We start from the raw sequence: 125494 nt of genomic DNA on the forward strand, positions 1-125494 counted from the left end.
AAACTAGCCGTTGCCCCCCCCCCCCTCCAATGGCTAGTTTCAGCTTTTTTTTTTGGGGGGGGGTGTTTACATAAATACCCCCCCTAACAGCTATAAACAGCTATATAGGGGAGTATTTATGTATTTTGTTAATGGAGGGGAGAAAATGACACAAATGCCCCCCAATAGTTATATAACTAGTTTAGGGGGGCTTTTTGGGTAAAGTTATAAATAACTTTACAGTGGCCAAAATACCCCTCCCAACAACTAAAAAATAGTTCATTTTTAGGGTATTTTGGGCAATTAAATTATTTTCAATTCCTATAAATAGCCTTATGGCCCCTATCCTCCACCATTCTTCTCATCACACCAATTCAACAATCAGCATTCAACAATTCTCTTATTCTCTTAATCTCTTCAGTCTTCCTTCTCTCAATCTCTCATACATTCTCTACGAGTGAACTCTAATAGTATCATAATCTAATTGGTTGATTATCTAATTCTCCAAGTTAGCAATTTGGGAGGCTTGGAGCCTTGAAAGTTGTCATGTTGAAAGGATTTAATCGTTGAAATCAAGTTAGGATTTTGAACCGGCAATCTGAGGTAAGTCCAATTATTAATTTTATTTTTTTAGAATTTGAAAAAAAATGGCCAGGTCTTCCCAAAACCCCAAGTTCAGTAGCCCGATTTGGAAAATATTTAAAATAGAGGATGTTGAGGGGAAGGGAAAAAGAGCAGTTTGCTAAAAATGTAGAAAAGACTTTAACTATTGTAGCAATGGTGGTACTGATCATTTGACCAGACATTTTCTCACACATAAGAAGGAAGAAGAAATAACCCACAATTTAAATGGATTGTTGAAATAATGGAAAATAAATTTCAAAAATATTGGGAGAAGTCAGAGAACATTTTTCGTCACCAATCCCGCCATGGCACGTGATCCATGACCTACTAACCCCTCCGGTGTCTACACGCTACAGTTCCATCGAAGTCTTGTTTAGTTGTTTTAGTGCAGGACCTGTAAGTACCCCACTGTACCAGGGTTGGCTAGATATAATCATGAATCATGATGCAAAATATAGATTACAACTTTACAATTACAAGACAAAGGAGGGCATGATACTACTACATACATCGGATATTTCACCTAAAGAAGATTATGAAAGTGTGCGTGAATGCTTTCATCATAATGTATATGTAAATTTTGTTTTAATTTTATTTAATTTATTTGCTATTAATGTAATTTTATATTTTCAATTTGTAACTATATTGTATCTTCTATATTTTATTAATTTATTCCATTTTCATATTTCATTCATCCAAACATGAAGTATGAAGTATCCAACCATTGTATATTTCAATATTTGTATGCTTTCTAATTTGTATCATTATTCATTCAAATTTAAATGAAATAAAATTCCTATTTGAATTGTTTTATACTTTTATTTATTTATTTATTTATTGGGTAATCGTAAATTTGTATCCTGATATCCATTTAGTTTAGCTCGGTTCGGCCCAAGCCCAAGGCCCGCCCTGTGGGCCTAGCATGGCCTGCAACCTAGCTTGGCCCAGGCCTACGGCACGGCACAGGCCCGCATGGTTCTAGGCCGTGGACCGTGTTGGGCTAACCCCCAAATTTTTCACAGGGGAAGGTGGCACGACCCGTGACAGCCCGCGGGCCAGCACGGCATGGCCCACACTTTGCGCAGGCTGCCTACGAACCGTGTCGTGTCAACTCGGCATGACCCACTTTACACCTCTAGGAATGGCCATTCCCTGCCCCTCTCTTGGGAATAAAATGTCATTTCTATAGATTCCAATTCCCATTTCTATTTCTGTTTAAACTAAACAGACTATGGGAATAAACCATTTGAATTCTAATTCTAAAGGATTTCGATTCTAATTCCGATTCCAATTCTAACTGCGGACCAAACAGAACATAGCTATGTATCGCTTGACCTACTAGTTGCACATGGTGTTTTCATTTTAGCCTAGTTTCCACTAGCCATAATATGAGACCCATGAGGTCATAACTAAAGATGTAGGACAAGTTATTAATGTATATTAGGGTCCATTTGGTTTGTAGTCAGAACCGGAATCAAAATCCTCTAGAGTCGGAATCAGAATGGTCCATTCCCATAGTCTGTTTGGTTCAGACAAGAATGGGAATGGAATTTTATTCCCAAAGAAGGGGCAGGGAATGGCCATTCCCTCAAATGGGAGAATACCATTCCAGTAAGAATGAGAATGAGATTCCAATTCCGCCCAACCAAACAGTTGGAACCGGAATAACTCATTCCAATTCTGATTCCAAACCCCCATTTCCATGAAGGGGGCCTTAATTCATATATTGGTATCACACCTAATAGAATGCGTACTCCGAGTCCGAGCTTAAAAGAAGAAAACTAAACGAATGCGTGACGATCACAGGTTTTATTGCACAATTGGCTGGTATCCTCAACTCAAGAACCAAGAGTGGAGAGAACTAGGTAGATCAGTGGGTAAATAATATGGTAATGGGTTTGACTATCATATCAGAAACAGAAAAACACAGAGAATCAATTGGTATCATAAATGAGATGACTAATCAGGTGGTATTAATCACAATTCACGAGGATGCTTTGACTGGTCAAAGCGCTTTCAATACCACCTCTTTTCGTTATCATAGGTTTTCCCTACTGTAATAGAGTTGAACTAGAACTAGACGTAATATGTTTTCAAGGTCAAGCATTCAAGGATTCCGGCAGCTGAAGCAAGGTATGTCGAAGAACAAAAAACGAGCTTCAACCAGGACAAATGTGAACTGGTTGTCACTTATCTCAGTTCTCACTTCATTTAAAGTGGACAGAAACTTAAGGGTTTGTTTGGTTTGCAGTAGGAATCAGAATGGTCTATTCCTATAATCTGTTTGGTTCGGACAAGAACGGAAATAGGAATTGAAATTGAAATCAGCAGGAATGGGATTTCATTCTCAAAAAAAGGGCAGGAAATGGCCATTCTCAATGATACCTAAAAATCTGTTAGAATCGGAATAACCCATTCCGATTCCAATTCCAGACCCCTATTCCTGTGAACCAAACAGGGCCTTAGGGTGAAAGTTGAAACCGTCTCAAGTACACACGCATTGGAATTTAGAATGCAATGCTACCAATGGATTTGAACTATGGGGCGTAGATGTGATCTTGATGGATTTTCAGTTTTCAGTGCATGCCTATAGCCCTAGCTAGGCCTCTCAATGATACCTAAAAATCTGTAATCCGATCCAAAATCCAAGTCAAGCATTTTAGTATCGGATGAGTTTTATGTACCATCAAATCACATTCGGATGATACAAATAGAATCTGATTAAAAATCGGATTGCATTTGGATACACACCCCTATCCCCTATGTCATTACGAAAATCTTAAAAGAAAAAGTACCTAAATGGTTAAACCCTAACCCCTACCATCGTAATCTCTTGGTTCACGGTTCTATTTCTATTCTATCTTTCAAATCTCTGTTCTGTTCTTATCTCCACCCCCTTGTACAATTTTTTCATATCTACTTGTTATATTGTTTGCCTCCTTTCCCAAATCCCTATTTGTCATCAAGCTGCACTTGAGCAGTTTGATGTTGTCGGCCCAACCACCATAAAGCACAGGCCTGTTGCTGGCTTGCTACTAAAAGTCTAAAACTTTGCTTACCACGGCGTGGAGTTGTGAACCCTAAACCCCCGAACCCAGGTGCAGACGGGATTCAATCCCAAGTGTCCACTCTGACCAGGAGACCCTAAACAACCCTGCCACCGTATAAGCTGTGATGTCGCCTGCAAATATCAAGTTGAGATGCCACCAACCCACACGATGGCTCCACCACTGCTATTTGCCTTAGTGTTGCCACAATAAACCCACAAGTTTTAGCAATATATTGAACCCAAATAATGAAGCTAAGGAGACCCGCGACTTTTTCCCCAAACACATTTATCTGTTTCAGTAAATCTTTTATTTATTTATTATTATTATTTCTTTTTTTTTTGGTGAATAGTAAATCCCATTAAACAAGAAACAGAACAGATACAGAGAAAGACAAAACCAACAAGAAACGAAACAAAAACAACATGAACTTAGAAAAACAAACAAAAAACACAACAAACTAACAAAACTACACAGCTACTATATAGACTACAAAGCCTAAGGAGGCAGCCAAACCTCAGAAAAAACACAGCCACCAGAGAGGAACTAACCAAACCGAGGGGCTCCTCCAACCTGACACCAGACCATCTCTACCTTTCAAAGCAAGTTCATGGGCAACCCCATTCACAGATCTGCTGGTGTGCTTGAGACTAACAGAAAATCAATCCATGGAGTACAAAACATGCAGCAATGGCCAGATCAAAGGGGAACAATCGAAAGATTTCTGATTCAGCACATTAACTAAATTTACAGAGTCACATTTTATACTAATAGCATTACAACCCAGATTTGTTGCAGCTAAGCAATAGTTCAGTATAGCTGATAGTTCATAATATTCGGCTGAAACAGATTTACATCCACCACAGCTGGCCAACAAAAAAGATGTAAGCCCATCTGTTAACCAAAAACAATAACCACTGGACCCATTTTTACAGAAACTACCATCAGTTTTTGCTTTACAAAAAGGAGTATCTTGTTGGGGAGGCAAAAAATTCCTATTCACTGCAACTTCGGTCAGAGAAGAACCTGTTGATTCTTGAGGGGGAACTTTCCACACTTCCTTCGTCATCCTGTTAATATAAAACAAAGTTATATTGGGATTGGGCTGCATTCCTTCAAAGACAACTTTGTTTCTTGCAATCCACATATTCCATCATATGATAACAAAAATTCTACAGAGGGCTTTAACAAATCATGAATAACAATCTTTTGATTAATCCACCAGTCCCACCAATCTGCACAGGTGTTAAAAGGATTGAAAATTTGAACAAATGAAGCCCAAACTGCTCCCAAACCATGTTGCCCTTGCATGATCACAGTAAAAGAGGGCATGCGGGATATTTTCCTCTGTCCCACCACAGATTGACACAGAATACTCATATTTAAGTTTCTTTTAACAAGTTTAGAGTTTACAGCTAGGCTATTATGGCAAGCCTTCTAGATGAAGTGCTTTATCTTTGGAGGGACTTTTAAAACCCAAATATTCTTCCAGAGAGCTGAACTCAAAGAATTTTGACTGGAGGCTACACCTTGATCATTTAAATAGAGAGTAACCAGATGGTACGCAGATTTAACTGTGAACTTTCCTTTGGGATTCGGAGTCCAAATCAACCTGTCCTCACCACCTGATCTAGGAAGATCCAAGTTATAGATGCTATCAGCTATGGCTTGACCAAACAAGTTTTGAATTTTCCTTACATTCCAGTTTCTGTTTTGGGGATCTATAAGATCAATCACCCATTTAACAAAACCCATTTCTAGGTCTAGGGCCCATGGGCTTAAAATTTGGAGACCCCAAAATCCAAGGATCATCCCAGATATTCAGATTCTCCCCTTTCGCGATGCTCCAACATGCCCCTTCCCTGAGCAGATCCCTACCTACCAAAAGGCTTTTAAATCCCCAAGAACATCTTCAAGGAGTAGAAATAGTCCAGAACTTTTTTGTGCTTGAGGTATCTACCTTGAATTAAACTAACCCACAAGCTATCTTTAGCTGTGCAGAACCTCCAAGCTAGCTTTGCCAAAAGGGCTAGGTTAAATAAGTGAGGGTCTCTGAAGCCCAAGCCCCCCAGATATTTGCTTTTGCAGATTTTCACCCAACTAATCCACCTAATTTTCTTCTGTTTGTTTGAGTCCCCCCACATGAATTGCCTTTGGGCTTTTCCTAGCCGGTTGCATATGGTTTTTGGGATTAGGAAGCATGACATGGCATAAGATTGGATTGTAGTTAACACTGCCTTGATCATTACTTCCTTTCCTGCAAATGATAGGAACGAGGCCTTCCACCCATTTGTTTTGCTTTCTAATCTTTCCTTTAAATAACCAAAAACACTCCTTTTTTACTTGCCAAAGACTGAGGGTGACCCCAAATACTTGGATGGATTTCCTAGATTCACCTTTTGACCAGAAGCCTTCCCATACTGATCCAGAATCTCCATTATCACCCTTCCTTCTGCCATGTCGGCCCTTGAGAAGATGTAAGAGTCATTGGCAAAAAATAAGTGAGTAACAGCCAAAAAATTGACATTTACTTTAATTCCAAATATATCTCCCACAGAGTGAGCATGATTCAGGGCTAAAGATAGGACTCCAGAGACAATTAAGAACAAATAAGGGGGCAAAAGATCCCCTTGTCTGAGACCCCTAGAAGGAAAGAATCTGGAGCTTGGACTCCCATTTACCAGCAACTGAAATGAAGCTGAGGAGATACACTACATAACCCAATTAATAAATTTTTCACCAAAGCCCAATTTTTCCATGGTGTTTTTTACAAAAACCCACTCCACCCTGTCATAAGCCTTGTTCATGTCCAGTTTTATTGCCATGAAACTTTGTTTACTCTATGTTTTTCATGAAATGGATTAGTTCATGGGACACCAAAATGTTATCATATATCATTCTACCAGGAACAAAGGCACTCTGATTTGGACTGATTATTTTGGATAAGATGGGCTTAACTCTGTTCACCAATATCTTGGCTATGGTTTTATACAATGTAGTTACATAGGCTAATGGGTCGAAATTGTGAGGCATCCTCAGGTATTCTGCATTTGGAATTAAGTCAATAAAGGTTTTATTAATGTCTTCATGAAGTACTCCTTGCTGAAAAAAAATCTAAGATTGCCTTTACAAAACTTGATCACACTATCTCCCAGTAACTTTGGAAAAAGGACTTCGGGTAACCATCTGGACCAGGGGCCTTATGAGGAGCCATTTGAAAAAGGGAATCCTTAATCTATTTTTCATCAACCTCTCTCTGAAGCCAAAAGTTATCCTCATTGCTAATTACAACCCTCACATTTCTTAGAATTTCCTGTCCCTCTTCCAGATCTGAAGACTTGAACAGATCTGCAAAGTGCTTGACTAGGGAATTACTAATCTGCTCTTGCCCAGTTATTCACACTCCATTGTCATCCTTTAGAGAAACAATTCTGTTTCTAGCTCTCTTCTTCTTAGGGTTGCTTGGTGGAAAAATCTTGTGTTTTGTGTTTCTATCCCCCAAATTCAGCCAATTTTGTCTTGACTTTTGGGCCCACAAGATTTCTTCCCTTTTCAATTCATTGTCCAAAAGCAGCTCCAAATGTCTGATTTTAGAGCACCTGGGTTTATTTCTCTCAAAACCCAGTTCTAGCAGAGCCTTTATTTTCTCCTGAACTTTTCCAAAAACTTTCTTATTCCATGATTAAATTTTCCCTCAAAGTTATGCAATTTTTCACCACTTGGTTATGACAGTCCTCTTTAACACTAGATTCCCAAATTTCTTTTATCATTTTTGGGCAGTCTTCATGTGTACTCCACATATATTCAAACCTAAAAGGTTTCCTTCTCTTTTTATTTTCCGCCAGGAAACATGGCTTAGCACCAAATAATTCCACCACTCTTAACCATATCCAGTGAGTAAAATTGCATTGTAACAGCAGATAACTAGATGATTCCACATTCCCAATACATAGGGGACATGCCATGTCTACCACTTCAAACCCTCTTTTGACTAAGTTGTCCTTGGTTAGAATAGCACTGCTGACCAAACAAAGAAGGCTATCTTTGAAGGCACAGTTCTAACCCACATTCTTTGACTTGGGAAAGATATAGCTTCCTCCTTTGAAACTGCTTTAAAAAACAATTTTACAGAGAACATACCTGACTTCTCAAGGCTCCACACTCATTTATCTTCCCCTATTCCAGATATGCTCGAGTCATACAGAAGCTGGAGCAATCTGATTAAGGATGCCACCTCCCAATCATTTAAGTTTCTCCTGAACTGAGGGTTCCAAGAGCAATGACCATTCTGCCTTTCTAAACATTCAGCAACAGTTGTGTTTTTGTTTGTGGTGATTTCAAACAGGTCCGGGAAAACATTTTTTAAGGGGCCCTCTTCACACCAATTATCCTTCCAAAAAAGAACCCTCCTACCATTTCCCACTTTGTATTTTATTCCCTTTGAAAACTGGGGCTGGATTTTTTGTATGGCCTTCCAGATTGAGCATCCATAGGGAGAGCTTATCTCCTCTGTTTCCCAATTCCTGCTACTTAGCCCATATTTGGCTACTATCAGCCTTATCCATAGACTTTCTGTCTGTTCGTTAAACCTCCATAGACATTTACCAAGGAGAGCTGTGTTTACCTCTCTTACTGATCTGATCCCTAGGCCCCCATTTGTCTTGGAACAACAGATTTTCTTCCAATTCACCAAGTGGCATTTTGACTCCTCCCTCCAACCCCTCCACAAAAAATCCCTCATCTTTTTTTCTAATGCAGCAGCCCATTTAGCCGGAATAGGGAATAAGGATAAGTAGAAAATTGGGAGGGAAGCCAGCACACTTTTAATTAAGGTTACTTTGCCGCCCTTGGATAAATATTTTTTCTTCCAAGAGACTAATTTCTTGTCTACCTTCTCCAAGATAGGTTCCCAAATAGATTTGGATTTACAACTTTCTCCTAGAGGCATGCCCAAGTATCTAGAAGGAAGCTTTCCGACTTTACAGCCCCAATCCTCTGCCCATTCTTCCATTAATTACTCTTCAAGATGTTGACATGCAAGCCTGACACCACCTCAAACCATCTTAATATTGCCTTCACATTCCAGATTTGTTCCCACGAGACGTCACAGAAAAATAACATGTCATCTGCAAATTGAAGAAGAACTATCTCCACCTCCCCACTGCCTACTTTAAAACCTTCCAGCATTCCTCCCAATCACGCTCTTTCTACCATCCTGTACAGGGCTTCTGTCACATAAATAAACAGAAGGGGGGAAAAAGGGTCCCCTTGTCTCAGGCCCCTAGAACTTCTAAACATACCACAAGAGCTACCATTCACCAGGACTGAGAAAGATGAAGAAGATAAGCACACTTTTATCCAATTTCTCCATTTCCTCCCGAAATTAAACCTCTTCAGCATATAGTCAAGAAAATTCCAGTTTACATGGTCATATGCCTTCTCCATATCCACTTTGCATAACTGACCCGCTCTTCCACTTTTTCTCCTTGAATCTATTAATTCATTTGCAACAAGGACCCCATCCACTAGCAGCCTGCCCCCTATAAATGCTCCTTGAGATTCTGCAATCAGAATTGACATCACCTTTTCCATTCTATTAGCTAACACTTTAGCTAATATCTTGTACAAGCTACTAATTAGGCTAATTGGCCTAAAATCTGCAAGCTTCACTGTCCCCTTCTTTTTCGGAACTAAAGAGATGAATGTGTGATTTAGGCTTCTTTCTAGAGAACCCCTTTCATGAAATTCACTTAACACATTCTACATGTCCATCTTCACAATTTCCCAACACTTCTTGTAAAACAGAATCGTGAACCCATCTGGACCCGGAGCCTTATCACCCCCAAACCCTTTTATCACTTCCCATACTTCTTCCTCTGTAAACAGCTTCTCCAAATCTCTAGACTGCTCGGTTGAGAGGGATTCAAACTGTAAACCTTCTAACACTTGTCCAACCTTCCAGTTTTCTTTGTAAAGAGATTTATAAAACTTCACTATATGAACTTTGATCTGCCTTTCCTCCTCTATAACCACACCCTGAACTTCCAGTTTTTTTATTGTGTTTTCTCTCCTTGCACTAGCCATTTTATGGAAGAACTTTGTGTTGCTGTCCCCCTCTCACAACCATAGACATCTTGACCTCTGCCTCCACTTAATTTCTTCTTTATAAACAAGGTTGACATACTCCCTTTTTGCCATGTCCCTTACTCTTTCATCTCTGCCAATAGTTCCATTTTCCTCTTCCCTATCTATTTCACCAATTACTTCCAAGCAACTTTTCTTTTTATTCTCACTTTCTTTGAACACTTCTCTGCTCCACTCTTTATTCCTCTGTTTTAACTCCTTTAAGTTTTTGCTAAAAATATGACTTGTCATGCCTTCAAAAGAGAAGCCAGCACACCACTCAGCTACCAAATCCAGGAAATCTGGTTCTTCAAACCATGAATGCTCCAGTCTGAAAGGAGAGTGACCTCCCCTTATACCACCACAATCCAACACCACTGGTGCATGATCTGAAACAGGTCTTGGAAGCATCTCCAGGGTCAGGTTAGGGAACAAATCCTCCCACTCTGTAGAAACCACAAACCTGTCTAATTTGACCAAAGTTGCCTCTTCTTGGTTATTTGTCCATGAGTATTTCCCCACAACAGAGGTAGGTCAACCAGCTCCCATGTCATGAACTCTGCAGAACCCCTCGTTCCCCTCCTATTCTCCCTGAAACCTTTCTTCTCATAAGAAAATCTGATTTGTATTAAAATCCCCCCCTATGACCCAAGGAAGACTCCATTTTCTCCTTGTCTCATCTAGTTCCTCCCAAAACAAACTTCTCAAAACCTCCTCATTTGGACAATAGATCACAGATAAAATCCATTCCCAATCTCTGTTCTGTGCCTAGAGGCTTAAAGAGATAGAGAACTGCCCTACGAATTTGTCCTTCACTGAAACCACCTCAGTGTCCTGCACCACCAGAATCCCCCCGAAGTTCCTTGAGCAGGAAGGGTTGCCCAATCACAGCTGCAGTCCCCCCAAATGCTTGTCACCACTGCCTGATTCAATTTTTCCATCTTTGTTTCCTGCAGACACAATATACCCAGATTCCATTTTTTCAGAAAAGCATTAGCCACCACCCTTCTTACAACCAGAATTCATACCCCTTATATTACACGACACTATCTTTAGCGACTCCATCTGTACACAAACTCTAAGTCTGATATGTACAAAATAAACCTCCCAAAAAACTCTTCCAACCTTTCACCGCCCCTTTCCCGATTTCTGAATTCTATTTGCACTTCCAGCCTTCTCATTTAGACCCCAAGCCAATCTGAACAGTTCTTTCTCTGTTCTTCTCCCTCTTTTCCCTTTCTCTTCTAGAACTTTTCTTTCGATTTCTTTTAGGTACTTCTTTGTCACTCCTTCCATCCCCTTCATTGACACCCCTAGAAAGTCTCCGATGCCTAGGAGCTTTGCCAACACCCAACTTGAAACTTCCACTCCCTCTTCTAACGCCCGTTGAGGTACCCTCTGTTCGTTATCAAACCATTCTGCCCTCTCATCCGCCAAGACTACTGCAAGTGGTTGTACCTCTCCTTCCTCAGCCATCTCATTGTTCTCAGCAGAAACTACTAAATCACCACCTCTGCAAGTGTCTTCCCTCCTAGTGACCTTTGTTCCACCCTGCCCTCGCTCTTCCCCTTTTTCTTTTTCCCCTTTCTCCCCCATGCCCTCCTCCGAGATCTCCTTCCAAATGCTGCTCTCCACATTTCTTCCCTTGTAAATTTCACTTCTGTGTCCTAGTATGTTTTATTTGATCCAACCATAAAACCAGAGAGAGTTCACAAACCTGCAAAGGTTCATTTTTGTCAGTCGTACCAAGCATCTCATCTACTAAAATCTGGTGTTCTGTAGGACCACCACATGTCAAACACTTCTCCACAACATTGGAGCCAAATTTCTGCTGGCTCATTTGAACAACTTGTCCAGATAATTTCTTGATTATAGCAGAACGCTCATGGGGTTTTCCATGCTCCAATACATGCTGTTAAACACGTGTGGCAAATCAAAACAGGGAAACAAACATAAAACACAAGCATACATTGCAGGATACTTTACGCAGTAGTTTGAACTATTGACAGTTTATAGGTTCTGAGAGCAGAAAAACTTTAAACTCCAAAATAGGGATTTGAAAAGGCAATCAAACAGATCAGTGCAAACCAACAAAAGGTTGGAGTAAGCTTATCATAATAACAGGTCTTTAAAAATGGATGGATTCATGCAGGAGGCCCCTTCATTTCAGCAGTAAAGCGGAACCCATAATTTAAACTCGTGCACATTCAGCAACAGATTTCAGTTATAAAATATGGAAGATCCCAGAGGGATGGACATGTGCAGGAGGCCCCTTCATTTCAGCAGTAGATCAAAATCCACTTCATGAATTTACCATCTGCTTCAAGAAAGATACAAATGCACTAAAATTGGCATGTTATTTACCAAGCTGTTACTCACAAAAGCAAGATTTACATGATGCAACTTACAAGTTCATGTTGCTTGAAAGGTTCTGGGTTGATCTCTGGTTATCCAAGAGAGAAAAGGACAAAATACAGTACTTGTCATCTTTGTTTTATGTATAGGTTTTTAATTCAAACCTTTCCAAAATGTATATCAAAATGGTAAAGCCTCAATTAAATAATAAGTGTAAACCAATGTCTATTAGTACTTGTTTCTGTCTTCCAGAAATTTGGCATACATAGCTCTCATCCATCAAACTTTATGATGGAACAAGGCAATAGAAGGCAACAAATAGAACAACCAAAAAAAGTCCAAACTATAGGCATAATAGCCCCAGAATCAAAGAACTCCATGGTGAAGATAATAACATGGAAAACCGTAACAGCACTGAAAACCATAATCTCCATATCCAGACATAGCACCAAGTTAATTATTCTGGTAAACAGAAAACATGAAAATGGATCCTGTGCAATCACTAGAAGCTACATAACAACACAAAAACAGGCAGTAGATACAAAATCTCTATGAAGACGACACACCTGAACAACATAATTCCGTATTGGTGAGCGAACATACAAACAGATTGCAAAATCTCATCCATCATGATACGCTGGGTTGTTGGGTCATCACAGTGTTCCAGTACTCTCTGGTAATAAGAAAGGCATAGCATACCAGCCTCTAAAATTGTTATTTATTGCAACCCTTGGAATAACAAGAAATGAAACATGTGGTTAATTAAATTGGTAAAACAATTCAAACCTGTATGACACAACAGCCATATGGATGAGTAGACAGTGTCACAACTTGGTCATAGAATGGTGAGACAATAAACTGAATAGCATCTTGATGTATGCATTCAATGCATTTCTGTATAACATGATTTCCATTCTGGTCACGGACACAACGCATGACATGACCATCAAGCTCTGCCACCATCTTAGTCTGTTGGTCCAAATCAACAACTTCTATTGCCTAAAACAATATTTTAAACAAAATTCAACCACCAAGTCAAGTCGTGACAATGTCAGTTCAATTTTGAATTGATTGCGTTTCTTGTGGAATAGAAAATGGTTAAGTAACAATATGAAAAAGACCCCTATGACACTAGAAACCAGAAAATGCTACCTTTTACAATATCTACTTACGTGAATTTAAGTAGGAGTTTTTACACAAATATGGCCATTAATCTATTGAACAGTAATACACAGCAGAAACAAAGAAAGCGAAACCACCAAACCTTATGCTAAGAGAGGAAACATGCATGAACCATATTCACTTAGACCTCTGTTCACCTCTAATGGAACAAAGAACACAAACATGTAATGAGTGCAATCACACACATGACAGTGCCTGTTGACCAATAGATGCAAGGCATGCTTTAGTCTATTCCAGGAGTTCAAATGGTCCACTGACACTTAATTACGGTTTCTCTACTAAAACAATTTGAACGTAACATTTGCCCTTGCAGAGCCATTTTGGTCAACATACAAGGATTACTTATTTAAAAACACACTAGCGAAGGGCGCCCATGCTGAGCACAGGCAAGTAATACCAACTAAATGTGACAGTGAACTATAAGGAAGAATAATAAAAGTTGTGACAGTGGGAATCAAGTCCTGGTCTTTGCTGGAATGAACCAACTAATGTATGAAAGATATATAGCATACAAATAAAAGAAATACAAATTTTAAATGTATAAGAACAGACCCATCTTACAAAGTCATTAAGCATATATTTCCCCAAAACACATGCTATTCATCTTGTGAACCAACCAATTCTTTGTGGAACAATGTCTTCAACAACTGAAACTATCCTCAAGGGAACACTTGTCAAATGTGTTCACATAACCCCTAAAAAGAGCATTTGGACCAGCGCCACTACCTAACTCATTATATGTTTCTTCATTTACATATTTAGAAACAATCACAGAAAGAGAAGTTACCAAAAAAAATTGCTTTCTCTGCACTCCTTGTCAACTCAATGTATCAGCAAAGCTACTGTTGATATCTGCACTTGGACAAAATCCATTCTTACTTGCATAACCAAATGCTTCACCTCCCTTATTATGAATCTGTAATGACACGTGCTTTAGCTATCAATTTGAAACCAGTCTACTACCATTCTGAGATTGCCTTCCATCTCAATATTCCTATAGTTGAATGAATGCTTCATGTATGTGTGTGAATTTTATTCTCTTTCTTTTCAGCTTCTATAGCCAATATATTTTTGTGAAGAAAAAACATGTAGAAAAAAGTTACTTTTCCAATAAATGGAAAATATATGTAGAGAACATATTGGCAAGCATAGCTCATATTGAGCCTAGTAAGATTCAACAAATTTTCTGTAGTTCTCCACTGCACTAGGAGGAACTGTATGGAAAACATTTTCCTACAAAGAGAAAAGCTCAATTGATAATGGTCCACATGCAGCCACCATATAATAGCAGGCAGGCAGAAGGACGAAAATGTAGAATACACACAAATAGAGAGAATCCAATAACAACCACTATAGGCTTCAATATATAATAAAAAAAAATTGTTAAAAAACCTTGTCTCATACTTCTGAAAACTGATCTTCCTATAACATTTCCTGAATATCCAAATCAGATATCCTATCAGGAGTCACTGGTGCTTCAGCTTGGAACGAATGGTTGAGGGAGTTATTATATTTCAAAGTTCTTACTGCATATCCCTAAACTGGAAGTTGGAGATAATCCTACTTCATAGCCTTGAATCTCTCTTTGGTGCTATATTGCCAATTCAGAGAAGAACGAAGAGCAGAAGAAACTCTATCCAGTGATGTTCCCATACTCATGAGAGTCCATGCTTTCATGACCTTGGTTCTCTCTCTCTCTCTCTCTCTCTCTCTCTCTCTCTCTCTCACATGTCACCATCAACACAATGAACCACAATAACCATATTGCCAATAATAGAACAACTAACAGACGAACTGAAAACCCTAACCATGCACTAAACACAAAGTATCTCCACCGAAGAACGAAGCCACTACAACCTCCATGAACAGAGGAAACTACCATCGGAGAAGAAACGCAAACAACACCTGCCAAGCAACGAAAAGAGAAGAAAAAAAAACAGAACCCATAACAAAAAACAACTAATAAATCTGAGAAGAGAAAAGAGGAGAATGAGTATGCATTCCAAAGAGAAGGAAACCACCAGAAAATAGAGCTTAGAATAGAGAATAACAAACAAAATTGAGAAGAAAACCCTAATAAATAGTTTTCATTAGAATAAAAAATTAAAATTTTAAAAAATAAAACATATACAACCTCTCTTTGCTAACACCAAGCCTTATTTTATTTTGTCTATGGAGTGAGCAAAATCTCATAAACCATCCCCCTTCTGCGCAATTCTTTTTTGTTTTTTTGGTAATTCCTTTCTGAGCAATTTGTAGTATTACAAAATGTGGACAATCATCTCTGTTCTAGTTTTATTATAGGGAGGAAGGGAGCAGTTCCTCTAGGGTGGGGGTGGACAAATTAGTCCTCCCCATCAAAGGAAAGATGCAGCTTATAACAAAAACCATAAACATGGATGCCATAATTGAGGAATCTGGTCTGCTACAAGTCCAAACTGCAATGGGTGTTTCAATGCTAACCGTTGCAAAGTGTGTCCGAGATTGCTTTCTCCTGTGCATTACCCGATAATTAAAAATGAGTTCAGCAACAGATTAGGTCAAGGGAAATACATTTGTAACATAAGGAAACCAAAAGTAAAATTTTGGGCCAGCACCATTCATTTGAACATTTTGTACATGTGACACATTATTTGTCTCTAGGATAAGAACCAAAAATAGGAAAATCTATATATGAGAGAAATGCTTCTAAAACCTTTAAAATGAAAAGAACGAAAGATAACTTCATTCATTTAAATGTGGAAATAAAACAAAACTACTTTGAAATTTGAAAAAGCTAATGTAGGGGAACATTTATTATATAAGTCTGAGTAATTATTTGAACATCAAAGCTCTATGGAAGCAGTGAATGTATATGGTGAGAAAAGAAATTAAATGAGTTAATGACTCAACAAACCACACAGAAAAGTAAGCCTATAATTTTTAAATAAAATGTGTATGTAATAAGATTTGGTTTTTGCTCCAATTTCTCATGACATTTTTTGTAGTTCAAGAGACAATTTCCCAAATTCTAACATGGTAGCCATTCAGGCTCCTGCACCTGACCAATCCACCAAAACTATGGTCCCATAAACACTCTTAACCTGACATGACTAATGTGGTTTATGTCATAAACAACTTTCTAACATTTTAGCCACTTGCACAGTGATGAAGATTGCCTACCTGAAAACGTTCTTTAAAGAGCTCCCTATAATGGTGAGATGTGTTTGGCCCCTTCACTTGAAGAATGGCTATTGTTCCTCATCTTACAGTTGCTAAAGTCACCTTCAATGTCCCTTAAAGAATAAAATTATGGATCAAAAAAACCAGAAAACACCCATTACCATTCAATAAAATTTTCATCAAAATTTACACATTGGCATTATTTAAGAAAACAAAATGGTACCGTTGGAGGGAACAGCATGGTCTCTATAGGGTGCCTCGAGTGAAGCCAGCTTTTCAATTAGCATTCATTCTGTATCATTGCCATTGCACAACATCAAGTCAATGCACCAAAAAAAATAAAGGAACATATATAAGGTGTAAGCTAAGAAAAAAAAATCCTTATTACCAATTATAAAGTTATGGATCAAATAAACAATCAAAATTGAGGTACCTGATGTTTTTTTAATTGTCTTCATTTTCTATAAGCATTATAAGAATTGCAATTATAAAGTGCCAAATTACAAACCACTTTCACGACCTCTAGGCTTGAATCTGATTCAGAATTTATCCTATTTTTTCTTTGATAAGCAGATTCTGATTGATTCTCACAATCATATGATCATATCTAGTCACTGGGTTGATCCATTTAACCAATGCTTTAGATTTCTTTACATCAAAAAAGAAGAAATAATCCTCAAATTTGATTCCAGCTTTATCCAAGTTTATAGTGTCCCTCTGACGGTTCTGGCTTCTGATTCTAAAAAAAATCAGAAAGAAACATTTTCAAAACGAAGATGCCTCACCTCATCTACTTAGGATTTCAGATATGAAGTTTTAATTGCAAGACAACGGAGCAGGAATAGATTATCCCAAATCACTGTTTTCTGGTTCAAAAATTACTATCAGGAATAATAAAAGAAGACCAGGTCCATCCCCGATGGCCTGATTAATACAAAGGTACTAATCTTTTCCACAACACTGGTAAAATTGAAGTTTGTACAAGTAGAAGTCTCCCATTGTCCCAAGGACCAGCTAAGGCCATAAAGCTTGGAAGGTTGATGTGCTGGAAACCTAAATAATTTATTTGGTAAGCATGCAATATTCAAATGCAACACCAGTCATAACGATACATGCAAATTAATGGAGAACAGGAGAACAATAAAGCTTCAAAGCAGTGGGACCAAATTAGTTATTGGGCACCCCTGTGTTGCACTACTAGTCTTGAAAACCATACTGTGTTTCAAATTTCGGTGGGGAATGTACAATGCTTAGATTGGAAAAAGGAGAAAAGAGAATACAATCTGGGAATTCTGGACAAGATCCCAGACCAGAAGACCTCAAAGATGCAAACCAAGTTGCTAAGGATTGATGCAGGGAGCTTGCAAATGATGGGTAAGAGACCAATTTTGAAAGCAACACAAGGACCTAATACTATTTCAAAGGTCAAACAATTACCATTAACCAACAAAGCATGTTTAATGACACAGATAGTGAACTGAAACAAAAATCTTGAATATGTGAACTCGAATGACATGGCTACTCACCTCTATCCCAAGGATCCTGTTAACGCCATACATGTAATTAAGGCCACACACTATTTCCCTAATAACTGTGTTAAGCCCATGGCATAGACCACCGCACGTTACAATACATGCATGCATTTCATCAGACTCAAAATAAACCTGAGCAAAATAAAAGGAAGTCTCGTTAACATATGCTCCCTGCATTTTTTTTTTTTTGGAATGAAGAATACTACAGAAACGTATACCTTTTGACGTGGTCCAACGCGTCTAAAATGGATGTGAACCAACAGATCATACAGTAAACCATCGTAATGGCTGTTTAAGCATTTGAAAAATGGTCTCACCTACTATTTCTAATTTGTCAAAAACAAACCTTTTGAGGCACCTTGTGCCCTTGAACAAGGCTCATAGTAAGTCAGACCATAAACCTATAATCCAGAAGATTCGTTATCAGATAAATAACAAGTAAATAGATGAGCTAAGGAAAATGGACCAAACATTAAAACAACAACCGCCTTTTGGGGAACAGTATCGTCCATGTCCACAAAATACTGCCAGGCAAAAAAGAATTTGTGGCAGTACTTTCTTTCATTCCCTTCCCTATCCCTCACAGTCCTCTTCGGTCAACAAAGTACTCAACCAACTCAAAAATCCCCCACTCAGATCCCAGATCCTTAACAGCAGAAACATATGAGAAATGAAACAAGAAAAAAAAAAAGAGAAAAAAAGTAGAAAGAAAAAACAAACTACACACAAAGAGAAGGATGATCGACGCTGCAAAGCAGGTGAATCAGAAGTCTGTTTCATTCCGAGGTAATTTGCAGAAAGAGAGGATGACCTGCTTCGATGGCGATCTAACAATCCATAGGAGTAAACTGAACTCCCAGATTAGGTTCTTCTACCCGGGAGCACCTTCTCGGCAGTTGCGCCAGTTTCCACGTCTGAACGGTGAAGCTACAAAATCTTGGTCTGTGAACATCGATGAACAGAGGAGGTGCGGCTTTGGCCTCAGGTTTCCGGAATTCGAAAGATGACAACTCCCGTGGATTGAGACGCCGCCGCTCCGACGATCACTCCTTCGCCGTTGCGATCTCCTCCGCTACCGTCGAAAGAGACGATGAACAGGAGAGAATGCAAGAGGAAGAAGGGGGAAGGGAACGAAAGAGAGAGCAAGAGAGAGTGAGAGAGAAAGCATGTGAGAAAGTTAGAGAGACTAACGGGAAAAATTAAAAGAAACGTCGCCACTGCAACTATTATCAGCGGGATGAGAGCAGGAGAGAGAGGTTTATGTTTCTATGAGCGTGAGAGCAAGAACGAGAAGGGGAGAGAGGATGAGAGCAAGAATGCGTGGAAAACAAGGAAAAGGAGGATACGTGTTGCACATGCGGTGGCCGGATAATGCAATTGAAAGACTTCATTTCATACGTCTGTAATGTGAGCACGTGGGAATCTACGATACCGTTTTGCCTTGCGAAAGGGAAAGCACCCCTAGATTGTTCAAAAGGTTTATCGTTTTATCTTCGATTCAAGCGAAACTAGTCTTATTGTTATTCCGACAAATTTGGAGCCTCTTGGGGAGGACTTTGGAGTCGATCATTTGGCATTTTGGCTCTTTAGCCCGAAATGCCACTTTGATTCTTTAGTCTCGAACTGGATTAGATGTTGAGATGCCTCTACACCGAGGTGGTTTATTGGGCCGAGGTGGTTGAATACCCGAGCTCCGAATGTTACGAACTGGGTTCGCTTGGCTAAGTTGTCACCCATCGATCAGGTCGAGTCTACGTGTCTCCTTCTTGCTAGGTTGTGCCAAATCATCCTTCATCAATTGCCCCCACTCCTCGTGCCAGGGGTCCTATTCAACCACCTGGCTCAACCATGAAATGACCCAAGTCGCGTCTCAGCCACGCGCGGACGTCACACTATTTATAAACTCCATGGACGTCAAAACACACGCTAAATCGATTTCACCCTCGAGGGGCATGCAACCGGTTTCCTTAGGAGTCATCGGATCGTGTTGATCTTGACCGTTGATTCCCGGATATACTAGTTATAAATAGGGGCCAAAGGGCCCATTTTCCTTGCCACAAGTCCACAAATTCGCAATTTTTTAGGTCGCGCTCAAGTCTTCTAATTTGGTATCAGCCTTTTCTAAGTCCAAGGTCGCCTTCTTTTCTTCGGTCTTCCTTTTGGTAAGTCCACTTTCCTTTGTTTTTTCCTTTTGATTCCGTTGTCCTTTCCTTTAACACGTCTAGCCTTAGTTTAGATAGTCTTTTAGATAGGAGCGGCAAGTCTGTTGGGGCCAATGTGGGTACCTCAGCTCAAACCGTGGATCCTAGTCCTACCGAAGTGGTCACTTCGGGACAGGATGCGGTCCTCAGTCTGTTGGGGGTGAACTCACCTCGGCGAGAGCGAGAGGCCTCTGGTAACTTGACCTCCACCTCACACCGAGATCGGCTACCAGACAACTTCGGCCCATCGATAATGATGGCGGACAAGCTCCTAACTTTAGTATCCCGGTACAGACTCCCTAACGACCTTGTATATAGCATCCCCTTAGGCAACTTTCCTTGGGATTATGATCACAATGAGGTCATAATCTTCGAGGAGCAGCTTGTAGTTGGTCTGCGTCTTCCACTTCACCCTCTTATAATCGAAATCGTTAAATTCTTTAACATTACCATAATATTCGACGTCTTTTCTTCGATCCTTTCTATTAAAAAAAAAAAATCGTCCTGCATTCTGCCTGAGCACAAGTGAACTTACTACTTGTCACCTCATCCTGGATACAAATTGTTGCACGAGCTCCATAATAAGGTCCTAGTCTGGAAGAGGCGTTACTTCATGATCCGTAACACCGAGGGGTGGACCTTCCCGACTCATTGGTGGGCATCCATCCAAGACCCCAGCGTTAGACTAATCTGAAGACAAGGGAGGAGGTCCGATCTTGGGCGGAGCTCGGCCTAAAGTTCAAAAACTTCATGACCAAGGAGAAGCTCGTGCAAGACGGCCTAAGTCCTCTTGGTTGGTCACTATTTGTTGTACTTTTTTCTATTCGTTTTACTTTGGTACTGTATTTGACTTAGCTCATTTTCATCGCAGCTGCCATGGACGACATCCATGCCAATGAGCTCTTCGGGAGCATGAAGAAGGGGAAGAAAAAGAAGAGAGCCTCCAAAAAGGCTCACGTCGAGAGTGAAGCAGCTACAACTGAGGTTGTCATTCCTGAGCCTGAGCACTCACCAATTGTCGAGCAGCCTCCCGTAATTGATCTGGTCGAGGAGGACTCAGGCAAGCCCACCCCACCCCGCATGCCCAAGGAGGCTACATCTTCAAAGTCCGTCCTAGCGACTGTCACTTCTTCGAGTAGCGATGCTCTAGTTCGGAGCATTTTGACTCCAAAGTTCAGCCTTCTCAAGAGCAAGGATGCGGTGTTCACTGAGGAGGTTACTCATTGGGCCGACTTGCTAGTTGCTCAACTCGGGGCTCGAGCGGCTACACACTATATGGTGGTACGTTCCTGAACTTGTCTTTCAAATTGTCTCATACTTAGATTTTTTGTATGCTGATACTTGTTTTCTTCTCTTGGCAGGTGAACTCCTCCATCCACGCCTTGGCTTATCAGTCCGAGGTGAACCTGAAACAGGCTCTTGAAGCCGAGGAGTCTTCCCGAAATGCCCACGCTGAACTAAACTTAGCTCGCAACGAAATCAACCAACTGAAGAATGACGTGCGAGCTAAGAAGGAGCTACTAACTCTGCTGATGTCAGAGAAGAAGGAGCTCGAAAAGCATGAAACGGCATTGAAGAGGGAGGTCGAGAATCTCGAGGCCCATGTGAAGGAACAAACCGAACTACTGCTTCAGGCGATGGAGGAGGCCAAGGTTAAGGCTGTTGAGGAGTACAACTCAGTATGGACCTTCCCAATTCGGTTCGAGCTTACCAACGTCAGGCTCAGGTACCATAACCTTCCGAAGAATCAGGTCGCCGATGCGGAAGTGTTGTTTTCTGACCCGGGCATTAAAGTACCGACCTACTCTTTGTTGGTAAGTTGTGGTCCAAATGTAAGCCAGGTCTCATACCTCCTCTACCAGGTCTAGGTTGGTACGGAGTTTGTCATCGTCTGTTTCCTCATCATAAGCCTCCAATCGTAATGTGGACACCTCTATTTTCGCTGGGATCACCGCTTCTATACCATACGTGAGGTTGAAAGGGGTCTCACCCGTCGCGGTCTTAATAATAGTTCGGTAGGCCCAAAGGACACTGGGTAGTTCGTCCACCCACAATCTCTTGGCTCGAGCTAAGCGGTCTTTCAATACGCGAAGTATCGCTCTGTTAGTTACTTCTGCTTGCCCGTTCGCCTGGGGGTGTGCCACCAAGGTAAAATTTTGCTGAATCCCCATTTCAACACATCAGTTTTGAAACTTAACATCTTCGAACTGCTTTCCATTGTCAAATATCAACACTCAAGGTAGTCCGAAGTGACATACTATGCTTTTCAAGAAGAAATTCTGTATGTTGTAGGTTGTGATCGTTACCAAGGGTTCGACTTCCACCCAATTCGTAAAATAATCTACTGCTACAACCAAAAACCTCCTCTGCCCTGTTGCTAGTGGGAAAGGACCAAGGATGTCGATTCCCCACTACACAAAGGGCCATGGGCTGGTAAGGCATTTCAAATCAGTAGTAGGTTGATGGTGGATGATGACATGCCTCTTACACCTGTCACTTTTTGACGAGCTCGAGTGCATCTGCCTTCATCGTGGGCCAATAATAGTCTTGCCTTAACACTTTCTGTGTGAGAGCTCTGCCCCCCAAGTGTCGCAAGCAGCGCAGGTAAGGGAGCGTGAAAGATCTTCTGTACAGTTGCCCGTATATGAGGACGTACTTAGCTGATTGGCGCTCTACCCATCGAGTCATGTTGCATTCTGCAGGTAGGGTCCTGTGGAGCAGATAACTCACAAGTGGATTGATCCAACTTGGTTCTGCTTGTGATACGGGGGCGACCTCTTCTACCCCCCCCCCCCGAGAATGTTGGGCCGAGGTAAGTCCTCTATGTACACAGTTTGCATGATGTTGTTGCTTATGCTAGCTAGTTGCGACAAGGCGTCGGCCTCAGCGTTCTCGGACCTCAGAATTTGTCTGATAAAGCATGAGATAAAGCTGCGCAGGATCTCTCTGACTTTGGCCAAGTAAGCTACCATAGTGGGGTCACGGGCTTCATACTCACCAATGACTTGGTTAACCACTAGTTGTGAGTCATTGCATACGATGAGGTGCTTTACTTTCATTTCCATTGCTAAGGTTAACCCGACAACTAAACACTTCATATTCTGCCTCATTGTTCGATGCCTCAAATCCGAACCGGAGAGCATATTTCAGCTTCACCTCGCTTGGGTCGTACAGTATCAGTCCTACACCGCTTCTCTACTGTTTGGACAAGCTGTCGACATGGAGGATCCAAGGCTCCTCGTCCCAAGTCGGTTCCACTTTGACTGGGACTGGTGCCACACTAGTTGATTCTCCCATCGTGTGAGCGAGCTTGGCCAACTCGGGGGTCGTTGTGCTAAATGTGCACTCTGCTACAAAATCGACCAAGACCTGGGCTTTGACTGTTGGCCGAGGCTCATACCAGATATCGTATTCGCTCAACTCGATGGACCACTTCGTTAATCTTCCAGAGACTTCGGGCTTGAGTAGAATCTGGCTTAGAGGTTTGTTGGTGAGAACAACAATGGTGTGGGCCTGGAAGTACGGGTAAAGTTTTCGGGCTGCTATGATCAGTGCGTATGGTAGTTTCTCGATCTCCGAATATCTAGTTTCTGCATCTTGCAAAATTTTGCTAACATAGTAAATGGATCGTTGAATCCGGTCTACTTCTTTGATCAGTTCCAAACTAACCACTTCATCGTTCGCAGAGAAGTATAGCTTTAACACATCCCCTTCTTCGGGTCAAGTTAAAACTGGGGTGGTACCTAAGTATCTTTTCAGCTCGTCAAAAGCGAGCTGGCATACTTCAGTCCATTCGAAGTCTTTACTTTTTTTATAGCTTTAAAAAAGGGTAAGCACTAGTCTGCCGATTTGGACATGAAGCGGCTCAGGGCAGCTATCCGGCCAATCAGCCTCTGAACCTCTTTTATTTTCTGGGGTGGTCTTATATCTAGAACGGCTTTTATTTTGTTTGGGTTGGCCTCGATGCCACGTCGGTTGACTATATAGCTTAGAAATTTACCCGAAGTGACTCCGAAGATGCACTTATTTGGATTTAACTTCATGTAATATCTTCGTAAAATTTGAAAAACATCTTTTAAATCATTCAATAAAAAATTTGAAAATTGAGTCTTTACGACCATGTCATCAACATAGCATTCTACTTTATTGTCGACTAACGGCTCAAAATCTTATTTACAAGGCGCTAGAATGTTGCCCCAACATTTTTCAATCCGAAGGGCATGACCTTGTAACAATATAACACGAGCTCGGTTATGAACACGGTCTTCTCTTCATTAGTAGGATCCATCCTAATTTGGTTGTAACTAGAATAGGCATCCAAGAAGCTCAGCAACTCATGCCCTTAAGTCGCGTCCACTATGCGGTTGATCTTCGATAGCGGGAAGCAATCTTTCGGGCAAGATCTGTTCAGGTCGGTGTAGTCGACGCACATGTGCCACTTGCCATTGGCTTTTTTCACCAGAACCGGGTTAGCCACCCAGCTCGGGTAATGGACTTCCCTGATGAAGTCTGTCGCGAGGAGCTTCTCAACCTTTTCATCGACTACCCTCCAAGGTTCCAGGGCGAGGTTGCATTTCTTCTGCCTTACTAGCTGTAGACCAAGCAAAAATGTCTAAATTTTCAAGTAAGAAACTTACTAGCTGGGATCGAAGTGGTTCGTTGGTCGAGGCACCGATCTGGAGAGTCTTGGCTGGTTCATCGACAGAGACTGGTATGTGGACCATCTCCTCTTTCGGGGCAGCTCATTTGTCGATATACTTCACTGGTCGCTCGAGCTCGATATCCTACTATCTTTTTTTCCTTTTAGGGCAACCATGTAGTACTTGCATGATTCGAGTTGGTCACTTATCAGTTGGGAACTTCATTGCTAAATAGTAAGTGGATACTATTGCATGTAGAACATGCGTGATGGGCCGACCTACTATGGTGTTGTAGGGGGAGGGGGTCGCGACTACCAAGTATGTGTGCTCAAATTGCACGATGTTTGGCCACGTGCTGACTTCCATGGGTATTGTGATTCAACCAAGAGGTCTAACCTCCTTGCTGTTGAACCCTACCAAAGGAGTATCAGTCGGTTTCAAGTTGCTCAGCTATAACTGTAGTTTGTCAAAGGTCTCATTGAAGAGTATATCTAGTGAACTGCCTGAGTCTACCAAGATGTGTTTTACCTATAAATCATTAATCCTTAGCTTCACCACTAAGGCATCATCGTGAGGGTACTGGATCTCGCACGCATCATCCTCAGCGAAGTAGATCAGTTCTTCGAGCCGAGGTCGCTTTGGCCAATTCTCCCCTTCATTCTCTAACTCGCAGACCGAGGTCCTCCCAGCTGCTGATGTACATCCGGCGATGATGGACCCGTCAATGATCATATTAATTACCCCATGGATCAGTTTTTCCTCTGTCAACTGTCGCGGTGGTTGCTCATTCTGCCAGTTGACCTCAGGGCCTTTCCTCCTTTGGTCCCCCTGTCGATCTGCCTGTCGGTCTACTTGTCCCCTCTCTTCTCGCAATATGAAGTTCTTCAGGTATTTGCGGTGGATAAGTTCATCAATCTCGTAGCAGAGATTCCTGCAATTCTCCATGCTATGTCCATGATCTTGGTGGAAATGGCGCAATATGAAGTTCTTAAGGTATTTGCGGTGGATAAGTTCATCAATCTCGTAGCAGAGATTCCTGCAATTCTCCATGCTATGTCCATGATCTTGGTGGAAATGGTATTAGACATTTGGGTTTCTTGTTGTCAGGTCTCCCCTTATCCTGGGAGACCATTTGACGAGGGAGGAGTCCTTAATAGCCATTAAGATCTCTCATCGCTTAGAGTTCAAAGGCGTGTAGCTCGTTCTCTCCATAGGTGGGGTCTTGGAGCGCCGACTTGGCTTGCGGGTGTGCGAAAGGGACCGACTTCTTGACTTGCTTCTTTCCCGGCTCAGGGACTTGCTTTTCTTCCTTTTCTGTCCACCATTACTCATTCCTTCATTCTCTCTCTTCCTCTTTTTCGATGGTGGGTTGTCGATCTTTTGGTTGATCACCTTCTCAGTACCGATGAACTGATCTGCTAACTTGAGAAATTCGATGACGTCCTTTGGTTTGTTAGCTACCACATGCCACTTAAACTCTTTATGGATGATTCCTTTCTTTGCTGCAGTGAGTCGTACCATCGGGTCGAGGTCCGGTATTTGCAAGCAAGTATCGTTGAAGCATTTTATATAGCTTCCGATTGATTCTCCTTCCCTCTGAACCATGTTTAGAAAGCTTTCTTGCGATTTCAGACACTTCTTGATGGTAATGAATTGCGTAGTAAACAAGTCGGCGAATTGGGACCAGCTTTTGATGGAGCCCGGCGCGAGGTTCCGATAACAAGTTTGGACTGCCCCCTTAAACGTAGTGGAGAAGGCCACACACATGTAGGACTCATCAGCCCCAGCTAAGTGCATCTGAGACTGGAAAGAGTCCACATGGTCGTTGAAGTCAAACGACCCGTCATACTTATCTAACGAGGGCATGTTAAAATCTTTTGGCATTGGAGTTGCCAAGAGCTCGAGAAATAGAGGGGATGACTGGCAAAGTAGTGGAGGCGCAGTCTTCGTAGCCACCAAGCTCACTTATTCCTTTCCTTTGGCTTGCTCTTCTTACTAGCCTGGCTTCACCAATGGACTGTCTCTAGCCAAGGGGCGGCGTATCTTACGCCGCCGCCGCTGTTGCTTCTTCACTGGCTCGGCGTTGGTACTACTGACCTCAGTCTGGTCTGGTATTTCGGCATTATCGCAAGGTAGATCCTAGTTCCTTCTCGTTGGATTCTCTTGGTCGTGAGGCTCGAACTGGCTATCACGAGGGATAGAGAGGTCTTGTCTCGAGTTTGCACCTCGAACTCCGAACTGGTTATTATCTGCTCGCGAGCCGTCATTTTCTTGTTGGGAGTACCAAGGCGGATTGGTCATGTTAGGTTGACTATCCCCGGACCTGTTTCTGAGATTTCCTTGCAATACTGGAGGAGTGTGCTGACCATCTCTCCTCCCACGGGGCGAAACCTGACCCCTGGGAGGAATCGGTACTTGCGAGGTCTCTTCACCCTGATGGGGAGATTGGTTGATGTTCTGGTTGGTTCCAGGCCGATTCAGGTTCTGGCCCTGATGGAGCCCTAGGTGCCGAGGTGGAACCGGCCGCTGGTTCGGCTGTAGTGGAGGGAACTAGTGTTGATACTGCTAGTACTGCTAGAATTGTTGGACCTACTACATCTAGATCTGAATTGCCCAGACGCACTGAATGAGGTCACGGAACTAGGAATGCCCAATTGTGTGGTGCTCTGTGGTGCGGACAATGACGGAACTCCGAACATTGTGAGTAGAATAGTAAACTGACCGGTGCATACCGTAGGACCTTGGGGGAAGGCTGATTGCTGAGCTTGCCCCCAGTGACGTTCATCTCGATACTTTTTCCGGTGTGGCTGGAAGATGCCATTGGGGTTGAGATTGAATTTGAAACTGTAAAGAGATAGGGATGAACTTTCGATCGTTTCCCATAGACGGCGCCAATTGATGGTGCGCGATCTGGTTACTCCTAGCTGGAAGGCGATCTAAACTCCAATTGGGCAGCGAGCTAGATCGATCTACAAAATAGTGGATGAGAGAACCCGAGGTAACTAACCCGACAAGGTCGCTCCGATGCTTAAGTCAGTACTTATGCTGTGAATGTGAGCTGAATGCTTGAGAACTTGAGTGCTAGTGAGTAAAATAATCGTGTATACATTTGCCTTGAGGCTTCATGTCTTTATATACTGGAGTAGTCATGGGCCTTACGAAAGATCTCCGAGATCTCTGGGCTGTGCAGATAAGGTTTGTTCCATTTTTGAAGGAGAGTAGTATGTTGATAAGGTTTATCGTTTTACCTCCAATTCAGGCAGAACGAGTCTTATCGTGATCCCGAGAAATTCGGGGCCCGTTGAGGAGGCCTTTGGAGTCGATCATTTGACATTTTGGCTCTCTAGCCCCGAATTGCCATTTCGATTCTTTAGTCCTGAACTGGATTGGGTGTCAAATTGCCTCTACACCGAGATGGTTTTTTGGGCCGAGGTGACTAAATACCTGAGCTTCGAATGTTGTGAGTTAGGTTCTCTTGGCTGAATTATCACCCCTCGATCAGATCGCGCTACATGTCCCCGTCTTGCTAGGTTGTGCCAAATCACCCTTCATCATCAACCAAGCACAAGTCGCAACTCATACGGGTGAAAGAACAAAAAATTTCCCCGGAGACAGCCATTTTCTATGTGGAAAACCTCAAAGTGGGGTTAATGCCTCAAGGCCATGACCGAGTAAAATGAACCACTAGTTACCTCGATTAAGCATTTCTCATAGGGCAGAAAACCTAATGGACACACCTTTATCCGGATTTGATACGTTAATAATGAGGATTCAAATAAATACTTTGTCCATGGAATTCCGATGGGAGCTTAAATGGAATTCACATATTCAATGCCATTAAATATAAAATAATGAATCAGAAATATTGTATATCATTAACAAGAAATGAACTGAAAAGGACTTAAAATGTTGTATAGCATGAAAAAATTACTTTAATATTGTATAGCATATTCATGACTTCAAAATAACTTCTCCCGACTAAAATCCATGACTCTAGCAAACAAGCCAACTATTACAAGCTTATACATTTAAATCCTATCAGATTGGACAAACGGACAAATACCATTTGTAGCTCTAATTTTCTTTTGATAAATCATTTGTAGCTCTAATTTCTTGAATGTGCTTTCTTAATTTCTAGGTATCAGTTCTTGCATCACCACCTATGCTCGGACCCGCCCCCAATAGCAAAGGTGTGTCTTTCCTTTTGCTGGTTGGGTCTCTATCAGCAGCACAGGCTCTCAGTGGAGGTTCAAAAAACTTGCTGGCAACATCAGGTGGGGGTGCATCTTCTCCCGGCAGAACAAGCAAACCTTTCTCTCTGAGAGAGGACGGCTCATTATAACAGGCGTTCCACAGGGAGTCAACAAGCTGTCTTTCCTCCTTGGCTGCCCCAAGGTCATCGGAGGACATGGAGCTGATATCTTTTATCCGATCCTGGAGAATTTGCTTTAGCTTCTCATCATCTTCAGTAAAAACGCTTATGCTTTCACCTTTTCTGTCTTGGGTAAGCTCCAGAAGGCCCCTAAGTGCAGCTTCTCGTACATCAGCATCACCACTTGATGCTAAGTGCATCATCAGGCGGGGAAATCCTAATTCTGTAACCACACTGCAATCGGAACTATTTTCGTGTAGAAGGTACTGGATCAGGTTGAGCGCCTTCCTGTAAATGGCTTATTTATTAGAAAACACTGACATTCAGAGAGAAATAAATGAAAAATAAGGTGCTAGTCATGCCAACTGAAGGACAGGCAGCAATAGGGGCAAACTAGCATAAACCGGTTAAAATGAGCAAAAGAAAGGCACTGGATCAGGTTGATACGTCAACCACAAGGCACTGAAGGCAGGCAACAACAAGGAGAAACTATCATAATTTGGTTAAAACAGGCACAAGCTTTTGTAAACAAATTAAATGCAAGTAAGTTCACCTACTTTTCAACAATCATGCAATGAAGATTATAAAGTTGTAACAAAAAAATGGCTACATAAGACCAATGAAAGAGCAAATAAAAATTTCTGGAAAATCTTTGGAAGGAATACCTTTGAAATCTGGCATTTTCTGATCCCAATGCTTCCCTCAGTGCTGCATAACCATTTGCTAGACGAAATGCAGAAATCCCAGGTTTATTGTGCCGTATAAGAGCTGAAAAACCATACAAGAAACAAATTGTAAGCACCTTGACCAAACTTAATATAGGAGCTAGTAGGCAGGGGGAGAGAGAAAGAGAGAAAGAGAGAGTACTTACATGATATTGCACCAAGTGCTTTGGTCCGAACAGTTATGTCAGAATCTGAAGTGAAATTATGGAGGAGAGATTCCAGACCATTTGCCTCCATTACAAGTTGCTGACTTCTGGGGTTGTTCTGAACAATGGTGGTTACAACCTCTGCAGCCTTTGCTCGGATGCCAGCATGGGAGTTTTTCAAGTAACCTAGAAGAGGTATTAAACCACCTATTGAATGAAGATCTGCACAACCAACAGAAGATACTAAGCAAGTCCCATTTAACAATATATAGATTTGAATCCTCATTATCACAGGTCATACAATTTTGCATGAGAACAAAAATAAATTAGATGAATGGATTTGGAATCTACATGAGTCAATCATCTAAAACAAAACCATTATCAAATTGTTAATGATTAATGAAAATTAGAAAGATTCCATGAAAACCAAATGTGGTTCTTTCATCAACTTTTCAGTAATTAAACCATATTATAGGGTGAACTTACATATCCAAACCTGAAGAACATCAAATAACATGTATTCATTCCACATGGCTTAAATTGCCCATTAATCTTCCCTTAGTCCCTATTTTTTTACATAAAAAATGAACAGGGAAAGAAAGTATTCTTCCCAATCGAACTGAACTAAACCATAGTCATAGATCATAATCTTGACAGCTGGAGGTGGAGTAAATGAATCATAACAATTAACACATCTGTCCCTCCCCAGATCCCACATTGGTGGGAGCCTCGTGGACTGCCCTTTTAAACACTTCTATAACAATAAAAAACAAAAGATATCAGATAGAATTGATGAGTGAAAACAATTTTCAGAACCCAGAAAATGATCCAACAGGATATGGAATAATCAATCCAACAAAGCACATGTACACCAGCTAAATGACGGTCACCATATGGTATCAATTTAGAGCATTTGTAGGACTGTAAGGAGTAATCAGCCAATAACCAATTACTATTTGTTTGAGCTTATGAAAGAAAGGAAGAAACAACAGAACGTTTGGAAGCAACTGGTTTGAAGCACAGCTGATGCTTGGAAAAATTGAACAGAACATCTCTTTACTAGTCTCCAACACCCCATCTAGAAGATTTTGAAACTTTGGTTCTCCAACCTTAGCAATGACCAGAGTTCATAGAGGATGTGCATAGTAAAAGCTTTTCATGAGCAGATATCCTATATCTACGTCTTTTTCTACCGCAGGGGGGGTGCCGCTGATCTTCCTTTCTGCAGTTAACACAACATTGCATGGAGACTCATAAAAGACAAGGATAACCAGGTACAGATTAACGGATGAAGGATTTTGTAGCAAGAAAACACCTGTGCAAGAGAAACATGTTATTGATTCTGATGCCAAATATTAGTAACCTACTGAACCTAGAAACTAAGTATAGAAGGCCATTCAAATCCACCAAAATGGAAGATCATAAATAGAGCATGCACACGGCATTGTGCTAAGGACTGGTTCTGGTTCTTTTTTGTTTGCAATATGGGCCATGTAAGGCCATCTCAGCAGAGTATGCCGAAGTTTTCACCATAAGGGTGTGCTGTTCGACTGCTAAAGCCCTGGGCTTCAGAAATGTTTGGTTGGAAGTTACTCACTGAACACTGAAAAGGCTTTATCTTCCTGTTCTTTTGATTGCTCTCCAAAGGTTTGGCCTTTGCTGCAGGACATTTACATTTTACAGTTTAACAGGGCTAAATGTTAGCCAAAGAAACATTTCGGCTGCCCATGCCCATGCTGCCAAAGCCAAGGCTGCTGATGCAGCCCTTGATAGCTCTTTTGTTGCAGGTGTTTCAGGTTCTCCTGGTTAGGTTGTGTGTTGTGTGTTGTTGTTTGGTTCCTATGCTGCTTTGGTTTACTTACCCAATAAATAAATAATAGAGCATTCACTAATAGTCTAGTATTGTTTCCCATAATCTCCCACAGCTTCAAGAAATCTTATGTTCCAACTTTTCCAACTAGACAATATCCACAAGCAAGAAATTTTCCAACTTTCCCAACTAGACCAGCTCCAAAAACAAGAAGTACAACTAAATGCAAAAGGTTCCTAGAGCTTGAGGCATGGGCATGTGACTGAATAATGTGAGGCACCACATATGAGGAAAATAATTAAAGAAATGCCTAACATATATAGCAATATGCAAGCAATCTAAACTCGGGAAGAAATAAAATCCTGTTAGCTCAATTGGTTAAAGCTCATAATATTGCCACACCTAACCTTAGAACTTTAATGAAATCCAGATACCCATAAAACACTCTTATCCAATTTCAATAGAATGACTTTTTCATGTTTTAACTTGCTGAATGCCAGGCTAGTCTTTTGTTTTCTACTTCTAATCTATGACTGAAAGCATATCCTTCCGACATAGATGGGTCTTTCAAGGACCTAGTTTTAGCCTTGTTCATATTTTAAATATGTTTATCTCAATTTCTTCTTCCTTCCCTTGGTCCTCTCTGCTTTTCAAAATACTGTAGTTTTCTTTTCCATCATGTAAAATTTTATTGACGTTTGTTTTTTTGCATGGCATTATAACTTGTATCATTATTTTATACTTTTTCCTTTCTAAAAACAAACCTTTTCCTTTCAATCTATTGGTAGTTTTGAAAACTCGATTTTAGTCCTCCTAATTCAAACATCATGATTGCAAGTGCTACTTATCTTATTACATAAATAAACAAATAATCTTCAGGTGGAGGGTTCTAGTTCCTTGATTTTGGCAAAAAAAAAAAGGTAGCAATTAAAGAAAAATTAAAAATCTGGAAGTTGGAGAACAATTTGAGTTCATAAACAGAAAAGAAAGTCTTATTGAGCATTATTGAATAAATCGATTCAGCAGAAGAGGTAGCTCCCTTATCAGAAGAGTTGAGGCTGAAAAGATCCCAGGCAAAAATCAGCTTTGATGAAATGAACCGTTAAGGAAGAGATCAAGTAGAGGCAAAGAACTAAGGTTTCTTGGTTGAAGGAGGGTGACAAGAACACTCGTTTCTTTCATAAAATGGCAAATGCCCAGGCTAGAGTTTCCTCAATCAGCAAGTTGAAATGGGAGGGAAGAATTGGGGAATCAGCTCCAGAAATTAAGGGGGTGGCAACTGCCTTTTATAAGAACCTTTATAGGGAAAATTGGACCTTTAGACCTCTTCCTATGAACCTTCCTTTCAAGCAGTTGAGTGAAAACCAGAAACTTTCACTTGAGAGACCATTTACAGAGGAGGAAACTAAGGTTGCAATCAGCAAGTTAGAAGATGATAAATCCCCAGGACCAGATGGGCTCACAAACCTTTTCTATGTTAAGTGCTGGGAAATAGTGAAACAAGACTTGATGAATGCCTTCCAGGCTTTCCATTCAAATGCCTCCCTACAAAGAAGTCTTAATGCTACCTTTATTACCCTTATCCCAAAAATTGAAGGGGCAGTGAATATTAAAGATTTCAGGCCAATTAGTCTCCTTCACAGCTTCTACAAAATCTTGGCTAAAGTATTAGCTGAGAGAATGAAAGGGGTTTTAGGTAGTGTAATCTCAAACGATCAAAGTGCTTTTGTTCCGAGAAAGCAAATGCTTGACTCGGATCTTATTGCTAATGAACTTATTGATTCAAGAAGAAGAGAGGGAGTCCCTGGATAGGTCTGTAAATTAGATATTGAAAAGGCTTACATCTTGATTTTGTATGCATTACCTGTTATGGGCCCGCAAATAGGATCTCGTCACGGGTCAGGCCACAGGGAAAACCTCCTGTTTTCCCTTGTTCCTCCCTTTTCTTGAAGAACCTATCTTGCCGCCCCTAAGGTGATTTGTTCAAGAGATCACCAACTCTCCTTTGCTCTCTTTCTTGACTGAAATTTTCGATGCCTTTATTGAATAATATCAGCTCCTTAGGAGATTACAAGAGATAAGAGTCCTACTTTTAGGAAGACTCCTTGCTAATTAGGAACTCCCTACTAATCTATCCTACTGAACTGATAAGATAAGATAAGACTCCCTTAATATATCCTACTGAACTAATAAGATAAGATAAGACTGAACTGATAAGATAAGATAAGACTCCCTTAATCTATCCTACTGAACTGATAAGATAAGAACTGTATCTAGCTAGAATTAGATAAGATGAGAATCAGCAAATCTTGCCCCCTTTACTGCTGCTGCCGGCGGTGATATGTCTTCCCAATAAAGGCGTCCACATCATAACCTCTCCTAAATTCTCAGTCTTGATAAATGGACAATCTGCAGGGTTTTTTGACAATTCAAGGGGGTGAGACAAGGTGATCCCCTATCTCCCTTACTTTGTATTTTTTATTTGTATTATGGAAATCCTTTCCCTTTTTTGCAAGAAGGCAACAGATTCTGGTTGTTGGGAAGGCTTTGCAATTTCTCCTGAGAGGGAAAAGGTTAATACTCTCCAGTTTGTCGATGATACTTTATGCATTGCTGATGCTTCTCCAGTCCAGTTGGAATTATTACTTGGGGTCTTACCATGGTTTGAGGTGGTTCCTGGGCTTAGAGTTAACTTGAACAAAAGTTAGATTAGTCCAGTTGGTCAAATTTCAATTTTAAAAGATTGTGCTGAGGTGATGGCTTGTCAGACTGAGTTCCTTCCTATGAAGTATTTGGGACTTCCATTGGGGGCAAAACGGTCTTCTTCAGTTTGGAATCCAGTCATTGAAAGAATGGAGAAAAAACTAGCTTCCTGGAAAGCAAAATACCTTTCTTTTGGGGGCAGAGTAATTCTAATAAAAAGTACCCTTTCCAATCTTCCCACCTATTTCCTTTCACTTTTCCCTAGTCAAATGGGATCAAGTATGCCTCCCTAAAGAAGGTGGGTTGGGAATAAGGAATCTGAAGAGTTTTAATTCAGCCCTTCTCAGTAAGTGGATCTGGAGATTTGCTTCTGAAATGAATGCTTGGTGGAGAACCCTTTTGGCTGCAAAATATGGGGTGGACTGGTGGAGTGGGGTAACTGGAGATCTAGGGATCCTCCTCCTAACTGGGGCAGCTCCCTTTGGAAAGGGGTTTCATTCAAGGTGGGCAAAGGGGATAGAATTAAATTTTGGAAGGATTCTTGGTGCTTGGAGGGTCATTTGGCTGATGCCTTTCCCCTCCTATTCCAATGTGTTACTAACCAAGATTCTTCAATGGCTGAGAACTATAGTTTTTCTGGAGATTCTATTTCTTGGACCCCCCCCCTTTAGGAGGAACTTATTTGGCTGGGAGCTGGAAGAAATTATGGAACTGCTGGAGAATTTACAGAATCAGAAGATAGATTAATTTTTGAAAGACAAGTGGTGCTGGAAGTGGAGCTCTGATGAATGCTTTTCTGTCAAATATTTTGTGCAGCTCAGGTGCCACAGGCTTCCCTGCAATTAAGATTTGGAATCCAATAAATCCTTCAAAATCCGACTTTCTGGTGTGGACAATGGCCCTGGACAAATGCCTCTCCAGATCTAATCTCGAGAGGTGTGGTATCCAAATTTGGACTCCTCTTGTGGATTGTGTGGTTCCCTCCCAGAATCTATAGATTGCCTCTATCTCCACAGTTCGGTTTCCTCTCTGGTGTGGGATCATTTCCTAAAATCTACGGACATCAGCTGGGTTATGCCAAGGTCAGTCAAGGAGCTGCTATGCTGCTGGGAAGTTAAAGGCTTAAGCAAGAAAGGAAAGTTAGTGTGGAAGACTATCCCTGCAGCTGTCTTGTGGTCCATTTGGACCGAAAGGAACAATAGAACCTTTTGTAATAGAAGTAAAAGTCCTGAAGATTTAGTTCAGAGAGCTGTGGGCAAGCTGTTCTCTTGGGTGTCTGTTACTGAGGAGTTTAGACATCTGAACTTGTCCCCCTTGTTTCAGTTTCAATCTTGGTGGAGTCTGTAATTTGTGTTGTTCTCAGGCTGTCTTTGAGGCCTGGGTTTTGTTGTATCTTCTCCTTTCTGTTAGAATAAAATTACCTTACCTTTTCAAAAAAAAAAATCATGTTTACAATGTTTATGACTTATCATGGAAACATAGTTGACATTCCGTGTGTTTTATCTGACTTATTATCTGTTTGTGTCACAGGGGATTTCTGCTAGAAGGTTAATTAAGACAAAAAAAGAAAGAAATAGAACACACATCCATCCTCCATTTCACAAATCCAACATTGGAAAGAGAAAAAATAAAAAGATAAATGAGACGAGTGCAGCAAAAGTACCATTAGCCATGTCAATGGATTCAACATGCTCTTGCAGTTCATCTAACATATCTGCCAAGTTGTAAAACGAGTGGTGAGTAAAAAGTGCTAAATAGCAACAACAACAACAAATGTGAATAGCAGTTGGAAGTTCAGTAATATGGAATATCAAATGTAGCACCTTCTATGTCTGCTGCAGTAACACCTTGAGACTCCAAGACTTGCTCGGGAGTTTGCATAACAAGAGTTATCTCTTTCATTCGTTTAATAACATCTATGGCCTGTGACTGCATAGCTTCCATGAACCATTTTCGGTCTTCCTCGCTGGCAAACAAGTAAGGCTTATTAGGTGATTATCGAATAGGTCCTCTTACGGGTTAATAGGTATGACCACTATGATGAAAGTAATTACAGCTATGCTTGTGAGACAAGTCCAAAAGCAGATATCTCCCATTGACTAATATCATTGTGGGCACGCATAGTATTTAACAGTCCAAACGAAATAAGGAAAAATAAGATATAAGGAAGAAAAAGAAGCGAAAGTTTATAATGCAATCGGTTTATTCTTGAGAGTTCTATTGTAGCAAGGACTTGCAATGCGTTCCTAAGTCTCAGTTTGGAAGGAGTACAAATGCAAATATGTAGAGTGCAAAACCTTATATTTTGTATTATTTTATAAGTATTTGCACTGTACATATTTGCATTTGTACTCTTTCCAAACTGAGCCTAAGATAAAAACTCTTATAGTAAGCAGTCTGCATTTTAGCTCTGAGAAAATCGAATAAGCTTCAACTATGACTATGAAACAACGCCAACCCAACTAAAATTGGGGAAAAAAAACTCTCCTATCTACAAATTAATTCCAATTTTTTAGAGAAGGAGAGAGACCTCAAATTGCGAGTGGGGCGAGTTCCATCGGAGTGTGCGAGACTCCACTTCAGCAAGCCTTCCCAATTCGGTCCTTCTTTGGCCATTGCTACGAAAAAAAACCCTAGAAAGAGAGACAGTCAGAAAGACGAAGGATGAAAGCCGTTTCGGTTCTTGTAACACGCAATGAAAGCTGCTGCTGCAGCAGAATCAATCACTCGATCTTACGATCCTTCTGGAAGAATAGATTAAGGTGTTTGATTTTGTAGCGGAGGACCGGAGGGAGAACTCGGGAAAGATGTGCTGTAGTTGAACCAATAGCCAGCGGCGAGACTCGGTGTTCCATCTCATGGGTCCCATTCTTGCAACTCGGCTGGCCCAACCCAAATTCAGTCCGGCCCAACTTGTGATTTTGTACAGTGGGCTAAAATTGCGGACCACAGGCTGGACCTAGACCAGTAAAGACGGGATGACCAGGGTTGAGTTAAGGCTTAGGAAGGTTGAATTGGGCTGCTTGTGTAACCCATCACTTAACCTAGACCCGTATATCGGAGTCTAGACAACCATGCCAAAATTAAGATGAGTCACAATTCCTAAAACATCCATTGTCAATACCTAATTTTTATTTGGTCCGCTGCATAAACCCCTAATTCACCCTTAAAGCCCAATCAGACCATCTTGACCTCTTTGAAACACCCAAAAAACCTCAAGAACCCGAATTTTAGCCCAAAAGCCCTAGATCCATCATTAAATCTACTTGATACTAATCTGATGGTCACAGTCATCCCTCATTTACACCTTGACTCTTATATCATACATCACCATTAAGCCCTAAACATACTAAAACACCTACCCATTAAATTTCAACCCAGGATTCCCCCACTTGGCCTTTCATCAAACTAAGATTCCCTTTCGAGCCCTCTCGTTAGTTTAAAGACCTGTAACTCAGATCCCCTTGATCCAAACACATCTGAACCAATCGGATCATGCCATTGACCTCCAGACATACCAAAACATCTACCCATAAAGTTTCAACCCAAGATTCCTCTATTTGCCCCTCTATCAAACTGATATTCCATTTTGGATCCTCTTGTTTACCCAAATTTCCATGATTTTGACCCTCCAAAAGCAATCAGAGATCACCACCAAATCTCGGACTCCTAAAACCCCTACTTATGAAATTTCACCCAAAACTACCTTTGTTTACCCTTCAATCACACCAATATTTCATTTCGAAGCTTCAGATTAACCAAATCAAACCCCTTTCAAATTTACATAATATGGGCCTACATAGGCCAATGTTACCCCACTAATCAACTCATAATGTTCATAAACCCCACCCTCGCCAAATTTCAACCAAAAATCCCCATGTTTACCCACTAATCCAAAAATATTCCATTTTAATTAAATCTTATTGCCCCCCCTCCCACACACACAAAACCTCTATACACTCTCAGACCCAATTGATAACCCTCTTAGATCTTTAACCTAACAACTCCCTTTCCTCCCTAGTTTCTCCAATGTGGGTCATTAGAGGACATTAAGTTGATATCTTTTATCTAATTAAAGAATTTGCTTTAACTTTTCATCATCTTTAGTAAAAATGCTTATGCTTTCACCTTTTCTATCTTGGGAAAGCTCCAAAAGGCCTAAGTGTAGCTTCCCATACATCAACATCACCACTTGAAGCTATGTGCATCATCGTGGGAAATTCGTAATTTTGTAACCACGCTACAATTGGAACTATTTTCATGTGGAATGTACTTGGATCAGGTTGAGTGCCTTGTTGTAAATGGCTTCATAGCGACGACTTGTACGATGCACAAGATTTGTTAAGTGAAAGCTAAATAATAAAAATGGTCATTTACTAAAATACCCCTATAATTTTATGGATTTACTAAAATCTATCCTATAGTTTGTATTTTATAAAAACACTATTTATAATTTGCAATGGATTTAATCAATCTTCTATTAGATGATAATGGAAAATGACAATGTTAACCTTAATGTTCATTTAAATAAATTTAACCAAAAGGCCACTTTTTCCCCTAATAGGACACGAACAACCACTCTGTTGGCGATAGTTGATCAATTTTGTTTTTTGTATAAAAAAGTTTTAAGGGTATTTTTGGAATAAAAAATCATGGGCCTAATGGTAAAACAAAATATATGGGATATTTTAGTAAAATAAAAATTATAAGGTAAGTTTAAGTAAATATGTAAAACTATAAGTTGTGTTCTAGTAAATGACCCTAATAGAAATACATAAGGGTATGAAATTATTTTATATTTTCAACTTTTTAAATAATTATTAATTATTAATATTTTATATTATACTTTTAATAATACTTTTATAATACAAAAATAATAATAATTAATTTTAGTTAGGTTTATTCATCAAATTGATGAAACCGACCAACCCGATCAACTTGACCCGAGTTGGTCAGTTTTCTACTATTTTTAGGTTGGTTTTGGTTCAAAAATTTCCCAACTCGACCAAGTTGGATCATTTTCACTTTGGCCATTTGTAAAATGACCAAAATAGAATGGCATACTCATTGATATATATTAATATTTTATGTTTTAAATATAATTTTTAATATGGAAAAGTGGGAAATTTCCTATGCTTCATAGTCTAAAATATTTTATATCATAAATTTATTTTTTAATAATTGCACTATAATTTTTAAAATTTAAATTTAATTTTTAAGTTTAAATCTTTTAAATCGACCGACCAAACAAAAAACGACCCAAATTGGTATAACTCATGTGGGTCGGTTTTCACAAATAGTCAGACGATTTTAGCTGACCAACTCCCCAACTTGACCAGATCAATTTGGTTGGACAAACAGCCTACGACCAAACCAAACCAACTCATGAACACTTATAATTTCAACTAAATTAATATTCTAATCACTACAAGAAAATTGACATTTGGCAACAGGCACTTCGTTACAATTGCAAAGAGTTGTTGCCAAAAATAAATATTAACAACAATTGATCAATGTTGTTGCTAAATCAAATGAATTGCCAACAAAGGCCACCTAATTGTTGCTCATTTAATATATAAATGAGCTTTTTGAATAAATTAGAAACAAAGCTTACCACCATCTGCTTATTGAGTATCCAACTGTTATGAATCAATGAACCGAAACTAATGTGAATCGAATGTTGTGAATTCTATTCAATGCGATTGAATCTTTAGCAACAATCATTGAAAATTGTAGTTATAAACATATTGGACAACCAAGTAATTAATTAATCAAAATAGGGTCAACTTATGGCATCACAATTAAAATAATAATATATAGAAAAAATTATTAAATAAGATAATAAAATATAAAAAACTGAAGAAAAATGTAAAAATTATATTAAATATTTAAATATAATGATTGAGATGTTAAAAATATAGAAAAATGCAAAAATGGGAAGAAAACTCAATTATTTTTTGTTTGAACCTTTTATTTCTAATTTTGGAATTCAACTATGATAACAAACTTAAGTAGTAATGAGACCTTGGGTCAAATAGGTTAGACCATGCAACATCAATGAACCGATATTAGTAACCAAATTAATTAAATCATGGTCCTTGGGTCACAAATTACACACTAAATTAAACTTAGATCCCAATATTTAGAATTTTTGTCTAAATAAACAATTCAAATTAAAATATAAATATAAACTACACAAAAATAAAATTATATGTATACATGTAATTGACATGTTTAACCTAAATGATGATCAAATAAATGTATCACCTAGAGGCAAGACATTGGATATTTGGGATTTGATCTAATCTGATTTATTTTTTTCAAAAAATAATATTTTTATTAAAATAAAAATAAATATAACAATTTAACTAAAGCAAAACAAAAAATGCAAGTATATTTCAACTATTTTCATCATTTATATACATATTTTTATAAAAATAAATAAATAATATATATATAAAATTTACAAAAATTCAATATAAATAATATATTTATAAATAAATAAATAACATATATATATATATATATATATATGTGTTATATATATTTAAATAAATAAATAAATAAATGACATATATATTGGCATATCGATTGGATAGGGGTTGATTGTGCACGATCTGGATGCTCTTAGTTGGAGGGCAACTCGGACATTGGTTGCTCAGCTCTTTGTCTTCATACTTTATGAACTTTCTCAGGTAACCACGGCGAATCAGCTCATCGATCTCGTCATTCAAGTTGCAGCAACTTTCTATATCATGCCTGATGTCCCAATGGAAATGAAAGTACCAGTTTTGGGTTTCGGTTTGCGGGGTCTCTTCTCATCCTAGGCAGCCACTTAACATAGCAAGTGTCTTTGATGGACATCAGAATCTCGCCCCACTTGGCATTCAGGGTGGTGTAATTGGATTTTTGAATTGGAGGGGTTCTAGATCGCCGACCTGACCTAGAACCTTGAGGTGGTGACCAACTTTTTCTTAACGACCTGCTTCGCCTACTACGCGGTAATTTGCTCTTTCATCGTTGCTGCTTATTGTTGATTCCATCTTCATCATTCCTCTTCTTCTTCCCGGCCTAGTGCAACTCTAATCGGGTTGCCATAACTCGTAGCACGGAGATTTGGCTTGACCTCATAGCACGGAGACACGTGAGTACAACTTGGCATAAGTGACAACTCAGCGTGGCAGCCTGGTCATAACTCAGCGTAATGAACTCGTCGGACTCGGTGATACAACTCGATGGACGTGGCAACTTGCCGAGAAGAAGCATCCAGCTTACCCCGAATTCTCCCTAAGGGAGGAGCGCCCCGAGCTCCTCCCAAGACCCGAGCTCCTCCCAATGGGCCTCGAACTCTTCCTTCCTGAGAAGGCAACACCCCGATCTACGAGTAAGTATCCCGAAGTGGAAACACTTTGAGACAGCCCCATTAACACTCCTGCCCATACTTGCCTAAGGCTCGCCTCAAGTATAAGCACATCGGCGTATCCCCAGCACCCCGGCGTAAGGTAGCTCAGACCAAGGCAGCTCGGTGCAAAGTAGCTTGGCAACCTACAGGAAAGATCTACTTGACAATAGTACCCACCGAATCTGGAGGCTGCGCCCACATCTCTTGTCAGGCGGCGTCATGCCTGCCACTTCTGCCAGATGTGGCACGCCTGACAGGTCCGTGCCCTGCAACGACTCCTTGCATCCGCCACCTCGGCTCTGGCAGTAACAACTGCGACAGAGGCGGTTACGCCTTATTTGAGTGATCTCCAATATAAAAAGACCTCGACCCCAAGGAGCCAAGGTACTTAAATTGCGCCATTTGCACTCTTAGCTCTTTCTCTTTGTATTATTTAGTTCTCTCAAAGTTCTAACTTAAGTATCGGAGTGTTCCCGCTAGGCGAGCTCCCCAGGAATTCTTCACCTTCCTCTTCGTCTCAGGTACCGTTTATCATCAGCTAGGAGCCATGTTTCCGCTAGCTAGGAGTGCCCGGATCGCGTTGCACCACAGTTCATCCTCAACATCCAAAGCATCTAGAGATCAAATCTCTAGAACACCTAGAAAGAAGACAACAATAGTGTGACTGCACCATCTTCTCCCTGCATTTCCTCCAGTTGCCACCACACTGCCAACAAGTTTTAGGGCTATGATAGATTCTAATGAATGGAGGCAATTGAAAGCAACATCAACATCAATTGGGAGAGATGTGGAAACCATAATTAGTAACATTAACTTTTGAAGGTAGTGTGAAATATATTATCAAATGATTGAAGCAATTGTGAAACTACTAAGGATTGTAAATGGTGAAAAACAAGCAACAATGGGTGTTGCCTATGAAGCCATGCATAGAACATGTGCTGCTACTGAAAAAGTTGGTCAAAGATCTTGCAAAAAGATATTAACTATTATAGAAAAAAGATGGAATAAGCAACTTCTTAATGATTTGCATGCAACATGTATGTTTGGTTAGTCATTTTTAATTATATTTACATAATTTGAATATTTAAATTGATATTAATAATATTTTGTTATTTTTGAATTTTAACATATTATTTACACCCAAAATATCAATACTCTTTGGATCTCGGTGTTAATCGATATTTATTAAGATCTTTAAGGCTTGTTATCATAAAGTTGGAATGAAATGAAGATAAGACAACTAGAGCAATATAAGAGATAATAAAATGTAAAATTTGAATAATTTTATAATAATATATTAAAGCTCTTGTATTAACAATTATTGTTGCAAAATAGATAAAAACATTTTGTGAGGCACAAGGGTCTTTTGAAAATTCTTCAAGCAAAAGATTAAGAGACAATTCCAATAAAAGTAATTTAATTTTCGTAATCTTTATAATATTAAATATTTGATGATAAATTATGTATTATACTAATATATGATTTGTTTTTTTAGCTGAATGGTGGTTTTTGTTTTGGAAAAAGCGTTCCAAATCTACAATTCATTGCAATGAAAGTATTGTTACAAATTGCATCATCTAGTGGGTGTAAATGTAATTGGAGTACTTTTGGTCTTATACACTCAAAGCAACAAAATCGTTTATCATATAAGAACTTGGAAATGTTAGTTTCCGTCCACTATAACATGAGGTTAAAAATGATAGGAAACGTTCAGAGGGATATATGATGACGATGATCTGCTAATAGAATGGCTACAAGTTCAAAGTGCTAAAAAAAATATAATGTTGCTAGATAAACCTAGTGATCCATCTAGACCCAACACATTTATTGCTAAAAAACTATATGTAAATGTTGATAGTTGGGTTGAAGATTAATGCACCCAAAGGGATATTGATGAAACACAACCTGCTGATGATTATGATAGAATTGATAGTTACGGTAGTAATGGTGGTGATAATGGAAGTGGCAATGATGTGGAAGGTGATGGTGATGGTTATAGTGAAACTCAACATACACCACTAAGAGGCAATATTGATAATGATAATAAGATTATATTTACTGAAGAACAATATTTTGATCACGTCACAGAAGACCAAGATCATTCTAATCGTAGAAATACACATCCAAATCATAATCATGAAAGACAATCCCATTATTATGATGAAATGATGCAAGGTTTTAGTAGTATGAGTTTGTCTTCATCAATTTCAAGATATGATTCATATGGCTATGGTTATGGTTATGATTCATATGGACATAATAGTTCTTACTAGTTTGTAGTTATTTGTTGGCTCTTTGGTTCTATTCCTTTTGAGGGATATTGTGATAGTTGTGGTGTATCTTCATGTGAATTTGGAACACAATACGTCCCTCAAGAGATGTATCAACTAATTTTGAATGAGTTTAGAGATTATTATCGTAATTTCATGAGTTGGGACTGATGTAACTGGTTCCGGTCACGTATCATTTTTTCGTGATATCTCAATTTTTTTGGCTAAGTACCTCGTCATTTGATCTGCTCCCAGGTGGCTTGTGGCTTAGAGGATGAAGTGGAGCTCCCTAGTGGCGAACTGCCTGGTGGTGAGCTGCCTTGATGACAAGCTCCCTAGTGTAGTGCAAATTGACTGCTCCCTGCATGAGATGATCTGCTCCTCTTTGTAGACAGTGGGAGTTGAAGAACCTGCGAGAACTGAATCAGAGAACCCGAGGGTGTTTACCCGACGAGGTCACTCCGATGGCTAAGTTAGTACTCTGATAGCAGGGAGCTTAAAGTTGATATTAGAGAATGAGAGAGCTAGAGAGAGAGGTTACCATCCTTTTTCCTCCATCTTCCCTCTCGGGGGTGAGGTCCTTCTATACTGGAGTTCTCATGGGTTAGTGTAACAGTCAGTAGATCCCTGCTGTGATGGGACCTGCTGCGTGTTAGGTGGGTAAAAGCCTTCAAACGGTAAGACTCGTCACATCCCGTTAGAATCGGGGTACAGTGGTGAGCTTCTCGGGGTTGTCAGCCTAGCGCTTATGTCAGGCGGCTAGGTTGGTGCCTGTGTTAGCGGCTAGGTCGGCACCTGGGCCGGGTTGTCAGGTTCACGTGTGTGTCAGGCGGTGGGTCGGTGTCTAGGCCAGGTTGCCAGCTCGTGCCAGGGCCAGCTTGCGCCTGTGCCAGGCTAAGGGTGAGTTGCCTGTGGCGAGCTGCCAATGACGAGCTGCCTTATGGTGAGCTGCTTGAGGTGAGCTGCCTTATGGTGAGCTGCTTGTGGCTAGCTCGGGTTGTCTAGTTGTCAAGAGGCTGCATAGTTGGCATGAGGTGCCAGGTGTCACAATTTCACTAGAGGGCCAAATCTGCCCTCATCATTTGCCCCCCAATCTTGAGCTAAAAGTAACTCAACAAAGGGAGCAGATTTCTCCTTTTGGCCCATAAGTCGGCGAGCTAGTAAGCGCTGATCCAATTTCTTAGGCTTTGGGAGGTGCTTGTAAGTGGCGAGCTGCCTATAAGGTGAGGAGGTCTCTACTGTAGCCCTTAGGTTCTAGGGGCAACTTATAGTCCACTTTTGTTGATTTTGCCATTGCCGATGAGGCGATTGGGTCTTGAGCAGTAGTATGGCCCTTAGGCTTTGGAAGGGTCCCGTAGTCTACTCCTGAATTTTGCCCATGCTGAGGAAGCGACTTGGTCTTAAGCAGTAGTACGGCCCGTAGGCTTTTGGGAGTGACTCATTGTCCACTCTTCTTGACTTTGCCCATGCTGAAGAGGCGACTGAATCTTTCAACATTAATGTTGCCCATGCCGTAGAGGCGACTGGGTCTTTCGGCCGTAGTAGTGCCCATGCCGTAGAGGCGACTATGTCTTTCAGCAGTAGTATTGCCCATGCCGTAAATGCGACTGGGTCTTTCGGCAGTAGTAGTGCCCATGCCGTAGAGACGATTGGGTCTTTTAGCAGTAATAGTGCCCATGTCGTAGAGGCGACTGGGACTTATCCGGTGCCGAGGTCTTTGCCAGTCCGACATTTTAGCTCTTAAGCTCTGAGAGCGACTCGGAGTCCACTCCTAAACTTTGCCCATGCCGAAGAGGCGACTGAGTCTTAGGCAGTATTGTAGCTCTTAGGCTCTAGGAGCGACTCAGAAAGTTCAAATTTTGTTATATTTGGTCTATGATGTTTAGAGGAAAGCAATAAAAAGATATATACAAATAGAAGCAGTGGTTAAACTGTTCTCTAGATCCAACTTCCTACATCGATTAAACAACTAAATTTGTAGAAACATAAACCAAAAGAAACAACTAAAATTACAACTCTTCAAATAGCGTGGTTCAAACTACTGATTGAGCTAATCTATGAATTAAAGATAAGTGCGATAGAACTATGGAGGCTTAAAAATTTAACAAACAAAGCCTTGAAGCATTGTCTTCTTCACAAGTTCTGGTTTCATGCAAAATTTAAATCAGTTACTAAATAATGTTTTGGCCCATTAAAAGTGATGAATGTTGTACGGTGGGAGAAGTTTTTCCATACACAAATTTCAACCCTTTGTAAATTGTCCATAATTGTTGGAATTGGGCAAACGAACGGTGCAGATAATAGGGGTTCTCACTGTAAGCATGGCGATGGCATTGAGGACACTGTGCCCACCAATAGTGAAAGTGATGACGCAAGCACTAATCCCCTTAGCTTGAGCGTGCCCATCAACAGTATATTTGGCATTGAGCTCATTGCAACACAGTGAGTTTGAACTATAATTTAGCGATGAGGTGGTTGAGCAGTGTAGACGACAGATGTGTGTGAGAGAGAGAGAGAGCGCATTGTAAGTTACAGTCGTTATCGCCGTTGCAGCCTGTAAGTGACCTCCTCCCCTTCTTTCTTCTTCTTCTTCCTCTCTCTCTCTCTCACACTCTTCTTTCTCTTCTAAACTCTTTTAGGCGTTGATAACTTCTCAAATCTCTCTCATTTTCAAATGGTCAAGCCTTATTTCTCTTATATTTATATGCATCTTACTCTAATATTTCAATCTAATGGGTAAGATGATATATCACCTGTTAAAATATTAAAACCGTTCAGATCGTTTGACCCAGATAGTTGAACCAGTGACCCAAAAACCGGTGGCCAAAATGGTTCCGTTTTTAGGTCGATTTTTAAAACCTTGCTCTTAATGGGTCTCGTAGTTTATTACTTTGTTACTATGGCTTGTTTGGTTGCATGTAAATAAATTTGTACTAATGTAAAATTAATGATAGTACAAATGAATTGAGTGTAAATTCTGATCTATTTTTTATTTTAAAATTTAGCTTATTTTGTTTAATTGTAGTAACTTAAGACATGAACTAGAATAAAGACAGACCCAAAAATAAAATCAAATAAAAATTTGCATTTTTTTCATTTGCATTATCATGCATTTGTATTAATGCAAATAAAATTGCACTATAACCAATGCAGCTTAAATGCCAAATTATTGATTAACCCACAACACACTATTCCGTGCAGGACAGTAGGATGGGATGTTCTCCATGTGTGGCTGCAATGATACGTGGGTAGACGTGGACAGATATCCGAACTCAATTCAGGTGGGTTTCTGATTGCATAATGTTTTTCAGGTGCCGGACGTTTCGGGTATCGTAGAAAATGCTATTAGCTTTACACGGAACGTATTTTTGTTCTGGGCTTATAAGTGGGCAGATGCCATTGTAAAGATGTCTTTCTCGCTGCAACGTTTCTGGCAACGACGTAGCGGTGGAAATGGAGAGAAGTTAGACTAAGTATATTCTCTCCGAGCTTAGATTCTCCAGAGTTTTCGAACTCTCTCACGCCATGAGTCTCGTTCTTGGAGCTTCCAAGCATCGCAAACCCTACCCTCATCGCAAAGCTAGAGCCTCTCCTCTCAGACATTCATCTTCTTCCGCTCCTCATCCCTTTTCTGCTCCATTCGAACATTCGATGGAAATGCTGTAGCATGAACTGCAGTATCTTCCGCACTCGTTTGATGACAACCTTTCGCATTCTCACGCACCTTCGGGTATCTACATTCAGCTCCTGGCCGGCGAGAATCTCCTCTTCTGTTCCTTGCAGTCTGTGTGAAGTGTCTCCGGTCGCTGATCAGATTTTTGAAGAATATCGACGGTTTCGGTTCGATACGACTCCAGAGTTTGGAAGGCGAACGTTTCGGACTTCACCAAGTGCGTTGAGCAATTTTTTGTCGGTAAATTGTTTCACTGGAATCAATTCTGTAGGTTCGATTTCGTCGGATTCTTACCATCGATACTCGTTTCGCCATCGTAAGTTTGATATAGATTTTTACACTTTGCCTCCGCTGAACCCTATAAATGGTTGTTTTTTGGCTTAAGTTTCGGTGATGTGGGTTTAGATTTTTGGTCGAGAGTTTCAGATGTTAAAAAGGTTGAAATCAAAGAGATTAAGAAGACACATATCATTGATCCAAGGTAACCACCAAATGCTGTTTTTGCTATTTTTCTTCGTAATTTCTTTAGTGAATTATGATTGAACTAATTTCTGGACTATCAACTCTGTCTATGAAGTTGTGACTATCTTTAAGTCTTTGTTCTACTTCTTCTCAAAGAACTTAAAATGGGGAACGTAAGATGTGATATTCAAACCAGTAATCTTAATCTGTTGCCTGGCTGCAAGCGAGGCTGATTTATTGATAACCCAATTTGGGGCTCAGTCATTTCTATCAGTTCAATATGGTAAACTTCGATGGGGATTGGGCAATAGTATTGGTAAGGAAACATCATTCGGGAAGCAATTAAAAGTTCTCTTACGTATTTAAGTTAAAGAGCCCCATGCATTCCAGGCCAGTTTGTACATCTTGTTTGCTTGGATTTCTACGTTTGCTGATAACTTGGGGAGGACCTTGTAAAAAGTGGTGTATCAGAGGAGTATTTGTTTCATTGGTTTAATTTGCGCTGATTTAGTATTCCTTATGCTCTATTTTCCCTTCTCCTAAATGGATCTAGAGATGGAGGTGTAATGTAGGGGCTCATAGATGGAAGGCAAGGTTGATGGGTAGCCCTGCTTCAAAATCCAACTAAGTATGCTCTGAATCTGGGATAAAATCTGGAGGATAGTTGTTAGTTTTCTTCTACTAGCAGAGAACTGCTGGAAAATAACAAAGGAAAAAGAAGAAATCACATGTTTCTCCAACACTGATATCAAGAGTAGAAAAGAACAACTATAGAGGAAAGCAAAAATTAACTCATTCAATTTTCATGCTCTACAGATTTATGTGTATATGTAACTCAAAGCTTAGAAATTTGACAATTACTAAAACTGTAGCTGATTCCTGTTAGAATCCTAGAAGCTCCTAATAATGAAAACTTAACAAAAATAGAAACTCAATGAAACAGTAGTTGACTTAAAACTAGTAGCTTCCTATTCTACTAATTGCAGACTTTAGAAAAACAGGACACTCCATAAAGAAAACAATAGGTGGTTTGAAAAAAAAAAAGAAACCATAATTTAGGAACTGCTGTCAGCTTCCAAATTTAGTTGCAGCTATTGATTCCGACTTCTTCTACCCGTTTTAGTAACTTTGAGATTCTCAAAGTCTCTAGAAGTTAATTGTTGTATCATCCATTGTTATAGAAGGATAAACCATATCACTGACCCCCTCTTTAAGAACTCGCCCTCAAGTTCTCACTGTCATGCTCCCTGTAGTAAGGTGAAAGGTGCTTCACATGAAGGTGTTACTTATTTGCAAAAGTGCAGGAAACCTTACTTTGTAAACATGATCATTAATCATTGCCAGAATCTTATAAGGACAAATCTTCTTAGGCTTGAGCTTATAATAATTTCCACCATGATACCTCTTTTTAGAAAGATGGACTTACATTTTATTTCCAACTTTAAGTACAAGTTGACAATAATGTAGATCAGCTTGCTCCTTTGGAGACATCTTTTAATAAGATTAATATGACGTTGCATGCTATGCACATTTCACAGGAGGCAATTCAAGTGGCAATTCTTGAGTGAAAACGTCCTTAAACTCTTCCAATAGGGGCTGTACTTGTTATGGAGTACCATCACCATCTTGCTGGTCCAAAATATCCCCTTTTTCTACACAAGCAAAAACCATCTGTTCTCTTTGTAGCATTGTACATGGGCAACTATTTAGGCATTCTGTTCAGGACCAATTGGTTCTGGTGATTCATTGAGGGTAGGGATATCAGTAGTATTGCATGGTCTGAGACTAGGCAAACAACAAATCTACAAAAATATGGATGTATAGACTAGAAAGAGATTCCAAACTGGTGGTGTGGTGGTTGAACAATAACTGTCAAGGAACTTGGGTCCATAGACAAGCTATGAGGGAGATCAGATGGTTAGAAAGGGAGACGGAAGCTACATTTAAGTGGGCAAAACGAACAAGAAATAGTTTCACAAATACTTTAGCCAAGCAAGGTAAATAGGGACCAAGTTTGCTAAAGTGGAGGAGATCAAAGAAGAAATTATTTCAAGGATTGAGGAGCTAGATAAGGAAGAAGCTCTTAGAACTATGAGCAGTGAGGAAAGAAGGTGGAAGTTAAAATGTGAGCTAGAATAGTCCTTAGGAAGGAAGAGATTTCTTGGGGGCAAAAATCTAGATGCAAGTGGCTGTTGGAGGGGCATGGCAATACAAAGTTTTTTCACTCTCTAGCCAATGGGAGAAGAAAGAATCAAATTGCTAGGCTAGAAGTGGATGGCCTTGAGATAACCAAGGAGGAGGAGATTCTTAGGGGTTTCGTGGGTCACTTTAAGAATGTCTACCTGAGTCAAGGGGAGAGGAGCCATTTCCTACCAAATGTTCAATGGAATAGAGTGCCTGAAGCTATGGTTGCAGCCTTAGAGGTGGAGTTTTTCATAGAAGAAATTAGAGAGGCAGTTTTCTCAATGGGTCTAAAGCCATGGACTGGATGGTTTCTGTTTATCTTTTTATCAGGAGTGTTGGGATCTTATTGAAAGAGATTTGTTGGAAGTGTTCAATGAGTTCTACGTCGAAGGGGAAATTTCTCAAGGTATAAACTCAACTTTCATTGCCCTAATTCCCAAAAAGAAGGAAGCAAAAATTCCAGAGGATTTTAGACCAATAAGCTTAGCAGGAAGTCTCTATAAGATTATAGCAAATGTTGTAGCCAGGAGACTAAAAAAGGTGTTACCTTTGGTCATCTCACAACATCAAGGTGCCTTTGTTGAAGGAAGATAGATCACCGATCAGGTATTGGTAGCAAAGAATGTGTAGCAGAGAAGAGGAGGAGCAAGAGGGGGGGGGGAGGGGCTTAGTGTGCAAGTTGGATTTAGAGAAGGCTTACGACTTTGTGGATTGGTCTTTTCTTTTGGAAATTATGGGGAGAATTGGGTTAGGGGAGCGGTGGAGGATGTGGATGAAAGGATGTCTTAGTTCAGTGCAGCACTCGATCATGATTAATGGTGTGCCTAGAGATTACTTTCCAGCAAAAAGACGACTGAGACAAGGGGATCCCCTTTCCCCCTTCCTTTTCACTTTAATTGCTGATGTCCTAACTGGGATGATTATGGAGGCTGATCAGAGAAACCTTTTTAAGGATGGAGGATAGGAAGACTTGAGGTGACAGTCATGACAGTGAGGGACGCAATCAAGAGAGTATAAGGAATTTGTGTGAGCTCATTACTTCCTTTGAATCGCTTTCCAAGTTGAAGGTAAATTGGGGAAAAAGTTATATAACATGGGTTAACTTGGAAGATGAAAGTTTGAGAGAGCTAGCTGAGCTTGTGGGGTGTGAGGTCAATCAATGGCCATTGGAGTACTTAGGGTTACCTTTGGGAGGGAATCCAAGATTAGAAGTCTTTTGGAAGCCAATGGTGGAGAGGTTTACAAGGGCGTTGGCACTTTGGAAGAGGAATTATTTATCCATAGGTGGGAGAATTACCCTAATTAGAGCAACTCTAGCAAATATACCAGTCTACTTCTATCAAGCTTTAGAATTCCAACTAGAGTGGCAGGATAATTAGAAAAGGGAAGGTAATTAATTAGAGAGGGAGAGAAAGAGAGAGTAATTAATGAAAAAAACATTAGAATGAGGGAAGGGTTTAAATTCATTATGCATCCATTTATACGCTTAGAGTATTGGCCTGTTTTAGATTGATACAAACGAAAATGAACACTATATATAATTTCCATGCATTCCACATATTGGATCCTTGTTGGAACGATACATATCAGTCGATACATTGCGAAATTTTGAACCTTGTTGTGGAGTGACTTTGGTCTATGAACTTTTGAAAGTTGGGCAGGAATGGATTGGTTTTGACCTAGGGTTTCGAGCTTTGGGGTTTGAGTCGGTGGAAAAAGATGTTTGAAAAGGGGTGTTAGGATAGGCAAAGATATATGAAACGAGTATTGAATGTCTTGGAAAAAAATCCCCAGAGTGGGTTCAAGTGTCCTATTTATGGGAAAAGGCTGCCTCTCAGGGACCCAGAAAGAATGAACAATAGGCTGGAGGTATATTCTAGAAGAAAATGGAAGAAACCAACTCAGCCACAGGGATAGCTCAACACAACTAACCAAGAGCCAGCTGGCAACTAATCAAGATTCAGTTACAAGCAAAAAATCAAGTAATCGAGGGGCAAAGTGGTTAGTTATAATAAAATGTCACATGACTATTACAAAAAAGAAAGATGCTTCCCACCCGAAGGATTTTAGGCCAATTAGCTTGGTTAATAGCTTGTATAAGATCATTGCAAAAGTGCTATCTTTAAGGCTGAAGAAGGTTTTGCCAGATATTGTTGCACACTACCAAGGAGCTTTTGTGAATGGAAGACAAATCACTGATCAGATTTTAATTGCTATTGAGAGTGTGGAGAACTTTAAGAGGGATAAGAAGAAGGGAGCGATTTGTAAGTTGGACTTGGAAAAGGCTTATGACTTGGTGGACTGGGAATTTTTTAGGAAAGTTTTGACTAAATTCGGGTTCGGGGCTAGATGGTGTAAGTGGATCATGGGTTGTGTCCGGAATTGTCATTACTCAGTGCTAGTGAATGGGACAGTGGTAGACTTCTTTCTAGCCAGTAGGGGTAGAAGACAAGGAGACCCCCTTTCTCCTTTCTTGTTCATTCTAATTGCAGAGGTTTTGGGGAAATTGATTCACAGAGCAGATTCTAGGGAGCTTATTAGAGGCTGGAGAGTTGGGAGGGCAGAAACCCCTCTTACTCACTTGCAGTTTGCTGACGACACGATTTTGTTTTGTGAAGGCAGTAATGTGAGCTTTATTAGGAATTTGAAGTCGGTGATACAACTGTTTGAGCAAATATCCAACTTGAAAGTTAACCTTGGGAAAAGTTGTATTGTGGGGGTGAATTTGGAGGAGGGAGAGATCAGGGAGAGTGCTGAAGTATTGGGGTGTGAAGTCTCAGGTTGGCCTTTGAACTACTTAGGGTTGCCTTTAGGGGATAATCCCATGAGAGAGAGCTTTCGGAAGCCGGTGGTGGAAAGGTTTGAAAAAAGACTAGCGTCATGGAAAAAGAACTACCTCTCTCTTGGTGGGAGAATTACTCTTATTAAGGCCATGCTTGCTAATTTACCTATCTTTTTCCTGTCGGTGTTTAAAATCCCAGTGGAGGTTGCTAATAGATTGGAGAAGTTAATGAGAGATTTCTTGTGGGAACCGGGAGAGGAAAAGAGGGATCATAGAGTGAGCTGGGAGATAGTTTGTAGGAGTAAGACATGTGGTGGCTTGGGGCTTGGGAATATTAGGAGAAGGAATATGACTCTGTTGGGAAAGTGGTTGTGGAGATTTCCAGTGGAGAAGGAGAAGCTTTGGGCTAGAATAGTGGCAAGTATTCATGGGCTGGAGCATAATGGATGGGACGCTGGAATCAGAGCTAGGACCACAAGCAATTCTCCTTGGAAAGCCATTCATGACCTACTTCCTATTTTCTCCCCTAATATCAGGTATGATTTGAATTCCGGTAACTCCATAAAATTTTGGGAACAAACTTGGGTGGGGAGTGCCCCTCTAAAGGATCAGTTTCCTTCATTGTTTGCTCTTTCTGATTTGGAAAATGAACCAATTTCGTCTTTTACCACCCCGTCCTCTTCCATTTCTGGGATTGGGTGGAACTTGGGTCTAAGAAGGGATTTGAGGGACTCAAACTTTGACACTATTTTGAGCCTTATTGCAACTCTTGATAGCGTTGTCTTAGACCCCACTAGGGCGGACTCTAGAATTTGGACACCTTCTCCCAATGGCATTTTTACTTGTGCTTCTTTCTTCAAGGTCTTAAGTCAGTCCACCAGTTCTACCTTCCCTCCTTTTCTTGTTGATGAGGTTTGGTGCAGAGCAATACCTCCTAGGGTTGGTAGTTTTTGTTGGGAAGTCTATTTGGAAAGAATCAACACTGGTGATTTACTCCAAAAGAAGAGGCCCAATACTTGTTTGTCACCTCTGTGGTGTATTCTCTATAAAGCGGATGGGGAGACTGGTCTTCACCTACTGGTGTCTTGCCATTTTGCGAGGTCAATTTGGGAATGGGCTTTGTCCCTATTTGGTTGTTGCTGGAACCCCCCATCAGACTTGCAAGGCCTTTTTTCCCCTTCTTTTTTTAGGTGGCGGATAAAAAGGGGAAGGACAATGTGGAGAGGACTAAGGGCTGCAGTATGCTGGACACTTTGGGAAGAAAGAAACTCCAGGATATTCTCAGAAGCTCAAAGAGGAGTAGCAGATCTGAGGCCTATCATTCATATTAGGGCGGTACAGTGGCTGAAATCTTTGGAGTTTTTCACAGATTACACTGTGGATGACATGTTGAGGAAGTGGGGTGGAATTGAAAGTTGCACACAAACTAAGTCAGTAATGAGTGTGGCTTGGACCCCTCCACCTAGTGGATTCGTGAAACTAAACTTTGATGGGTGTAGCAGGGGAAATCCGGGACAATCGGGGATTGGGGGTGTTTTTAGGGATGGAAATTGGGTCATTTCTACCATGTTCTCAGGCCCAATTGGAGTGGGTGACTCCCTTAGAGCTGAGATCTTTGCAGTTATGGAAGGAGTCCAAAAAGCTAAGGAGTTGAACATCAGGAAACTCTTAATTGAAGGGGATTCAGAGGTGGTGATAGGGTGGCTGCTTAAAGATCACAATGGCTTATGGAAGTACAATAATGAGAAGAGGAAATTCAAGTGGCTGGTGCGGGAGATGGAAGTTAAGATACATTGGGTTAAAAGATTGACTAATTCCCTAGTTGACGGTTTAGCTAAACAAGGGGAAGAAAGGGGTTCACTTTTTTGGGCCAAGCTATAACTTTAGTGTGTTTTCTTTCTTTTCTCTTTCTTTTTTCCTTTTCTTGAGGTTCTTTGTTGCTCTTGGAAGATAAGCGTGTTTGTCTTCCTTTTGTAAATCTTCTATTGATGAATTAATGAAAGTGCTATTGATAAAAAAAGAAAAATAATAAGAAAGAAGTTTATCTTCCTTTTGTAAATCTTCTATTGATGAATTAATGAAAGTGCTATTGATAAAAAAAGAAAAATAATAAGAAAGAAGTTTACCAGATCCCTTTTCTCTCTCTCTCTCTCTCTCTCTCTCTGTTTTCTTACTTTCTTCGACGAACGAGTAGATCGCATGGAGATTCAAATACACAAAGTCATGGGTGCAGTGTTTTAAAAGCGAAAGGCGCAAAGCGAGGTGCACACCTTTTTCAAAAAGGTGCACAAAATTAAAAAAATAGAAAAAACATGTAGAAATTCTAAGAAATCAGGAAAATTTCAAAAACAAAGTTAATTATTAGTTCAATTGGTTAGATACTTAGATTATTATACATTAGGTAAAGTATGAAATCAGCAATCTAAAGTTAATCAGGAAAAAATGCAATCATCAATCTTGAGTCTATAGAAATAAAAATTAGAGATAAAGTGATAAACTGATAAAGTATGCAATCAGCAATGAGCAAATCTAAAATCAATTATTAGTTTAATTGGTTAATCAGCAAAATATCCAATCAGCAATCTACAGAATTAAGAAATCAGCATTAAATAATTAAAGGAGACTACAAAAAAAAAAGCAATAACAGAACAGTATAACGCATTCAATGATTCAATATAAAATATAAAAGAATTAAATAATATGACTATGAGCACAACCTATACAACATTAAATAATCAGCATTAAAGAAGTTAAAAGACACTTACCTCTTGGTATCGACATCCTCTCCATGGCTCACACATAACAAAATCAATATAAAAATTAATCATTTACTGTAATAAGCAAATAAGGAATCAGATTTGAAAAATATTAAAATTAACAAGCTATATATTAAGTATTTAAATATGCCAATATCAATTTTCTAATATAAAAAAAGGTTCTTTCATCAATCAGCATTCACAAAGCACAACCTATACAAAAAGCAAGTTTACTGCCCATACAAAATCTCAAAATCATTTTGTCATATGTCCTTTGACACCATTCATCCATTCTTGATTCTTCTTTCCCCAAGATTTTTTTGATGAATGATAATAAATTTATTAATTCAGAAGCAGATTTAGAGTGAGTTCATACCACATCCCAAGGAGAGGCGCGAGCTGCAGCCCCTCCTTGAATCTTACAAGTAAACTAGGAAAGAAAAGCAAGAATCACAACTGAGCCCAAAACAATTCTTCCCTATTTACCCCTTGCTTAGCTAACACATCTGACAAAGTTTTGCTGATCTCCCCTCCCACTATACAGTGACCAACATATTCCTTGTCAACCAACTAAATTTCTTCATTTCATTCTTGTAACGCCACACAGCCTCTTCAGGATTTTTCAACCAACCCACCACCACTTTGGAATCCCCCTCGATTGTTAGGTGTTGTACCCCTAGCTGGTTTGCAAATTGCGCCCCTTGTACAACAACTAAAAGTTCTGCCCTGTTGGAGTCCCCAATTCCCAAGGGACCTGAGTAGAGCAACAAAATCTCTCCCTTCTCATTTCTCAAAGCACCTCCCATTCCAGATAATCCTGGATTACCCATGCTACTTCCATCAAAATTCAACTTCAGTGAGCCTTCGGATGGAGGAGACCAACTTGTAATTGATTTGTCCTTTAGGGATGAACACCTCGCTACTGCTGACCAATTTCTTCAAAAGTCATTAAAGGAGAATTGATGGAAGATTTCCAAGGTTTTTAGCCAAGGTATTGCCCTATTTAACACGCAGTCTTTCAATTCCTGACTGCTCATTTCCTTTTCTTGAAAAATTCTAACATTCTTTTCTTCCCAAAGAGTCCAAATCAAGGCAACACGAGCACATCTCCACATAATTCTCCTTATTTTTGTAGGCCAATAAAAGGTAGAATGGTTGAAGAGCATGTGAACTTTTGCTGGTAGACTCCAACTACTCCCAAACAACGAAAGTAGCCAAGCCCAAAGGTCTGATAAAATTGAGGAATTCCATATCATCAATTTTATTTTCTTCATTTAGAAATTCCACATCATCATCTTCATACTCATCAGATTTGTAACATAGTTTTTAAGGCACCAAGGCGAGGCTAGGTGACAGGGGAGCACCTTGTTGCCTAGTCGCCTAGGCGATGGATTTTTTTAAGTAAAACCATATATCTTAGGGTAGTTCCCTAGGTTCCATAACCATATTTCCTTAATAATTATTCATAATTTTCATAAGAGAAGTATAAATTTCATGTTTAAGTCTACAAAATCAACATTTTATGAGAAGAAAAAGAACAAAGGAAAGAAAATTAAAAAAATATAGGGGCTGAACCCCTACTTTTGTTATAGGAAAGAAGAAAATGTGTTGATTAGATAAATTTTTAACTTCTTCCCTTGCTTATTGGTTCAGGTTTTGAAAATTTTGAGGGTTCAATCAAGGATCAAAATTTCGATAAGATACGCCTGTATCGGGTGTATAGTATCGTATCTTTGGGGTCCCAATACCTGTTTACGGGTGTTTTTGGGGACCCTTTTTTTAAATTATATATGGATATATTTAAAAATGAAATTGAACACCAAAGAAATAAAAAAAATAAGGGGAGTATTGTTATAAGTATCGATACACCTCTGCCAATACACAAAGGTGTATCGATACTTTGAACCATGGGTTCAATACAGCAATTAGCAATGTTTGCGTTGATCAAACCCTACAAATTAATAAAATAATAAAAAGAAATTAGTATATAAACACATAAAATGAATATTCTAGTTTACTAATGTCTATTTTATAATTATAATGTCAAAAAATAAAAAAATATAAGTATTTTATAACCAGTTCACAAAACTGCTTGGCGACTGGGCGAGGTGAGCCTCCAAGGGTGCCTTGTCGCCTAGGCGTTGCCTTAACAAATATGATTTGTAATCATCGACATTCTCTTCTTCTGTTTCTTCTCCTATGTCAAATTCATCTTCATCTTCCAAATGAAGTTGGGAACTTGATGTGCTAGGTCTTTTGGAATTGGTTGCCTTGGGCCACTTGGCTTGTAATTGTGAAGTTGAGCTTGAGCCCCTAGCTCTTGTATATTTTAGTGGCTCTTCAACTCTAGAAGCATGAGCAACATTTCCCCATGTCAATGAATCACCCTCAAACACCAATTCATCTTCAGCCCCATCCATCTCTCCCAATAACCAATCATTGCTCTCATCAATATCTTTTAGAGAGATGGGATCAATGTAACTGCGTGAATCAAAACTCTCTTTCAACATCTGGTTGAACTTAATAAACATCGAATCATTTAATCACTTTTGTTCCAAGCGGTTCCTCTTTTTAGTATGAATTTGTGAATTCATAAAATAGCATTGAATTACTAAAAAATTTAAAATTTAAATGTAAAATATAAATATAAGATAAATTATTACACAAGTAAATTTAATAAAGGCATACATGCTCAAACACACTCCAGTTCCGCTTGCAACCAGATGCACTGCATGTTAAACTTAGAATTTTGATGGCAATTTTTTGTAGATTTGGAGCTGAAGCACCAGATGCTGTCCACCAATCAGCTGAAAATATAAATATTAACTAAATTAGCAAATTGACTAAATAAAATTAGCAATTATTAAAATAACTAAAGTACTAAACACAAATATTAATTGTCTATATATGAACATTTACCTAGTGCTTTTTTCTTTCTCTGCTAAATAGCCATGTTATTACCAAAAATCCCTTCTGCATTCTTATACCTTGATAATTCATCAATGATTGTATTCAGCTTGTTCTTGTCACTTTCAAACATCTGGATTACTTTATGAAGGCCATTTATAATCTCTTCACCTGAATCAATTCTTTCTGCATCATCATAATAAAATTGAGGATTCAAATAGAAACCAGCCACATGCAATGGTTGGTGGAGTTGGCACTCCCATCTCCGATCAATAATCTCAAAAATTTCTGAGACCTTTTCCCTTTTACCATCAAATGCCTTTTGAATTGCTTCCTTTGCCCTATTATTAACCTCATAGATGTAACCCATAGTTGGCTTGTTTTCATGATCTTCCAAGCGTAAGACATGAACAAGAGGGCTGCACACCTTAAGAATATATACAATATTATTTCAAAATGAAGGTATCATTTCTGTCTCTACAACCCTTCTACCCTTGGCTTCCTTCGCCCACTTGCTATCACTCCACTCAATAGAATTGAACATCTTCCTTAAGTTCATCTTTTGCTTAAAAATGCTTTGTAATGTAAAATAGGAGGTAGCAAAACGGGTTTTGGCTGGAATCAATTCCTTTTGACTTGTGAACTTTCATATTAACTTCAACAGGCCCGGATGGTTGTATATGTATCCTGTTAGTGCTATAGCCCTCTCAATAGTCCTCTTGACAATAGGTAATTTGCCAATGTCTTTCATAATGAGATCCATACAATGGGCATCACACGGTGTCCAAGTCAAATGAGGATATTTAGCCATCAAATATTTTCCTAATAACACAAAAATAACAATTTAAGAAACAAGACAATAAAAACTAAGTAAAAACCATACAGAAAATAAACAAGTTAGAAAATTTACCTGCTAAAACATAGTTTGAAGCATTATCGGTAATCACTTGAATGATATTCTTTTCACGAATCCTCTCAATCATTTTCTCAAGTAAATTCAACTTCTCCACTGTTTTTATATCACCTGATGCATCGATACTTTCTATGAACATTGTTCCAACACAACTATGGACAAAAAATTGATTAGGTTTCTATCCTTTCTATTGGTCCATCCATCAAACATTAGAGAACACTCCCACTTTTCCCTTGTGGCCATGCCTCCTTATGATGTTGCAATAATGTCTTCGTGTAATCAACATCCTTTTTCAAGAAAGGAACCTTCACTTCATAGTAGCTTGGGATCTTTAATCCAGGCCCAAATTGTCCAATTGCTTTTACCATAGCTTTAAAGCTTTTCAAGCAGATGGTATTTAAGGGAATATCTGCTTGATACAACCACTTAGTAATACGTATACAAACTTGTTACCTCCCTTATTTATTATATGTTTTACTTATAGTGGTTTGCTTCATTCTTTTTTGTTCCTTCTCATCTAACAGTGTAAAAGGCCTAGGACATGAATTAGAACTACCACCAACACCATGAACTTGTACATCATCATCTTTTTCAATTTCAATCATATTCTCATGATCATCAAAATCAGGGATCCTATCCCTTTCTTCCATCACTATGTTTTCTTTTACCGTTCTTTTCTTTTGCATATATGCCAAAATTTCTTTTTAACATTCCTCTTACCATCAACAATGTGCTCTTTTGCCCTGTGATTCCTTCATTGGTCACTTTTCCATAGAACTTGCAAGTGACTGAGTTTGTATTATTAGGGCCTTGTAGAGAGCAGTATTTCCATGCTGGACCTTTCCTACTAATTTCACGAGAAGTATTGCCTTTATCCATATCTAGTTGTACAAAAAAAAAGAGGAAAACTAAATTAATATTTAATAATCAATCAAAAATAAAAATATAGAATGAAACTAAAAGTCTAAAACTCTAAAACAAATTAACTAAGTGACTAACATAGCTGAACTGAAAATAAATTAATATTCAATACTTCAATTTGTAACCAGAAGTTCAGAAAATAATATGCAACAAAACTGAACCGAAATCGAAGTTCAGGAATATTTGAAACGATCCATTCGCAGTTACTCCATCCACTTCTGGGATAGAGCCCTGTTTTCGTGTAAAAAAATTTAGAAAAAAAAAAGAGAAGAAGAAGAAGAAGAAAATGGGGAAGAAAGAAATAAAGAAAAACTGAAAACCCAAAAAAAAAAAAAGAATGGGGCAGAGCCCTGTTTTACTGTTTTTAAATGAAAACATTGTGATAGTGGGGGTGTAAAAACATTGACAGGGTGGACTGTGGAGCCCCTGCTTTTAATGTAAAAAGCTAAATCAAATGTTGGATAAAAAGGTTGGGCGGAGTCCCTGTTTTAGTGTAAAACAGTGAAGGAAAGAAGAAGGGGGTGGAGCCCCTGCTTTCAATGTCAAAACAAGAAAGGAACAAGGGGCAGAACCCCTGTTTTACTGTCAAAACAGAAAAAAATGGAAAGCACGAAAAGAAGAAGAAGAAGAAGAAGTACCTTGTTTGTGCCAAACTGCTGAAGGCCTGAACCTGATGATTGAAGAATAAGAATCCTGGAGGCTGCACTTGCCGTTCATCTAACAGTGAGAGATGGCCTGAACCTGATGATCGAAGAAGAAGAATCTGGAGGCTGAACTTGCCGTTTGACTGAGACTGTGAGAGTCTGAGAGTTTGAGATGTTTGGTTTCCTTGTTGAAAGCCTTGCATGTCAAGTTTTTTGTCTCTCGATATGGCATGTTTTTCTCTCTTTCAAACTTTGACATACAATATATGATATTTGATACATAAAAGCAAACAAACCATTCATGTACAATTATAATGATATATAATGTTAAATTTAAAAATAAATAAAAAAAACAATGGACAGCTTAAATAGGTGCTTGCCTGGGACACCTGGTGCCTTGCCTGAGGCGCACGCCTTAGGCGTCGAGGTGAGTGCCTTTCTAAAGTCTGGTCGCCTTGACCCATGCGAGGCACCTAGTCTGGAATGCTTCTCGCCTCTGCGCCTAGGTGCGCCTTTTAAATCACTGATGGGCGATTAGCAAGAAATCAAACAATTGCTAGCGGCGATAATGGCTCAGTTGGAGAAAAATTCATTGGAAGGAAACCATGAGAATGAGAATGAAGAAGCCAGTCGAGAATCAAAAGTTAATAAATGAGACTCAAGAGCATCCATGAGAACGACCAAACTCAATTTCCCAAACTACTCAGGTGAATACCCCGTAGCTTGGATTTTTAAAGATGAGAACACCTAGTCACGTGGTGAGATAAAAAAAGCCATGTTGGTCAGTACCAAATTCTCTCATGTTTTCACTCAGCTTCTTATGCTGATTTGGCTTAACTAAGGAACTTTCTCCAATAGAATATTCTAGAATCCCATCCTAGGTTGTATGCAAGTTGCATGGCAGTGTTGGGGTACTGCCCAATACAGGCTCCTCTTGAGAGAGAGAGAGATGGGATTCAGTAAACTTCTTTCTTATTATTCTCAGAGTACAAGACCTATTTTTATATATCTGTAATAGTCATGTGACATTTTATTACAGCTAACCACTTGCCCCTTGATATCTTGATCTGTTCCTTGTAACTGAATTTTGATTAGTTGCCAACTGGTTCTTGGTTAGTTGTACTGAGCTGTCCCTAAGTTGGTTTCTTCCTTTTTCTTCTAGAATATACCTTCAGCCTATTGTTCATTCTTTTTGGGTCCCTAACAGCTCCCCTCTCCTTGAAATTGTCTTCGTCCTTGAGGTCCAGGTGTGGAAACTGGAGTGCTAAGTCAGTACAAGGTTCCCATGTGGCTTCTTCCATAGGTAGCCCAATCCAACTGACTAGAGCTTCTCTAGAAAATGACTGACCACTTTTCTAGGAGGTAGCTTCTCCCTCGAAGAGGAGCCTGTGTTGGGCAGTACCCTAACACTGCCATGCAACTTGCATACAACCTAGGATGGCATTCTAGAGTATTCAATTGGAGAAAGTTCCTTAGTTATGCCAAATCAGATTAAGAAGCTGTGAGTGAAAACATGAGAGAATTTGGTACTGACCAACGCGGCTTTTTTGATCTCACAACGTGTCACCATCCTATGTTTTGCTGAGATTGTTGTGTCATTGTGTGTCAAGAAGCAAGGTTTGTTTTGGAGAGCATGACTGCATCTAGCAGGTCTCACAATGCTGGCTTTGCATGCCCAAGATTGAGAGTCACAAGGTACTGTAGCAAGCTAGTGGTGTTGAGCATGTCTATGCTCTTACATAGGCATGATGGGAAAGAGAGACCTATCTATTATGCTAGTTGTGTGTTCATGGATGCTTTGAGAAACTACTCCCCTATGGAGCAACAATACCTCTCCCTTGTCTTTGCAGCCTAGAAGTTTAATCTCTAGCCGCACTACCTCTTAGGTCACAAGGTCTTGCTCATAGTCAAAAGTGATCTTATAAAATACTTTATAGACAGGCCACCTCTGTCAGGAAGATTAGTCAAGTGGTTGATGCAACTTAGTGAGTACTCCTTTGATAAGGCAGCCCTGGACTTACCAAGATATGGTAAAGAAGATCAAGTGGCATCTAAGAGGTGTAACAATAGCTTTTCAGTGGGTTCCAAGTGCTGCTAATGGGATGGCAGATTCTCTAGCAAGGCATTGAAAGGGAGCAATTATTTTGGCCTCAGTTACTTTAGGGAGCAAGTGTTCACCTTCTCCTGTGGGTAAAGGATGGGTAAGGAGTGATTGTCTTGGGCTTAGTTGTTTTATCTGTTTTTAGGGGTACTCGTACCCCAGTTGTAATTCTCTGTATATTCTTGTTTATATTAATGAAATACTTTCTGTCATCTATCAAAAAAAATGTGAAGGTTTCTGCTCAAAACGACTTGGCCATACCTGTAGGCATAGTCCACTTGCAACTAAAGAATGAGAAGAACATTTTCTAGATATAAGCAAATAATGGACAGGAGATTAACAAGTCTTGCCATTGGCCTTACAATGTGTGCATCAATTTGGGGATAAACATGAATTTAGTATTATTCTTTGTAATGTGTCCTAAGTGTTGATCTTCTCATGATACACCTTCCAGCAGGGGGTCCTGACTTTAGGAGGAACAGGCTTGCTTTAAACTTCTTTGACAGGGAAGGACAACTGAGGGAAAAGGGAGGACCTGGAGCCTTGTAGAGGGAGACACATGAAAAAGAATCCAATGGATGGGGAGTCCAAAGGAGTCCAAATATGCTTATCCAGTTTAGAGGGGTCCAGGTAAACATCATTGGGGACTTGCAACAGATTGATCACATTAAGACCTCCACAGTCCGTCAAACCTCTTCAAAAACCCAAATCCTAATCAAAGCCCTTAGGTGAAGAGGAGGATACAAATTTTGGAATTGGTTCTCTTTTAAGGTTGCAAGTAAAATACAGGGAGGGAAAAGGTCTTTAAGAGTAGAATTACCCATCCATAGGTCTTCTCAAAAAAGAATTTTATTCTCAAAACAAACATCATATCTGACAAAATTTAGAAATTTTGAAAGAATACCATGGATAACCTTCCAGGGGAAGTCCAAGGTAGCTTGATGTGATGAACCAGCATTCCAACCGTTATCCAACATCCTGTGAATGCTTACCACTACTTTATGCCACAAATTCTCATTATCAAGAGGTAACCTCCACAACCATTTTCCCAGTGGTGCTTCATTCAATGTTCCCAAATCACTAATTCCCACTCTACCTTGGTTCTTGCTCCTACACACTACCTCCCATCTCACCAAGTGGTCCTTTTATTCCTTCACCCAGTTTCTCAATTGAACCTATTTAGCATTATATGTTGTCAACATGACCAATAAAACTGTAGTCCTGATTTTTTATCTTCATTCCCCATTTTACACCGCATTACTCTTTCCTTGCTGGTATTGGCTTTATGAAATTCTGAATTATGCTTATCTATCAAAAAAAAAAAAAAGGAAATTCTGAATTATTCTACAGCCACTGTCAACCCACTTTTCTCCATTGCAATTTTTATTTCAGTTTCTTTTGTTGTCAAGTGTCTGATATTTCTTGTTTTTTTTTTGTTTTTTTCTTTGGGCGTTTGTTCATTGAGCATTTGACCTTGTTGGAAAGAAACTTTGCTACTCAAACTAAAAGCAATAGTGGTAGATCTGCAGCTTAACTCAACTTGTGCTCTATGATAATCCAGTATCTTGATTTTTGATTTGCTTAAGCTATTTTGATATTTGATATGCACCTGTATTGTTCAGAATTTTCAGATGCAACTTCTAGGTTCTATTTGCCCCAAGTAAAGCAACCTTTCTTGTCTTCTTTTTGTTGTACCTAATTTTGTATAAATGCTTATTCCAGTCAGCGAGCAGTTACTACAGCATTATGGTGCAACTTCCTTGTTTTCTCTCTCAAATTTGGGGTCTGGTTAGCAACTTCCAGTCATGTTATGTTAGCTGAAGTTGTGCATTCTGCTGCAGATTTTGCAAATCAGGTATTTTGTTACTTGTCACTGGGGCATTCAAAGCCCATCTTGTGTGGTGGAGCTCCTTTTGTTGAAAACTTGCAATTATTACTTGTGTAACTTAATGTCTTTATTTTAGTATTTTTTATGCAATAAAAATTGACATTGATTGTTTTATCTCTTTTCAAGCTTTAAAGAATTAATCCTGTTAATGCCTGTAGGCTCTTCTTGCTTATGGTCTGAGTAGCTCAAGGCGTGCACCAGATGCTCTGCATCCGTAAGTCTTTTATCCTGAGCCTAACATATCCAACATGCTCTCTCTTTCCGTGCACTCGAATGCTTAATATTCAATTGTAATCTAAATTGTTTTGCATTTACTTTATTTTGATTGATGACAAGATCAAAAGGGTCTACGCATAATGCTCAACAGTATGACCTTTCTCACTTATAGGGTGGATGGGGGGTCAAAAGAGTCCTGGTTTTTGACAATCTCAACTTGTCCATCCTAGAAATCAAGGCTCTATCCTCTATAATAAGGTGTTAGAATCATTGCAGGCTTGTCTACAACTCAACTCAAGTCAATTCAACCTTAATCCAACTATCTGGTTGGCTACATGTAGGGATTGGGTTCAGATTGATGCCAACCCATGGCAAACCTGACCCATTGACATTTATAGCATTGGAACATTTGTACATATAGCCTTGATTGAGTACGGGCGCACTATTTCTGGGCTGGGTTGGATCAGGTTCATTATCCCATTTTATTTAGTCCGATTGGGTTGGGTTCAGGTTGAGCCAAACCCATATTGACCTATACTGGATCAGATTTGCTCTGGAGAATATAGAAGCATAAATAGAAGTGTGTTTAGAAAGAGGAGAGACTGAATCATGTTGGCCTCTAAATATTATAGATAATACTTTAGACTGACAGACAAAAGTATCTCTGTAGCTTACATGACATAGAGAGAAGCTGATATATTGGCCTCTAAATATTACAGATAATACCTTAGACAAACAGAAATACCTATGTAGTACATATGGTTTCTGACTTTCTAACAAAATAGGATTCAAATATGATCACCTAGGCCCATAGAAGCAGTTGATTTTTGAAACATGGCAGATTGGATTAAGAATTGGCACTTTATTTGTACTTTCATAGTTTTCTGTCTGTAACACGATTTATTCTGTGTTTCATGAAGGTGCTTAGTTGCTTATTAACATTTTTTTGACAGTTATGGTTATTCCAAAGAAAGATTTGTTTGGTCCTTGATATCTGCTGTTGGTATTTTCTGCCTTGGTTCTGGTGCCACAATTGTTCATGGGTTCCAGAACTTGTGGACATCACAGGTAAGAGTCCTACTGGATTCACTTTAATGTATGCTCTACAAATTTTGTTGCTAAATTTGCAGTTGTTCAAGCCTCTACTTCTTAATCATGGTTCTTCGTGAACGCCTTCTCACCTGTTATTGATATCCACTGATTTATATAAGCATGTCTTGATTAGCCCCCTAGCAATATTCAGTATGCTGCTTTCGTAATTGGTGGTTCGTTCATCATAGAAGGTATATATCTGAATTATGTTTTTTAGTATTTGCATGGCTCCAATGTTCCTTTAATTCTGGTTTTCCTCTTAGGTGCTTCTCTTGTTGTCGCTATACATGCTGTAAGGAAAGGTGCAGCTGCAGAGGGATTGAAGGTGTGGGACTATGTATGGCGTGGACATGATCCCACATCTGTTGCTGTTATGACGGAGGTAAATTTTCTAATGATAACAAATGTCATGCTTTTCCACTTGGAACTTGTCAAAGTGGGTAAGAACATCATTTCAAAGGGCCCTGCCATTTTTTCTGAACCTGAAACTTCAATCCAGGGAGAGGGACAGCCACCATTGAATTTGACTAAATAATTGAATATTCAATTCAATTCTAATTCGAGTGACTAATTGTTTTAGGCAATATATGTATATATATAAATATAACAAATATTTTATATTTTATTTATATAAATTATTTAAATTTATCATCACAATCATCATCAAGCCTTATCCTAACTATATGGGGTTGGCTATATGAATCCTGTTTTTCCATTCCGTTCTGTTTAATGCCCCATCAACTTGCAAAAAATCACTTCCTCTTCAGGTGCACCAAACCATTCTGATCTACTTTATCTCATTTTATCACTTGTTGGAGTTACACCTAAATTCCTTCTAATGATTTCATTTCTGGCCCTAGTGTTATTTGTATAATGAATGGTCAATGGTTCAAGGCTCTGTATGTACAGGGGGAAGGCTGTGTACATCTGTCCCTCCCCAGATCCTGCATTGGTGGGAGCCTCGTGCACTATGCTGCCCTTTGTTGTAGATATACAGTTGCCAGACTCTTTGCATTTCCCTGTGTGGAAAACTTTGGAAGCACTCTGACTGTCATCTCTTGGACCTCTGCCATTGTAAGGGGGGCATCAGAAACTTCACCGTCACCTCTCAGGCCTCTTATAATCAATTAATGTCTTGGGAAGTGAAGTCAATAGTCAAGTCGTTGGGATAAGTTTTGTGGTGTTTTATATAAAATTCTTGGCCGGAAGGAGTTTATTTAAACTTGGGTAACACAAAGGAAATTGATGTAAGCCTAGAGTCTTCGTAGGTAGTTTATTGAAGATTTAGTCAGTTTTGTGTTGTTTTAGGAGTAGTTGTTTTATGTTAACTGTTAAATATGAAGTGGGGAACACAACAGTTATGTTGGGTCCATTATTTATTATTTATTTAAGTATTTTATGTGCTTTTTAGTGTTTGCCGCCCTATAAGGGCATATTAGTAATTGTACTCTTCTTTAATTTCTAATATAATTATTAAGTGAAGGGGGCGACAAGACATAGCTCTCTTTTCTTTCTCAAGTTCTCTTCTTCTCTTCTTCAAGAAAATACTTTTTTTTTTCTTTCGTAGTTTTTTAATTCAACAGATTTCTACTTGGTATCAGAGCTTCGGCTAGGGTTCTTGGAGTTTTCTCATGTAGCCCTAGATCAGCTGACTACATGAGGTGATAAAGGGCTGATTGATCTATTACAAATTGCCCAGTTCTTGGATTTTTTGGTGGGATCTAGTCATCAGGAAGGTGATCTACTTTTTGGCATCAAAATCATGAAGAACTGGAGTACGTGGAAGAGTCCTAGAAAAGCTGGACTCTTGATTTTTTATCTGATCTTGGGCGCTCAGGTATCATTGGATTTATCTTGTTTTTTGTAGGGGGCGGTTAGGTTTCTGGAGTTTTTTGGGCCTCCTAGAGTGTCCTATTCACTTTTCTCTATCATGGAAAACAGTGGGAGGAGAGAGATTTCTCTCCGGATAGGGTTTTCTTCTTCTGGAAGGGTTTGCTCCTTCGTGTGTGAGATCGAATTGCTCTTGGAGGCTCTCAACCTTTTTTTTTTTTGTTTTTACTGTTGAATTGTTTGAAGTAAGTTGGAGAGTTGGAGTACCAAGTTGAAATCCACTGGTACCATGGGATCGGGCATTGGAGGTAGTAGTGATATTTTTGGGTTTGGAATCATTACTATAGTGAAGATTGATGGTACAAATTATTTAGAATGGGCACAACCAGCCAAGATGGCTATTGGTGCCCATGGAAAATTAGGGTACATCACTGGGGAGGAGAAGAAACCTGATACAAATTCTTCTCGATGGGTATAAGAGAATTACATGGTAATGTCTTGGCTGTATAATTCTATGTTACCTCACATTGGTAAAAGTTTTCTATGGGCTAATACTGCAAAGGAAATTTGGGATCAGTGTTTTAAAAGCGCAAGGCGCAAAGCGCAAGGCGCAAGGCGAGGTGCTCGCTTTAAAAAATGCAAAAAATTCAAAAAAATTGAACATAATGTTAATAAAAAATATAATCACAAATTTTAAAATAAATGTTTTAAAAAACCAACTATCTAAAATTAAATACATAAACATAACATGTAAAGCGTATTCAAATGAAAAATTAAAATATAAAGCATTTCCAAGCATGTAAAACCCATAATCTCTTTTGTTCCTTAATTGCATTGCTTCAAGTAGCTAATGTGATGTAAAACATATTGCATTCTTGATTACATGAGTTGCCTTTGTACCATACCCCTCGGCGCAAGCCTGAACAAGTCTATGTTAGGGTTTGAAATTCTTATTTCTCACATGAAAAATAATGATTTTATAACTTTATTTGCCTTTTACGAAGATATTTTATTGGAATGAATGAATGAACAACATTAGCAAATAGGGGGTTCTTGGAGCTTCGGTGAGCGAGCGAATAAGAATTTCAAACCCTAACATAGACTTGCTCGGGCTTGCCTTGAGGGGCGTGGTTGGGGGTCCAGGGGTGGAGCCCTCGACCCAGCCATTAGACTCAAAAAGAGGTAAAAAGCGCAAAATTTTAAAAAGGTGCATGCCTAGGCGCACAAGGTGCATGCCTTTTGAAAGGAGTGCACCTAGGACTTGGGCGAGGCACATACTCCAAAATACGCCTTGCCTATGTGCCTAGGCACACCTTTTAAATCATTGTTTGGGATGGAGTGGCTGAAACCTATTCTCAGAAGTAGAATGTAGCCAGAGTTGTAAATGATGCAGTAACCTATCAGAAACTAGTTGAGAAAAATAGGGCTTTTGAGTTCTTGGTAGGGTTAAACCCTGAATCTGACATTGCTAGGCAGCATATCCTTTCTAGAGAGAGTGTGACACTCTCTCAAGCCTATGCCTTTGTTTCTAGAGAGGAGAGCAGGAGGAATGCCATGCTGAGACAGCCTGGGATTGACTAGTTTGCTATGGTTAGTACAACCATACCTAAGCCAAATGGAGACAGGGGGAGCAGTGAGACTAAGAGGGAGGATAAGAATGACTTGGTGTGTGATTATTGTAAGAAGCCTAAGCATACCGGAGACACTTGCTGGAAGCTCCATCCACATATAATACCTACTCGGATCAAGAACAAGAAGGGAAATGCAAATGTGGCCACTACAAGAGACTCTTCGGCCCCCCTTCCCAAACTGATTGGAAGCCCATTACAGTAGCAACAGTTGGAACATAATTGGAGAGGTTTGGACAGTTTATGAGTAAGAAAGATGTAACTAGTTCTAGCCCTTCAGATGGTTAACAGAGTACAAGAGTCAACTACACCACTTCTTTTGCTTATACAGGTAGTTCATATGCAAATGCAAATTTTGCATCCACTTCAGGTAAGGAGGGACCTCCTTGGATTATAGACTCAGGAGCATCTGAGCACATGACTAATTTACCTACTCTTTTCAGTTCTTATCAGTTGTGCTGCATATGGTTCACATATTCCCATTGCTGGGAAGGGGACAATTAGAGTGACCAATGGCATTACTTTATCTTCTGTCTTACATGTCCCTAGACTTCATACCAACCTTCTTTCTGTTAGTTCTTTGACAAAAAATTTGAATTGTTCAGTGACCTTCCTGGTAATTGTGTTTTTGTAGGATCTGGAGTCAAAGAAGATTATTGGGAGTGGTCGTGAGTTGAATGGAGTCTACCTTTTGGATGAAAGCCAGTAAGTCAGGTTATGATCTGGCATAAACGATTGGGTCATCTTTCTTTTAGTTCATTAAAATTCATTTTTCCAAAGTTGTTTGAGTCAGTCCAATTATCTACCGTAGAGTGCGAGAATTATCAGTTGGGAAAACATTGTAGACATTCTTTTAATCCAAGTAATAAAAGAAGTGCTTTTGCTTTTGATGTTGTTCACACTAATGTATGGGGATCATATCATACTCCTTCCATGGGTGGCTACCATTATTTCCTCTTGTTTGTGGATGATTATACACGACATTCTTGGACATATTTGATGAGATCCCATGATGAGGTTCCTAACTTGGTACGATAGTTCTATCAGATGGTTCTCACACAATTTGGAGTGAGAACTAAGGCCTTTAGATCAGATAATGACAGAGAGTATTTTGAGAAGGACATCATCACATATTTTTTGGAACATGGTATAATCCATCAGAGTAGTTGTGCATATACACTGCAATAGAATGGAGTAATAGGGAGAAAAAATAGACACATTGTGGAGGTGGCAGGAAGTTTTGTGGTGTATGATTCAGTTCCTATTCATTTATGGGGAGATGTAGTTTTTATAGCTGTACATTTGATTAACCGTGTTCCTTCATTTACCTTGGGGTTTAAGGTACCATTCAGTCTTCTTTTTCCAGATGGGGAGATGTTTCACATACCTTTGAGGGTTTTTGGGTGTGTTTCCTTTGTTCACATTCTTGGCCCCCAACTCAAGAAATTGGATCATAAGGCCAAGAAATGTATTTTCCTTGGGTGTGCTCAAGACCAAAAAGGGTATTGTTGTTATGACTTTGTGTCAAGGAGCAAATTTGTTACTATGGATGTTACTTTTTTTGAGTCTACCTTCTTTTTCTCGAGTGATTCTCCTCAAGGGGAGTTTGGGGAGGAGAACTCACAATCTGTTCCTCTTCCCGTTTCCTTTGTGCCCCCAGTTTTTCTATCAACACCTCCATCAGTTCCATTACTTAAGCCATTACGGGCAGCCTCACAACACTATCAGTGCCGCCAGACGATGGCTGACTCCACACATGCTCAACCAGTAGAACCTGCACCACTCTCCATCATTCCTTTTAAGGCTCCAGATTTAGTAGATACAGTTCCAGGTATTCCCCTTGAGTCTGAGCTTGTTATTTTTTCCGATGATAATGTTCTTGTACCTAACACTATTGTTGCAGCTAATCCCATTGACTTTGATCTTCCCATTGCACTTTGCAAAGGGAAGAGAAAGTGTATAGCCCATTGCATTTCACACCATCTCTCCTACAGTGCCTTATCACCCTCTTATCGAGCTTTCCTTTTTTCCATGGATTCTTTGTCTATACCTAGGAATGTTACTGAGGCTCTCTCCAAACCTGAGTGGAAAACAACAATGCAAGAAGAGATTGAAGCTTTGGTTAAAAACAAAACTTGGGAAATAGTTGATCTTCCTCTAGACAAGGAGATAGTCGGATGTAGATGGGTGTTCACTGTGAAGTACAGGGCCGATGGCAGGAAAGATAGGTACAAGGCAAGGTTGGTTGCAAAAGGGTATACTCAGACCTATGACATTGATTATCTAGAAACCTTTGCACCGGTTGCTAAGATGAGTTCAGTCCTTATGCTCGTCTTTAGCAGCCACCTATTATTCATGGCCCCTATTTTAGCTTGATGTTAAAAATGCATTCCTCAATGGTGATTCGTAGGAGGAGGTATATATGAACATTCCAATATGTTTTTATGAAAAAGTTGGTAAATGAAAGGTTTGTAAATTGAGAAAATCATTGTATGGCCTAAAACAACCACCTAGGGCTTGGTTTGACAGGTTCAGAGGGGCACTTATCCGTTTTGGGTACACACAAACCCAGTCTGATCACACCCTCTTTGTGAAAGGAGCGATGCACTTGTGTCAATTCTGATTGTGTATGTGGATAATATAATGGTTATGGAAATGATCTAAAGGAGATTGATGCCCTCAAAAAATCATTGTAGCAAGAATTTGAGATCAAAGATTTTGGTGAGTTCAAATACTTCATGGGGATTGAGGTTGCAAGATCCAAGCATGGGATCTTCATTTCACAGAGAAAGTATGTACTAGACCTACTACGGGAGACTGGGAAGTTGGGAACCAAACTAGCTGACACTCCTATTGATCCAAATCATAGAATTAGTGTTGTAGATGGTGAGTTGGTAAAGGATGTGGGGAGATATCAAAGAATGGTGGGCTGACTGCTATATTTGTATATGACATGCCTAGATATTTCCTATGCCGTCAGTGTTGTGAGTTAGTACATGCATGCACCTCGGGTTCAACACTGGGAAGCTATTGAGAGAATACTTGCATACATGAAGAAGCACCCCAACAGAGGTATCTTTTTCTCAGATCATGAAAATCTGAAGCTGGAATCTTATACAGGTGCAAACTGGGCAGGCTGTTTAGATGACAGGAGATCTACATCAGGAGTATGTACCTTTGTAGGTGGAAACTTGATCTCATGGAAGAGTAAAAAACAGGCAGTTGTGGTTAGGTCAAGTGCAGAGGCTGAATATAAATCCATAGCTCATGGTGTCTCAGTACTACTTTGTGTTAGATCCTTATTGAGCGAGATTGGGGTAAAAGCAAAGGAATCTATGATGCTATACTGTAACAATCAGGCTGCAATCAATATTGCCCACAATCCAATCCAGCATGACAGGACAAAACACATTGAAGTTGATAAACACTTCATAAGAGAAAGGACAACAACTGGAGAAGTTTGCTTGTCTCATGTCTCTTTAGAGTTGTAGTTGGCTGATGCCCTCACTAAAGGGGTTGCAAAGAAGAAGCTTGAACATAATTTACACAAGTTGGGAATGTGTGACATTTACTCCCAAGTTGAGGGGGAGTGTTGAAGATTTAGTCAGTTTTGTGTTGTTTTAGGAGCAGTTGTTTTATTTTAACTATTAGATAGGAAGTGGGGACCACAACGTTTTTTCTTTCATAGTTTTTTAATTCTGCAGATTTCTACTGAGTTCATATACATGGGTTTGAGAATCCATTTGTAGTCAGTCATCTATAGAATTGAACATGGCATTCTTGAATTTATTGAAGTTCTTGCTTCCTTGTTTCGTCCAGCAACCCTAATCATCTTCTTTTCTATTATACTACTTAGCTTTTATATTATTTCTTCTTGCAAGATACAGTTTACTGTTGCTTTGCTTCCAAATCTTGGATTCCTGTGGTTATTCCTGATGTTAAGAATGGAGTCAAAATATGTCCTTCTTTAAATTAGTTGGCTTAGTTGATATATAATGCTTTATTGTGACGAGTCTATTGCTTCTGGTTCATCAATTATGTTCCTCCTAGTCATGTTATTGCTTAGAATGTATTTGGCTTTGATTACTATATTGATCTTGATTTTGCAGGATGGTGCTGCAGTGACTGGGCTTGCTATTGCTGCAGCATCATTGGTGGCTGTCAATACTACAGGAAATGCAATTTATGACCCCATAGGATCTATTGTTGTTGGAAACATACTTGGAATGGTATCATTATCTGTCCTGAAGTGTTTCTTTGCTTCTTTCTTTTCTCCTATAGGTGGCCTCTACTTATTTGAATTGCAATTTTCTTGTCTATAACTATTGGTATAAAGAAATGAAATTAAAGTGTAATGACTCATTATCTTCTAGTTCTAGTTGGTGGGGAAAATCTTATTTTATCCCCCTAATGGTCTCTTGTTAAACATGATTCTTTGTAGTTTCATGGGTCTTGAGTGTTTGATTTTGTACTTTCAGCACTGCCAGAATTTCCTTGAATATTTCCCTGCTTTTTCTCCCAACTATTGATATACATTTGCAAAATATTCTCATTTTAATTAAAATTGTTTATTATAAAAAACAATATTGAAATTGTTTGTGTGTGTATGAACTCAAATTGCATTGCAGGTTGCTATTTTTCTCATTCAGAGGAATCGACATGCTTTAATTGGTAGAGCAATTGATGATTATGATATGGAAAGGGTTCTTCGCTTTCTGAAAAATGATCCAGTGAGATTCTTACTCATAGTTCTATTTACTCTTGCTTTGTTGATTAATTTTACAAGATCAACTAATATTTCTCCATTGCAGGTTGTGGATGCTCTTTATGATTGCAAAAGTGAGGTGATTGGGCCTGGATTCTTTAGATTTAAAGCAGAAATAGGTAAACTTTCCTACTTTGTCTCTGATTAATAGCGGCAGTAGAAGACTTTTGATACAGCTTGTATTCTTGTAAACTCTAGTTAACTTGTGACACACAGTTTGGTAAAAATACCCTTTAAACCTGGTCTTCTAAAGTTCTAATGCATATGTATTATACATTCTATGATTCCATAGAAGAAAGATTTGCTTAAACTATCAGCATATATTTAAATTTATGCTTGTATATGTATAAACTAGTGTGGTACATACATTTAGTTTATACATGTATAAATATGCAAAAGTTGACACATTGAATGGGCTTGCTTGGAAGCCCTAGCATGACCATGACCTAAGATGAGGATAACGATGGAGTGAATGAAGCAAAACCCTTCTTAGAATCTCAACTTACATTATTGAAAATGTTTCATTGATAATGTACACACAAAAATATTGGTTCATTCAGTTCTCAACTTTTCACATTTTGGAGATTCTTCTGGTCTCACGGTGATTTGATTGTGACTTGTATTATGCAAACAGATTTCAACGGTGTGGTGGTGGTACAGAATTATCTAAAAAGGACTGGACGTGAAGAATGGGCCAGACAGGTTGTTTGTTAATCCACGGTTACCCAAATTCTATTTCTTGCATCCGTAAGCCAAAAGCTAGTTGCAAGTCCATCACATGATGGATCGAGTCAAGTCTATGAAGTGCCAATTCCCCACATGCAGTCTACAAAGACTACAACTGTTACGAGTTCATAATTCTGGGAATTGTTGTTTATGGTCAATACAGTAAGATTATCTTAAAAAAGATTTTAAAGAGGTAGTAACAGAATTCCTAGAGAAAGTGGTGAACAGTGGCTTTCAAAGTTATTCATCAAAAAAAAAAAAAACAGTGGTTTTCAAAGTTTTCTTTCTAAAGGGAATGCAATTTATTCTTTTAAAGCAAAACTCCTAACCCTGGGATGTCAAACAATTTAATCTATAAATATTGCAGAATACCTCCATGTGGCTCCACAAGTGTAAAGATCTCCTTTGGTGTTCAAATCCAATTTGGGGTCAAATGATCTAAGACCTTGGTTGATAGTGTCTCAACATACAAAGTCACTAAACGTCCTCCCTTGCTTTCCCTAAGCCTTAGAGGAGCATCTTGGGTGTATACAGGTTCTCCCTACAGTCTTAAGCCCTTTCAAGAGTAGGATTCAATTTCTACTTCAAATATGTCTTAATTGACTCATTTAACTCAACATAGAGAACTCTCTTCTATATTTTTAGACTTGTGTAAGTCTTAATTTGAGATATATGGGGATCACAAGGTTTCCTAATCCAACACTCAAATGGAACTTGAGATAAAACCCTAAAATCCATTGATACATTTCATAGGAAATCAATCTTTGACATTGATCGGCTTGTTTGAGACCCATAAAGTTCCCCGATTGATCACCCAATAGTGACTCACCTTTGTATCTTTCTTTTCTGTTGGCATGCACTTATGTAACATTGTTTTTTTTGCCATTGCAGTATTTTCATGCATGTTGGTGCAGGAGTGCTTGAATACATTTTCTCATAGGTGATGGTGCATATGATGCATCTAACAGATGTGCCAGTCCAAGTCAGATTTAGATCATATAATTCTTTTTACAAGAGAAGTGGTCATCCAGTAAGTCAAGGTGCTCCTGTTGTGTATATTCGAGCACTCCTGCACCATGCTATAATCATACCATGGTTTATAACAGGACCATCAACCAACAGCTTATGCAAAGTTTACCTTTTCATAAGACCATTAGTGATCTTATAATGGTTCATATGCCCTAATTTTTTACGATGAAAGATTGAAAATGAAGTTGTGGAAGTGGTTTATAGTCATATAAAAGTGAAACCCGTGTTCAAAGGTTGACCTAGTGATGTAGGAGCTGAAGAGTCAAAATTGGAATTTTATGAAATTTTGTATTTTTGGAAGTAGGGGTATATTTGTCATTTTGAAAATTTTTTGTGAGTCCAATGATAGGGTTTAATTTGTCTAGCTAGAGTTTGTTTATGTTTAAAATTTCAGAGTCATTGCATAAGTAGGATTAGAGTTATTGAGTCTTCTTTGAATTAAAATAGGATATGACAACTTAGTTTGAGTCCTACTAGGATTATTGAGTTTAATAGTTTGACTCCCAGGACTATTATGAGTCTAACAGTTTGACTCCTAGGATTATTATGAGTTTAGAGTCTATAAATATGTATGGACGTTTTACACAAGGCAATGAATCATATTGAGTTTTCTTCACCTTATGCTAGCTATGGCGAGTGATTCCCATGCCCTAGAGTGATTATAGGCACCCTGTGAGTGATTGATTCCAGGTATTTTCTCTCCTTTCCCTAATTTTTCTCTTATTCCTTCAAGAAGCCATTACAGCCATAAAACTCTAATCAAGAAGACCATTCAGCATTCTCTAAGGACTAGAACTGAGCTGGTCCTACATCAGTTTAGTATCAGAGCTAAAGGTTTATTCACTATATTCTCACAAAGTGGTCGATTCTATAGGCCTAGGGTATCTTCTAGACAATCTTATAGGTCTAGAATCAATGATGATTGGGTTTCTGAACCATATGAAGAGGGTCTTTGGTTGACTTATTTGAGAAGACTAGTATTTGTGTACGTGTTTTGCACATGATAAATTTTGTGATGATTATATTATATAATATATTTCCAATTTGTTTTTGCAATTTTTTTATATTTCCACATCTATAAAAAATATTCTTATTTATCACATTTATTATGGTTCATTAATATAAAGATATATCCAAATAAAATTCTTGTTATTCTTATTTATCATTAATAAAATTCTTATTATTCTTATTTATTATGGTTCATTAATAAAATTAATAATTTTTATTGGTTACCTTCGTTAGAATTTTTTTTTTGAATTCTCGTTACCTTTGCAAGAATAACTTCTATATGATAAATCCAACTTCAGCTCCTTCAACCATTGAAAACCTTACAATGAACTACTATAAAAAATATTACTTACTCATGCAAATATTTTGCCATCCAATGATGTGGGCTTTAAGATAATGGAAATGAAAAATTAACCCACCATATGGTGGGATTAAAGAAGAGAAAATCATCTGTTACCTTAATGATCAAGAACTAAACCAATGAAAACAGGTTAGAAATTTAAAAAAATCAAGAAAATAGTTTAAAGATTAAATTGCTCATCCATTTGCAAGTTGGAAATCTCTTCATGGGCGTTAATGCGATGTAATATTGGCTATCGAGAACTCAGCTTTCTTTCTTTCTTTTTTTTTTATTTAAATAAATGAAAGGGTAATTTGCTAAAACCTCCCATAAAATTTTTGATCATTGCTGACCCCCCTAAAGTTTGGTAAATGCAATCACCTCCCACAAACTTTTTGACACAATTGCAAGTAGACCCTCTGTTAGAATCTTCTTACAAAAAGCACATAAATGTCCAAAATACTCATGTAGTTACTTTTAACAAAAATGTTTATTTTCCAATTTCTTCATACTAATCACCACCTCAATCCCTTGTAATCTCTTTTTTGGAATTGATGTTTTTTCCAAATTTGCCCTTTATATCAATTGCTCAAAGGGAAAATTGCATCTTTAAACTCTCTTTTTTGTTGTTCATAACATTTATATTGTTTTTTATTTATAAACCAGCCTTAATAATAATTACATGGGTATTTTGGATCTTACAAAGGGGGTCTACTTGCAATTGTGTCGAGAATTTTAGGGGAGGTGATTGCAATTACTAAACTTCAAGGGAAGTTTGGGCAACGATCAAAAACTTGAAGGGAGATTTCAATAATTATGACGGTTTGTTTTCCAATTATTGATCAAAAAGAGGGATTTTTGTGCATTTTCCCTAACAAACATTAAATGGGAATGTTAAATAATATTATTTCCATTGACTTTTTTACAATTATGAACAAAAAGAATGGAGTTTTGTGTCTTTTTTGTAAGAAGCATTAAATGAGAAAGAAGAGTCATTTCCTAATAAGCGTTAAATGAGAAAACAAAATTACATATTTACCATTACTCCTTTTATGATTCAAACCTTAGAGATGGGGTATTTTAGTCTAGTGACAATTCCAGAAGCCAATCACATGTATTCATACTTTTATAGATAATATAGATGGTGGAAGAAAACAGGTCTAATAATGTTGGCTACGGGAGCAAGGTTTTCAAACATGTTAGAAGAGAAAGGGAAATACCAGATTTCAAAGGAGATGATGATCCACAAGCATTCTTTGATTGGGGTGCTGAAGTAGAAGACTATTTTAATTGGCATGATATGCTTGACAAACAAAGGATTAGATTTGCACGCATGAAGCTGACGGGTCATGCTAAAGTGTGGTGGAGAACTCTTAAGCAACGACCAGAAAATAGAAGCGATGATCCAATTAGTACATGGGCTGAGATGAAGAGGTGTTTGCAAGAAAAGTACATCCCACTAGACTTCAATGATTGGCTATATATGAAGTTGACTAATTTCAAGCAAAAGAAGCAGCAAGTTACAACAAAGAACTTGAAGTCAAGGGGAAGAAGGTACAAAGTTGAAAATAAAGTAGATGATTCCTTGCATGTTGATGCCTATCCTATATGTTAGAAACCAAGACCGAGCCAGTAAGCCAGTTATCAAACAAGTATACTCAAGGAGAAAAGCACATGGGGTAAAAACAGCCAGGCAAGATCCATCTGTACAAGGGACAAGTGGCAATCTTGATTCTTGATTTCTTGATTTGTTACAACTACTAACTTGTGCATCTATAAGTACAAGGCAAAGTAATAAGAAAGCTATGAAAGATTCAACCTAGAAATGTCACTATTCTCTCTCCTCTCTCCTAATTCTTCTCTAAGAGATCACACTATCTTGAATCAGTGTTTGTGTTGGACAGAAACCCAACAACTGGCATCAGAGTCAATGCCAAGCACGCGATCTAACTCCATGGAAGACAGGGTTGACCAGATGGAGATCGGCTTGCACTAGTTGACCACCGACTTCCAAAATATCAAGGAGTCGTTGAATGCCATACTAGCTCAGACTGGGAGGAGTGCCATTGACAGTAACCTGAAAGGCGATCAAGAAGTCACCGGTCGAGAACAAAGACAGGTCAGCACTCGACTGGGAAAACTTGACTTCCCAAGGTACTCAGGTAACGATCCAGTTCCATAGATTTTTAAAGCTGAAAGTTACTTTGAGTTCCACGAGACACCCAACAACTAATGTGTTCTGGTTGCTTTGTTCCATTCAGAAGATGAAGCCGTTGTATGGTTTCAATGGTTTTAGCATTCCCACCCTCAAGTTTCTTGGGTGGACTTCACTGAGGCGTTGTGCGTAAGATTTGGACCTATCGGGTTCAAAAATCACGATGAAGCCTTGTCCAAAATACGCCAAAGGGGTACTGTCTGGGAATACCAACAGGAGTTTGAGAAGCTGGCAAATTGTGTACAAGGGTGGCCTAAAACTACATTGCTTGGGAGCTTCATCGGGGGCGTGTGTGGCGACATCAGAGTCGAAGTGAAGAGCATGCAGCCCTCCTCTGTTATGGCTGCCGCGCAAGACTGCAAGACGAAAAACTGAACTAGTGGAAAAAGATTGGGTGACCCCCCAGTCTGCCCCTCTCATCAAGAACCCACCCAGAATCGAACCAATTCAATCCAAACCCATAATATCCCCAGCTCTATAACAGAATTCATAGGCCTTAGTCCCTTACAAGAAGCTTTCTTGGACTGAGATGCAGAACGGGAGCGCGGCTTCTGCTACAATTGCAAAGAGAAGTTTGGCCCAGGACACAAATGCAAGATTCAAAGGGCCTATCTACTCCAAACTGATGAGTCAGAAGAACCAGAGAATTTGGCAAACTTTAGCAGCCTAGAGGAGAACAACTAAGACTCACCGAAGATCTCTTTACATGCCCTGAGCGGTTCCAGCTTCCCAAGAACAATGAGAGTCAAAGGTATAGTGTCGGGTAAACTTGTATCTATTTTGATAGATAGTAGCAGCACATTACATTTCATTTCTGAGATTTTATCTAAGCAGTTAGGCCTAATTGTGTATCAGACCCAACCATTCAACGTTTGGGTCGCCAATGGCCATAACCTTCCATGCTCCGACCTATGCAAAAATGTCATCATGAAGGAACAAGGCTACCTTCTTCAGGCTGACCTGCACCTTCTTCAGTTCTCAGGGATAGACATTGTGTTCGGCATGCATTGGCTCACCCAACTAGGCCTAGTGGTATGTGATTGGGGGCGCATGAGAATGGACTTCTCTGTGGATGGCGTGGATTGCCATCTCCAAGGTGTAAGGCCCATAACAACCCATAATCAAAGCCTCCAGTCCATGATTAAGTGCTGCATACAGCAAGGGCACCACCTTTTGATTAATATGGGCCTAAGCTCAGACAATCCCAAGTTGACAGAATTGAATTCAAGGTACCGTCTGTGCTATATACAAGAATATCGTCAAAAAACACAAGTATGAAATGACGAAGGTATGGTCGAAATACCTCATTTATGAGTGACTGAAATGTTGATGGCGCATTTGTGAGTCCGAATGGCATTACTAGGAACTCGTAATGGCCATCATGTGTTCTAAACGCCGTCTTGTGGACATCATCTAGGCAGACCCTTACTTGATGATAGCCGGATCTTAAATCCAGCTTGGAGAAGATAGTGGCTGATTTAAGTTCATCCAAGAGCTCTTCGATCAGTGATCTTGCGAGTCCTACAACATCCATAACAGAGGAGGGCTGCATGCTCTTCACTTTGACTTTGATGTTGTCACGCATGCTCCCGATGAAGCTCCCGAGCAGTGCAGTTTTAGCCCTTGTACACGATTTGCCATCTTCTCAAATTCTTGCTGGTATTCCCGGACAATACCCCTTTGGTGTATTTTGGACAGGGCTTCGTCGTGATTTTTGAACCCGGTGGGTCCAAATCTTACGCACAAAGCCTCAGTGAAGTCTGCCCAAGAGACTTGAGAGTGGGAACGCTTAAACCATTGAAACCATACGACGACTTCACCTTCTAAATGGAACGAAGCAACTAGAACACGTTGATTGTTGGGTGTCTCGTGGAACTCAAAGTAACGTTTAGCTTTAAAAATCCATGCGATTGGATTGTCACTTGAGTACCTTGGGAAGTCAAGTTTTCCTAGTCAAGTGCTGATCTGTCTTTGTTCTCGACCGGTGACTTCTTGATCGCCTTCCCGGTTACTGTCAGTGGCGCTCCTCCCAATCTGAGCTAGTATGGCATTCAACGACTCTTTGATATTTTGGAGGTCTGTGGTGACCTTGTGCAAGCCGATCTCCACCTGATCGACCCTGACTTCCATGGAGTTGGATTGCCTGCTTGGCATTGGCTCTGATACCAGTTGTTTGGTTTCTGTCCAACACAAACACTGATTCGAGATAGTGATCTCTTAAAGAAGAATTGGGATAGGGGAGAGAGAATAAAGAGGTTTTTGTGTTGAATCTTTCATAGCTTTCTTATTACTTTGCCTTGTATTTATAGATGTACAAGTTGGTAGTTGTAACAAATCAAGAAATCAAGAATCAAGATTGCCACTTGTCTCTTGTACAACTGGATCTTGCTTGGCTGTTTTTATCCCATGTGCTTTTCTCCTTGAGTATACTTGTTTGATAACTGGCTTATTGGCTCAGTCTTGGTTTCTAAAAGTATAGCTGAAGTTGAGGATGAAGCTAAAGAAGAAGAATTTCAAGCTATAGAAATTGTACATATTAAAAGTCAAGAGGGTGCATGCTAAGAAAAAACATTGTTAGAGTTTCCAACACCCATGATCAGTCTGAGATTAATGATCAAGAAGAAATAGAAGAGGAGCAAGTTAAAGAAATTTAGGTGCAAGATACAAATGTGTTGACTGTAGTAGATCCTAATAAGAAAGCAGGTGACTTTACCTTTCAAGTTCAACTAGAACTAATTCAAGTATTACAACCTAACATAGCAAAAGTTCCACCAACATCAACAATGGAAGGAGTCCTGGAGTTTGTTGAAGAACCAAGGATAGCATAACACATAGAGATGGTGATTCCTAAGCTAGAGGTCGAAGGAAAGGTTCCAAATGTTGTAGTTAAGAGTTTGGATAAGTGAGGGGAAGATTCATCACAATGGTTGGTTGATGAATTAAATGTTCAAGAAGCTAATGTGATCGATGATTTAATAAAGATGGTTAGGGAAGGCAGTGTTTCAGAAATACATTTCTTTCAAGATCCTTTTCTAGTTCTGTGTGTGGCCTCTACTCTACAGTCCAAGTATGTAGCTGTGGGAAGTCCTACTCCCTTTGTAATTAGGGCATATCAACTTTTCATCCTCAAGTTCTTCAAAAGTTGAGGACAAGTTTTTTTGAACAAGGGGAGAATGGTGCAGGAATTTGAAGAGTCAAAATTGGAATTTTATGTATTAATGTATTTTTGGACGGTAGAGGGTATTTTTGTCATTTTGCAATTTTCTATGGGGTCCAATGATAGGGTTTATTTTGTTTAGTTATATTTGTTTATATTTAAAATTTCAGAGTCATTTCATAAGTAGGATTAGAGTTATTGAGTCTTTGAATTGAAATAGGATATGACAACTTAGTTTGAGTCCTACTAGGATTATTGAGTCTAATAAAACTCCAAAGACTATTATGAGTTTGACTCTTAGGGTTATTATGAGTTTAGAGTCTAAATATGTATGGACATTTTACTCAAAAGGCAATGAATTTTATTGAGTTTTCTTCAGCTTATGCTAGCTATGGTGAGTGATTCCCAATTTTCCATGCCCTAGAGTGATTCTAGGTACCCTGTGAGTGATTCCAGGTATTTTCTCTCTTCTTTCTCTCCCTATTTTCTCTCTTATTCCTTCAAGAATCCATTATAGCCATCAACAACCATAAAATTCTGATCCAAGCAGACCATTCAACATTTTCTAAGGACTGGAATTGAGCTGGTCCTACATCAGTTTGGTATTGGAGCTTATGGTTTATTCACTTTGTTCTCACAAAGTGACCGGTTCTATAGGCCTAGGGTATCTTCTAGACAATCTTATAGGTCTAGAATCAATGGTTTTTGGGTTTTTGAACCATATGAAAGGTCTTTGGTTGACTTATTTATTTGAGGAGATGGTGGAAGAAAACAGATCTAATAATGTTGGCTACGGGAGCAATTGAGCAAGGTTTTCAAACATGTTAGAAGAGAAAGGGAAATGCCAGATTTCAAAGGAGATGATGATCCACAAGCATTGTTTGATTGGGTTGCTGAACTAGAAGAGTACTTTGATTGGCATGATATGCTTGACAAACAAAGGATTAGATTTGCGCACATGAAGCTGATAGGTCATATTAAAGTGTGGTGGAGAACTCTTGAGCAAGACGCCTATGCCACAAGCACCATTATCTTTGCAAATAACCTCAGTACTAGGTGTGGTAGTAAGTAAACAGGATGTGGATGAATGTCCCAGTGTCTTTTCAAATTCCAAGGCAAATAGCCGACCTAATCTACGCCCCTTCCCTTTCACCGTCCCAATGCGTTGGTCGTGTATCAAACAACCATCATGGGAAAAAGGAAACAATGTTACCATCCTCAACTAGTTGACTGACTGAGATCAAATTCGTTGTAAGTTTAGGAACAAAGAAAGTTTTGGTTAGATGAAAGCAAGAATTGACAGATGTATTCAAGGACAAATTATTGCAACCAACAATATCAAATTTCTCTCCATTAGTAGTAATAATATGTTTATTCAAGGATTTGGGTTTAACGAATTGGCCGGTGTGAGCCCCTGTCATATGGTTAGAGGCCCTGGAATCAATGATCCATAAGTGACTAGGAGAGGAACAATAATAGGATGATTCATCCGAAAGACCGATGGCTGAAAATACAGAGGAAATAGCTGAGGATACTAGCTGCCGCATTCTTTCTTCTGTAAGAGTCCCAAAATTTTCATCCATTCCTGCTGAAGTTGTACTTCCTATATCTGCACCTTCAGTTGTTGTTTGGAAAGCCTTATGTTGACTCTTCTTAGAACTTGAACCATTCCCCTTTGCTGGCTTGGTAGGACATTTAGGAATAATATGCCCATGCTGTTTGCAATAGGTGCAAAAAATTTTCTTCCGACAGTGTGAGACAACATGTTTGTATTCCTTGCATTTATAGCACTGTACATGGGACATTCCTTGGGTTTGGATTTGTTCATCAGAAAGGTTGTTTCTGTTCCTGAATCAGATTTCAACCTCAAGATTGATTGAGTAATGAGTCTAGTTTCCTCCCTGAGAAGCTCCCCCAAAATTGTGTTAAGTGTGGGAGTGCCCCTACTGAGAATGTTGGACCTTACAATTTCATATTCAGGTCTCAGATGCATAAGAAAATGCATGATTTTCCTCCTATCAGAGTGTTCTTTCAGATTTTTGATGCAGAAAGCAGAGATGCTTTCACCCATGTGAACTAATTCATATACCGTCCACAAGTTCACAAAACCAGCATAGTAATCCTGTCTTTCTTCTCACCCTGATTGTAATAAAGTATCTTTGTCTCTATCTAATATTGATGAGAGATGTTGGACTGTTGGTACACCTTTTCAATATGACATCTCACTAGCAGTTCGGTAACTTCTCATTGGAATAGCAATCTCAGTTTCAGCGGACCCAAGAAGTCAAGGCACTACTTTGGCATTGTCGATCTTCCACTATTTCAGCCCCTTGGAATCAGACTCATCTGGTTGTTTTGTGGAACCATCCACAAATCCCCATAAGCCATTTCCTTCAACATAGAATTGGAAATGGAATTTCCAGAAGGCGTAGTTTGTTCCATTGAACTTTATTGGTAGAATATCCCTCTTCTCCATGACCACTTCAGCAATGGGTAAGCAAAGAAAACTAAGAAAATAAAGCAGCCGAAGGTCCAAATAAATCCAAAACTCGATGGAATATGCGTGCCCAACCACACGCCACACAGAGGAATCAAAATCCAATAAAGAAACCAGTCACACAGTTTTCAAACTGATAACAGTCCAAAAAAGGTAAGTTTTCTGGACTGTCGAACAAGAAGAAGGGCAAAACACCCTTCAAAAGGAATCCGAACCATAATTAAATTATAGATCTATATAGATCTGACCTGGGTGATTTCAGATCCGAGTTTCATAGTGTTTGGAGTTGCTGATTGAGTGAAAATGAAGAAACCCTATTTCTGATGGCCATCTTCCAGAGAAAGAACAGCAGAGATGTGCAGATCAGTACAGCAACCTACGAGATCCAAAACTGAAGTAGATGGATCGATCTCATAGACCTAAACAGATTTCAATCAAGGACAGGTTGAAAAAGCTGCTCTGATACTATGTCAACTTAGATCAAATCAGAGAAGGAAAAGCTGAGAATGAAAGGGTGTGCTCTCTCTTGAATCTCACACCCAGAAATGTTTAACTTATATATGAAAGAATACAATGTTATGGAAAGGACAGTTATGCCCTTGTCTTACAAGAAAGAATAAAACAAAAGATAGTGTACATAAGTTACAACATAAAAGAGTGGCCCCAAGAGCCAAAAAAAGGGAAGATGTAAGAAACATAAATCAGTCTCTACATGTTGAAGAACCAATGATAAAAGAACACATAGAAATGGTGATTCCTAAGCTAGAGGTTGAAGGAAAAGTTCCAAATGTTGCAGTCGAGAGTTTGAATGAGTGAGGGGAGGATTCATCACAATCGCTGGTTGATGAATTAAGTGTTCAAGAAACTAATGTTATTGATGGTTTAACAAAGATGGTTATGGAAGGCAGTGTTTTAGAAATACTTTTCTTTCAAGATCCTTTTCTAGTTCTGTGTGTGGCCTCTACTCTGCAGTCCAAGCATGTAGCTGTGGGAAGTCTTACTCCTTTTGTAATTGGGGCATATCAACTTTTCATTGTCAAGTTCTTCAAAACTCGAGGACAAGTTTTTTTGAACCGGGGGAGAATGATGTAGGAGCTGAAGAGTCAAAATTGGATTTTTATGAAATATTGTGTTTTTGTATTTTCGGACAGTATATTTATCATTTTGAAATTTTTGTGGGGGGTCTAATGATAGGGTTTAATTTGTCTTGCTATAGTTTGTTTATGTTTAAAATTTCAGTCATTGCATAAGTAGGATTAGAGTTATTGAGTCTTCTTTGAATTGAAATAGGATATGACAGCTTAGTTTGAGTCCTACTAGGATTATTGACTATAACAGTTTGACTCCTAGGATTATTATGAGTTTAGAGTCTATAAGTATGTAAGAGCGTTTTACACATAGACAATGACTTATATTGAGTTTTCTTCAGCTTATGCTAGCTATGGGGAATGATTCCCATGCCCTAGAGTGATTCTAGGCACCCTGTGAGTGATCCCAGGTATTTTCTCTCTTCTTTCTCTCCCTATTTTCTTATTCCTTCAAGAATCCGTTGACAGCCATAAAACTCTAATCAAGAAGACCATTCAACATTCTCCAAGGACTGGAACTGAGCTGGTCCTACATCACCTAGTCCCAACTTGGTCGAGGTTTTGACAATTCAACCAAGTTAATAAATATGATTATAAATGTAGGAAGTATAGAGAAAACCCGGAAATTTCTATTTCTAACCTTTGTTCAAAGGAAAGGTTAGAACCACTTGAATTCTACAGTTCCTATCTAAAAAGGTCATTACTGAATGTTTGTCCCAGATATCTGGGGTCTTGGGAGGGGTAGAGTGGGTATGGTTCCAACATTTGGCTTCCCCCCCTGCTAAACTTGCATTCTCACACATGCCAGACTGAGATTTTACCATTACACCAAGTAATACCTATAGTTCCTATCTAATAATATAAGTGAAGAGAACAGGTAGGAGTACTTAAAACACCTAAAAGCACTCATATTTAGTTCTATGTATTATTAAACTTGTCCAACAGCCAAGGCTAATGAAAACAGACTGATCTCAATTCTTTGTTCGAATTCAGTTTTAAATTGTGTCCAATTGTAATCTAGATATCTTTCCATAAAATGCTTATTTTGCTCTAAATGTTTGGGTTCTTATCATGTTTATTTTCTTGTTATATATGTTTGGGCAATCTGGATTTGTTGATCTGCCTATATTCTAACCTTAATGGATGAAAAGTAAGAACTAGAATTCTTATTTATAATGGAACTCATAGGGGAAAAATGGATTTATGGATGAAATAATATATGCAGTATTTACAGAGAAATGTATACCTTTTGTATGATGGGAGTACAATAGAGAACCTGGATCTGATTCAAGCAATCGGTTGAAAGAGTGGAGCTTAGAGCCAGAAAGCACACTCACTATGATGGGCAGGAAAAAATAGGAACAATGGCTTAAGCTATTAGGCCTTTGTATTTTATAAAAAGAAACTAATTCTTCCTATTTGATCTGGAACTGATCAATCTAGCCACAAGCAGGTTGAACTTTGAAAAGAACACAAGAAGAAAACCAGCCCAAGAATTTCCTACTTGTATAACAAGAAAAATAAGAAGGAATAAAAGAGAAAGACCTGTTGAAGAGAAAGAAGAAGAAGAAGAAGAAGTTGGAAGAAAAGAGGAAGAGAAGAGAAGAGAAGAGAAAAACGTCCCTCTCTCACTCCCTTAGTCTCTTTATATATGTTTTGGATTAATGTAAAGGAAAAGTTACATGGGTGCCCCTGGTTAGCAGCTGACCCAATAAACATAAGAACTAATGTGTTAAGGGCCTATAAAGACAGACCGTTACAGAAGAAATAAAACAATAAACAGCTGAACTAATACAAGGCCCATTTGGGCACCAAACTAAGGCCCAGTTGGTCCAAACTCTCTACAAACACTAACAGGTCTTGAGGGACTGGACATGTGTATGTGCCAAAATACAGGGATGCCTTATGGCTAGGGGTGAAAGGCCAACCAAGAATTGATATAGCTGATTTTATGGGAGATCTATTTCAATAATCAATTGAAAATTTCAATTGGATTTGGATTGATGATCAAATAGAGAACCAAGTTGGGTTCTGGCAGTATTCTTATCTGGTATACAGATGTATATGGATGATCCTGCCTAACTTGCTTCCAATCCAGGTGGGGTGATTTCCTATCCAGATCGCCTGGTTTTTGAATGAAACAGAAAATCAACATGCTGACTGTGCCCTCACCCTGTGTAAATATTTTTTTTATGAGTCTCACCCTGTGTAAGTATTCCAGGGCTTGGCTTGTTTTTATTTCATGTACCTCTGATAGTTAGAAGTTTGGGTTAATTTTGAGATCCTAAGGAGCCTAAATTTTATGAGGATGAAAGGGTGATTAAGTGTTATTGATAAAAAAAGGGCAATAAGCATTCTTGATAGGTAGAATTAATTATCGTAAATATTTGTTGAGTGAATCTTTTACTGAAAATTTGAGATTTCTTCCATGGGGGAAAACATGCTCGTCTCTTAATTCTGAGGATTTTAATTATCATAAATATTTGTTGAGTGAATCTTTTACTGGAATTTGAGATTTCTTCCATGGGGGAAAACATGTTCGTCTCTTAACTTTTGAGGATTTTCTTAATTTTATCTGTGCAGAAAAAAAAATGAAAAGGGTTTTCTTTAGGCCGCATTTGGTTTCTCAGAAAATTATCAAGAAAGGGAAAATTGCGTAAAAGTCCTCAAGGCACATTAAGAGCTTCTCTACAACTTACTTTCTTTCATTTATTTCCCAAGGAACAAAATATAGCCTAGTTCTATTGTAAACTTATTTCTCTACAAAATTGGGTACTGACACAAAGGTTTCTCAAGAGTCTGAATTGGGCCACTACTTTTGATTGTACATTGCAAAAAAGATTCAAATAGGGAATGGTTGGAACAGTGATTTAAAAGGCGCGCCTAGGCGCACAGGCGAGGCACATTTCAGGATATGCGCCTCGCCTAGGTCCTAGGCACAGCCCTTTCAAAAGGCGCACGCCTGGGCTGAGGTGCAAGGCTCAGGCGCACCAGGCATGCGGCTTTTGGAAATTTGGAATGTGAACTTGTTTGGGCTTGCCTCGAGGGGCGTGGCAGAAAGGCGGCTTGTAGGATCAGGAATGTAATATGTTTTACATTACATTAGCTATGTGAAGTACTGCTATTGAGTGAAAAAAGAGATTAGAGGTTTTACATGCTTGAAAATGTTTTATATGTTTGATTTTATTTTTAAATTCTCATTTGAATATGCTTTACGTCTTATGTTTATGTATTTTAATTTTAGATAATAGGTTTTTTAAAACATTATTTTAAAATTTAACTTTATATTTTTTTAGTAATATTATGTTTAATATTTTTTGGCATTTTTTTTGAATTTTCTGACATTTTTTTAGCATTTTTTTTGTATTTTTGCGCCTTTCTTCAAAAAGGCATGCGCCTCGCCTTGCGCCTTGCGCCTCAGGTGCAAATTGACCCCTGCGCCTTTTTTGCGTGTTGCGCTTTTAAAACAGTGTTGGAAGTTTGCAGGTTATTTTTTCTCCTTCCTTTTGGTGGTGTCTCATATTGAGGTTGCCTACCAACAAGCCTTTACTAACTTTTGTGCATATTTTCCTTTTATATCTTCTGTTTTTATTTGTATATGGGGCACTGGCATGTGAGGATTCACTTGCAGTTCAGCATGCACGGATTACCTGACTGCTGTTGATGATGTCCACAGTTCCGAGAAGCAGTGAAGGACAAAGACGATACTTTGCTGCTCAAGGTCATGTCGAGCTATGGTATATATAGATTACATAAAAATTTGCTTTTTAATTTTCATGATATTAAATATATGATACAACATAAATAAATATTGGTCCTTATGACAGGTGAAGAAGTGGTGGAGGCTTTAGGAAGTGAGGTTGATAGGCTAGAAAAGGAGATCCAGAATCTTGTTCCTGGGATCCGCCATGTCGATATTGAGGCTCACAATCCAAAAGGTCCATCTCCATGACCTAAAGTTTCTCTGAATATTATTGTCTGTGCAGTTTTCTTCTTTTTTTGCTTATCTTTGAATTATTGAAGAGACACTTAAATCAAGAGGCTTCTTCTGTATTGCTTGAGGTGAGTTTGTAATGCTATATCTGGGAATGCGATGTAGATGCTTTAAGTCAATTAAAACGAGGATTTACATTTGTTTTTTGATAAGTAAAATGAACATTTCGAAATATTGTTTGAGTTTCTGTTTTTGTAAAGCTTATTTGGAGTTTGTGGATGCCATCATCATAACCACATGTTCATTGAAAAATCCAAAGTGGGCAGTGCTAGGGGAGGAAATGACAGATTGTGGGCCTGGGGTGCATTACTGTTGCCTGACATTTTGTTGCTTTGGCACTTCCCATGAAAGATACACATATATGTACAATTTCTTTGCCACTGATAGTCAGAGAAATAGGATCTTTTAATTAGACAATGTTATGTAGTGTTCTCTACTACTTGAGAAATGATTTCAGACAGGTATGTAGGAGAGTAAACAAAATATAAGTCTCAGGCCAAGATGTAGCGCTTTGCTGATCTATTAGCATCTATTAGATATATTTGTAGCAGATCACATTTATTTAGAAGAGAAAAGAGGAAATAATCATTAATAAGGGATTGTTGGATTCTATTGGTGCTGGCAATCTTGGAGGAGGCATTGTCGGAAATAATCATTAATAATCATCAACCTTCTATGTTGATGTTTTTCACACCTATCTACCTACCTGGTTTGTTAGTTTTCCTTAAGTGAATGAGGTGATGAAGTTCACAATCAAGTTCTGGCAGGCCATTCTCTTGAACAGTGGATTTTATTTCTGTTCCATTGTTTGGTTTATACAGCCATCCTTGGGTTAGGATGTATAGTTCGCTACAGATGAATTGTTGCGAGGAAATGGAGATCTATCTTTCACCCTCGTATCTGTTCCAGAGTCCATGCACTTGTAGGCTGGATGGTGCACCATCATCATCTTCATCTAAGCACTTTCCAGCTTTATAATTGGAACACATTTCTTTACACGTGGCAATCACTTGCCAACCTCTGATACTGTTGCAGGGGATGAGTTCTACTACCCCCCTTCAGATTCAGGGCTACTTTTGGCAGCAAGTCTTTGTTTGGTTATATCCAGCTTGCATATATTTGCAAATGGATTAGATGTTGACTAGCTGGAGGGATGTGCAAGATGGTTAGGTGCCTGAGTACCTGAGCATATGAGTAGGTTCATGTTCAGTACAGTGGCCTCAAAGAGATTGCCTCTGAGCTGGAGTGGGGGAGGATGGTAGAGGAGAATGTTTAAGAGATTTCCAATGGCAGGTCTTTTGCAATGGAGGGACCAAAATTGGTTTGAAAGGGTTCACAGATGTGTTCAATCAACTCTCATACAGAGAATGGACCTTTCAGAAGCAGTCAAACAACTTCCAGACTTACTGTAGGAAAAGCATGCACATGTAAACACACAAGCATGCCCCATAGACACAAAAACATGCACACTCTTCCTGAAATGCAGGAGAAAAACGAAGTTTATTTCCTTGGGTGGAGATTTGACATGGTCGAAAAGTTACTAGCGGGTATATGAATGTGAGAATAAGCCACCGTAGACACACATACATGCACATACACCCTTCCTGAAATTCAGGAGAAAAACGAAGTTTTACCTTGAGTGGAGATTTGGCTTGGCTGAAAAATTACTAGTGGGTATACTAATGTTTGAGTAAGTTACCATCCATCTGTAGGGCATGCAATATATTAAGAAGCTACCATCTACCTGTGCCTGAAGGAGTGGATGCTTCAAACTAAACTTGATTAGCATCCAAAAATACTTAGTTCTAGTGTGGGGTCTGAAATGCACGAAATCGTTAACAATGTAATTATCTTGGAATTTCTTATTTTACTTTTCTGTTGCATACTTGCATTGACCTATCCATGGACTAAAATATCCAACTGATAATTTCACTTCACCTTGTTTTCCATGAATGTGCCCCTAAGATCCAATTTGGCTAGTGGATCAAATGCAAAGTATTACTCTATGTATGTATATACCTGACATGTCAAAATGTTCTATTGGAAAATAAATCATCCAACAAAACCCTCAAGTGCCATGCTTCTTGACATTAGGCATCTTGTCAAATTGGAGTCTCATGGGCCTTGCATTAGGTCCTTAAAGAAGCCTGGGAAGCCTGAAGGTTATTCCTTTAATTGGTTCTGTTAGTATATTGGTATCTTTCCATGTACTCGCTATAAGGTCAGACGATGGGGACCTGACCATGTGAGAGGCACGGTGCAAGCCAACAGATCACAGGCACCCATTTAGTGGTTTGATGATATAGCAGGTGTAACAGTAATTAACCAGTGAAAACTTCTCTTTTCTTTGCTGTTATTGTTACTTATCTGGGTATTTTGGGATTTATTTTTAGCGTAAATTGCTGAAAGCTCCGCTGAAGTTGTTGCTGAAACCTCCCCTAAACTGACATGGTTATAAATAGACTTATAGATTCCATTTTGTTAAAATCCATTTCAAAGAGGCGTGAAAATGTCCAAAATACCCATGCAGTTGCTTTTCACCAAAATGTTTATCTTTTATATTTTCTCTTCATATGAATATTATTCCTTTGCTTTTCATATCAATCGCTAAAGGTAAAACTACTACTCTAAATTTTCTTTTTTTTTTTATTGTTATTGTTTTTTTTTTTTGTATAAATCAGGTAATTGCATGGCTATTTTAGACATTTTTATGCCTCTTTTAAGAGAATTTTAACAAAAGAGGTCTACTTGCAACCATGTCACAAAGTTAAGGGGAGGATTTTAACAAAAGGTTTCAGCAACAACCAGAAATTTCAGAGGGAGGTTTTAGCAATTTACCCTTATTTTTAATTGTCCTTGTAGGTAGAATTGTTTTTGGGATTTCAGTTTGGGACCACACCACACCTATATAAAGTACCTTGGATTACCAAATTAAGCATTTTTTTTTTGGGGGGGGGGGGGGGAATGCTTGTTCCTAATATAACCCAAATGTGAGGTTAATTGATTAGGAATGGCAATGGGTAGAGTACCCGTGTAAATTGTTCTACCCAATGTTCAAAATATCGATACCGGGCGAGTTGATACAGTTTTTGGTGTTTTTTTTTTTTTTTTAATTTTTTTTCACAATTAGTTCACGGGAGCCGGTTTAAGCCTCCTCCACACCCTAAACCGGATAGACCCCTGATACATCCACTGTAGGGGCATATCGGAGGGGTCCCGAAATGATACGTATCAGTCGATATGGGCCGATATGTGTCGATACTTTGAACCTTGGTCCTACCCATTCTCGAACCCGCTTTTGTACCCTTGACCCCAAACTGTCCCAAACCCGTTTAACTTTTCCTCTCAAAATTTCAAATCCATCCCATCTCAAACCCATTAAACTCGTCCTGACCCACCCACTCGATTTGAAAAGTTAATTAATGTTTTCTATTAAAAAAAGGTTTATTAATGCTTAAAGCGTGATTTGAACCCATATCAATTAATGAGAGTGCAAAAACTCTTAAAATAATTTTTATTAACTTTTGTGTTCATCCAAATAAACAATACATATTTATGATTAACAATTTCAAATAAAAATTAAAATAAATAATATTTAAACTTAACATTTTATAATAAATAGAATAAATAATCTATTAAATCTAAATTTATATCAAAATATGATTTTAATCCTAAGAATATATACAAATAAAATATTAATAATAGAATAATTATCTTAGTACTTAAAATTTCTAAATTTGTGTATGCTATATCTATATATATTTATAACTATTAGTTAATATTTTAATTTATTTTAAATAACATTATATTTATCTTTACAAAAAAAATTGTTTACAAAATATTCAAGAGTGTAATATTATATTGAGCATATCAAATCCACTAATTTGCATTTATATGAAAAATGATTAATAGTTTCAAAAAATTTATACAAGTTCAAATTTTAATAATCAAATAATTGTTTTAGTAATTAAAAATTATGAATTTGCATATGATATATATCTTAGAAAATTTAACATATTTGATATATTTTAAGTAAAAATTATATATTTTTATAAATTGTTAAATGATAATTTAATTTATATTTGAGAATTTGTTAATTGTAATATATTTTTTCATGTACACCCAAGGTTCAAATTATCAGAAACGCCAAGTGTATCGGAAAGGCAATTTTAAGAGACGTATTGTGATACGCTTTGGATATACGCGTATCGGAGAAAAATTAAGATACACATAGATATGCTTGGAAACATTATAAATACTTTAATAAATCATAAAGATACATCAATAACACTAAATATAAAACCTTAAAGAGGTGAATATATATTAAATTAATATATTTTAATTGTTTTATGAAGAAATATATTATAGGTAATTATAATTTTATTAAAAATCCTATGCTTAACTACAACTCATAAATTATAATTCTTAAGTTTTAATGTTTTATGGGATGGAAAAAATTCAATTCTCCTATCCAACCATAAAACTTGCATTGGCACAACTTCTAAGTGAAAATATAATCAATAGTTATTTATTATTTATTTTCAAAAAGTTATAAAAATAAATAAACATTATATAATATATTCAAAAAATAGTTATTAAAGAAGAAATTTCAATTTCTTTGTGGATATGATAGATCATCCATAGAATTATAATATATTCAATCATTGTGATCAAATGATAAAATATAATTAATTAATTAATTTCTTTTTAATTCTAAAAATAAAAAAATAAAAAAAAGTATTAAATAAGAAATTTCAACTGGTTTGTGGATATGAAAGATCATTCATAGAATTATAATATATTCAATTGTTGTGATCAAATGATAAAATATAAATAATTATTATTTATTTATTTTTAATTCTAAAAATATAAAAAATAAAAAAATAAGAAAGAAATTTTAATTTCTCTATGGATATGATAGATAAATCCATAGACCTAAAACATATTTAGTCTTTATAGGCAGGGAAAAATTACATTTTCAAATTTTTTATTAATTTATATTTTCCCAAAATATCTTTAAGAAATTTCCATAAATTTATTAATAACACAAAAAAATTATGATTTTGAATGTAAGAAATGTAGATCAACATAAATTTAAACATTCAAGAAAAAAGAAATCACATTATATAAAAAAATAAACAAATTTACCTATTTTGCCATAATTTTTCAAATTTTGAAAAAATTTCAAAAAAATTAATGATTCACACTTGTTTCTTACATTTTTTTTTTTTGCAAATCTAGCACTCTAGGAACGAGGTTTGGAATTTTAGAATCATTTGGGGGGGGGGGTGAAAGAATGCTTATTTCAATGAAAAGAAGCTTGCTTTTCCCTTTTATTTTTTTTTCAGTTTTTGGCCATATCTTTTTCGTCGATACACCCTGATACGGCTTTGATACATCCCGATATGGTCCGATATGCATGAAAAAAAGATGAGACGTCTGTTTTCCGTGCGTCTCGTATCTATTTTTCAAAGATACAATACAATATGCCCCGTATCGGACTTATCGTATCAAAATTTTAAACCTTGTGTACACCATCAATATATAATATATATATGGCTATTTGACCTTAAATTTAGTGTTATTAATATATTTATGAAATTTGTATTTGTTTCCTTAGTCTAACCATGCGTTTCTAAGGCATATTTGTATCCATATCCGTATCTATATCCAAGTTGTCCAATACGATACTCAATATTGATATTTTAGTTATTGGTTTAATATTAATTATATAAGAAAATGTTTTTTAAAGTTAATTATCAACCAACAAGGGAGTGGATAAACAAATAGTTTGTAATTTCAAATAACTAAACATCCAAAAAACCCAAAAGGTACTCGTCAATAGGTCTTGGATTTTGTTCTTAACTATTAAACCATAAGGGTAATTAGGTAAATGGGTAAACAAATAAACATGAAGGTTGAACGATTGAAACTTGATTTACAAAAAAGAAATTCTCTTAATGTATTATAAATTATTTTATACTATATATTATACTATACCCTATATCTTATTTCTTTTATCCTAAATTCAAAACCTAAACCCATAAAGGGTTTTAATCTAAAATCCTAAACCCATCCCAAACTTATACGATTTTGATAATGGGTCCTATTAGGGTCGGGGTCGGATATCCAAAAGTTCCCATGAAATTGCTATTCCTATATTTGACACTTACCAACTTCTATCCAATTAAACGTTCTAATTCCACTCACTCAAATTTCTGAACCCTTCATTCCTGAAGATTTCCTTCTGTCATTCTATTTCATGAAATCCTAGAAAGTAACCATGGAACCCTTGTTTCCCCCCAAGGTTCTACACCACATGGATTCTATGGGTTTAGTCCTTGTGGTCAAAGTTTGAGTTATATGGGTCACATTATCATATCCGTAATTCCGTATATTTCTTTCAAAGGATGAAAGTTGGTCGTCTCAACTAATGTGCAATTGGAGCAAATAAAACTTGTTCGTACGGCTTGATTTTGGCAACAATGTTATATACTTATGGTTTGTACAATGATATGGGAAAGATATGATATCTGGAAATTTTTTGATCAATCAACTGATATCATAAATGTTGTAGCCAATCAGGTATTATTTATCAAAATTCATGGGTGACTTTTGATTGGTCAAAACTCTTTCGATAACGTATCTTTCCTACATCATAGATTTTCCCTATACTTGTACCTATCTAAAAAGCACAGGAAGTTGCTAAATCCTATGTGGTTTAGGGAGTTGTAACTAGATTAAAGAGTGGTAGTTAGTAGAGGAATACGGATTTTTAGCAGCTTGACATTGTTTGGGTTATCATTTGGTAATTTATTAGAACGAAAGAGTTTGTACACGTTGTGAAGTTGGGTCCGATTACGATGTCAGAAAGATAGTACTGGAAAAATTTATAACCAATCAACTAACATCATAAAAGTAGGAACCATAGAAATGTGTGCCTTCTGAATGGAACTTATTGTTGTGTTGGAAAAATAGTAGTAAAGGGAGAATGGAACTTATTGTTGTGTGCCTTCTGAATCCATAGAAATGTGTGAAACACTGCCACGTGTAAGATCTGATGTGTGAAATTATAAATTGAAATGTAGCAATGGTGAGAGATTGTGCTTGAAGTTGTAAAACGATAATCTAAAACGTGATAGTGAATCTAAAACGTGATAGTGGTGTGGAATCACCTTTAAAATTGATTATGAATTGCAAAATAGCAAATTGAACCTTATATAGAATATAGAATGGGCTGAATTGTGACACATGGTCACTCTTTATAAAACCACATTTGCCTCCTATGGTGCAATCGATTTTTAGGATAAAACAACCCATATAATTTTAATTAATGAATCAAATTTCATTAAAATAATAATAAAATAACCCACATCTGGTAGACATGCACTTGTTTATCAATCCTCCACAAATCGTTGATGGAAGATGCTCATAATTGATGAATAGAAAACAACAAAATACTCTTTAGTCTATGCCACCGGGCTGATCAACACTCTGTTTATAGAGTTTTCAGCCATTCAAATGGATATAGAAATGCCCTTACAGGGAGATGTATTTTTCTTAAACCGTTTACAAGTTACTTGTTCAAAGAGACACTAGGAGGAAGATGACATGACATTCAAACCCAAAACCTCTTTAGATAGAGTAAAAATTAAAAAATGATTAATACGATTAATGGGATTTTTTTTAAAACAAATGGTTGAAGTTTAAAAAGGATATGGTGTAATATGCATATGCACCCATGCCCATGTGGCCACACCCACACCCGACTTAGCAGGAGTGTGTGTGGGAATACGCTTGGGATGTTTCCGTTGAATGGAATGAGTTTTTGTGTAAGTGTTTGTTTCTTGAATCATTTCAAAGGGCTTTACAGATGTTTTATTTTTGATTTGCTTATTTTTTAAGTTTCTCCTTTTTCCCATCATGCCTGGTGCTTATTAAGTCAACCTCCAGCTATCTACTAGGGTATACTGGATAGAGATACCTATAGCATTTTAACAGAAAGTGGCTATTCTTAGACTTGATTCCACATTCTGATGCTTGCAGCTGAGGTTCTATCATCACACTAAGCAGTGGTGCTTAATGAGTCACTTTCCATATCACCGAGTCAATTCCTTGTATGAATGCAATTAGAAGTTTTTTCCTGCATTATCTCTAGTCCTGAGAATGCATGAGTAGTATCCTCCATGTAATTGGAAGAAACTGTCAAGGGTTTGTCTTAGTAAACCACTTCTGAGGAGTGATGGAATAGAAATATTGATCTAACAGTATTTACTTTGAAGGAACATCTTGGCTTCAGATAATTTCCATCTGATATGACTTGTATGCACATATATAGAAATGTTAGTTTGATTACTTATCATTGTTGCACAGCGTTTTCCCCCATCCAAGCTTGATGCTAGGTGGCTGTAGAAGTTGGGTACATCTAATGTTCAAAGTATCAGAAACGCAAGGTGTACCGGAAAGACAAATTTAAAAGACGTATCGAGATATGTTTTGAATATGTATGGATACAGATGAAAAATTGAGATACACATAAATATAATAGAAAATTCAAATAAATCCTAAAAAATATATTACTAACAATATTTACAATTTTTATATGATTGTAAATAAGTCATTTAAATGTAAAAAAACCATAATTTAATGGTTTATATAAAGTGTGACATATCGGGACACAATTAGTAACCATTGAAAAATGATGAAATAACTAAAATGTAAAAAAAAAAAACAAAAAAAAACTAAAATGTGAATGTCAATTTTCAAAAAACCAATATATTTAATCTTAATATTTATTAGTATATAAATTTTAATAATTAATTTTAGCATTTATTAATAAACACTTGTCACTCATTAAGAAAAGTGAAAGTTTACTTAAAATTAAAAATACATGTGATCATAACAAACAAATATGTGTGGCTCTTTGGTGAATTTGTGGTTGTTAAAGTCAAGTGACCAATGTTAAAATCTTGCTATAGCTAAAATTTGAAGTTTTTACACTAATAAAATGAAATTAATGAGAGGGGATCATCAATTAAAGGAATTAATGAGAGAATTTGAATTAGGTGCTAAAATTCAAATTTAAATTTGAATTTGCTTTGGAGTAATTGACTAATTAATGAAAGAGAAATTAGACTTAAATATAAGAGTAATGACATTAATGAGAGATTTGACATTAAATATTGATTAACGAAATTAATGATGGATCAAAACAATCAAATGTATCAAGCTGTTTCGGATCTATATATATCTGTTACAAAAGAAACGAAACAAAGGATTTATACATGTTTCGTGTATGGGGTTCTTGTCAAAACGATATGTACCGACTGATACAGTCCAATACATTGTGATATTTTGAACTTTGGGTACATCTCATCGATAAATCCTTTAATTCAATCTTTCTATACATGCCAGAGAATGTTTGGAAAAGGTGCTCTACCATTTTAGCAAGAAGATTATTTATTGTTTTAGCTTGTTTCAGCAATAAATTCTATATAAAATGGCCCTAGCTTGCAATTAGATGATTGTGTATCCAGTTAAAAAAAAAAAAAAATTCTAGGTCACATCACGTATAAAAAACGTAACCAGGCTTCATTGTCTTTGACAAAGACATGGAGATTCAATTGAATACCTATTTGACTAGGGGAGAGGGATCCAATTTTCTTTGGGCATTGGTAATTTCCAATGTCGGCTTAGGAGTAAGCAACTAAGCTCTGCCTATTGATAATTTGCTCAAAAAAAAAGAAAAAAGAAAAAAGAGCCTATTGAGAATTTGAAATCTTCCCTGAAATCCAATCCATTGTAGGCAAATATGGACGATCAGACCCTTTTTACATGAATTAACATCATGGCCAAAGAGATGTAGAAAGTTCAACTAAAATTATTGATCTAGGGCTGAAGTGTAGTGTGCATATTGTTAGAACTAATTAATAAGAAGGTCTGTTTGGATTTTTGGAATAGGTGCTTGGAATCGGAATCCCAATGGTCCATTCCAATTCCAATTGTTTGTTTAGAAGGAATGAGATTCTGATTCTCGTTCTTGGGGGAATGGGATTCCCCCATATGAGAGAATGGCCATTCCAAGCCCGCCCTTCATAATCTGTTAAGAAGTAAAGAACTCATGACAAAAAATCCCCAAACCCTAGTATAACTAAAGTAATAATAAAATATTAACAAACAATTCATGAAATAATAATGAAATATTAATAAATAAATTAATAAAATATTATACAATAATAATAATAAAAATAAAATAAGGATATGTTAATAATTAAAATAATAATAAAATATTAGTAAAATATGAATAATATAAAAGTACTATAAAATATTAAATAATAACAAATTAATTTAAAACAATATATAAAAATAATATAATATTAATGAACTAATAAGAAAATAATGATATAATATAATTAAATTAATACTAACATATTAATTATTAATGAAATAATAATTATCAAATAATAATAAATTAATTTTAAAATAATAAGTAATAATAATATAAGAAAACAATAATGAAATAATAAATTATTAATACAATATAATTATAGAAATATACTTAGAAATAATAATATAATAATATATTACTAAAATATTCATAAATTAATAATAATAAATACTAAGATATTAATTATTAAATACTAATAAAATAATAATAACAGAGTACTAATAAAGTAATAATTATATATTCATAAATTATTAATAAAATAATGAATAGACTAATACAAAATTGAAAATTTTCAGTTAATTCCGATTCCAACTCTAAATGAACCAAATAGCTACAATTGGAATTCAATTCCGATTCCTAATTGAACCAAACAGGCGTGAGGAATAGGTGAGTCTGATTCCAATTCTGATTTTAAAAGGCTTAAGCCTTGAGGCACAACGCACAAGTTTTGCCTTAGGATTAAGTCTCATAACTTTGTTGTGAGGCTCAAGCCTTTATTCGAATATGGCATAAGCTTCAAGCCTCAAGGCGTGAGGCATAAAAAGGTGTAAGTCCTAAGTATCAATGATTAATTAGTGATATAATGCATAAGAAATATTCTATGCACTTTTGTAGAAAATATAAGGAATAAGCACTTCAATAATAGATCAAATAAAAAGAGTGGAAAATGAAAGACCAATAAGGCAAATCAAGTTCTATTAGTTTCTCTTAGTGTTTAGCAAGGTTCAAAGTATCGATACGTATCGGCTGATATGTATCGTGCTGATGGCTTACCGATGTATCGGGTCAGCCACCGATTCAGAGGGTATTTGGGCCTTAAACTGACCCCTCTGAACCGGTTTCAAAAAATAAATAAAACATAAAAAATGTACCAATACAGGCTGATACGATATTTAGAACCGTGGTATTTAGAAGAGTTCAATGCAAAAAGGACCAATCGATTTCCTAGTTTCTTTGTGAGAAATCAAGTGTTTTTTACTATTCTAAATCTAACATCTCAAGTTTGTTATTTTTCTCATTTTTTTCCTAATGGATTTATTCTACTTTTATTTATTTTCTTTTGCTTAGATCAAATTAACTAAGTTGATTCCTTTCTTCTAAATTATTGAATGGCCATGAATATAATATTAGTTATATGAATAATTCTTCCTATGTTTTCTTTCCTCTAATTGTTTATTTGAATATTATGAGAGCATTGCATTTTGAAACATGAAATGTAAAATATTTATAATTGTTAGCTAGTTCATTAGCTATTATTTTATTTAATGCTTCAATGATGAACTTATTCATTATAAGCTTTTATATTATGAATATTTGTACCTCCTATCATTCTAACTTGGTATTTCTATCAATTTATTAATTTTAATTAATTTTTTTCTTAAGCTTTGAGGCTTACACCTTATCTTTTTTGGGCCTTTATGCCTCAACTACACCTTTAGCTTTTTAAACTTTGTTTGGGATATTCTTATGCCGTCTTCACAAGACCTTGGATAGTAAGGAAAATTACGAATTTGGATTAATCGAATGTGATGGCATGTTAGCCAGTTGTGAAACCAATGACTATGCTATGTGCCAGCCATAAATGAAATTGAGAGAGTGAGTGGTTGTGGGCAATGTACATTTGATGATTGGCATGGAGCATTATTTGGAATGGCAATTTCCCCATCTCCAACGGGGACCTGACTTCCCTAACCAAATGGGGTTGAGGATGGGGATTAATAGGAATTATCAATTGGGGTCGAGGTTGGGGATGGGGATTGAGGTCTCTGCCCCACCCTAACCCTGATTATATATATTAAATGTTATTTATATTCAATATATATTATACCAAAATATAATTAAAACATTATTTATAGTTTAATTTATTTATCTATTTTAAGTAAATTTATTTTTCAAAAAAGTACTGTTATCTAAAAAAAATTTGGGGATTCAGATCCCAGTGGATTTTGAAAGTGGATGCCTATTGTAATACATTTTTGATATGTATGGATTTTGAGGGAATGATATGGATATACTTGGACAAAACTTTAAGGAATTCCACAAATACATTAATAACATTAAATCTCAAGTTGATATAACCATAAATAGGTTATAAATACATCATTTATCAAAAATAAAAAAAGGGAAAATGCATTGCACTCAATATATTGTGGGAAAATCCATAGATCTACTAATACAAGTCAATATATTATTACATTCCAAACACTAAAAGATTTAGATTATTATTGAAGAATTAAATGAAAAGAATGTATTCTTCCTCTTATTTTTGGTACCTTTTTTCCATTTTCTAGTGCAAGATCTTAGGATGAAAATTGGAAGTGAAAATATGTTAGAAAAGTGAAAGGTAGCAAACAAAAATCATTCAACAGGTATGCAATCCATATCGATCAATATTGATCCATATTGATCATTAATGGTTGTAATCGAAATAGGTTGGATATGGTGTGATACAAATATACCAATCACCGATGGTTGTGGTGTATATGTATTATTCATATATACCAGTGCAATATATGAGATTTTGGGTGGTGTATATGTATACTATGTTGGCTAGGAAATCTAATCAAGCAGATATGTCGGAATCATTAAGACAACCCCGGCTAACATCACCGAGCACATCTTTGTAGAAATCGGAATGTGAAAAATCCGTAGAACCCTAGCTCGTTGGTGCCGGTGGTGGCAACACTCTCTATGACAGAGCAGGAGGGAGCCTGGATTTCCTACCCAGGGTGACTCTACCTACACCTATCCACATGAGATAACAGCCACACAGGGAACATCTCATGTTCTTATACGATATTATGCATGGGGAGATGTTCCCAATGCATGGAGAATTCGGATTATCTAAACGCTTTAGGTGGCATTAGGTAGTGTGTAAGTATTGTTGATGGGACCATTTTGGTCCTGTCCTCGATAGGATGGGCCAGACCCCAATTTATTATTCATAGTATTTTCTTGTGGATGGTTCACATTGTGGTGTGGACAGTTTGTGGGAAGGTTTCAGTGTAATGCACTTGTTTTACATTGGTCAAATTACTCTCATTTTATTTAATCTTATAATGAATTTTAAATTTTAAATTTTAAATTTTAATATTTTATTAATAAAAGTAAATTTTAATGTTAATTTTAGCACAAGTCTGCCGGTCACACACTCTCCCCTACCTAAGGTGTCTCCCCCAGCCGAGGTTGATTACATCCTCAGGGAGATACATGAGGGTATCTACGGAGATCACCCTGGTGCTCGAAGCTTAGCTCATAAAGCACTTCAGCAAGGGTACTTCTGGCCCACCATGAAGCAAGATGCAACTCAACTTGTCAAGAAGTATAGTTGCTATCTGAGACATTTGAACCTTCACCACTAGCCAGCAGCTCCCCTAACACCCATCACCAGTCCATGGTCCTTTGCCCAGTGGGGGATGGACATCCTCGTGGCCTTCCCCATCGCGGTTGGGCACAAGAAGTTCCTCATTGATGCAGTGGACAATTTCACTAAGTGGGTGGAGGCCGAGCCCTTGGCGTGCATTACTGCATAGAACACCTGAAACTTCTTATGGTAGAATATTAATTTCTGTTTTGGCATCCCTTGGGTCCTTATCACTGACAATGGCTCTCAGTTCATTGATCAAAAGTTTGAGGCTTTCTGCACAGAGCAAAAGATAGACCACTGGACCACAACCATTCACCGTTCACTGACCATAGAGCAATGGGCAAGCTGAAGTGACCAATTGAACCTTGCTCCATGGCCTAAAGACCAGACTTGACAAGGCTAATGTAGGTGGGTTGAAGAATTGTTGAGCATCCTCTGGGCCTATCCACACCACGGACAACTACTAGAGAGACCCCCTTTAGCCTAGCGCATGGAGCCGAAGTGATGATCTCTGTAGAGATTGGCTCTTCTACTCTCTAGACCGAGCTCTACAACGATGAGTAGAATAGTGAAGACCTTCGTGCAGAGCTCGACCTAGTGGAAGAAACCCATGACCGAGCACACCTCAAAATGGTAACGTGGTAGCACAAAATGGCCAAGTACTACAACTCTAAAGTCCGAAGGAGGGAAATCAAGACAGGTGACCTTGTACTCTGCAAAGTCATAGTACCCATGCCAGGAGAAGGGAATCTTAGATCAAATTAGGAGGGTTTGTATAGAGTAATGAAAGTCATTGGCCCAAGTACCTATATGCTAGAAGACGTCGATGGAAAGATGGTGCCGAGGAGCTGGAACACAGGAAATCTAAGGATGTACGACCAATAACTCAGTTAATAAAGCTCTCTATTTTTCATCCAACTTGTAAGAACACATTGCATGCACCACCTAGCCGAACCCTAACGGTTGAAGAGCTCAAAGTGTCAACACACACTTGGCCAGCCGAACTCTAACAAATAAGGTACCCAAGCACAATACACACATATGCCACTGCACACACCTTCACACAACAGTAGTGTGAAGCTGATCTAGTATGACTAGAAGACTTGGACGACTTTAAACGGCTGAAACCCAAAGTAGGAATGATGTCCTTGCCCAAGGGGCAAGAGGACGACCATAGAACTTTGCACACTTGACTGACAAATTGTCAAAGCAGAGCTAGTCGATGAACATGGATAGCTTGGAAAGAGCACAAAGCTCCTCGAGACCAGGTTTTCCCGAGCATCCCCAAGACATCGAGAACTTGGAAGCACCTCGGCCAACGCAAAGATGAAGGTGTGAAATCTATGACATCGGCTACCAAACACCTCGATTGACTATAGATTGATAACCACAAACAACCAAAAGAACAATAATGAAAGGAAGGAAAGACTTAGAAAAAAGTTGCTTGGCAAAAATTTGATTCTTTATTCAATGAAAAATATTTGCATAAGTTTAGAGCTCATCATATCGAGTCGTGTACATCATAACAAAGAAAAAGGAAGAAAAGACAAGGCATATCAATTATCGGTATGAGGGTCCTCGGCTTGCTCCTAGATCTCGACAATGGCACCTTCATCGTCGGACATAGGAGGGTCAAACATTCCAAACTCCTAATTGGCCTCCGCCACCTTTGGGAAATGACGCTCAACCCTTTGCTAACAGAGAGCAAACCCCTACCACCAAGACTCGGTGGCGAAGTCGTCCAAGTTGTTTCGATAAGCCTTCGAAGCCTTATAATGGGAGACCCCCTCTTCCTCTGCCTGAGCAACCTTCATCTTGACGTCCCCGAGCTCCTTCCTTAGTGTGTCTTGCGTCTCCTTCAAGTCATGGACACAACTCTTCATCTTACGAATGTTGTTGTTCCTCTCTTCGACACTGCACACGAGCATAGACGGAAGCTCCGCCTTCAACTTGGCATGCTTTGTCTTCAACTACTTGAACTCCACCTCCCACACCTCTCAAAGGTGCCTCAATGCACGGAGGCAGTTGATGAGGCCGGCGACCGAGCAAATAGACTGCAAAATGACCAACTGTTAGTCTGAGGAAAGAAGTGATGAACAACTACAAAAAAAGGAAAGAGAAGTTGAACTCACCACCACTATTTGGTGCATGGCCGCACTCTTCAAGGAACCGCTGGTCAAGCTGCTGGCCTCCTACCTAATGACAGGGAGCATTAGAACTTTGATGAGTTGCTCAGGCACCCCTCCATCTCAAGGCTGTCCTCTAGTCGGACAGTCCATTGTGGTGTGTACAACCCTGCCGAGCTCTCTGCCGCAACACGCTCCAGCATGCTCTCCATCGGCAGCGACAGATGATCAAATTGAGGTGTAGCCTCTTCTGCGTCGATGACCACAACCTCCTCTAGAAGCCTCGAGCTCTTCCTTGCTGAAGTGTGTGGTCTGCCGTTCGCCCTGCTACTTGGCGACCTTGGGCTGTGTACTTGGAGCCCTGGCAGCCTGTGACCTCCTCTCCACCGCGGTCGTCATGCGTCGGGTCATCTCCTCAAAGTCAGCCATGTCCCTACACAAGTCATCATGAAGTTAGTACTAAGTAAAGAACTCAGAAAGTAAGGAAGAACAAGACCTAGTACGACCCACAGATTGGGCTGGTTGTGCTCAGTCGTGCCACTCATCAGCCCAACATGTATCAACATCGAGAATGACATGTACTCTTTCATGTTTATCCTCTCTATCCGCCTTATAGATGCCAACTCCTCCCAGAAAGCTTGGCCTCGATTGACACCTTCACCTTGGTCCTCAGCACAAGAAGCTCGGTGGGAAACGACTAGCTTCCCGGGCAATGCACGAAGAAGAATCTCTCCTAGTGCTTCAACAAAGAAGGAGCCTCGACAAACAATTTGTTATGCTGCTGAGCCAAGAAATAATAGTAGCCCTGTTGGTGCTTCTTCAGTTGTAGAAAATAGACAAACATTAGTAGGGTAACATTGAGATCATGGACCAAGCAATAACAAATAAGGCTAACCAGGTACCTAAAGGAGTTGGACATCAACTGGATCGGTTAGATGCGGTACCACCTCAATACCGTGGCTATACCCTCGCTCAATAGAAACCTTAGCCTAGACATCAGGCTGTGCTCATAGTACAGGGCTTGATTCAAGCTAGATTCCTAGGAGTCAAACAACAAGGAGTAGATCCAAAGTGGCTTCCAAGCTACGGAGGGGCGTTGGGCCCCTCCTCAGACACTACTTCCACTTTGGCTTCATTGGCTTCGGTCCCCTAAACCGCGACCTCCTCCACCGCCTCAACCTCACCCTCGAATCAATTGACCTTGGCCCCTTGGCCATTGGATAGGGGTGATCATTTCAGCCCAGCTTGGCCCAGCCCGCACAAGCCCGACCCAAAAATTCTAGGCTTGGGCCTGGGTTTTGTGATCAAGCCTGGCCCGGGCCCAGGCCCACATCCGGCCTGCAAATTTTAGGGTTGGGCTTGGGCTTAATACTTCAAACTTAGCCTGGGCCCGACCCGGTCCGCATATATTAACATACACATTTTGTGTATAATGTATACATATGTATACATGTTATTTTACATTACATTATATATTTTATATATAAATGTTATAACATGACATGTATAATTTGTATTATATATAATATTTTATATTGTATAATGTATATAGTAGGTTTATATGCATGCTATGTGATTTAATATATAGATATGTAGTGTTTTATATATGAGTGACATTGGCTCGAAATTAGGCTTGGCCCGGGTCGGGCCCGTATAGAGCTAGGCTAGGGCTTATGTTTCAGGCCCAGAACCTTGAGCCAGGCCAGGCCTAAGCTATAGACCTTATCATAAGTGCAAAGCCCGGCTTGGGCCTGACCCATGATCACCCCTACCATCGGCCTCATGGACCATGAGTGCGGTAGCCTCGGCAAAAGACCCCTGCTCGGACTAATTACTCAAACTAAAAGAAGACAAGCAAGAAGAACCAAAGGACTAGGAAGAGGTCATCTTACCAGACAATGAAGACTACACCATAGAAAACCGAAGCGCTAGTCGAGGACTACTTCTCACTGAAATCCAAGGAGCAAACTCTTTACAAACGACAAAGTGAAATGGCTCTCCGCTCCTCTTTTATAGGACAACCAACAACCCAGATCAAATCAGATCAATGATGTCAATTCAACATTGCACTCTGCACATGCATAACCTCGAGAAGACGAAATGACACCTTCACACTCAGCATGCGTATAACCTCAGGAAGACGAAATAACGCACCTGTCGACTCATCATGGAAACGACATGGGCGTCAAATTGGCCGGTTCATATAGCAATCTAGTTTCACCCAGGGCCATTTAATTTGAAAAGGTAAAATTAACCAAAGTTAGAATTCTTCAGCTGAGGACCATAGAAGCTTTTCAATGCCAAACCGAGACCAAGCACTATACTCCTGGACTTTGGAATTGGGGGAGTGGTGTTTGGGTATTGTTAAGCTGGCCTTGGGCGCCATGTGGCATCCTCTATGCCATCTTATCTCTCTAGCCACATCGGCACCACACAGAACAGATAAGCACAACTAGAAAGGAGAGTCTAGTATGGACATGGAAGATAATTCCGTTAGGGAGGAGGACTAATCTTGAAGACTTCGGTGGGCAGCCTCATCCTGACAACCCCGAAAGCCTCATCTGAGTAGGACACGGATCTTTGACTATAAATAGGTAATCCCCAGTCAGGGTAAGGAACTTATGGATCTTTAGATTTTTATCTTGCCTTTTATGCTCGGACCAGCATTGTTCACACCTGCTTGGCCCAACCATTTACCCTTCGTTCCACTGACTTGAGCGTCAGAGTGTCTGCCTGAGGAACAACTCCTTGGGCCTTTGATCTTTTTCTTGATTTCATATCTTGGTGCGCAACATCATTCTTCCACCTCGTTTTCACCAGTTGGCAGGATTATCCGACTGCGATCTTGGTTTGAGTCACCTTAGATCAGACAACATCAGTAACCTTGGTGAAAAACAAAAAGGAAGAAAGGTCGATACAAAGCAAATTCATTTGTTCAATGATCTTATGATCACAGACCGATAGATTTGGGATTTATGGGCCTTCCCTTGATTTGGTCCAACCGTAGAGACAAGGGTTTGGTAGTAGGAAAAAGTGATCACTAACCAATTGTGCTCTATACTTATCTTAAGGCCCCGATTGTTCTTTGGTAAGTTATTTACCCAGGTAAGTGCATTTACCCATGTTCTTTTATTTCCTAGGTAAATAAGACAATGACCATTTTATTCATAAAAATCCATTATTAAAATGGGCATTTTTGTAAGTGTTGGAAATTTTCCTAGGTGGGATACTTATTTACCCACCTAGTAGATTGTAAGTGAAAAAAGAACATGGGTTTCTTCGTCAATGGCTACCAAAATCCCATTGAAAAAACTTCTCCTTCTCAAAATCCCAAAAAATGAATGCCATCGGTAGCGGAAAGTTGTTCCCTTCAAAGCAACTTGGACTAAATTAATCAACTACAAGAATGTCACAGGGAAATTTTGGAATTAATAACAAAGGTTTTTTCAGAGAGAAGTTTGATAGGTACAAGCTCAAATTTTCTTAGTGGGGTAGAAATAACCTACACAACTTTGGCAAGTAAATAAAGGAGATTTAAGAGAAACTTTCTAATTGCTAGTGGAGTGTTTCAGAGGAGACAACTCTTAGGATTAAACTAAATCGTTTGAAAACTTTGATGAACAGTTGATCCCTATTTCCATTCTGAGGATATGAATAAGTTGTTAAAAATCCCTAGGGAGGGCAAAGCAAAACATGCTCTGCTCACTATTGGGCCTCTAAATGCCCCTGGTCTAGATGGTATCACGCATTGTTCTATCAATCATGCTGGACAGAGGTGGGGCCAGATCTGATGAAGTACGTGCAAAAAATTTTCGTTGACCCAAAGAAGATTGAAGAAGGCAATAATAAGTTTGGTTCTCATCAGAATGTAGAGCACCCAAATGATCTGTAGCCCATTGGACTCTTTAATCTTGCTTATGTTGGATTTTAATCTCATTAGAGATCATATTCAATGAGGTTTGATTGGTCAATTGCATGAAAAACACAATTGCACGCATATAGGTGTGGCAATTTCTTGTTGAAAGTGTATGATAAAGTGGAATGGGATTTCTTACTTTAGAGCCATTAAAAGTGTGGGTTGTCTCCACGATATGGAATTTTTTTCAAATTGAAACGGGGCTGAGACAAGGATGATCCCTTTTCCTATATTTTTTTATCCTTTACATGGATTCCCTCTCATGGATATAAGCTTGCACGAAATTGGTCGAGGCTAAACCACATATTCTTTGCAGATGACATTCTCCTCATGGGATGATGTACAAAACCAGAAATTCACAGTATCAAAACCATCCTTGTGGAGTTTGAAGGCTATTAAAGGCAACAAATAAATCTCTCCAAATATTCCATCTTTTTAGTAGAAATGTCCACCCTAGGAGGAGAAGAGATTAAGCTAGGCAAAATTCCTGGGTGTAAACATAGCGTCTGTTTGGCTTCGATGCCATTGCTCCATAAAATAATGACGCATCAACACCACGTTGGAAAAAATGGTGCACTAGGAAATGTCAATATGTTTGGAACTGTTTTTCCATAAAAAAATAGTGCTCCAAGCCATGCCTCGGAAATTGAGAAGGCATGGTTTGCAGCAACACCGAATTTGACATTTTCTCAGATTGGAGCTTGTTGCTGCCAACGAGTACATGATGTGGTAGTGACATGGACTTCCTATAATGGGTACCCATGTTAAAAATATATATGGAGCACTGGTACCAAACAGAAGGTATTGTTGTTGCTCCAAGAAACATCCTATTTGGTAGCAACGTTTCCAAAAAAAAAGATAATTTTCTCAAAAAACGGTGTTGTATCTACAGCATCGATGCCAAAAGAGTGAAACCCAATATGGCAATTTATTATCAAGGAAAGGTTAGAATAAACTCAAGAATTGGAAAGCTCTACTTGCTTATCACATGTAGGAAGAAAAGTATTAATAATGAAGTCTATTATTTCTCTCCTCCCCCTCTTACTATATGGCAACTCAATCTATTTCACGAATAATTTTAGGGACTTTTGGTGAGGGTTTACTCAAGGAAGCAATCACATTTAAATTCAAAGCTTGTCTAAATTTATGGACAACAGGGACTAGGGCGGTTTGGGATTTCATGGCATTGCACTTGTAATAAGGTTCTTTTAAGGAGACTTAGGTGGAGATTTATTCACCAATAGGGCAGCCTTTGGGCTAGAGTCGTGAACGTAAAATATGTGAGTTGGGATCATCTACCAACAAAAGACGTCCCAACACGACGAGAAGAGAAGGGAGAAGTAGGGTGGTGGTGGTGGTGAAGTGGTGAAGCCGTACGTGAAGGCTAAAATGTTGGCGCCTTGGCGGAGAAGAAAATGGAACGACGAGAAGAGAAGGGAGAAGCGGGGTAGACGAAAAAATGACTGACTAACTGAGTTGTGATGCCGACACCGCTGTCAAAACAATGACAGTGAGTGAAGACAAGGACCAATGCCGGAGGAGAGGACTGTTTTAGCGATCTAGGTTTCTTAGTTTTTATTTGAAAGAAAGGGAAAACATTGAAGAAATCGCACGGAAAGGGAAAAGGGTCGATAGGCGGGCGGTATATTTTGATTTAAAAAAATAAAAAATTAATATATATACTTGTCGGTTCAGTTTACTGTTTTTTTATATTGGTTAACTGAAATTGAACGGTATCTTCGGTTTTCTAAAATATTGAAACCAAAACGAAAATGATAAATTCGGTTAACTAGATTTTCATTTCGGTTTCAGTCAGTTCTTTTAATTTGGTTTGGTTTTTGGTTTTACTTGCTCACCCCTAGTATGCATGTATATATGCAGTATAATGAGGTGCTGAGGCTTGGTCATTTCCTCCTAGATTCATCAAACCTGTACTGGATGACGAGTTGATACAATGAATTTTATACCATATAGCAGTTTTTTTAGGAAAGCACTCATTTCCTTGTTTTAAGGGCTTATTTCATTTTTTGGATTTTGAGGAGACCGGATTTGCTCCTCGCTTAAACCTTATAGCCACATTCCACCAAGCATTGGGAACATCTCTTGTACTTATACATTGTTATTCACGGGAGATGTTCCCAATACATGGTGGGATGTGCCTGCGAAGTTGGTGTGAGGGACCTGTGTTAGACAGTTTTGTATGCCCTTAGCTTCAATCAAAATGATGTACTTTATGAGTTTATTGTAAATGAATAAGAGTGCATATTTGATTTATGTTCCCTTGGTATGTTTCTGTGTAATACCCTTAGACTGGACACTTAATGAGACTTGTGTTAGTTTAGAATGTTCACAGCCAGTGGGTTGGTCTGGGGAGACCTATCCTGACAAGGCTGACACTGTGGTGCCACCAAGTCGGTTGGGGTGGCTTGTCTCAGCTACCAGGGTGAGTCCCTAGGCACACATAGTGTGAGATTAATTGAATCTTTGAACTGGACCAGATTTCCAGTATTTCCCTGGACATTGGAGATTGATGGGCAAAATTGGAAAGTTACACCCGACCCCTAGACTCAATTATGATACTGCACTAGGTGTCGGATTGGGCTGTCTTTGATGTACCAATCAGTGAGATCCTTAGCGGGGGTCAAAACCTAGGTATGTTGGGACAGTCTGAGAATTCATCTGAGTGGGTGATCATAGTGACAGGATCAGCCCCTTTGTCGGACAAAGGTAATGATCGGGGATGCACTCTCACTGATGGAAACCAAGACTACCGGCTGCCGATTTCAATCGTTGAAATTTGTTTTTGCAAAATATATTTTATATATAAAAGTATAAATATTATGGTTTCGAAATGTTTGCAAAAGATTTTAATTCCCGGGATCCATAATTGAGAGAGTGCAACACTATTCCTTGCAGCCGAGGGAGAGACCCTCTCTTGTCGGGCAGTGTATGGTCATTATGGGCTGAGAGGTTAAGTGTAAGGCCATTGAGGATAATACCTGATGGGCTAACCTTGCATCTGTCCACAGTCCCTGGGTGTTACAAGGTGGCTTGGCCCAGGGACCACTTAGGGTAAGTGTTGGGCCCATAGAGCCCATCTGATGGGTTTCAGGGGTGCACTGTCCATAACAGTGTATTCGGCTAGGCCTTGTAATAAAGGCTAGGCTGAACCCATGTGGTTGATTTGTAGATCAATGTTTGGGTCCCATGCTATACAAGGAAGCCCAACTGGTCAGCAGTTTGGAAGGCTTAATGAATACATAACCCTAAATGGGCCTTAAGCCCATTTCAAACTAGACTAATTTGATTAGTCTTTAAGGGGGCGAATTCTGAGATAAGATCAGCTGATAGGATTGGGCCCACACCCTATCCACTCAGAGAGTCCAAGATCTAAATGAGATTTAGATTTGGAAACTTCCTAATTAGATTAGGATCTGACTGATCTAATCTACAGATAAGATAAGGATTATCCCTTATCTTAAAGGGACTTCTAATCCAGATATGATTTGGGTTAGCAACTCCTAATGGGATTAAGAGCTGATCCCTTTAAGTCTATAAAAGGAAGAGGGGGCGGCAGCCTTTAGACATCCAACACACTCACCAGCAAGAATCTTGTCTTCAGAGCTTATATCACAGAAGAGAGAATTTTGCACCCTGGAAATACTCTCTAGCCGCCTCCTTCCCGCCGCCTAGAGCAGTTCGATCTCCATTGCTTGGGAGAAATCAAGATTAGATCTTGATTCCAATCTTTTGGAGAAAAGATTGGTGGGAGTTGTATTTACAAGCCGTCCAGGTGATTCTTTGGAAGGATCAAGTTCTTGGGAAGAACACTATTGATTTTGCTCCACTCTACACTGCGCCATTTTCAGTGGGGGCAGATTTTGGATCCTACCTTGGGCGTGAACACCTCCATTGAGAGATATTGTTTGTCTGTATCAGGAATTATCTCTCTCTCCTTCTTTTGGTTCAAATCTGGTTCAGTTTATGATTCAAGAATGATCCTTGAGAATATGATTTTTTAAATAGGGAATTCGATTCTCAATTGAAAGGAAAGAAAAATTTTTGAAATTCGCCCCCTTTATTCCGCAATCTTGGGCATCCATATGATGGATTTCCTATCCCTTCAACCTGGTATGAGGAGCAGATCTCAAATCGATTTTAAGAGGGGGAAAAGTTGCTCAATGGGATTTTTCAGATTTATGTAGGGTCTATGAAAAAATTTTCTATGGGTAAGTGATACCCATTTCCCAGATGAGTAAGAAAATTTCCCATGTGGAGAAAAAATTGTTAACACTTGGATGGTACAAAATTGCCCCTTTTAATAATAGTTTTTTATGGCTAAAAGGGTCATTATTTTATTTACAATAAAAATAAAATAACATGAATAAATGTACTTACTAGTGTAAATGTTTCTTAAAAAATAAAGGGGTTTTTACTGTTTAGTCCACCCCAGAAATCCTAACTCCACTATATAGTTCGGGTTAGGTGCCAACTCAGAATTGATGTGTTCGAGTCATGGTTGAGTTGGCTTTGGATGCCACATGGTGCCTATGTTGCCGCCCTTTCTCCTCGGCCACATCAATACCACACCACATCCGCATCCTACCTTATCTCCTTGGCCACGTCAGCATTGCATTACCTCCATGGCCCCACTCCATCTTCCTAGCCACGAGGACTCCATGTCATGTGGATAGACACAACCAAGACAAGAGAGTAGATGGGGATAACTCTGTTGGGGATTAGGTCTTATCCCAAAGACTTTGGCGGTGAACATCATCCTAACAACCCTAAAAACCTAATCCGTTCAAGACACAAACCTTTGGCTATAAAAAGGTACCTCCCACTCAAGGTAAGGGATTCAACTTTTGACTCTCATACTACTACTTGGCTCGGACCAGCACTGTTCTCCAACTGCTCAGTCCGACCACCTAATACCTTCTCCTGACTTGGGCATCGGAGTACCTACCTGTCGATAACTCCTTGGGCCTCTGACTTGTTTCTTGCTCGCAAATCTCATTGTGTGGTATCGTCCTTCCACCTTGACTCTGCCCAGTTGGCAAGGATTATCTGACTATGACCTTGGTTCTTGCACTACCTAGGATTGAGCAACATCAGATTGGTATCGTCTATGGGAAACACACAAAAAGCCTTCCCTAAATATCTTTCATCGTGCAATCAAGAATCGATCAAGATGCCAAGAAACCACTTTAAGCGTTCAACTGGCTGATTTGCATCTCGGGAATCCCGCCGTCGTAGCCCTTTGCGCAAGGAGACCCAACAATCGCAACCAACCACAGTTGACCCCATCAAATTCCAAGCAATGCAAGAAAAGGTCAACAAAATCTTGGTGATGATGCAATTGCTGGGGTCTGCGACACTGCCCACTTAGACCGTCCCCCTTGTTTCCCCAACGCATACGAAGGCTGATCTTCACCTTGAGGAAGGGAGCACGGTTTGACCAAGAAATGCAAGACACCGTAAGAAGATCCATGTCCTTTGCCTAGTCCCACGAACCCGACAACCGTAGCAGGACCCACTAGACTACTTGGATCCCAGCCACGGAAAGGCTTGGCAAATGGACACCGCCCTAGGCGGTCTCTGTTGCCGAGTCTAGTTCAGTTAAAGACCGTCTAGCATGACCCAAGAAGGAAAGGGCCACACACACCGCAACTCTAGCTGACAAGGATGCAAAGATCTTAGAGCTTCGACAACGCTTGACTAAGTTGGAGCACAACATGACCCGTAGATCCGCCAATGCAACCAATTGGCCAGCTTGTCAAAGAGCCACCCTTCGTCCAAGAAATCGTGGATGAGATTCCCCATGCAGGGTGGCGGGCACCACAGTTTGACAAGTACGATGGGAATACCGATTCCGACGACCACATCGAGGCACTCAAGGCCCAGATGATGCTACACGGATTGTCCGAGGGCTTGATGTGCAAAGCTCTCATGGCCACCTCAAAAGCCCAGCCTTGACATGGTACTCATCCCTTCCCTCATGCTCCATAGCATTATGGGAGCAGCCAAAGAGCTAGTTTTTGGCGCAATTCATTGCAAGGCAAAAGGACTGGAAGACTTTGGCCAGCCTCATGCAAGTGCGATAGAGGAAAGGAGAACCTCTCAGAGACTACCTAGCGAGGTTTGACAACAAATAACTGTAGGTCCAGAGCCTGAACCAATCCGTGGTTGTCACAGCCATACAACACAAACTCTGCCCTTTGTCATTCAACTTCTTCATATCCAAGAACCGTCCTCAGACATTAGCCACGTTGATGAGCCACACCTAGAAATACATCAATGTGGAGGAGGCCTAGGCATAGCTAAGAGGTGAGGAGAAACAACTTGACAAGAAGAGAAGGGACACTGAGGAGTGAAAGATAGAGAGGGTGGATCGAGAAAACAAGCGACAGGACCGCCGACCAGAGAAGAGGCTGCACAAACCGCCTCCCACCTTCAAGAATTTCATGCCGCTAACTACTCCATAGTCTAAAATCCTGATGCAGATCCGAGATAGCAAGTATGCCTAATGGCCCGAAAAGATGAAGACCTAAACCAACAAAAGAAATCGTGACAATTACTGTAATTTTCATTGGGAACATGGCTACGAGACCAACAACTGTCTCAACCTCAAGCACCACCTTGAAAACCTAATCAAGCGCGGCTACTTGGCAAGCTTCATTGACATATAAGAAAACAACCCTCTAAGGTTTAGTCATGCCCCTAGTCCCCAGGACGAGCTCCCCTAGTCGGAGTTATAGCAGTGATCTTAGGAGGAATGACTTCTAGAGGGGAGAGCAGTTCGGGCCAGAAGAGGTATGCACACTTGACGGAGATCAACAACAGGGAGTAGAAGAAGAGACAAGAGGAACTAGTCACATTCACCAAAGACGACCTCAAGGGGGTCCAAACCCCACATGATGATGCCCTGGTGATCACGACCGAGATTGCAAACTATGAAGTTCGGTGCATCCTAGTAGATATTGGAAAATTGGGCGACATCCTGTTCAGAGACACCTTTGATCAGATCGGCATCGGATTCTCTAGGGAGTCACTTATGTCAACAGGAAGAATCACTCTGTCCCTACTAATCGGCAATGGTGAGATCACTTCGACAATCTTGGTAGATTTTACCGTCATCCGATGCCTGTCTTCCTACAATGCCATCATCGGCCGGCCGACCTTGAATGCTCTACGAGCCTCTATGTCTACCTTCCACCTGGCCATGAAATTCCCAACCCCATATGGAGTGGGAGTGGCCCAAGTAGACTAGAGGGCAGCATGGTAGTGTTACCTGACGTCCTGCTGGGGAAAGCAACTAGCAGTGGAGACCCTTACGACTGAGAGTATAGATGAGCTAAGAACATAGCACAACCAACCTGTCAAAGACCTCATCGAGGCGTCGCTCTTTGAGGAAGACCCCGAGAAGACGGTCTAGGTCAGCTCTCTCCTAGACAATTGTCTACGCAAGTACCTCATCCAACTTCTTAGGGACCATGCCAATGTATTTGTGTGGTTGGCAGCAGATATGTCGGGGATTGACCACAAGGTCATCACCCACCTCCTTAACGCCGACCCGCACTACTAACCATTCAGGCAGAAGAAGAGGAGCTTTGCCGCAAAATAGTGGTAGATCATCAACAAGGAAGTCCATAAGCTAATCGACACTGGCTTTATCTGGAAAGTAAAGTACTTGGACTGGATGGCCAACGTGGTGATGGTGAAGAAGGTGAATGGGAAGTGGAGGATCTGTATCGACTTTATAGACCTAAATAAAGCATATCCTGAAGACATCTTCCACTTGCTAAGGATAGACTAGCTTGTTGACACAATGGTAGGGCATGAACTCTTGAGCTTCATGGATGCGTTCTCAGGCTACAATCAGATCTAGATGCATCCTGACGATCAGGAAAAGACTGCCTTCATCACTTACCGTGGACTGTATTGTTACAAAGCAATGCCATTTGGCCTTAAGAACGTCGGTGCTACTTATTAGCGGCTGGTGAACGAGGTATTGAAGGACCACATAGGCTGTAACATTGAAGCATATGTCTATGACATGCTTGTAAAGCTGAATCCGACCAAGTGCACCTTCGGGGTTGGCTCTGGCAAGTTTCTAGGGTTCATGGTCACTTAGCGAGGAATCAAAACCAATCCAGAAAAAATCCAAGCTATTCTCGACATGCAGTCGCCCTAGACTCATAGAGAAGTGCAGTGCCTCACCAGGCAGGTAGCCACCCTTAGCAGGTTCGTGTCTAAGTCTGTGGACTGGTGCCTGCCCTTCTTCAAGGCCTTGAAAAAAGTCAAATACTTCTAGTGGACCGAAGAGTGCGAGCAATCCTTCCAAGAGTTGAAGGGATACCTAAGCCCCTTCTCACTAAGCCGAGCCCTAGGGACAAGCTACTACTCTACCTCTCGGCTAGACACGAGGTGGTCAGCTTGGTGCTAGTACAGAAAGAAAACCGAACGCAAAGGCCGATCTACTACACTAGTAGAGTCCTTAATGGCGCAGGAACTTGGTATTGAAACCTCAAAAAGGTATCCCTAGCTCTAATTAGCATAGCAAGGAAACTCATGCCATATTTCTAAGCCACAACGTCTGTGTTTTTACCGACCAAGATCCCAAACAAGTGTTATAGAGGTCGGAAGCATTTGATTGCTTAATCAAGTGGAGTGTGGAACTAAGTGAGTTTGACATAGAGTATGCTCCGCGGCATGCCATCAAGGCCCAAGCCTTGGCTGATTTCTTGGTGGAGTGTACGTTTACAGTGCAAGACCTGGCTCCAGCACCACAAATATGGACTATCCATGTGGATGGTTCATCCAATAAGCAAGGCAATGGGGTTGTCCTCATCCTCTTTGGACCAGAAAATACAGTGCCCAAGCATGCCCTATGGTTTGAGTTCAAGGCCTCCAACAACGAAGCCAAGTACGAGGCTTTGATTGCTAGACTCTGACTTGTTCAAGACCTCGATGCTCAGCAAGTTGAAGCCTTCTATGACTCCCAGTTGGTGGTCAACCAGTTCCACGACCAGTTTGAGACACGGACCCCGACAATGGCAAGCTACCTACAAATGGTATAAGAGCTCGTTCAATGTTTTGACCATTTCGCTATCCAATAGATCCCTTGAACTGAGAACATCCAAGCCAATGCACTCTTAAAGTTGGCTAGTTTTCCGTGGACCGACCTTGACGCAACAGTTTGGGTTGACATCCTGGCTCAACCCAGCATCGCTCCTAGGGCGCTCCCCTCTTGGTGTAGCAATGCTCATCTTGGATGGATATGATAGTGTAGTACCTACAGGACGGAAAGTTGCCCAAAGACTGCATGGAAGTCAAGAAGCTCACGCACAGAGCCACCCAATATTGCCTTATCTAGGGAAAACTCTACCGCTGGTCTCACACTGTCGCCTACCTGAAGTGTCTCCCCGCTTTCGAGGCCGACTACATCCTGAGGGAGATAAGTGAAGGAATCTGCAGGGATCACCCCAGTGCCCGAACCCTGGCTCACAAGGCACTCCGGCAAGGTTACTACTGACCGACCATGAAGTAGGACATAGCCCAGCTTGTCAGGAGATGCAACCAATGCCAAATACATGCGAGTCTCCACCACTAGCCAGTAGTCCCCCTGAGGCTGATTACCCGTCTGTGGCTCTTCGCATAGTGGGGAATGGACATCCTCGGACCTTTCCCTACTACGGTCGGGCAGAAGTTTCTCTTAGTTGTTGTTGACTAATTCATCAAGTGGGTGGAGGCCAAAGCCTTGGCACACATCACCGCACACAATGCCCGAAACTTCTTCTGGCGAAGTGTTGTCTGCCGCTTTGGCATTCCATGGGTTCTCATCAACGACAACAACACACAGTTCACTAATCGGATGTTCAAAGCGCTATTCATCGACCTGAAGATCGACCACCAGACTACAATTGTTCATCAACCTTAGAGCAATGGGAAAACAGAAGTAACCAACCGAACGTTCCCTTGATCAGGCCAAGGGAAGGTGGGTCAAGGAGTTGCCAAGACTTCTCTAGACATACAGGACCACGTCGTAGACAACAACCGGAGAGACACCTTTTAGCCTAACCTATGGGGCTGAATCCATGATCCCCGTGGAAATAGGGTCGCCAACTCTCTGGGTCAAGCTCTACGATGAAGAACACAACAATGGACACCTCTGTGCAGAGCTCAACTTGGTAGAAGAAGCATGGGACCGAGCACATCTCAAGATGGTTGTGCAGCAACAAAGAATGGCAAAATATTATGACTCCAAAGTTCAAAGAAGGGAGCTTAAGACTGGTGACCTTGTCCTTCGGAAGGTCATAATACCCGTTCCAGGAGAAGGGAAGCTTGGACCAAACTGGCAAGGACCATACCGAGTCACCAGAGTGATCAGACCCGGCACCTACAAGATAGAAGACCTCAACGGTAGGCCTATATAGAGGAGTTGGAACACCAGCAACCTCCAAACGTACTATTAGTAATTCTACATTAATAAAGATGTTGCTTGCCTTACAAAGTGAATTATCCAATGCATGACACATACCGCACACACTGCATGGCACACACTGCACAATATACCGCGCAACATGCAACGTCCCATCGAACTCCTAATGATTGGAATTCTCGCGCATCAACTCGAATGATCTGTAACGGCCTAAGCCCATAACGTATAGCCATTAGCTAGCCCGACAACATATAGCCGACCAATTGATTTGGTTGATTAACGGCCAAAGCCTAAAATAGAGAAGATCACTCCTGTCTTCTGAGGCTAGAGGGCGATCATTGAACTCCGTACACTATTGACGAAGCGCTAGGGCAGAGCTAGCTGAGGAACGACTAGCTCATGAAGAGCCAAAAGCTCTCGAGACCTACAATTAATCATTCTTCTAGGAGACGAGAGATTGGATAACACCTCGGTCAAAAACCAAGGATTAAAGATCTCGGCCACACTTAACCTTGGTCATAAGAAGATCAAGATCCATAACAGACAAAACAAAGAAGGAAAAAGGGCAGTACACAAGCTCGAAGCAAGAAAAGCATACTTTCATTAAATAAGTTGAAGTCTGTACATCATTTTAATCTCAACATACCGAGCTATTTACAAAAGAGAGAGAGAGAGAGAGAGAGAGAGAGAGAGAGAGAGAGAGAGAGAGAGAGAGAGAGAGAGAGAGGTCTACATCCTAACAACAATAGAAAAATAAAGTAAGACAGAAGCTCGGTCAAACAACAGCAGGCAACAACTTAATCCTCAGTAGGAGGGTCCGTGGTCTATTCATTTTCTTCGGCCCCTACATTCTCTTCAGGCACATCCACGACGATATCATCCTCGGCGGGCGAGGTAGCATTGTCATAAGGGCCCTGGGTCTATGCAACCTAGCAATGTCAGGGTAATGGCATAGCACCCTCCTTCAGAAAAAGGTTGTACCCCATCTCTAAGGAGCTCGTGGCAAAGTCATCCATCTCATGCTGGTACTCTTCCAAGGTCTTGAACCGAGTAACCACCTGAACCTCCTTGTTAGCAGCTTGCTTCTTCATCTGCTCCCGCTCTGCCTTCAGATTGTCGATGTGCTTCTTCATGTTACAAATGGTGTTTGATTGCTCATCAACCCGGTGCTTTAGCTCAGCTATCTCCCCCTCCAACGCAGTTGTGCGCTCACCAGCTGCCTTGAACTCGGCCAACCGAGCTCTCAGACCCACAAGCTCGATGTGCTCCTCGTTGTAGAGGCACCATAGCACCCAGAGGTGGTCGACCATTACAATCGCCGAGCAAGCACTTTGCAAAAGAACCCACGTCAGCACGGATAACTCTAACCAAACAAGAAACCAAGAGTAAGCACAGACTTACCGAAGCAACTTGGCGATGGAGTGAGAACTCCAAGGTACCCATTGTTTGTGCAGCCTCCTGCCAAATGGCCATCGTCATAATCCCATGAAGAAGCTGCTCGAGCACGCCCTCCATCTCAAGCTCGTCCTTAGAATGGATGGTCCATTGTGACATGTGGAGGGCCGAGCTACTACTCCCGGATATATCCATCTACGGAGAAGGGGGGGCAGCAGCTTGGTAACCCTCCTTAGGGTCCACTATGATGACCTCCTCCTCATCACCCTGCTGCCTAGCTTTCTTCTGTTGTCGAGACACCTTCTCGGCGAACCTCGGCAAAATTGCTTCAGAATGGGGCTGTGACCTTGCACCACCTCGGCTGCGCCTCTGTTTCCCAACCATCATTCTACAAAGAATCTGCTCCTCACTTGCCATATCAACACCTACAAAAAAATTGAGAAGTTAGTCAGGACAAGTATAAGCTCGGGAAAGAGAATCAACAAATGAACTGAAGTAACAAGACGGACCGGCCTCTCCGCGCATTAGCCCAACACGAATCAACATCGAGAAGGATGTGTATAGCATTGCGTTGATCTATTCAATCGTGTTTATTGCTGCGCTCTCCTCCTCGGTAAGTCGGTGCCACTTGGGCTGCGGCACCTTAGTCTTCGACTCCTAGAGCATGGTTGGAAGGGTCGAGCCCCCAAAATAGCGCACAAAGAAGAATCCCTCCTTCTAGTGCTTCACCGAGGACAAGGCCCCAACCAGTACCTTGATGCGCTACCTAGCCGAGGTCATGGACGAAGTTGTACGATGTAAGGCCAATCAGAAATCTAAAAGAGTTCAACATCAACTACACTGGCAGCACCCAGTACCACTCAAACACCTTGACTACTCCCTCGTGCAAATGGAACCTCAGCCTAGACTCCAGACTCTTTTCGTACACACAGAGCTCGCCCGACCGAGCATCTGTGGGCCTCCAACCAGCCTGCGGACATCTCAACTCGTACTCCTCGGGAATGCAGTACAAAGTTCATATCCAAGCAATATCTAGGGCTGTTCATAAGAAGGCCCAACCCGACCAAACCGACCAACCCGGACCGACCCAACCCGAGTCGACCGAGTTTTCATCAGCACGGGTCAGTTTCGGGTTGCAAATTCCTAAACCGATGATTCGGGTCGGTTTCGGTTTTCACACTAGAAAACCGAAACCGACCTGAACCGAACCGACTTAGTTCCTAGTTCAAACATGAAGTTCCAAAGCCCATTAGGCCACATAGTTTTTGAATGGTTGCAAGAAACTTTGGATTAGTGAATAGTGATTAATGAACAACTTTTGTGATTAACTTTTCATTTAAATTCTGTCATAGGAGATGGCTGAAATGATGTTCAATTTATGACTGTTTTTAAAATTAGCAAGATTTTATCACAGGGATGAACTTAGAACCGAAACTGATCCAAACTGACCCAACCCGACTCAAACCGACCAGGCTAGTTTTGCTTAACACTGGTCGGTTTCGGTTTCTATGTTAGGTAACCCGACCAGGTTGGGTCGGTTGGAAAAAACCGCAGTAAACTGACCCAACCCGACCTGTGAACAGCCCTAGCAATATCCCCAGGAGTCAATCAGCAAGGGGTGGTTCCAAATCAATGGCCAACCTGTGCAGGATGATCTACCTCCACGCTTGACGGCCCAGCCTCAGCCTCCTCGGCCTCAGCGAATCTACCCCCTCAAAGTCCATAGCCTCAGTGAAAGACACCGACTCAGACTCATAATTGGAAGCGCTAAAACTAGAAGAGGATTCAGAGGAAGAAGAAAAGAAGGACGAGGAAGACATCTTACCGAACTTGGAACCGTGGAATTGAAGCAAACATCGATCACTACAAACCACCCCTCGCGGAGCTCTCTAAGCGATTCCTCTTGCAAATGACAAAGGAGAAATGCTCTACCCTCCCTATTTATAACTTCCAATGATCAGGATCGAGCAAGATCGATGACAAAGATCAAGTGCCGCTCTGGCAAGCTTAGGAAGACCAATTGGCGCCCCCGCCCTTAGCACGTGCATAACCTTGGGAAGCGAAGCGATGCTTCTAACAACTTGTTTCGGAGATGGTATGACCATTGACCGGATTGGACCAGCTCAAATGAATCAGTCCAACTTCGGGCCACTGAGCCGGACCAGAAGCTCAACCAATGAGTTTCTCATCTTAAGACTAAAGACTTCTTCTACGCTACACCTCGGTCGGGCACTTTACTTCTTGAATTCGGAATTGGGGGTGTGGTGTTCAGGTCATGGTTGAGTTGGCTCTAGATGCCACATGACACCTATGTGGCTGCCCTATCTCCTCGGCCACATCAACACCACAACATCCACGTCTTGCCTTATCTCCTTAGCCACGTCAGCACCCTGTTACCTTTGCGGCCCCACTCCACCATCCCAGCCACGATGACTCCACGTAATGTGGATAGACACGGCCAAGACAAGAGAGTAGATGGGGACTACTCTGTTGGGGATTAGGTCTTATCCATAAGACCTTGGCAGTTAACCTCATCCCGACAACCCTGGAAGCCTAATTTGATAAGGAAACGAACCTTCAACTATAAAAAGGTACCTCCCACTCAAGGTAAGGGATCCAACTTTTGACTCTCATACTACTACCTTGCTTGGAACAACACTATTCTCCAACTGCTCAGCCCGACCACCTACTACATTCTACTTACTTAAGCATT

At 39.4% G+C, this 125494-nt stretch overlaps 3 protein-coding genes across 21 annotated transcripts; 1 reads left to right on the top strand and 2 right to left on the bottom strand.

The window, feature by feature from the left end:
- Positions 1–733: 733 nt before the first annotated feature.
- Positions 734–19488, bottom strand: LOC148843964 (uncharacterized). Of its 18 annotated transcripts, none has more exons than XM_088957682.1 (9): positions 18732–19278; positions 18223–18405; positions 17999–18136; positions 16696–16764; positions 16473–16585; positions 14098–14226; positions 12915–13127; positions 12695–12801; positions 734–1011 (listed from the first exon to the last, which is right to left on the bottom strand). In XM_088957682.1, the coding sequence occupies exons 7-9, from the start codon at positions 13089–13091 to the stop codon at positions 954–956; spliced, it is 342 nt and encodes a 113-aa protein (XP_088813808.1). In that variant the 5' UTR covers positions 13092–13127; positions 14098–14226; positions 16473–16585; positions 16696–16764; positions 17999–18136; positions 18223–18405; positions 18732–19278; the 3' UTR covers positions 734–953. The 18 variants fall into 18 exon arrangements, with proteins under 18 accessions (XP_088813808.1, XP_088813807.1, XP_088813796.1 ...); XM_088957670.1 differs by lacking the exon at positions 734–1011 and adding an exon at positions 4062–4720 and having other exon boundaries at positions 18816–19370; XM_088957672.1 differs by lacking the exon at positions 734–1011 and adding an exon at positions 4062–4720 and having other exon boundaries at positions 14098–14162; positions 18816–19363.
- Positions 19489–28689: 9201 nt separating this feature from the next.
- Positions 28690–37677, bottom strand: LOC148843965 (hsp70 nucleotide exchange factor FES1-like). Its single transcript, XM_088958334.1, has 6 exons — positions 37132–37677; positions 36425–36567; positions 36265–36315; positions 30089–30310; positions 29883–29985; positions 28690–29505 (listed from the first exon to the last, which is right to left on the bottom strand). The coding sequence occupies exons 1-6, from the start codon at positions 37215–37217 to the stop codon at positions 28980–28982; spliced, it is 1131 nt and encodes a 376-aa protein (XP_088814460.1). The 5' UTR covers positions 37218–37677; the 3' UTR covers positions 28690–28979.
- A 9797-nt stretch (positions 37678–47474) lies between these two features.
- On the top strand, positions 47475–91261 carry LOC148843966 (Cation efflux family protein). Of its 2 annotated transcripts, XM_088957643.1 has the most exons (13): positions 47548–48262; positions 48352–48427; positions 65339–65471; positions 65663–65718; positions 66674–66788; positions 66946–67003; positions 67076–67194; positions 74380–74499; positions 74899–75000; positions 75082–75154; positions 75670–75737; positions 90772–90832; positions 90923–91261. In XM_088957643.1, exons 1-13 carry the CDS (start codon positions 47941–47943, stop codon positions 91045–91047), a joined length of 1428 nt encoding a protein of 475 aa, XP_088813769.1. In that variant the 5' UTR covers positions 47548–47940; the 3' UTR covers positions 91048–91261. The 2 variants fall into 2 exon arrangements, with proteins under 2 accessions (XP_088813770.1, XP_088813769.1); XM_088957644.1 differs by lacking the exon at positions 75670–75737 and having other exon boundaries at positions 47475–48262.
- Positions 91262–125494: the final 34233 nt, after the last annotated feature.

The sequence above is a fragment of the Nelumbo lutea genome, chromosome 8 (genome assembly GCF_056320005.1).
Source record: "Nelumbo lutea isolate HS-2025 chromosome 8, American lotus-T2T, whole genome shotgun sequence".
In the NCBI taxonomy this organism is placed as follows: Eukaryota; Viridiplantae; Streptophyta; class Magnoliopsida; order Proteales; family Nelumbonaceae; genus Nelumbo; species Nelumbo lutea.

Excerpts from the sequence above, each read along its gene's own strand:
- LOC148843964 (XM_088957666.1), bottom strand. The coding sequence starts at position 13,091 with ATGGTGGCAGAGCTTGATGGTCATGTCATGCGTTGTGTCCGTGACCAG. Across the intron at positions 12,802-12,914 it reads ATGGCTGTTGTGTCATACAG|AGAGTACTGGAACACTGTGA; the intron begins GTTTGAATTGTT and ends TCTTATTACCAG. Across the intron at positions 4,721-12,694 it reads TACGGAATTATGTTGTTCAG|GATGACGAAGGAAGTGTGGA; the intron begins GTGTGTCGTCTT and ends TTATATTAACAG.
- LOC148843965 (XM_088958334.1), bottom strand. The coding sequence starts at position 37,217 with ATGGCCAAAGAAGGACCGAATTGGGAAGGCTTGCTGAAGTGGAGTCTC. Across the intron at positions 30,311-36,264 it reads ATCCATTGACATGGCTAATG|ATCTTCATTCAATAGGTGGT; the intron begins GTACTTTTGCTG and ends TTGGTTGTGCAG. Across the intron at positions 29,986-30,088 it reads AGCACTTGGTGCAATATCAT|CTCTTATACGGCACAATAAA; the intron begins GTAAGTACTCTC and ends ATGGTTTTTCAG.
- LOC148843966 (XM_088957643.1), top strand. The coding sequence starts at position 47,941 with ATGAACTGCAGTATCTTCCGCACTCGTTTGATGACAACCTTTCGCATT. Across the intron at positions 65,719-66,673 it reads GCACCAGATGCTCTGCATCC|TTATGGTTATTCCAAAGAAA; the intron begins GTAAGTCTTTTA and ends TTTTTTTGACAG. Across the intron at positions 66,789-66,945 it reads AGAACTTGTGGACATCACAG|CCCCCTAGCAATATTCAGTA; the intron begins GTAAGAGTCCTA and ends TGTCTTGATTAG.